This window comes from Tubulanus polymorphus, chromosome 5 (assembly GCF_964204645.1).
Source record: "Tubulanus polymorphus chromosome 5, tnTubPoly1.2, whole genome shotgun sequence".
In the NCBI taxonomy this organism is placed as follows: Eukaryota; Metazoa; Nemertea; class Palaeonemertea; order Tubulaniformes; family Tubulanidae; genus Tubulanus; species Tubulanus polymorphus.
Genome location: NC_134029.1, coordinates 10215315 through 10341416, shown reverse-complemented (window position 1 = coordinate 10341416; position 126102 = coordinate 10215315). Strand labels below are relative to the sequence as shown.

At 38.6% G+C, this 126102-nt stretch overlaps 3 protein-coding genes and 1 long non-coding RNA gene across 5 annotated transcripts; all 4 read left to right on the top strand.

Moving 5' to 3' along the window:
* The first annotated feature begins 34718 nt into the window (after nt 1–34718).
* LOC141906223 (high affinity nerve growth factor receptor-like) lies at nt 34719–90610 on the top strand. The gene is made up of 13 exons (XM_074795465.1): nt 34719–34951; nt 61071–61145; nt 62510–62581; nt 67369–67437; nt 70832–70931; nt 74833–75118; nt 75616–75756; nt 80200–80358; nt 80663–80797; nt 87730–88036; nt 88109–88346; nt 88429–88587; nt 90355–90610. Exons 1-13 carry the CDS (start codon nt 34719–34721, stop codon nt 90547–90549), a joined length of 2169 nt encoding a protein of 722 aa, XP_074651566.1. The 3' UTR covers nt 90550–90610.
* On the top strand, nt 46705–47875 carry LOC141906119 (uncharacterized). The gene is made up of 3 exons (XR_012619308.1): nt 46705–46960; nt 47252–47352; nt 47504–47875. It is a non-coding gene; the product is annotated as an uncharacterized LOC141906119 (long non-coding RNA).
* A 14988-nt stretch (nt 90611–105598) lies between the features above and the next one.
* LOC141905729 (alpha-L-iduronidase-like) lies at nt 105599–112480 on the top strand. Of its 2 annotated transcripts, XM_074794719.1 has the most exons (14): nt 105599–105804; nt 106116–106256; nt 106518–106711; nt 108279–108471; nt 108762–108864; nt 109111–109229; nt 109415–109493; nt 109675–109933; nt 110179–110340; nt 110442–110563; nt 111054–111170; nt 111326–111408; nt 111527–111651; nt 111923–112480. In XM_074794719.1, the coding sequence occupies exons 1-14, from the start codon at nt 105626–105628 to the stop codon at nt 112150–112152; spliced, it is 2106 nt and encodes a 701-aa protein (XP_074650820.1). In that variant the 5' UTR covers nt 105599–105625; the 3' UTR covers nt 112153–112480. The 2 variants fall into 2 exon arrangements, with proteins under 2 accessions (XP_074650820.1, XP_074650821.1); XM_074794720.1 differs by lacking the exons at nt 105599–105804; nt 106116–106256 and adding an exon at nt 106268–106312.
* Nucleotides 112481–112601: 121 nt separating this feature from the next.
* Nucleotides 112602–115072, top strand: LOC141906221 (uncharacterized). The gene is made up of 4 exons (XM_074795463.1): nt 112602–112618; nt 113452–113506; nt 113621–113811; nt 113924–115072. The coding sequence occupies exons 1-4, from the start codon at nt 112602–112604 to the stop codon at nt 114255–114257; spliced, it is 597 nt and encodes a 198-aa protein (XP_074651564.1). The 3' UTR covers nt 114258–115072.
* The last annotated feature ends 11030 nt before the right edge of the window (nt 115073–126102 follow it).

The following is a 126102-nucleotide window of genomic DNA, read 5'->3' as shown; positions in this document are numbered from 1 at the left end:
CTTCGGTATTTCCTTAATGTTTCTGTGGTTAATTCTTCATTCATATATCGTCATTTTGCTTTTAGGCCAAAAAATGATACCTTGTTCCTCATTTTAAGATCCCAGAAAATGACCAGGGGTGTTTATTTGTATTCATTAAAAAACATTATATTGAAGTATTCACCAGGCAGGCAGCATTTGTATCTTTAATAAAGCCCTCCTTGGTTTTTTAAAGCTAAAATACCCAGCTTTTACAAGTAAAATGTGTCATAAATAGGTTTGCGGGCATTCACTCACACCAGAACCGAGAAATCACTAGGTATATACTCCCACTGAATTGAAAACATTGTCAACATGTCGTTTACAGTCTTCAACATATTCCGTGAATATATTGATTAATTAACACGAATGACCAAGCCAGCGAGGCGGACAGTCTTGGGTGCCTGTGTCCTATTTCACACACAACAACACAAACGAATTTATCCGAACGACATCCTTGTGTAACCATACTCGTAGCCCCTTAGTACCGGTAAGTTCGAACTCCAATTAAATGAAAAGAAGAACGAGAAGAAGGCATTCCGACACCCACCCGAACGGTTTTTATTTGATTTCGTGTAAGCAATAGTTTTCAGTCACCCGGCCGGCCGGTTTTTATTTTACCCGGTCTCTAACCGGGTCTCTTTACCCGGTCGCAGCCGGTAGGAAATGAGAAACAATGTCTCATTTTTGGCCTAATCGTCACTATTATGCCGGTCCGTTAGTACGGTTTATACGTATAATAGCGTCAGTTAATCCGTCACTGATGAATATAAACATTGAATATATCAAATGAATATAAACAAATATAAGCAAATATAGGTGCAGCACTGTTTATTTATCACGCCATTTGGTTTTCGAACGCCACGCAGTCCCGATTTTTTTAATCATTTTTAGCGCACAACTCGCGTAATACATGTACAACTACCCCATCGTAGTATGTGCACATCCATTCATAATACAGGCAACCCCAGTTAATCCGTATCACTTGGGACCAAGCTTTTTAGTACGTATTAAGTAATTTGTGGACAACAGATAATCCGTAATTCTACGAATAAATTATGAAATTCATATTAACTACGATTTAAAGTGCTTAACGCGTATGATATATAGCCGGTATAGAGACTGCCTTTTTAAATCTTGAAAGCAATACGAAAAGCCACCATCATTAAACGGAGGAGCTTTGGACTATATGACATGGATAGAAAAACACTGTTAAACATATTGTATTTTTACAATAAGATAATGGCAGCTAAGTAGACAATGTGCTTGTAGAATCTCAATGGCATTGTAAAAATACAATTTTGTTCTACAAACGATTTGTAAAATTACAATATCGATGCAACTCCATATGCAAAATATGCTGTATTTTTACAAGTACAATGTCAACTTTGCTGCCAATATTTCATTGTAAAAATACAAGTAAAATTTATGGTGGCTGATAAGGGCCATAGCGTAAAATTCCTGGTATGTAAATGAGGGCGCCAGAACGCCAGAACGCCAAAACGAAAAAAAACGTCCAATTTTCTCTAAAAGTTCGTTTTGGCGCGCCAAAACAAAGAAAATTCCGCCCCCGCCAAAACGAACTTTCATTTTGGCGCCCCCGCCAAAACGAACTTTCGTTTTGGCGCCCCCGCCAAAACAACGAAAAACGTCGAAATTTCTCTAAAAGTTCGTTTTGGCGCGCCAAAACAAAGAAAAGTTCGTTTTGGCGCGGTTATTTCCGTTTTGGCGCCCCCGCCAAAACAAGCATTCAACCACAGTAAAATTATTTTTCAAATTGGTGCGTTGATCTTGTGTGTAATTTGCGTAAATTTGCATAAATGAAAATATTTTACGTATATATAGAATTATTTTACGTGGTTTAAAGTTCGTATTGGCGGGGGCGCCAAAACGAAAGTTCGGAATTTTCTCCGTTTTGGCGCGCCAAAACGAACTTTCAGAGAAATTTCGACGTTTTTCGTTGTTTTGGCGGGGGCGCCAAAACGAAAGTTCGTTTTGGCGGGGGCGCCAAAATGAAAGTTCGTTTTGACGGGGGCGCCAAAACGGAATTTTCTTTGTTTTGGCGCGCCAAAACGAACTTTTAGTGAAAATTGGACGTTTTTCGTTGTATTGGCGGGGGCGCCAAAACGAAAGTTCGTTTTGGCGGGGGCGCCAAAATGAAAGTTCGTTTTGGCGGGGGCGCCAAAACGGAATATTTTCCGTTTTGGCGCGCCAAAACGAACTTTTAGAGAAAATTGGACGTTTTTTTTTCGTTTTGGCGTTCTGGCGTTCTGGCGCCCTCATTTACATACCAGGAATTTTACGCTATGGCCCTTATCAGCCACCATACTTATCAGCCACCATAAAAAAGCCCTATTGTCAACTAAAAGCTCTAATGTCAAAGTCCCAGCTTGGTCCCTGAAAGATAAATAGAAGTTTCAACATACTATAAAGCTATGGATGATGAATAATTCCTAAACAACCCCGAATTCCACAAGGACACTGCAAATTTGGTATATTACAGTGCCGTCTATAATGATGTACAAGACTTCACTGATGTTGACTTGTTTTGACAAACTTCACATTCATCCATAAAGTATCTTGCCTAAACAAATTTAAATGTTTTTAATCATCAAAAGCTGCTGACGATCAAACAGTAAGGTGAAAAAGCTGGATTCATTTCCACATTCATATGAGTTAAACTCTGAGTTATGATTAGTTCATTTTCAATGAGTTAACTCTGAGTCAAATCTTAACTCATGACTGTGGAACTGGTTCCTGGTGACATAACTTAAAGAATCCCAAGTGCCGTTTTAGAAAGTCTGCATGATCGAGACACTAGCCAACTTAGCAACTAGTCACGCGAGCGAAACGAATCATTTACTCTTGTTATAATCACTTTTATAGGCCTGGCCTAAAAGGCTACAAGTATGCATATTTATATTCATGGCAGGATATTTTGCCGATGCGCATTATTCCTGTTAACGCCCGATAGGCCCAACTAATCCTGATAGGCTAGAAAATAGACAAAAATGTTCCTCCGCTCGAACACCGCAAAGGCTAGGCCTACATGTGCGCAGGTTCGAATCCCAATTTTCCTTGACATCGCCGGTATAAATTTGCTGCTGTTACCAACATTTTTTTTCTTGAATAAAGAGTAACTAATTTGTAAGTTTATTAAACTATCTTTCTAAAATATCGCATCGTGGATTTACAATCATCAGTGTGAATATTGTTGATAAATGATAAAACCTTGTAAAATTACAAGGCATTTTGTAGTTTTGTACATTTACATAGTTAATCAGCAAACTTGACAAAAATAAGTGGTAGAATTGAATGTCTACAAGGAATTTTTGTAAAACACAATAGGTTTTGTAGAAATACACTGAATTTTGTAACAATTTACTTGTTTCTTGTACAGGTATTTAATATTATTCTCGACAACTGATATGGACTGCACACGTGCAGGTTTACATAGAAATTGGATAATGGGACCACTTATTTGTTTATGGAATAAGTGAAAATACGGAATATGGAGTACGATTTAGACACAACATTCTAAAGGGAATAACGTTACTCAACTCAACGAGTAGCCTCGTTACGAAGTCAAGACAATTATTATATACGTACGTGGTGTATGCACCAATTTCTATTTTGACATCTGGATAACGCATGGAAATTACCTTGCCGATCAGATACATCCCATGATTGCACGGGTTCTTTAGTAATAAACAAAAACTGTACTAGACATTTGAAAACGGCCTATTCTAACTTGTCGATATCGATTCTCTTATAATAAAACTGAGTTATCGTACAGACTTCTCTATCGTTAATTGATAGGTCGCTCTTGAATTCTGCTCAGTGGCGAATCTCGACATCTTTTATTGTTTAGGCGTGGTTTCCATTGAAAATGTATTCTGCGATTTGTGTATTGGGCATTCACTAAGTTTTTGTAATTTCTCATATCTTTCACAGGGGTGCGTGGGTCTGCTGGCGCAGACACATACTTGAGACAGCCACTGTCGTCAGCAAATACAATCCATAAGAACTTAAAACAAAAGTGATAAAAGATGACTGAATATTGCAATGATAATGAGTGATATATATACAATACGGTTTCCTGTAAAACTACTGTGCTAAGTTTTTGATGATCATACGACTTTTGATTCCGTGATTTATCACGGGTGATCTACTAAGGCCGTAATATAAGTCGCAATCACAAAAGCGTTTTTTGGCCTGTTCACATGGGTGCCAAATGGGCCCGTGCCTGTTTTTCCAGGGCCAAATTTGGCCCGACCAAAAACGTCGGAGCAGTCCTGAGCTAAATTTTAACATAGGACATTAAATGATTGTGGTTGAATTGCAACTGGTTCGGGAAATGAGTCACTTCGCTTTGTTTGAGTATTGTTGAATATCGAGTGAGTGGTTTGCGTACTGAGCGCTCTTAGGCATGGGCAAAGTTTGACTCGGCCTGATCCGTGCTAATTAGGCCCGGGCCAAACCGTCTCCATGTGATCACGGCTTTAATTGGAACGCATTTCATTAGGTTATCGTATGCCGCGTCTATTTGTTTTAACCGGTTATGTTTGTTATGGGATAGAATCTTATCGAATGACCCAGTTACCTGGTTGCTCTAAAAGTGAACCCCACTAAATATATTCAAACCATACTTCGGACGTTCTTGTTATCTTATTCCGCTAAAATCTCAATAAAAGGTAAGCAATATCAAATGTTAACGGATTTGTTTTTTCCTTTAAATCCAGGAACCAATTGCATCCGTTAAGCTCTAGATAGATAGATAGCTCCACAAATTGCGACATACTGGTTGTTGTAATTCATTAATTGGGTAGGTTTTTTCCAAGATTTGGAATTCCTCTTTCTTGTACGAATATATTTGTAAAAGCTTTTCCCCATGTGGGTATCTGTATAGCTTATTCAGGAGACACTCTCTTTACAGCCAATATCGTCGATTTGCCATGACGAATTGACTTTACTGTGGAAACTAGTGGCCAAAATGATACATGTATATACACGGTGACTGCATGCGTGTATAGCGGATCCAGGAAGAAAGACACTCTAAACATTTGGATGGATATATGAAAGCTGTGGGTACTGGAGTGTGTAATGGGTAGTGTAGTGTGATCTGTGTGCATTTCTGGCCAGCACACAGATCACATTGTTCAACGGGGTTTGGTCCAGGACTCGCGAGATTTTCAACAACACGGAAGTAACGTGTAATAAATGATGACTTGAATTGCATGACTACCTACCACCCCTCATTATTGTTGGAAAACTAAACGTTGGGCACTGACTAAAAATTAGTAATAACATTTTAGAAATGGCCAGAATTTTAACTTAGGTTCGATCTCATTTTTATTTTACAATTGCGATTGGTATAATTTTTTTTTAAACGGCCGTTAAGGCTTCATGTTTCGTCTGCAATTCACTGCAAATAGTTACGCAACTGCGCGCATTTCAGTGTTTTTGGCAGCTGTACACTGAATCGGCACCGTTCGTGACTAGCTTCACTGCGGAATTATCATTAATTAACATCGCCATATCACATCATTAACTTATATTGTGCCTTAAAACCCTAACAGCCGAAATAATTGAAATGCACACACGATTTCTATCATTGAAAATTGAGAGAGTGGCCATGTTTGTATTTGCTGCTTCGCGTAAATCTCGCGCGGTGGCGCAACCGCGCGGAGTGGGGCCGATACGTCCAGTTCCACGGATGTTAGTAAAGATTGAGCCTAGTTAGGATCATTTAATTTCAATTATCTAGACCTTATATATATGTGGGTATCCCTCTAGTGCCCATCATCCCAATAACAACTAGGCCGATCGGACACAGGCTAGCTGTCGTGTGACCTTTTTTTGTGCCAAAAAAGGTTTTGGCCTGAATTCCAAGGCCTGTAAACTTTGAGTCTAGAGTCAGGATCAATTAATGACCAATGTTTAAGTCAAATCCGAACCGAGACCTGTACGTAACTGGATCCGTATTCCACGGATGCCGGATGTGCACAGTACAACGTCAAATGATTCTTTTACTGATCAGCCATACCACTGACTTATTAGTCGGGCGATCAAAACATTTACCACATCCGTTCTAAGGGAAGTGATTACTAATATCATCGGAACAAGGATAGTATCCTATACCGAAGGATCAGAAGATTAATATTCATTATGATGACAACCTACTCACTCTTACTTTTAATTCATCGTTTCATGTACCGTATTAGAAGTTGAATGTATACACTAAGCCAAAAAACAAAATACAGTTTTCTCGTCGCAGAGAGACAGTAAAATAGGACGAGAGCGGGCGGTTTTTAGCCCACTTGGGACTTGAGTCCCAGAGGTTTGTCTGAATAACATACCTCTAACCGCCCTTTGATTTCTTCGTTTCGTGAAATATAGAATCCAATACGGGTTTAAGCTGATATCGAAGATTACAGTGGGTACGAGCTCCAAAATGTACAATTGACAACTACATAATACAATCCCAGGACGGATGGCGGGCCTAGGCCATGGATCCAAACCATAAGCTTATTGGGCAGTAATATTACCCCCACCCCCTCCATTTAAACCACATTCCAAAAGTTTCAATAACATTTCAATTCTGCAACAGAGGGTATAATTGCAATAATAGGTACTGGTAATCAATTTTGGACTGTAGTTTTAATTTTCTAATTGAAATTTTACTATAAAAATCAGGAAAGTAAACAAAATTTTAATTTCATTCACATATTTTATTCATTCCAAAACAGATTTAGACATTTGATCATTCCATACCTTGTACATGTTCTAAAATATCTATGTTTGAAGTGGTTAATGAAACTTATTGAACTATTTACGAGATGTGCGCCGGATATGCAATTTTACTCCAACAATATTACCTACAAGTGCATAGCCTGAATGATGGTGATGTGAAGGAAGCGATGAAATAATTGATTGATAAAAAACCAATGGTCTTGTAGCTCACCTGATTAACGAATTAATTAATAGGCATTAACTAATAGGCAGTTTAGACTTGTTCTAATAATGAATAAGACGCTGGTCTTATTGCAAGGGCAGGTGGCAAGACTAAGGGGAAGAATTTAAAGCGTTCAAAGGAGCGATCAAAATCAAACGGGAACTCTGTTTCAATAATCACAATTATTTCTAGATAATAATACTCATATCAGAAGATACGATAGGAGCTAGGCCTAATCATATCAGAAGTTTTGTCTCACAATATTAGTTGAAACGTGTTTTTCGAAAAAATTGATAATTTCCTGCTTCGATGAGTCGAGGTGTTGATTCATTATCGGGGTACCGGCTTTTTAGATCTCATATCCCTGACGATATCTGTTAAACAATGTTTTAGATCAATTAAGTGAAAATTTAATGACATTAAATTGAATTGCAATCGTATCGTGATAGAAAAGAGGTTTTGATATTCAAAAATACTAACATCTTGCTGTGGTAGACATTTTTTGGGCATTTAAGACCAATGACAATCATTATTCTTAGAATATCTTACCTTCAATGAACAGAAATACTGTGCAAATAAACCTGTGAAAAACCAGGAACTGCGCGGTAGTGCGCGATGTCTCTAGTGTACGGAGACGCATCGGGGTCATTCACAAATTTAATTTAAAAAAACTTGAAACTATCGATCTGTTGAAACAAAATGTCAACATTCCGACTGAATTATTATGAAATAAAAGCTAACCTTAATCTCGATTGATTCGAATTTAAAAACAAAATCTACCATTCGATGCATTCCGTCCACACCTTGAATTTTGAAAACGTTCAGTGAAATTGCAATGCGTAGTGAGACCCCTTTTGCGCGTAATCCCAAACTCAAGCGGGTACAGATCAGTCGTCAGGAAAGATATTCAAAAGATTTTAACGCAGGCTTAAACTGCAAATAACCCTCTTTAACTTCTGTGAAAATAGGAAATATAGTTTCAAGAGATACTTAGATATTTCAAAATTAATAGATATTGCGGTTTCTTTTACGCACGGTTAAGCTAGATATGCGGCCCTTGGTTTCACATCGTCACTGTTCTTAATTGTTGCGTTCAAAAAATTCCAAGAATCGCCAGCAAATATCTGCATTTCATTTCCTTTAAAATGCTGTATAACTTAAGTACATCGAGCAAGGGGCTGCAGAACTATATGATATTCAATCTAAACTTATGTTTTAAAAATGAGCGCAAATCATCGCAACAATGGGGACCTCGAGGGACCGCCACAAAATGGCGCCCAGAAACTGGAAACTTCTTTATTTGCTTCGATTTTGGTATATTTTCGACTATTTCACAAAAACACGAGTTCGGAATTATATGCAATCTTCAGGTCGTAAAATAGATACTATGACACCTCAGATGAAGAAATCAGATTTCAAGACCATCTAGATAAAAAGTGTGCACCCATTTTACTGAAATTTTTCGCGATAGGCAAATGGATTGGAAGCATGACGTCATCAGCTAGTGATAGCAAAAGCGATCCATAGGTTCGTTAAAAAGCAAAAATCATAACAGTAGAACTTCGAGCTTATCCGGATTTCTACTTATTTTATGATAGCCCCATTATGTTCCATTCTCCACCGACTTTCCATTCGCCAAGTTGTTTATAATGTCGATAACGTCCTGAAATGAATCAGCTTCTTTCAATACCGCCACCATTATTATTCAAGTTGCATCTAAAACGCATCTAAATCAGAACAAAAAACCAAAGGCGGTTAGAGGTATGTTAATTAGACAGACCTGAGTCCCATAGCTATTGCATTCACCTTCTTTAAAAAGCAGCCTCCCTGGCATGCGAGGATGTTAAGAAGGTGAACATCGATAACATCAATGAGCCGTATGGCAGTAACGAAAACGATTTTCCTATTTCCTGTTAACCATAGGAAAATAAGTACTCTAATCATCCAGAATCATAATTTGGGTGGAACTAGTTTTCACTGTAAAATATGAAAATGATTTTCAGATGTTATCGTCACCGATTTTCGGTCGTCGGAAGACGGAGCCGAATTACGACAACATGGGCTTTGAGTCATCGACCATGCAGCTTACGAAATCAGGCGAGCATGATCGTGATCAAGAAAATAACTTCAAGCAACTAATGAAAGAGGTCGCTGAAGGGAAAATATTCATGGATCAGCAACGCAAATCGAAAAAAGCACAACGGAAATCGCTACAGAAACAATCGAACGCAAAACTAGGCAATAGGTCCAAAAGGTGATCATGATCATGATTAGAAACTTCTTCCATTGCTTTATTCAAATTCCATGAATAATCTTTTGAAATACAGTCAACTATGGTGGCTGATAATGGCCATGAAAATATTTCCTGACAAAAAAATTATTTCGACATGAAAATAAATTTCCATCGAAAAATATTTCGTGAGTAAAAATAAATTTCCATCAAAATATATTCGTAAGCAAAAATAATTTTCTTCCCTTCAAAACATGCTGAGTAAAAATAATTCCGCAATGAAAAATTAATCGCCTTCCTTCAAAATATATTCCGACTAATATATTCTGGCAGTGTCAAAATAATTGTGGGGTTTTCCGATGGCGCCCGCGTGCGCGCGCTTGTCGATTGAACCGTATATACCTGATCGTATTTCATCGATGCTTCTAGCCGTACCTCGTGGTACACACTGCGTGCATATCATAGGGGATACCACACGGCTCTCATTTACACATGAATCAGGGTACATGGGTAGAGCTTTGGTTTTGATCCTAAAATGTCGTCGAGTCCTTGTGACCTAACGTTAGGAATGGTGGGATAGTGGTGCTGTCATCGGGTCCATGTGAACACAAATTAGGGCCAAAAATATCAAAAATTTTGTACAGACAAAAGCAAAATTAGGGCTCTTGATTTTAATTCCTCCTCACACCTCCATCAACATCCTAGTGTCCATCAAGAAATAAAGAAATATTTCGGTCAATGTAGTGGATCGCCGATCAAATAAAAGGGCCAAAATACAAGTTGCTGTAGCCGTAGGATCGAAAACTAAGACATATTTTTATACTTGATGTCCCGTTCAACACACTACATACACACTACATACTTAACGGTACAAACACCGCTGCGCCCTAGTTGTAGCGCAATCGATATAGAGCGCGCGAAAACGTGAAAACCCGAATATTTTTACAGCAGATATTTTTAGACATAGGAAAATATTTCTGATGGAAATATTTTCACTGACAAAATATATTTCGAAGGCGATTTATTTTTTCACACCGAAATTATTTTCACTCGCGAAATATTTTTCGATAGAAAATTATTTTCATGACAAAATCATTTTACACTCAAGAAATATGTTTCGAAGGAAAATTATTTTTCATGACGAAACTATTTTCACTCACGAATATTTTTCGATAGTAATTTATTTTTCATGACGAAATAATCTTTACATCATGAAATATTTTCATGGCCCTTATCAGCCACCATAGTCAACCCCCACCTCCAATATACATCAAACCCACCTCTCGCCATGTTTTCTCAATGTGCACCTCAATAGATACAACGCAAAACACCCCGATATACTGCCATACTCTGTATACCGCCGAATTCGTTCTGCACCGATGTAGGCGGTATATCGGGGCTGACTGTAATATGAATAAACGTATATTGCGTTATACAATTGATCCATTCAACAAATGCAATGGAATGTCATCCTAGCAAACTCTATATCGTACTTTAACAACGTTATTCATAATCTTGCAAATCAATTTTTCAATTCTATCAGAGGTTCTTTTTTTCAAAAGTAAGCGTTGGAAATTTTGTAGTTAGCCGTCATCCTACATCAGGCGGCGCTGAGGTCAATTGTGTATAGCCATATACAATGGTTATTAAGTACCAGATGGCACTGACCTTCAGCTTATCGCCTAAACATAATGCAATATAAAAATGATGTTTAATTTAAAAACTATATTAATCAGCTTGATGACGATTTAGTGACCAGTCTATTCCGATTGGATCTTTACCCATCAATGAATTGACAGATTATATCCTTGTCTGCAACGGGTGATGAACTACAGTTTTTTTCGACGGTAAATAACTTCCAGAATATTTCTTAAATCTGAATAACGTTTGGGTCTTTGACGTATCAAAACAACCCAAATTTAGAAATACTAGGCGAATTTGTTAATAATAATAATATATCATAATATGATACAAATGATAGATTTGTTTAATCAAATAGGCCTGTACTTCATATCATTTCATTTCATATGTATTGTGGATTATCTATATAGGCATATCTATGTTAGGCCTATATAAAAACTTAAAATGAATATCACATATATCTTTTCAATCCCGACACTCGGCACTAGATTTGGTTTATGATGTGTACGATGACGGCATAACTATAGACAAGAAAATTAATTTTGATAAATTATTTGACGCCTGCGAAAAAAATGTAGAATTTTTGGGATACTAATGTGGGATTGCAAATTTGAAATCGAAGTTTTAAGAAATTTGAGGAATTATGAGAGTTGGCGATTGGGTAGGTGATACAGGCCTTCGACTGTAAATAATGGTTTAATTTGTTTATTAGAAATTGTCACACGACCGACTTCGTTTCACTTTTGCCTCTAAGCTGGTCTGCAAACTTCATTGGCTCCATGGCCGAGGAAAGAGTTCTTCTGATGTCTGCTTCATCATGACTTTGGAGCATATCGTGTGGCCTAGCCCAGTCGTTTTGGCTGCCACTCGATATCCTCTTCTTGGGTTGAAGTACAGGAGACTTGTCATTTGAAATAACTTGTTTATGTTCTTCTGTAAGAATTACGCATGTGTTTTGTTGTATTTTCTTATTTTTTAATTTGTAACTTGTGTTTTGTATATTGCATTTTCTTATTTCAAAATTTGTAACTTTATTGAAGTTGGGATTCGGATCAATAAAGAACTGAATTGAATTGTCCCCCTGATAAACATACCATTAGAGGATGTGGAGCCGTGTACAACAGCTATGCATTTTCATGACCGTTTGTAGCCGCCGATAAAATTCACGCCGGCCCTACACAGATCGTAGATCGCTTCGTCATTCCACCAGCATCCCCATGTCAGGGTTTTACTTATATATCAGACTTCTGCATCGTGTATACATCCGCCATTTTGACCGAATAATCCGATCTACTTATCATTTCTATTTATGCCTGCCGCTTCTGATATAATCATACATCCATTACTATTACAATACGTCTTCTCGTGATATTCAATGCAATATAATATTTCGACGTTCAAATAGGGCTCATTATACAATCTCAGGAAGACATTCTACATCTTTGACAATGATATTTTGCCGATAGCTTGTATGTGTACACATAGACCTGTGACGTTTTGCACATCGATTTACAGTGGTGATTTGTAAAATGATGCTGAATGGTCCAACATTGTTTAGGTTTCATATCGGTAACATTTTATAAGGCGTCCAAAAAATTCACCTCAGTACCACCCGGTGTATGATGACGGCGTAACTACAAATACTCAACACTCACTGTTGAAAAACGCATCTGAATATAAAACTAACCTTGCGCGATTGTAAATATTTACGTTGATAAGATACGATATAGAATTTTGCTAGCTTAAAACTCACCTTATAAAGCGAGTATATCACTGAACAGAATGTTTTATTTCAGCTATTCCGGCTCTTCAAATGTAACGGTCGCATCGATTGAAGTTAAAAGCACTCTAGTAGAATCCCCTGAACACGTGTCGGTTGAGCTTACGGCAAGGATGAACGTTCTGACCGAACTTGAATTTTTCCCCCGAGTAGAGCACGTGATCCGGTCGAAAGATGGCACCCCTATGCAAAGCGCTACCATGACCTTTCGTGAAATCATATACAAGGATAGTTCGTATACTTTTGATCGTGGGTCGGCGGATGTGGTTACATTAGCTGACGGATATTTGAAAGTGACGCTGACAAATGTTTGGTCACGAGGTTTGGTGAGAGACACGTTGCTTAGTAACGGATTTCAATTGAACTCATCTGGAGTATCGGGAGAATGGTTATACGATGTTTGGATGCGAATCGGCTGAATAATTCGAACTGAACATAGTAGATATATATGTACTAATACTTTATTATTCAATTCTCGATTTCATATGATATTCATATATAAACTAGCGTAGTAATATATTTATATGACCGAAGTTGTGCATGCATGCTTCGGGGTGGGGCCAGGAGTCAATATTTGTTAGTCAGAAGCCAATGTTTTGTTAGAAACCTTAGTTTCTCATCCTAGAAATTTAGGGAAATAACAAGATGCTGGTCAATGTAACTAAAGCTAATTATATTGGTGCGCTGTAGATACGTATGACAAATATTATATCGCATCAGACATTATTTGTGTTTAATTAAATGCAATTCAGAATTTGAAGTTAAATGTTGTGATAATCATATTCCAAAGATAAACTTTCTTTATTTTCTTTTTATAAAACCTGTGATTTCTGCTTTGCCGCAGATGATAACTGGATTAAATCGCCCGAAGATTTAAAAACATTGTGATGGCACATTAAGGATTAACTCGTCTTTCATTTGTTGTTTAGTTTGTTGAAGACATGATTTGAAAACGATGTCACATGATTTATGTATTGTAACAAGAGATGGTTGCCAAAAGTGAATAAATTCACTTTATTGCGTGAGTTAGAATGCATGATTGATTCGGTGTCCTGGTACCTTAATGAATAACCATCATTTTCGACCGAATAGAAATTGAATTAGTGTCCTGATGAATTGGAATTTGTGAAAAGCGCCGATAGATTGAATCAATTTGTGAAAAATTCTACGGATATAGTGACAATCTTAAGGTCATAAACGATGCCACAGGTGGGTATGATTAATTGATTTTCGTTTATGTAACATTGGTGTCCAAATCATAGGGAAATTATGGTGTTATTGCGACGACCCAAAAGCCAAATAGAGCACTTTTGGATACAACAACTTTTCGTGGAAAAAATACCCAAGTTTAAATGCTTATCACTACGTAAAATAGAATGTTTCACGGAAATCGTATCCAACGTTTCAGCTTTGAATATTAAAGATTTGAATGGAACTAATCGCACCACGAAAGTCTATGGTACAAAAAAAAACTTCGGAGTAATGATACGGTCCCCACCCGTGCAAGGTATTTTTTTCAAGAATGACGTAACAAATTGCAGATTAACATTTTACGAGAGTGCTTCGGGAAACAGCTGTGACGATCGAATGTGCTACAGACTATCTTAAACGACTTATTATTAGAATATACAATTTCGATTAATATAAACCTTTGTTTCGCAGAATATGCATTCGATAAGGTAATATTAAACTTAGTAATGTGAGAATGTGCGCCCATACGGCAACAGATGTGGCGTTGCGTGTATCGTATTAAATAAATCAATCTACGTTATCCGATTTCAATCTTTTAGTTTTAACCCCTATTTCACCCCCCCCCCCGTTTCAAAACTAGCGGTTTAGGGAAGGGATCATCAACGGCATAAAATGTTCGCATTACGATAGAAATCCATTTAATATTAACTTCGATAATGCAAATACAAAGAAACACTATAGATAACGATTTTCTAAATCATCGAATGTTAACTACTGAAATTTGCTTATAGTATTATATTAAAACTACGATAGAAATCCATTTAATATTAACTTCGATAATGCAAATATAAAGAGACACTATAGATAACGATTTTCTAAATCATCGAATGTTAACTACTGAAATTTGCTTATAGCATTATATTCAAACTATGAGGAAACATGTGTCTGTATAGGGAAAGTGGGTGCACTCAACATCATTCCAACACCAGATGACGCACGCACGAGGAATCAATCGTTCATATTGCATCGACTTTTTTCCCCAGCTAAACGTGATCGTAAGTTGATTCTGACTAGTGTGTGAAATATTGTCTGGCGGATGTACATGCTTATTCAATTTTCTCTCAGTGATAATTGAAATGGCTTCCGGGAGTATTCTAGATCGGCTCACGTCGTTGTTTTCAAACGACAACAAAACGTTGACAGATACTGCGGCTGAGACTACCAATTCGGGCATAGATAACAAAGCTCATGACGGTAGCGATGACAACGTTTCCGTTAGTAATTCGGACTTTTCGATGGTTTCGATGTCACTTAATGAACTATCTCCGCCTTCAACTGAAAGTCCAATTTCTGAGACGGATGAACAAGATGACGACACAGCAGAAAGCCCAGCAACGCCTAGTCCAAACAATGGAAGGGACCAATTTGGCGGTGAAGGTGGCATTTCAATTCTCAAAGAAGATACAAATATTGTGATTCCGGATGTTGAGGTACATTCTGCAAAATTGGAAAATAACGGTAGCGCTATATATGATGGAAGTTTAAAAGCAATAAGTATGGAGATAATGTCACTGTTACCCCGGTTCTTGGAAGCTCTAACCAACGATGACGTGGAGTGGATGCAGCAGTGTTTGAATATAACATCAAAAGTAAGCCGAGTAAGTTTAATGAATCTTGAAATGCCATACGAGGAGATGTTTGGTATTTACATCGACAAAAAGCAGTTTCCAAAGCCGTACTCAAGTTATTTGTTTCGACGCCCGTTGATTATTGCTGCTGCTTGGGGGTCTGTAGGTGTGTTGAAATTATTGGTCCAGTACGGAGCTGACATACACATTCGTGATTCAGGGGAAAACACAATCGTCCATGCTTTAGCACTATCGGCTGGCCTAAGACCTCAGAAAATGGAAGAATATCGTGAGATACTACACTATTTGATCGATTCCCTTCCGAATGAGGAGGAGAGAAAGAAAATGTTTCTAAGTGACAACGAGATCGGCCTGAGACCGTTAGAAATAGCAATAAAACACAATTCGTATGAGATGTTTAAAGATATCGTCGAACTCGAAGGTGTCTACAGAAAAAGGTTGAGTATTTTGGGGTTGTTTGTGAAAAACCGATACGAGTTGCACGACTACGGTTGCGACGGCAAACGAGAACCCGTATCACCGTTGGAGTTTCTGCGCTATTCAGCCGAAGAAGATCTACAGAAATTGGTCGAATCGAAAATCATCGATTTGCCGATCATCAATGCATGGATCAAGGACACATATAAGAGAAACTACATATTCCTTTGGATTTGGATTATTTTTCGAACCTTCGTTTGCCTAGCTATGCTCCCACTGGCATATGCAAATAAACACGTGGATACACAAGGCAATTATGACGTCAAAGGAATTATGACGTGGGGATACTGGGCATTCCTGGCTGTAATTGCTACTTTCATAATGATTTTTGACATTTTCGATCTTCTTGATTGGCTTTTTCGACGTAGGAAACGCGATCAAATATATCACGATCATAGAAACCGTCCAAGTTTCTTGACCGGAAACTTATTCTTTCGTATCCCACAGTTTGGATTGGCTTTACTTTGCTTCGCGATTTCGATCAGCATTATGAAAACTGGAAAAACGAATGCGTTGCTTCAAGGAGTACACGACTTCTTGGTGGTGTTCTCAATCATGTACTTTTTCCAGATGAACAGCCATTTCGGGTATTTCATAATCGGGTTTCGGCGAATTTTGAGTTCAATGATTACGTTTTTGGTTGTGTTCTTCTTTATTATCGGAGGATACGTGCTTATGTTGAAACCATTCCTCTGTCCCCCTGAATACACAGTATGTACTTGGGAATATGCCATATACCGTACCTTTCTGCTGATGCAAGATATCGAAGCTCTGGGGGCGATTACGCATAAAAACCGGACTATCGCAGGCCAAGTCATTTCGGTCGTAAATGTTTCCTATACTAAAGCAGCAATACACGTGGCTTTCGTGTTCACTATAACGATAACTTTACTTAATTTCCTGATTGCGGTGCTATCATCGACGTACGATGAACTGGTGAGCACTAAATCCACTTTAGTCAAACTGAACCGACTGGAAATCATGATGCTGGCGGAGAAAAGGTTCTTCTTGGTCAGAAAAATGTTTGATAAGTGTAAAAGATGCGCCTGTAAAAATAACTTTTCTACCATGGGGCCAGAGCCGCTCAATGATTGCTCATAAGCCTCAAAGTTTGGAATGTTAACTATTTGATTATTAGTCGAGTTTTACAGTTGTTCTTGTTCATTATATTCTGCTTTTTGGACATTCAAATTACGGCCAAATCGTATCGTTAATCGCACATTGTACCGTACCGAGTACTGTAATGTGATATGTATCCGTACAGACCGTGTACTGACTTGTTTAGAGATTCTGACGACTGTGATTATACTACGCGTAAAGTAACACGCCTAAACGGCATTTTCGACTACGGGACTAATTGTTTTAGTTACTGATGGGGACTGGGGTTAATGTGGATATGTACTTCCTGAATACTGAATGACGAATGATTTCTATTACTGGATGATATTGTTAACAGTTCAGATGAGCAGATGTACACTTTTATTAACTTGCGTACTACGTGTTGCGCGCAGGTGGTCTTGTGATAAGATTTTCAAAAGCATCTAGCTGGAAGTAATGCGGTTAGTAACGTAAGCGATTTCGATTTACTAATGAGGTGAATTTACCATATTTACTTTTAGTAGATAGTTTAACTTTGATTTTGTGCTAACACGTATTTCTTCTCGTAAAATGATGCGGCTTTATGTAGAAGAGTAGCCTATACTGGTTACATATTTAATCAATTTCAGAGGTTTAAATCGACATAATTGCTGTATGTACACATAGCAGCTGTTTCACATTAATCTAACGCAAGTACAGAGTACATGTTCATGATTGCTTTTCATGCTCAATTCTCTGAACATAATTATTCAAATATTGGAAGCTATGTATATTTTGTAATTGGAAATATCAGTTTATTTTTCAATACATTTTCTCGAGTGCCTGAACAAATCAATAGTTTCGATTACCGTTGATGTATCTGAACTATTATGGTGTGGATACATGTCGAAATTGTAAAATCATTTGTGACACGTCCAAATCTTATTTGAAACTTTTTTGATATTTAGATAAATCTTCTAACGGTTTAACAAGTAGTTTGTAGTCATAAATGACGAGACTTTTGATACACTATCAAAATTTGATATTTTTGAACCCTTTTTGACGTATCTTTTGACGAATTGATGTGATCATACAGTCGCCCAGCCGATGTGCAGCCCAATAGCCAGAAACTTGCTGTTCTTTATTTTCGACACATTACTTGAATAAGAAATAAAACGAATGAATATCTTAGTGTAACTGATATGAGACCGTGGAATCATCACGGCCCGAAAAAGAAAAGAATTTTGGTGGTATATCTACGGCGACTGCATCACATCAATTTTGACATGTTGATTGATGGGTGAAATGACGCGTCAGTTGACTTGTCAAAAACCTTCTAACAAGGATTTTTGAAGTGTCAATTTTACATGGATTTCGATAGATTCTGACAGTGTTTCTACGATCGTCTACGATTTGTCCATTCAGTGGCGGATTCAGGGGTCAAATCTGAGTACTGCTCAAGTGATATTGTCTCCCGAATAGCTGACCGAAGAAATATGAAATTTTAGGTGCTCTCAGATGCTATATCGGCAATTTTTAAACAGGAATTATATACTATAAACTACTATAGTATAGTACTACTAGCTACTACTGGTGCACCGATTCACTACCAGTTACTTACGACAAGTATCGGCGAGACAAACGATACATGTTAGTGTGTATAAGTCACATGCAGGCAAATATTGACTTAAATCGAACATGTTGTGGGGAAATCTTGAGCTCAAGCGGTATTCGCTAAGATAAGATAAGATAACTTTATTCATCCTGACAATGTCAATTGTATAAGGATATAGAAAAACATTTGTACCAACACACTATCTAAAAAACAAAATATCTACAGAACATTTCAACATATCAATAATATTCATTAATAAATTCGGGTACTTTGTATTCAATAACTCGTAATATTTTAGCTCGGATGGATTATCGTAATAATCACTAGTTATGTGACTTCTTCTTAGATCAGTGTGAGAATGACAGATCATAAAGTAGTGGTATTCATCACCAATTTCGCCTGAATTACATATTGTACATAGTCTTTCTTCTTTCTTTTTCGTATATCTTTCCATCTCAATAGGTAAATAATGATTATTGGCACGGTATCGTAGCAAATAGTTACAGTATTTCGCCGGTAACTCAATAAGGTATTTTTCAAATTCAAAATTCTTTTTAATCATTCTATAATTACAAAGGGTATCTTTGGTAGCCATTTCCGCCACTGTTGAATAAATTAATCTTTAAGGAATAATTTCATAGGCTGGACCACCACTGCCATCTTTTGTATTTCAATCATGTTCTATCACTATCCGTAAACTGTTAAATCTGTTGAGATGTTTTACCGTAAATAAATGTTATTTTTATCATTACTGTCACGAAAGCGATTTTGTCGTGTCAAACTGTTCGTCAATTTTGACAGGTCAAATTACGCATCGATTCTTATGTGTTATGTCAGAATATAGAATATCAAGGTTTTTTACCAGTCAAAAATGATGTTATAATCCTGACTGTATATCTACGCAATACAGGACGGAGTCAGGTGCTTGTATTAGCCCACTAAAAGACTTAGTTGAGTCTTAACGGGCTATTGCGTTCACTTTTCGTCCATCATTTGTAGACGGATTCCAGTTATGGGGAGTTCTGACGACGCTCCAATGGATTGGTGCATTGCATCTGCAGCCAAAACGATGTCGAACAATTGATTTTTCATTGATAACAGTCGTACAGGAATTGATTTGTAGCAGCCTGGGGTTTTCTTGGTTATATTTTGTATCTTTTGACGCAATTTTCTGCGTTCATATTTGTTACTTACTGAATTTGTTTTGGCTACAGGGGATTTGCCCAGGTTGAACTTGTACTTTGGTAGCCTACCATCGAGAAACGGCTTTTTGTTTGTTTGAAACCTGTCTTTGGATACCTAGCGCTTACATGCACGTCAAGTCCATTTCTCTCATGATTTTATCATTTATGCCCTTTTTATCCGAGACGTCCGCACTAAATTCTTAAAGCTATTTCTTTAGAACTAGGCCAAACAAGTACAAATCTACCCTACTAATGAAAACTAAAGGCAAACAGCTTGAACAACTTACCCAATTTATCAAAGCCACTACCAAATTTCTCTGAGTCTTTTATGTTCGCTAATATTTGTTTATTATCTGCTAATATGTAAACCGCATTAATTATCAATTTCTATAATTTTGTTTTGTGATCTAAGCAACTGTATTTTTTGTTACGCAATAAAACATTATTCTATTCAAGGATTTCCAGTAGTGATTACGTTGGAAATATGCTGTGTGATAAGCCAACAGCCAGGAAATATTAATACTAATTCATTCCGATGAGTGCGCTATCTATCCATGTCAATATATTAGATAAATCCGCAGTTCGAACAACCTTAACGATTCGACCCGACCACAACCTTCAAACGACTCAAATCCAAGATCGATAATCTGGAAGATCCCACTAGCATGTACGCTTTTGCGCACCCCCACATTTACGATGTCACAAGACTGAGCACGAAAGATAACAAGAGGCCCATGGGCTCTGAAGTTTCGGTTATACGATGTTATACATTGATATTATGCATTGATATGTATATATAACCAAGTGACGTCATCATCGTTGGATTAGTAACCAAATGTTTCAAAACAGTTTTTTATCCGTATAGGACCAGAGTGGCTTTAACGAGACGTAACCGATTTTATCAGCATGATGTGGCACACAGTAAGACGTAATTATTTAGATCAATATAGCAAAAACAAACCGGTTCAAAAACTATTTTCTTAGGGTTAATAACCGGTTAAAACTTGGTTGATATTTTTCCATTAGGTTTATATATGATGCTCTGTCCAATTCCAGTATCAACATTCTCGTCACTGTTGCCTCATAAAGCGGAACAGCAACAGCAAACACCCCTCGGAGGTGAACAAATACGGTAGTGGAACAACTTTTTGAAATTTCAATTAAACATGTTTTCAGAGATATTGCTACGAAACATTGATATTACATATTTGAGCATTTTTACTTGGGGGAATTTTTATGGTTTGAAATAATGACTATTGCAAATTTTCAGTGAAATATTAGCGGGGCATTTCGATGTTAAACAATGTAGCCTCATCTACACGTCCAGCAGTTATTTCAATAAGCACAAAATTATCCGTTTCCTCGTGACATCAACTTCTAATGTATATTCGTTCACTGTCGAGTATTGGGGGGAAATGGCTTTTGGCAGACGAATGTAAATGGAGGCGACAAAGATAGGGACGGTGGGCGAGGGTGGGCGAGTACCAAAAGAAGCGAATCGCAAGAATCGACACCATTGGGCAAACGAGGGGGCCAATCTAGCAACAATACGGACTCGTCGTCCAGGCAAACTGTGTAGTATCGGACTTTTACACTGGTGTCGCTGATGTCACTGAGAAACTATCCGTTTCCTCAGTGAAATCAACTCCTCCTAGTATACTTGTCCACTGTAGAGTATTGGGAGGAAATAACTTTCGTCTACCCTTTTCCCTTTCTCATTCTTCTGGTCTATTCCCAAAACTCACCAACACAAAAATATTTATTCCCAAAGCAAGATAACATACTTAGCAGCAAACCTTTCTCACCAAAATTCACAAAATCATGAGAGGAAGGGACTTTACAAGTACAATAAAGCGCTAGATATCCAGGCAGATAGATAGACAGGTCTCAAAAAATCAAGAAGCCGCTTTATGGTAGGCTTATACCACAGTACAAGTTCAACCTGGGGCAAATGTCCAACCCCAGTAGCCAAAACAAATTCAGTAAGTAATAGAAATGAACGCTAAAAATTGGGTCAAAATATAACCAGGAAAACCCCAAGCCGAACGTTCATGTTCTTTAAGTGTAAAAATGTTCAAAGGTATAATTCACCCTGAGAACGACGAGGAAATTCCCAAAAGCCCGAGCCAAACAAAGGTTAACCGGATGACAAAAGTGAGTGAGTGCATATTGCATAATAATGAATATAAGCTTTATATTGTGTTGCAGCCCGAGATATCTCAATAATAACAATGATCAAGATGTATGAATTTGTGAGCAGTATTCGTATGATAAGACATCATAAAAGCAAACTAACTTTAGCCAAAGGTGCTTCGGGCCACATTAACCGTATAATTTGCCGATACACGTCATTAACCCTCTAGCCATTACTTCACTGCCCAACCTCACTAGTTGGCACAAAATCTTCACTGCCCAACCTTACTAGTTGGCGCAAAATCTTCAATGCCTAACTTCACTAGTTGGCACAACACCTCCAAACTCCAACCTCACTAGTTAAAATGAAAACAAACGGAACGCTCACCAGATAGAAGTCTAGACTGGTTGCCTGTCCCGGTTTTACCCGTCCGCCATCTTCCGCGGATTTTACGGATCCAATCAGATTTCAGTATTTCATCACATGAACAATGTAACATGGCCGCCTACACTGTGTCTCGATTTACGTTCCATGGACCTCTTTAAAGTCATATACCAATGAAGAAAGAAATTCCATTAAAACTGCCAGGAAACGATTCTGCAGGCACTTGTTTAGCGTGTGGTACCGAAAATATCGGTATTCAATTCAGGATGGCTGCGTGACAGTGCCGTCAAAACCTACCGGTCGTCAATCAGTAATTTGGACTGGTGGATGGAAACAACAATACTACTATACCACTACTGACATACTGAACCTTGCAGCAGAGGCTACTTGTTTGTTCACTCGAGGTGATTGATTGATTGTTCTTAATGTGACATTGGATATCAGCAGTTGATCCAGTGATAATAATGACATCAACAAGGTAACTTCACCTACTTACTTACGTAAAGAATGTGAAAATTGAATATGAGTGCTATTTCACAAACACTATATTGATTATCTATTGTAGATTATTGAGAGCGTTTTAGTGATGATTTTGTGAGTCGCAACTCGTAGGATGTTTTAAGAAATTGAAGTAATGCGTATTAAATTAGCTCAACATGAAAATAATAGATTGCAATGCATCAAGGTAAGTTTGAAAAATGGATTCTGCACCATTAATTGTAAAGTCAATCCAGGTTTAATAGTAAGTGTGATATGTATTCTAATTTCAGAATGATAACATCATGCAGTAATCAAAGAGAATAAAGAATCAGCACTAGCTGTCATGAAATGAGATTCCAAATAACAGGCAGTGAAACTCCTTGATTCTGATAAATTCATCATCATCAGTTACATCAGCAAGCGCCGCTGCGCCAAGATGTTGTGTACTTTATTTCTCCACTGCTCACGATCTGATAAAATGATGAGGTTTAAAGAGCTGGATTCTCTGAATAACTGCACTAGCGAGCCTTCAATTTGAATTGTGATTGGATTATCTGTCTGGTCGGGACATGGTCTTTATGATTCTAAAGACACTATCATTCAAATCAGGGATATCAGGATCGTCCCAATTTGTCGATGAAAAAAAACTACTGTTCTGTCATGAAATACGTAGTGTCATTGCTTATTCTCTTGTCAATTGTTTATTCTCTTGTCAGGGGCTGAACAATATTTTGTCGCAGAAGTGAAAAATAAATAATGAATTCAGTGAAAAAGAATTGGTCGTGATTAATTTTATAATCGATTTCTAACAAAGTCAACATTGACATTGTGTGGTCCATGAGGAGAGAGGATATTGCGAATTTCCAGTGTGATCTGAGTAACTTGTAACATCCCATATTCAAAGAAATGTCCCAAGCTGAGATTGAGAACATTACATCCGAAAAATAGAAATATGCAAATTTTCATCTCATTTTATGGATAGCAACACTAGGCCAGGGTTTTACATTTTAATTAGTAAAGTGACATCTATAACCTAATCAATTATTCCCCAAAATCAATGAATGATTTTTATATATCATTATAAACTAGCAGGTCTTCGACAGGTTACGGAATATCAATATATATATATATATATATATATATATATATATATATATATATATATATATATATATATATATATATATATATATTTATATATAGTTTATTAAAGTGTCACCAGCCTATAAAAGGCTTACAAGACACAAATTTTCATACAATTATAACATATTCATGGCATGTTACCGTTACGTCGTAAGGACGCCCTTTCGATATAGTTACAAACATATTTAATTATTTTGCTATTCGATAGAATTTGAATTAATACCTCGGTACTTGATAGGGAAGTTATATCAAGAGTTAGTACATCTTCAATTTTTTGGTATAGGTCATTTCTTAAATCATGATATGCGTTACACTCACAAAGAAAATGTAGTTCGGATTCTATTTCATTTTTATTACACATACTACAGACACGCAATGCTAGGGGCAAACTTCTATACCTTCCTAATTCTATATTAAGAGGGTAAGTACCATTTCTCATTCTAGCGATTAAAGAGCGGTTTCGTCTACTCAGGTTGAATTTGACATAGTCTTCAGTACCAAACGTGTTTTTAAGTAATCTATAAGTTCTTAGTTTCTCCTGGGAACCAATGTTTCTCGACCAGGCAATGGAATAATTTCTGAACATAATTTTCTTTGCATCTAAAAGAACCTTTTTTTATAGCCATGTCGTTTAAAGAGCCTAATTCGGGATGTAAATAAAAATATTCCATCTGAAATTCCGTGAAAATCAACTTAACACGATTACACCAGTTTTCATAACCACTTATCGAGTTTTGATATACATGTAAAGATATTTTTTTGGTTATCCTATCATCAGGCATGTTATATAGATGAAACCATAATCTTAACGTTTCTACTCGATGCCTAATAAATACAGGAGTCCAGCCCATATCACCTTCGATACTCAATAACGACGAGTGTTTTCGTGTTCCCAGGAATGAGCGCATGGCTCTAAATTGAACTTTTTCACAGCACTCATAGTTCTTGAGTCCCCATACAGCATTTCCATAATCCATAATTGGGACCGTAGTTGCATTATATATTTTACTGTAGGTTTTATGTGAAAGAGCACTTGAATTAAAATGTTTACAATGGAGGCTTCCTAGTGCTTTGCTAGAAGCTTTAGCAAGGGCATCAGCCATATAACTAAAATCTAAATATTCATTGAATTCTACACCTAAGTATCTATATACATTTACAATTTCAATAGTTTTGTCCTCCAGTTTGAATTGAAAGTTGGTAAGTGGAGCAGATTTCTTTCTAAAGTGCATTATTTTGGACTTATCAAGATTTACAGTCAGTTTCCATTTTTTGCACCATTCCATTAGTTCATTTATAAGTACTTGTAATGGGGGTTCATCTTCTGCTATTAGGACAATATCATCGGCATAGAGAAGGATTGACAACCTAATATCATTGAGCTCCACGCCAAGTCCGAGAGATTTAATTTTTGAGGCTAACTCATCTAGGTACAACGAAAAAAGTGTTGGTGATAGGCAGTCCCCTTGTCTTACACCTGATGTACTCGGAAAACTATCTGACAGGTGGCCATTTATTCTGACCCGTACATCATTATTCATATACATAGTTTTAATAATTCAAAGAAAATTTCCATTTATACCGATTTTATAAAGTTTATACAGAAGGTACGAGCGATCCACACAATCGAATGCTTTAGCAAAATCGACATAACAAACAAACGTAGGACGATTTTCTAAACGCCTGTTTTTTACAATGGATGTCAGGCTATAGATATGATCAAGGCATGATCGCCCTTTCCGAAATCCATTTTGTTCGTCGCTCAATTTACCGTTCAAATTTACATAAAGCGTCAGACGATTATTCAAAATTGAACTGAAAAGCTTTCCCACGTTTGAGTTAAGACTAATACCTCTATATCCAAGTGGTGTAAGTTCGTCTTTACCTTATTTATGAATAGGATACAAAATACTCTGGTTCCATATTGATGGAACTTTACCGGCACTGAGAATCTTATTGAACAGGATGCACAGAATTTTACAAAGATTAGGACTTTTTAACACTTCATTTGAAATCTTATACAGCCCAGTTGCTTTATTGTTTTTTAATTTGTTCGTGGCTTGAATAACTTCGGCTTGTGTTATTGGATTATTCAGAGTATAATTTATATCAATATGATCCCAAAAGGAGTTTATTTCTTGTTCATCCGAATTAAAGGGATTATCATTAGCAACTGGATTGTATAATTTTTCAAAATCATATTTCCATTTTTTCATGATATCGTTTTTGTTTTCTGAAATAGTGCCGTTTTCCGTTCTTACTGTTCTTATAGCGTTATCTCTATTCCCTCGGCCCTTGCTTTTTGATATGGTTCCAAAATTCTTTTGGGTAACTGGTCTGCAAGTGGTCTATTTCATTCAATTTTTGGAGCATAAATTGACGTTTGGAATTTCGATAATGCTTGTCAAATTGCTTTTGAATAGTTTTAAACTCATTTCGAAGTTTTGATTTTTCACTCGAATTGCCTTTACATTTAATAAATCGTTTTTCTGCCTGTACACATGATTTTCGAATTTGAGAGAGTTCGTCGTTCCACCACGGCTTTTTATTTCGAAATGTGTCTTTTTTGTTGAACGATATCTTAACATCCCTATGCGGTAGGATCTCGTTCATTTCGTCAAGGCAGTAGTTTGTGAACTTTGTGTAAGCTTGGAGTAATCATTAAATGATTACTCCAAGGTGTAAGTATTGTCAATTTCCTCATGAGTGGCCATTGTGTCCGTTAATCGATCGCATATACGGATTATTGCTGATCGCCTGCGTTCGTTTGCGAGGAAGTCTATTGGAACTCCATTTACGAGATATCTTTTGTCGACAATTACATCATCGACAAATGAGTTTTTCGCAGCTTCACTGGGCGGGTTCGTTTTATACATAATAGCGTAATCGGAGACAGTTAATGTGAATTTTATAAACGAGTGATCCGGTTTACGACACTCCGGATCATACCGAGCAACGTCGATTAATTCACTTACAGTTAATACCGCAAACTCACTTGTTCTTTCGAAATCAGCGCTTGGCACCAGAAAGTAGTCAACTACCGAGCGACCTTTGCTAGATATACAAGTAAAATTATCGTCATTCGTATTTCTCCCATTAAGTATGCACATATTTGCATCCTGAACGAAATCGATCAAGTATCACCGAACTAATTTGCACATTCATCGATAGATAAACGAGGAGGAATGTATTTATCGGGAGTTTCGATTTTATTACCAATTCGACCGTTAAAATCGCCACCTATGACAACTGGTTAATTTTTCCAGTGCATGTATAACTGTGATGATAAATTATCGTAAAACTCTTGGGCTGAATTTCCACGGGATGATCTTTCTGGCGGCAGATATACAGCGCAAATAAGAATTGTTAGCGTTTCATCCAGAATCGATGTTAGTCTTACCCACAATATTCCGTCATATGAGCGTTCGATCATTTCAGCGCGGTAATTTTGTAGCACTTTGTTTTTTTATAAGGATTCCTACACCCCCAGAGCCACGCACCGCACGTTTATGAATGTCTTTTCTATTGAAGCCTAGCCACTGGTAACCGGGAACTGATAAACCATTTCCATGCAATAGATGTGATTCACAGATGATAGAGGCATCACAGTTAATTTTCCAAACAACGTTTTCACGTAGTGTACTGGCGTCATTTTTATTTCTGTCAGCCTATCCATTTACATTCCATTGACCAAACGTAAGCATAGGACTGGCTTATTTCCTATTCTCCAGGGTCAATATGGTTTAAAACACCTGTGTCCATGTCCAGGATATTTCTTGTTGTTGAGAGTGTTTCACTGATTTCTGGGATACCCTCAGTAGTTGGTTTTTTCTTTTTCTGTGGTTGCTTTGGAGTTTTTTGGTCAGGGGAGTCGTCAGTGACAGAGTTATCCGATGGTACCCTGGCCCGTTTTCCGTTTACACTCCCCCGCGTGTCAGATTCTCGATGGATCTGTTCTGATCCTTGTTTGGGATCACTCTTCGTTTTTTTCTATTAGCCGACCATTGCTGGATATTCTGAGATTGTCGCCTCCTGGGACAATAGAAAGTAACTTGTGTGTAGTTAATTCATGTAGCCTCTCAATGTGGGACTTGCTTCCACGAATCCAAACCTCACCAAAGTCTTGGTCACCCTTCAGTTTTGTTTTGGCTCTTAGAATATTGACCTTGATGTCTCTGTCTTTGACGGCCAGTTTCACCAACGGTGGCTTTCCTATCATTCTTGCTTTAAGCCTAATACATTTGATGACTTCTGGTTTGGGATTTAATTGGAGCCTGGATATCATTTTAGAGCACAATTAGGTTTTCGTCGGGGGTATGTGGTAAGTTGTAGATGATCAGACAGTTTTCATGATTTTCAAGTGGATCTCTTGGGTTATCAGCGTTGAATTTACATTGTTGATGCATAGGTCTTCCAGTTGTTTTACAGAGGCCTGCGATTCTTTCAGTTGTTTCTCTAGTTCCATTATTTTTTCCCACATGTTTTCAGTTCTGTGAAATGTTTTTCACAGTCGCTTTTTACGTGTGTGACTGACTTCTCGTTGAATTCAACCGTGGTAATCAAATCACCAAAATCATCAAATTTTTTCCTCGTTTAACTTAACTGTTGATTTCAGCGCTGATATCTCGGTTTTATTTGTTAAAACCTTTTCACAGAGCTCTGTTAATTTTGACGAGTCTTGTTGTTGGCCTTCTTTTAGCTCGTTTAATGGAAATTTTTAAATCGCCAATTGCCTTGCGCATAAAGTCTTCAAAGTTTGTTTTGCCGTCCATGGTTGACTTATTGTAGTAGTCGCGCGCTCAATACCAGATTACATTACCATTGACATACGTACAGCTGCTGGTAGCGGTTCCCACGAAAGTCATTCAACCGTGACGTGCGTCCGTGTGCGTTTGGACGTATATGCGACGTATATGCGAGAACAGAAATAAATTATATATTTTGACCGAGATACAGAATTTTGATCATACAGTTTCAGCGGCAAAGTTTTAAGACCAGAATAATGACGTCTTGAGCGGAACAAATTCATAGAATCGCCATCCACTTACAGTTTCGCTATCTTTCCTTAGAACTTATCAAACTTGCATATGGATTTGTTTATAACCAACTTCCGCAACCAATTGTAAATTTATTCAATAGAAATTCCTTTAATCATAGATATAATACTAGAGCTCGAAACCACCCTAGAATCCAAGCCCACAAAACCAGCATTTTCAATAAGTCATTCCTCTGTAAAGTTCCTTCAATTTGGCAAAGTCAACCTTTACTCATTAAATCCGCTCCAACTATAAACACCCTCGTTAGTAGGTTCAAAAGAGATATTTTTAACCAACATTGATACAAAAAAGATACTTATACAAAATACTATCCTAATTCATACACGTTTGCATGATTTAAATTCATCTTAATTTATCATCAACTCATCCCTCTTCATTTGTTCTTTTCTTTAATTTGTTCTTTGTGTTCAAGGTGTCTGAACATCCTTTTGGATATACAGCCTTTATGGCTCTGTTCAGGCTCCTGTCACCTCATTGTTTGTAATTTACTATTGTTATTATTAATCTTGTACATATTGATGGTGACAAATAAACTACTATACTATACTATACTTTCCGAGTTCCGATGAATTTAGCAACTACATATCGGTGCGTCGTTTAACGCTGTCCGCGCTGTCCGCCATGTTTTTTAGGTGTGTCCGCCATGTTTTTTTGTATATGATATTGAAGAGTAGTTCATGTTCTTTAACAGAGGGACAATCTCCCAACTGCCAATGGTATAGATATAGGTATACACACACACACGCACGCACGCACGCACGCACGCACGCACGCACGCACGCACACACACACACACACATCGTCCAAATAATGGTAGCAATATGGACGTTGATGTTTTTATTTCACTTTTGTTTTGATGTTCTTTAATTTCATTAATGCCTCCTTGTAATCACTCACATTTTAAACTATGCTAAAAACCTCCCCAAGATTATCTAGGACCAAATATTTGTCACATCAACATTAAACAATCCACCTAATAACTGTGATGTGTCCTCTGGAACGTTCAACCAATTTTAATAGTTATCTAGATATATTTTATTCGAATGTTATATATACATGAGTGCTTTTTGGGTTTCGAAATGCCAGTATTAGCCAAATCATCCGCAACTGCATAATACGCAATTGATTTATGAAAAACAATGAAAAATATGTACAAAAATAGCAGTTAAAGGGGTGGAATAACTGTCATACTTCAGTTCTGGTGGACGGGTTGACGGGTTGCCAATTTAAGCACTAAGGTAAACCGTTTTATTCAAACATTATACTGAGCATTCTATGGTGGCGTATGGTGGCTGATTCGGGATATGTCAATATCTTTTCCATCCTCCACGAAAACGCGCAAAAACAAATCTTACCGCGCAAAAAACGCTTTTAACGCTAAAATTCCCGCAAGTAAAAATCTCTCCGGAATAAATCTACAACGAGCGAATTCGCTATCGAATCGATCGCCGTAAAAAACATATTCGATACAGGTGATTGAATAAAATCGAGCATAAATCAAGCATGCTTGATATACGGTCGATTCACGGTTGAGTCGGCCGTCGAATTAACCGCCATCGTGATTGGTAAAACGCCAGATTTTTACGATTCACCACGATCGGGAAAAAAATATCCTCATGTAAAAATCCACAACGAACTAACTCGTTATCGAACCGATAGCCTGCGTGAATAATAGGCCGAAAAAACCAGTTCGATACAGGTGATTTGCTGGGCGATTGAATAAAATCAAGCATGCTTGATATACAAGCGATTCACATTGTTGGCCGTCGAAATAATCGGAAAAACGGCCAATTTTATAAGATTGGCAAAAAATACATGCGCGTACCCTACATTTTGCTACACTTCGGCGTGTAGCTAAGATGCTAGCCCAGCAGCCATGAAAGTCAGGATTATCCCGCGCATGACTCTAATTTTCTTGACTTAAGGATACGATTCTGGAAAAACGGTCCATGGGAACGGAAAGAAAAATTCTAACTCGTTATCGAACCGATAGCCTGCGTGAATAATAGGCCGAAAAAACCAGTTCGATACAGGTGATTTGCTGGGCGATTGAATAAAATCAAGCATGCTTGATATACAAGCGATTCACATTGTCGGCCATCGAAATAATCGGAAAAACCGGCCAATTTTATAAGATTGGCAAAAAATACATGCGCGTACCCTACATTTTGCTACACTTCGGAGTAACGAAATGCGCGCACGACAGGAACTAATCACGAAATTAGAATGTTAAAGAAGTCTGATCCCAAAAGTTTCTGGAAGTTTTTCCGCAAAAAGGCGAATGCACCACAATGTGAAGCAAATTTTGACGACTTGGTGAACCATTTTCATACACTAAATAGAAAACCCAACTATGATAATACTGAACCCCCAGAGGGACATTTCGATTTCGATTTTGCAACGTTGAATTTTGATGCCCTTAATAGAGACCTAACTGAAGAAGAGGTTATAAATGCAATCAAAAAACTAAAAAATAACAAGTCACCCGGACCCGATGAGATAATCAACGAAATGCTTAAATCAGTTGCAAATAATTTATCACCTGTTCTCACTACCTTATTTAATCGTATCTTGGACTCAGGAATTTACCCACACGACTGGGGACTATCAACAATAATTCCACTTTTTAAAAACAAAGGGGATCCTAATTGCCCAGATAACTACCGGGGCATTTCACTAACGAGCTGTCTAGGCAAACTATTTACTAGTCTGGTTAACAGTCGATTATCTGAATTTCTAGAGTGCAACCAGTTGTTAAATCTTATACAAGCCGGCTTCCGTAAGAAACATGGGGTTACTGACCATATATTTACACTGAAATCAGTTGTTGACTTGTTTTTGGGTAAAAATCGCAAATTATACTGTGCATTTATTGATTATGAAAAAGCGTTCGATAAAATCTGGAGAAAAGCACTTTGGAAAAAATTAGATAACCACGGAATCACAGGTAAATTTTACAATATCGTAATAAATATGTATAAGTCCGTCAAATGTTGTGTTTCGACTAACGGAAGGAATTCCGAGTTTTTTCATAGTCATATTGGTCTCAAGCAGGGAGATAATCTATCCCCACTACTTTTTAGTCTATATGAAAACGACCTTGAAAACTTTCTATTGAGTAAAGGCTGTCAAAGTGTATGTATTGATAATAATGATGAGGTAAATTTCTGGTTGAGACTTTTAGTGCTTTTGTATGCAGACGATACCCTTATTTTATCTGACTCGATGGAAGGCCTACAATTAGCACTTGATTCTTTGTCTGAATATTGTGACCTATGGAAATTGAAAATCAACCCAGCAAAGACTAAAATACTAATATTCCAAAAAAGGAAAACAAGATTAAAACCAACTTTTTTTATACACCAACATGAAGTCGAAGTTGTTGACGAATTTGTCTACTTAGGAATATTATTTAATTACACTGGTACATTTGCAAAATGTCGAAAGAAAATTGGGGAAAGTGCAAATAAAGCTCTATTTTTTGTCTTGAAAAAGGTCCAACAGTACTCTTTAGATACAGACGTAGGTTTAGAACTTTTTGATGCTATGGTCGAACCAATCCTTACGTATGCATGTGAAATATGGGGTTACGAATCAACTGCTATTTTAGAGAAATACCACCTGCGTTTTTGTAAATATTTACTACATCTAAACCGGTCTACCCCAAATTATATGGTCTATGGTGAATTAGGTAGAACCCCGCTTGCGATAATCATCAAGAGTAAAATGGTTAAGTTCTGGGCAAAGCTTTTATGGAATGATGTATCGACATTATCGGGTCAAATGTATAAAATGCTTTTTAATATGCACTTGCTCCATGGAAAAACAACCAAGTGGTTAAGTTATATAAAATGCACCCTAGAAGAGTGTGGTTTAATGAACTACTGGGTAAATCACGAGCGAGTTAATCCTGAACTTATTGGTGAATTGATCAAACAGCGTCTTCAAGACCAATTTACTCAAAAATGGAGGGCCGATTGCCGTAACAGCTCAAAAGGACTAATGTATTCTATGATCAAAACTGAACTAAAATTCGAACCATATTTGCATGACCTCCCTATTTCATTGCGACGCACATTGTGCCGGTTTAGATGTAGTAATCACAAACTACCGATCGAAACCGGTAGATATAGTAATACACCTCAAAACCAGAGATTTTGTTTAAAATGCAACCAAAATGTAATTGGAAATGAATATCACTTTTTATTTGAATGTCCAGAATATACAATTCTAAGATCACAGTGCTTACCACAATTCTGTTTAACAAGACCTAGTCATTATAAACTGACAACCCTTTTCAATTCCCCAAAAAATACTCTTGTCAAATTATGTAAGTTTCTGAAAGCAGCCTTTGAACCTCCATGATGTATCCCCCTAAATTACTATATTACTAAATACTACACTATATATATATATATATATATATATATATATATATATATATATATATATATATATATATATATATATATATATATATATATATATATATATATATATATATATATATATATATATATATATATATATATATATGTATGTATGTATTGCCACTATATTATATTATTACTTTGTACAAAGTTACAATAAACGAAATGAAATGAAATGAAGTGTAGCGAAGATGCTAGCCTAGCAGCCATGAAAGTCAGGATTATCCCGCGCATGACTCTAATTTTTTTGACTTAAGGATACGATTCTGGAAAACGGTCCATGGGAACGGAAAGAAAAATTCTAACCGGTCTAAATCTAGACGCGTTTACACGACGAAATTTAGACCAGACGTAATTTGGTCCGGTCCAATTTACACGGGACCAAGTGTTCGCAAGGGCAAAAAAACGTTCAAAATTAGACCGGTCTAGTTTAGACTGGTCTGGTACGGTTTAAAAGAGCGAACCAGCTTCGGTCCTAATTTTGGACTGGTCTAAATCTATGCGTGTGGACAGAAACTGGTACCAGATCCGGTCTAAATCGTAATTATGAATCACTGCGGTAGATGTCGCGACCTATGTGGTAGTGTGAGTCCAGTTTAATAAGTTTTAAATGCTTTTATTTCCGTTTATGTAATTAATTTAGATACTGTTTTTCCTCCCTATACCATGGAAATGTTTGGAGCGTAACAAATATTCGTATTCGTATACGTATGTCGCGATCATCATCCGTTTTACTCGTGTTTAAACGACACTTCGAGTTTTAGTGTGGTAGAATAAAATTCGCATTCGCAATGGGAAACATGTGTCCAAGCGTTTCCTTTGTCGTATGCGTTACCGAGAAAGACAAGTCCGGGAACCACGTTTACGCGATCAAACATGTTTGATTTTGCGTTTCTGTGTTTTCCTGTTCCCCTTCTTCCGCGTGCGTTAGGGTTGCACAATTTTCATTAGCCTTACTAGACGAAGACGCGCATCAACCCGTGTACAAGGAGGGGCTGGCTCACACAACACCGTGCTTTGCATTTTAGTACGCGATCAAAACTACAGGTGTATGTGTGAATTCAATTCCGCGATGCGAAATTCGTAATACACGCGACGTAACGGTGGAAACGACGCGAGGCAGTATCGATGGGATCTCGACAGCACCGAACGAATGAATACATAGATCTCTTCATGATCTGCTTACGATGTTTATTGTTCTTCAAACTTGACCCTTTTCGCTGTGTACACTCATTTTGATAATTGGTCGATATTTCGACAAGAAAATTTTAACATGAAGGCAGGTTGGTACGGAAGCGCCCAGCAATGGACTTGCCTTTGGTCGCTATTTTTCGCGTTATTTCACGGATATCTATTTGGTGCAGCTTCTTCAAGTGGTGATGCCGATATTTGCAAACTGATCGGATGTCAGTGTAGTAAATCAGAGATATATTGTCACAACAAAGATACGCTGACCGAACTTCCGCGGTTAGGCTCTGTTAACTACATGAAAACAATCGCTAAAATGTAAGTTTTGACTTAATTATTTGTTTCACGTGTATCGTTTGGCAGTTATTATATTAAGTGGGTGGTGTCGAATAGAACAGGTTAGAAAGTTTCTCAAAAGTCTGAAATTTCTACGAAGAGATGGTAAGGTGAGAACTCTAGTTTTGATACCTGTGCTATACAAATGAAAATTATTATTATCATTTCTATTATTATCATTATTATTGTTATTAATTATCATTGATGCAGCTTTCCCTAGAAAACTGAATTTTCATCACCGTGTGTCTGACGATGCAAAATTAAAGAAATTCGGGGACTTATTTAGAATTTTCAGGATGACTCAAGAGATTACCTTTTTATCAAAAGCATGCACTTAATTAACAGCTTTACCTTCAAAACTTTGGGTCGTGCTATTATATCGGTATGTTTTTCTTTATTTGTTAACTCATCGTCACATCAAGATATAGACATTGATGGACTGTTGGATAATTCATACATTATGAACATTGTTTCCACCACCGCTTTTGGAGTTCATTTCCGAGGGAATACTTCCAATCGGCAAAGGTTCGCACTAAGAGCTGGGTTAATATCCGCCGACTTCCTGCAATTGCTGAATTTTGACCGATGTTAATCCAGATAGTGAGACGCCACCCCTCTTGAATTTACCTAGCATCATTATCGTAGAGCAGCTGTCTCAAAGTGTGGATTCAACCAAAGGACACACATCGTATTTTTGCAATCGATAATTTCAATAAGATTGTTTAACAAGATCATGCACTATTATCTCCAACATCTACCGATGAATGTAATGTTTCCAGAAATTATTCGTTCGACCATGGACTCTGACTATGGCTCGACAACTGACGGACAGCCATGCGAATACGCCAGCAATTTTGATCTGTGATTGATAAATCGGGCCGATGATCTCCCTCGCCGTGAAAGGGCAAAAGCGACATTCGGACCTGGAGGGGGGGGGGTGGTAATCGCCCGTGTTAGCATATATAAGTTTCTGACCCCTCAAACTAATCAATGGGGAAACATAAATCCAATATGGCAAAAAACGATTTACTCGGGCGAACTTAATATAGAATGTGATGTCTGTCAATAAGGTCAGACACGAGTAGTTATTACCTGAATTGCATGACACAGATGCTCCCGATATTTCCATATTCGGGAGGTTTTGGAATGCAAGTTTCTTGCACATGTGAAAACTTCCTTCATTCTACAATTATCCAGGAAGAAAGACACTCTAAATATTTGGATGGATATATGAAAGCTGTGGGTACTGGAGTTTGTAATGGGTAGTGTAGTGTGATCTGTGTGCTGGCCACAAATGCACACAGATCACATTGTTCAATGGGGTTTGGTCCAGGACTCGCGAGATTTTCAACAACACGGAAGTAACGTGTAATAAATGATGACTTGAATTGCATGACTACCTACCACCCCTCATTATTTTTGGAAAACTAAACGTTCGGCACTGACTAAAAATTCGTAATAACATTTTAGAAATGGCCAGAATTTTAACTTAGGTTCTATCTCATTTTTATTTTACAATTGCGATTGGTTTAATTTCTTTTAAACGGCCGTTAAGGCTTCATGTTTCGTCTGCAATTCACTGAAATAGTTACGCAACTACGCACATTTCAGTGTTTTTGGCAGCTGTACACTCAATCGGCACCGTTCGTGACTAGTTTCACTGCGGAATTATCATTAATTAACATCGCCATATCACATCATCAACTTATATTGTGCCTTAAAACCCTAACAGCCGAAATAATTGAAATGCACACACGATTTCTATCATTGAAAATTGAGAGAGTGGCCATGTTCGTGTTTGCTGCTTCGCGTAAATCCCGCACGGTGGCGGGACCGCGCGGAGTTGGGCCGATACGTCTAGCTCAAATTCAGGAAGGGTTCTAGTAGAGCAAGATGTAGTGACAAGCAACTCGTCGAATACCAATTCACCTCCCACTTCAGCCGCGATGCACGAACGATTTCGGTCCGGGTAAAGTTTATCCCGTGTTAGACCAACCATTTTCACACTGGTGCCAAATGGTTTGACACGGACCTAATGTGCCCCGACCAAAACATAGGACCAGGCAAAATGTCCGAAAATGATTCCGTTCAAATGATTCCGTGCGACTGCTACTTGGTTCTGGATGTAAACCACCTCGTTTACCACACTATCGTTTTGATAGTTATAAGGGCGTCAGTGACTTCGAATCCCATGCAATCCAGTTTTTTTCAGAGAACCGGGTTGGTCACATAATCAATTTCTACACGAAATAGGAAAGTTTCCAGTCGCCATTTTGAGGCGGCCCCGCGGGTCTCGCATTTTTGGACAGACTTTTACATCAAAACCTTTAACGCGATTTATTGTCGTCCATCCCCTTTTGCTACAAAAATCGAAGTTAAGATCGTTAGAAAGGTGCCAACAAAATATTAGTTGTTTGTTCTTTTTCTGTATTACTTGCAACTTTTCTGTATTACTTGCAACACGTTTTATGGTATGAGAATCGATGACTAAATCATCAGCCTCGTAATGGTCACCTAGGGCAACAGTTATCACATTTCTAACGAGCATAAAACTCATTCATGCAACTATGAAACTGATTTCAGTCTAAGGCAATCCTCTGCTTGATATTCACAACAACATTCATCAGGAAACTGCATCCAAAGTTCAGATTTTCAGAAAAGAATAAGAGAAAGCTCATAATATGTTATGATTTCAACAATTCAGAAGAATCAAAGATTTGATAACTTATCAGCGAGTCTGAATTCATCATTAGTAAAACAATATACTACAAACTTTAAACATGAATCGACGACCGTCAAAACAAAGGCAATTTTTCTGTTGATCATTTTGTATTCGGAGGCACCTAGACGCGCGATAAATATCAAGTGGCGAAAACAGTAATTACAGCAAATAAAACGTCATTCGTAAAATTCTTATTTCAAAACTAGTTCTGGTAGCACTCATGTTCAATTATTTCCACTTGATAGTTTAATAATTATTAAACTGACCATGATCGAAATAATATTTATGAGCACTAGTAAACACATGGGTACAATCATACCATCTAAGATATAAGATCAAAAAACTACAATAAACTATCGGACTATTTACACGTAGAAAACGACAAAAAAAATATAAAAATGGACAAAATGATCTTCAACCCGGTAATATAGCTATTTCCAAAATTTTGATGTATTCCATTAGGCAGCCAGAAAAATTCACCCCAATCAGTCGCTTGCCGGTTCAGACTGGTTGGAAGATTGTTTGAATGAACCGGAACCGAATTTCCAATTATGTACTTCGATTTAAAAAAAAAAAAATTCTGTAAATTAGACCGCCGATCACAGAACTATATCTATGCTTAGATTTCCGATTTCAAAATCAAACCCCCTGTTTCGCTCCCGTCAGGTGTGGTGGGTCTGTAAGGGACACTCAATCAAAAAATCTAACGAAATTTACAAACCAAATAAACGACAGGGACAATCCCTATTTTGAGATCGAAAAAAAAAGAACTAAGATTGAACAGTGTCGGCTGACGTAGAATCTAGAAAACAGTACGAATACGTTTTCTAGCATTGCCAAATAGTTTCATAAAAAAATAGTTGATAAAATTTGTTTCTGTCGCCATCTGCTAAATAATCAATTGCGCCTGGATGAAGTCTTGCTTCCAGATTCGAAGTAGAGCAAGACATTCTTCATTTAACCAATTCGATCCTCTTGTTAGGTTTAGACATTTTTGCGAATTCGATTTTATTCTATCACGCTGAAACTCTAAGTGTCATTTAAAAACGGTTCAAAGCACGGCAGTAAAACGGATGATGATCGCGATATACGAATACGAATTACGCTCCAAACATTTCCATAGTATAGGGAGGAAAAACAGTTCTTACGAATAATTATATAAAAGCATTTAAAACTTAATAAACTGGACTCACACTCTGCCGCAGAGGTTGCGACATCTATACCGCAGAGATTCAGAATTACGATTTAGACCGGACCTGGTACCAGTTTCTGTCCACACACACATATTTAGACCGGTCCAAAATTTGGTCCGGACCTGGTTCGCTCTTTTAGACCGTGCCAAATTAGACCGGTCTAAACTAGACCGGTCTAATTTGGAACGGTATTTTTGCACATGTGAACGCTTGGTCCGGTCTAAATGGGACCGGACCAAATTTAGACCGGTCTAAATTTCGTCGTGTGAACGCGCCTTAAGTTACGACTTCTGAACGTCAAATTGGTGATTGGTTGTAAAGACATGATTTGCTATTCCACTCTCAGGCTTTTGGTTGCGGATATCTATTTTGTGTTCTTTAATACACTGACTTAGATTACGTCCCGTTTCGCCGATGTACATCATATTACAGTCTTTACATGGTATCTTATAGACCCCGGACTCAATTAGCTCACTGTTGGGTTTATTTTTGGTTAAAACATTAGTGAGTTTGTTATTATACTGAAAGACTAATCTAGTGTCGATGGTGCTTAATTTGGATTTAAAGCGTTCCAAAGTAGGTAAATACGGGATTGTACTTCAGTACTTGTTTTTCAGGTCATTCCACCTGATGATGGCTGTTAGTCAACAGCCGAAACGTTGTGGTTTCATTATAATAAATTTGATCGTATAATTTTAAAATTCGAAGTGTGGGATTTCTTCATTTATTTATAGGGAGAGTGTTACATGCAAAGTCATTTCAACAGACGTATTTGAGATACTATCGTTCGTTTGAATTTCACATATGGCTGCTTCTTGGGACTCGCCTTAGATTATGCAATGGATTATCTGCCATATTAAGAGTCGGTGTTATTTCCTTCATCATTCGTCTGTATTGTTAGCCAGGTCAGATGCTCAACACCGGCGGTAATTGCTTCTATTTATAGTTGTTATTCTTCCTTTGTTGTCATAATTCCCGGTTTAAGAGAAAACCGACTGAGCGCAGACTTGACTATCGTTGTCATTCTCCGGTTGAGCTAATGGCCGACTGCGGTGGATGCAATGTCTCCGCATCAACGTTGAAAATGATGATAAATCAATTAAAAATCTATCCATTTCGACCACCGTTATACTAGATTTAGCAGCTATAACCCTTTACCCTTCCGGAACGATAGATGTGAGCCGCGTGGCACCGTGGCAACATCCCATCGAGTTCTAGTGACGAAAAACAGTTACAGACAAATCGGTTACAGCACATCTTCTCCCGTCAAGGGATTCGAACCCACTACGCAAAAGCTGTTCCCCGAACCCCTTGACCTCACGAGTCGTTAGAGTCGTTACTAGCCGACCAGAATCAGGTCGGGCCAATCACAGTGCTTGTAACAGACAACATTAGACTTCTGTTGGAATTCCCGTTAAATGAAACAATCAGCGATCGTTTTACCGATCAAGGAAATATTTCGCAAGTCGATATATGTCGTCATGCGCAAAAGCGCCAGTAATGAAATCGTGGGTCGTGGGGCCAGGGCCTGGCGGAAGCGAGTTCGGGGAGAGATACCTGGCAAGCGAGGAAGTTATAGCATGGACTTGTCTAGTTAAAATGTCCACGGTTGGAGTCACGGTTGGATCCCTACATGATCAAACGTCCTGAATTCAAACGTCCTGAATATCGTGTAGATATCTTAATACAGCTTTCCCGTTTCGGATGTGAATATTTCTCCATGAATCAAATAGATTATGTATATATTAATGAGTCAACGAAAGTTGGCAATATCGTCCATTTAGCCTTAAACTTAAGACAGCTCACTTAGTTTCAATCAGCGTCGAGCAAAAACAACAGGCTTCTCACGAAAGGGATCGGGAGTTTGCGTGCAGCGGTATCTTCGCCAATAACTACATTAGCTCGAGTAATAAAATTGAAAACTAACGACAACGAAGATATCCAATCCAGAGTTTGTGGCAGACTATCATCTATAATGCACGTCATTCACTTACTGCATGGTTGTGAAAATAGACTACTGACACCTTAGAAAGATATGGTCGAGAGTAATTGCACTTAGGTGATGGAGAGCTTTCATAGCTTATTATTCATTTGAGATAAAAAGACACGTACTCACCTAGAAGTTATGTCGAAAAGACATTTTTGGATAATTTGCGTAATTATTGCATCCTTTTCGTCTCCAAGAAAATTTCATCGACCTTTCAAACTCATTAATAAATTCATTAAATGTCCTTCCCCCTAAATTTTAGCTAGTGGATGCCCATAAGTAAAATACACGATGCCGCCCCTTAATCCAATTCAGCAAATTAACGATTTTCAAAGCAAGGAAATATGAAACCTAGATTATTTAAAATAACGATCGTGTTGTGTCAGCACCAGTTGGTGAGGGACTACAATCTCCACCAATGTTGTTGTCCGGCTGCATCACTCGACCTTCTTCTAGCCGATTCCTCTGTGTGACCGAGGCCTGTTTTTTGGGTTGCTCGGCTTTCTTCTTTCTCAAGTAAATATAAGTGATAACAAGTCATTTTGTATAACCAGAATGTTTCTTTATATTTGGCTCGCTTTTGAAAAACATTTCAGTTCATTTTTTGTACTGTTAAACTATCATATAGGGTATGTGATCTCCCGTACAGCGCGGGTTCAGAACACGTGGATTACTCTTTCATGGGTGTTCAAGCACCGCCCTTCATCAACTGAAGATATCCCATGCCCGGTGGAGGGCACAGTAGCAAAATTATAGCAAAATATATACAATACCATACCAATTCAGGTCACCCGGTTTATTTTGATCAGCGCGCGCAGTGACGTCATGCAGAACGTCCAAACTTAAATGTTCCAAAACTCTATCTGAAATTTATTGTATCAGCAAAAATTTCATCCTAAGACATAGATGCAGCCAGCATCTTCCATTCGGTACCAAAAACATGTTCTTGAATAGCGCACAGACCGCGCCAACGACTAAGTTGCGCCATTTGTCTCTTATAGTATAGATAGATAACGTGCGCCACGGTAGGTCACTCGTACAACAACGATACTTGAGCCACATTGTTTTTATAGGCCTATGCCTGCCCTACTAAAAACAATCCTATCGTGAAACTATTAAAACCATATCATTTCGTCAGTAACCGGCACTGCCCTAAAGTTTGAAGAACTTGGAGCTTCTGTCCTGATTGGTTTTACATGTATTATTGTCCGTATGATTAATGAAAAACCTCCGAAGTTTGTACCGGGTACCGTGTTTTTACCGGTCACTCGTATATACTATCTCTTAGTTTTAGTTGTTTTATGTCATTCTCGGGATGTATTAAAACTAACATTTTCGAAGATTTCATTCTCGTCAGTTCCGTTATAAGTTCACACTGACCAAAATCGAGTCCGTTTTTGATAGATTCTTTTCTTGCTTTAATCAAAGAATAATTTTTGCATACCGATAGGCCTACAGCGTGACAGACTTTTACTTCACACAGTTTGGCGAGCCACTGGACCATTTGTCCTTTATTTTATCCTCTTATTGTTACATTCTTTTGCGTTCTCTTCCTCTCCTCTCTAACTCAAAAACCTTAGACTTATATACTAATTTGTACATTTTTCACATTCCTAAACCATGACCTCACTCGCTTCTAACCTTACCCTATTTGGTATGTTAAATCCGTGCTACTTCTATTCTACTCCCTCTTAGACTACGCTAACCATCCCTTATAATTAATTTCATTTTAGATATAGCAACTAAACGCTCTTCCATCTTTCCAACAACCTCCCATCTTGTAATCAGAACCATTTGCCTTCAGTGTGCGCACCAGCTCACATCTAGTGTGCGCTATCGTGCGCACACGGCACATGCTACTCATATACTCATATAACTCTATAACTATTCGCTCTATAATCGAAATTATAATAATAATGATGAAAATTTATATAAAGCAGCAATGTTCGATCCAATAAGTCCACCGGCGCTGAGATGGTTCACTGATTGATTTCGTGAATATCTCGGAGATGTTCTATGGGGAAGCTGCGTTTGCGGGAAACGAACGTCCACCAAATTTAGTAAGGTTGAAATGAAACTGCATCAATGCATTCAGTGATTTGAAAAAGTGAACTTGAGTAGAATGATATTTCACTCAATACGTCGTCTCACGGGCAACCAATGAAGTGTCATAAGCAGACTGAGGTGTTATTGGTTCAAATATCTAGTCCTGGTAACAATCCAAGCTGCGGGGTTTGTGTCAAATGCAATTTGTCCAATGAAGCAGAGATATGCCGGCTAAATTCGCAAAGAGTAATAGTGACTGCATCAAGAGTTCCGTTGACTTGGGGATAAACAATTTCGGGTACTAGTGCCAATGAGATAAAAACGACGTGTGGAACACGCACTGTTAGCATGTGCCTCCATTCAACAGATGATCAAAATAACTCCAAGATTTCTGCTCGGTTCCGTTGGACACAGAAATCTGAAAGTCGTCTCTATCTTGATAATTTACCCGGTAGTCAAGTTAATGTGCAAGGGTGTGAAGTGAACTGTTTCAAATAACATCGATTCAAACTTATGCACGATACACACGAGGTCCTTGTTCATAAGCCATTTACTAGCCCTCGGTGTTGACCTTATCATTCAGATATACTGCAAGCTATTTGATTAATAAGTCTTTGCATATTCACATTACACACGTCACATATTCGATATAAACATGATTGCTAATTACAATCACCATAATTATGTGCCGTTATATCAACTAAACATGACATTTTCACCTATCCTCAATCTTCGTCCTACGTAGGAAGTTGTGAGAGAAGATTTGACTCAGAGATAACTCATTGAGAATTAATTTTTTTTCATTGTTTTTCAACTCTAACCCAGAATTGTGGAACCCGATCCAGGAAGAATTCTAAAATTAACTTTCAAGAATTACCGGTAACGGAATTAACAACATAAGTAACCAATGAACATTTCAAAGTTCACCCTTCTTGAAGAGTAGCAAGGATATTTTGCGTGGCATAATACAATTAAATCGGGAAAAGGGAAAGTCAAGATTCAATAGGTAAAGTTTCTTATTCTCGCACTAGTAGGGAAGGTGTGAATCAATGTAGAAACCAACCTTAGAAACGTAGATGTAGAAACTTGCACTTTTAATATTCGAAGTTGCACCAAAAATTTTGATTCTTTCACTGACTACATCAATTGTATAAGATCCGATTTTTCTATCATAGGACTTACTGAGATTTGGAATAATGATAATGCCCATAACAATAATCTTTATAAACTACCTGGCTACAATAGTATTTTCAAAAGCCGCTCGAATGATGTAAAGGGTTGGCGTTGCCCTTTATTTCAAAGATGATTACGAATCTATAATACGCCCAGATCTTTCTGGTAAGAATGAGGTATTTGAATCTCTCTTTATTGAAATTATTTGTAAGAATCAAAAGAATAAGATTATTGGTATTATATACAGACCTCCGGGGCTAAGTATATCTACTCTTTTAGTTGAACTTAATTTTAAATAGGCAAAGAAAAGATTGTTATTTGATTGGTGATTTTAACATTGATTTACTTCAAGCAGAAGTACATACTCCTACTGAATCATTTCTAGATAATCTGATAGCTTCATCCTTTTACCCACTAATTGATAAACTTAGCAGGGTGACTAAAAATTCATCCAGTCTAATTGACAATATTTTTTGTAATAATATTGAAAATGTATTTAACTCGGGCATATTATGTACAGATATTTCTGATCATTTTCCAATTTTCACAATGTGTGATCATCGTAAACGTGTTTGCAATAATTGTACTTACTCAACTAGAAACTTTAGTGAGCATAATATTGATAGATTCTACAGGAGTTTAATAGCGTGTGATTGGTCGGCTATTTATAATGAAAATGACCCACAAAGGTCGTATACTGTATTTTATTCTAAATTTACTCATTTATATGATACATGTTTTCCATTTATCAAACGCATGAACGCAAAAACCAATAAGTCTAAACCCTGGTTAACTACGGGCTTGTTAAACTCTATTAAATATAAAAATCACTTATATAGGAAAACACTTTATAATTCAGATATTGCTTTTAAATCCCGTTATTTAGAATCTAAGCGATTATTATCACGTTTGTTAAAAACTGTCGAAAAAGGCTACTATGATACTCAGTTATTTGGTGTAAAGAATAATATGAAAGCTACGTGGAAAATCTTAAAAACAGTTATTGGAAGTAACTCCGTCAAAGAACAATTACCAGCTTCCTTTAAGCTAAACAACGTAACTGTCAGTGGTAGTTTAAACATTGCAAATGAATTTAATACTTTTTTTGTTAATATTGAACATCGTTTAGCAAATATGATCCCCGAGTCTGAAAAACATTTCAGTTTTTATTTAAATCATCCTAATAATGAAAACTTCTTTTTCTTCCCAACAAACTCGCTAGAAATTGATGAAGTGGTAAATAAATTCTCTGGAAATAAAGGTATTGGCATTGACGGGATCTCTATGAAAATAGTTAAAAGAATTATTGATGTGATTATAATGTTACATTATAACATGGTTATAATGTAACGTCATACAAACGATATTGGAACGTTTTTATCAAGCTCAATGGTTGCAGAGAGGTTGTGAAGTAACGTTCAGTCAACGTTATCAAAAACGTTCTAATAACAAACATTATACAAACGTTGCACGAACGTTCAACATTAACGTTAAAACGTTAGTGAAAAACTTTTAGAAACAATTTCAGAAATTTTAGAAATCACGATATGTTTAGAAACAACATTTTTTGTTAGCTGGGTAAATATCCACTTACTCATATATTCAACAAAAGCCTCCAATCTGGAGTGGTCCCTGCTGAACTCAAAATTGCTCGGGTGTGCCCTCTGTATAACTACTAAAAATGGCGGCGTAGACACAAACACATTTCCGAAGCTCCGCTTAAAAGTTGGTTTAAGGTGGTCCGGTGTAAGTTTTTTTGTGGATTTTTTGGTTATATCGCATCATTGGTACTGTGGACGTTCACTATGGTTGGTGGAAATGGTAAAAAGAAACGCAATAAGTCTGGATCTGATGTTACCGCGGTAAAACGTCGTGATCAGAAAAAGACCCCTAACAAGAATCCAGAATGTTCTGGTGACATAGGTGACTGTTCATCCGAATCGAGTGATCACGGTGATAAGCCTAATATAGACAGCGGAAATGACAGCAATGCGAGTCTCGGTGATATTGTTGCTATGTTGAGCGACATGTCAACGAAATTAAATCGGTTGGAGCCAATCGAAAAGGCAATGGAAAATCTGTGCACAAAATATGACAAACTGTCGACTGAAAATTACGAATGAAAAAATCGGTACATTGACCGCCGAAGTTGGCCGTTTACGCATGGAAAACGTGAAGTTGAGCAATACCGTGCTCGACTTACAATCACGATCTATGAGGGATAACCTCCTCTTTTTCGGCGTGCAGGAGGAAAAAGATGAAATCGTGGCAGATAGAATCTACAACATTTTAACGTCGGAGGCTGGAATAAATGATGCGCGTGACAGAATAAAGTCTGTACGTGCACACCGTGTCGGAAAATATAGCGGTTCCTGAACTTCGCTGAAAAAGCTGAATCACTGAAACGCTGAAACGCAGAAATAAAAACGCTGAAATTTCAGGGAATTTCCGAAAAACGCCGAAATTTCAGGGAATTCCCGAAAAACGCTGAAATCGTGCTAGGTACCAACAATACACGTTTTGAAATATTTTCCGGGCCGGTGTCCGCTGCCGAGTCCTGAACCGTGTTTTAGTCTCTACCTTCGGTTACAGAGACACGCATGGACAGTATGTGTGGAGTATACTTCTAGAGGGCCACTTGTTGGACAAATTAATTCGCTTGAAATCCGGATTTTTAATGCATACAGGCAGCATAATGAGGAAAACCCATTCACAAACCGTGCAAGCCAACTTAAACACTATGCTCAATATTCCCTGCAAGACGCAAAATATCTTATTTGAACGTTCATGTATAAAACATGGAGCAACTTTTCTTTTGTCAACACGTTGATGGGCGACGGACTATGTCACTATGGTATTCTCTGAAGGAGGTAAATTAAATTTGACAGCTAGTTATATAAATGATGCAGCTTTTGGACAAAAGGGATCTAACTAAATTTCTTTTTAATTCACTGTGGAATGGAATGGAATGGATTGACGCCAATGGCATGCAGTAGGCCCCTACGTATGGGTCATACTGATTAGCGTCAACCAATTAATCTAAATCGGGCTAACCATTCAACAACTGTGAATAATTTATTTGCTGTGGCGTGATAATAATTAGTTTTTTTGAAGAAATGACATACCGACTGTTAGAAAAATGTACCGATTCTTATTTTTAGACTACTACTGAATCTATAAAAGGAGGAGTCATAGACAAAGTTGATATGCTTAGCTGGTGACACTTCTTGTCAAGTACATCATCTCAAGTACTGGGTGTTTTGTAAGTTTAATTTCAGTATTTATTTACTAAGTGCTGTTCTCTCAGACCTCAGTGCTTTCAAACTAGGCCCACCCCATAGGCTATATAGTCCAGGGTGTATTAGCCACTATTCTTTTATATCCAACTAAAATGCACCTTTTTCTATTTTTAGATTCAGGCTTAGAATGTGCAAATTTTTTGAGATACTGAGAAATCAGATGGCACCAGTAAACTTCAACTGCGAAATTTGCAGCAGGATAGCTGAACGACACAATTTTTAAAAATAAAATGGCTATTCGAATGCTATTTCAATAATAACTTGATTCAACCAGAGAGAAATAAGTCAATTGCGGATGTACAGTACACCCACTTTTCTTCCCTGTTTCCTGGTACCAAATTTTTAGTCTTAAGCTAAGCGATATTCTAAGGTATACTAGTGGATTTCATTAGAATATGAAGCAATGGAACCAGAATTCTAGCCAGAGTTAAGCGAACTATTGATTCTGATATAATGTAAGAACTGATTTCCTTTGTATACTCTTGCAGAATGTGTTATTTCAAGCTGTTAAATAATATAGTTAGACAAATGTCCAATTATTGGATCTTTCTTGTTGACTCGTTTAATTTTGTGAGTTAAGAGTTCCAGTCAATCCACAATGTGCAGTGCCTAGCCTTCATCTACACTAAAGCCATGCCTGTGTATGGGAAAAAAATATCGTTCGACTCCTATAGGCCAGATACATCAAAGCATGCAATACATTGCAGATAGTAGTCTCCGGCAAGTCGAAAGAGAAAGTAAACCAGGTTTTACCCCGTACCCTACCCGGGAACAAAGACACTTAAAGATTCCTTCCTCCTTGTAGAAATTGTAGAAATATGGCACCCAATTGTAGCAATGCTAAGTACAGTATACTATGACGGTTAAAACCTTTATTAACGAATTTCAATGACACCGAAAATAGAATCAAAATAATCATTAGTTCCATGCTAGCACTTAATTTGGGTTATCAGGTTCAGCCTAACTGTACTTTCATTCAGCTACTACTTGTATGAGACTTGGCAATGATAAGTTGCAAGAAATCACCAAACATAAGAAAAAATATTGTGAATTAATATTACTGTGATTAAGAATTTATTCAAATGAAGTGATAACTTCATTATTAGATCGTACCGGTATATGCACATAAAACTATGGCAAAAAACACATCTAACAATCCACGCAATCCGCAATCGATCAAGTCGGTCATGACGACGACCTTAAGGCATGTCTCTGTAACCGAAGGTAGAGCATAAAACACGGTTCAGGACTCGTCAGCGGACACCGGCCCGGAAAACATTTCAAAACGTGTATTGTCGGTACCTAGCACGATTTCAGCGTTTTTCGGGAATTCCCTGAAATTTCGGCGTTTTTCGGAAATTCCCTGAAATTTCAGCGTTTTTATTTCAGCGTTTCAGCTTTTCAGTGTTTCAGCTTTTTCAGCGAAGTTCAGGAACCGAAAATATAGTGCTGGAACTGCGCGACCGATTGTCGTTAAGTTCCACTTTTACCATGATAGGGAAGAAATTCGTGGAAAATCCGCACTTCTGAAATCTCGTGGTGTCAGAATCGCCCAACAAGTCCCTAAAGAAATCCGAGAACGTAGACAAGTGTGCAACAACGTTGTGGAGGAGGCAATTACCAGAGGTGATGAATTTCATTTCATTGGAGACAAACTTTACCTGAACAACCGCTTGTTCCAATTCAATGAAAAAGATTCAACGACACCCCCATCCAGACTTAAGAACGGGCTGGACAGCCAGATTGTTATCGATCGCGAACAGAGGCACAATAGCGATGTCGGTGACGTGAGTGATGCCTTGCGCGAGGCACGTGCAACCCTCGATATGGAAAAGGAAAGCGTCGGAAATAATAATAATGCGGAACGATTGAAACTCTGTTTCTTAAATATTAAAGGATTATTCAGTCGGAAAGCTGGTACACGGACATGTTAACTGGACCTTCCGGAAATCCAGGCTTTATTAGACGTGAATGATATAATCGCATTCGAGGAAACCTGGAACTCTAAAGACACCGTATTTTCAGTACCCAGTGGATATACGTTTTTTCAAAGTACGAGAATGAAAAACCCTCGCGCGCGTCGAAATTCTGGCGGATTGTTGCTACTTTTTAAATCCGAATTACGGCAGGGTATTGAATTATTAGAAAATAACCATCCTGATATTTTATGGGTGAAATTATCAAAAGAATTCTTTAATTTTGAAAGAGATATGTTTATCTGTTTAGTGTATGTAGCTTGTGATAATCGTAGCACGGATGACTTCTTTCATGATCTGAGTTGTCAGATACTTGCTCATCAACTTGGTGGCAATGTATTGGTGGCTGGTGACATAAATGCACGTACCAATGTATACTCGGGTCTCCCTCCCGATCCTGATGCTATTAATATGCAATTCCTTGAGTTCGAACATGGGGTACGAAAATTACTTGAAGACCATGATATTGACACAACTAGATCATCTCTCAAGATGATACTGTTAGACCAGATATTAGAGGCATGAATATGATAAACATGTGCATAGGTTGTAATTTGTTAATATTAAACGGTAGGGCATTTCAGGATAAATCGGTTGGAAAGTTTACGTGTCATCAACCAGGTGGCAAAAGTGTGGTCGATTATGTATTAGCCGATTTTAACATGATTGATATACTGTCTGACTTCCACGTGTCTGACGAATTACCTTTCTCTGACCACGCGATAATTTCTTTTAGTTTGCAGGCTAGGATTGAATAACACGATAATACCGCAAATACAAATTTTACGTCCCATAACAAAACTACTTGTCACAAATTCAAATGGCGTAAAGAAAGGGAAGTTGAATTTGCTCAGTATATGCATTCAGACGATACCCAATCTTACCTCAACGATATTATAAACAATGCAATTAATAGAGAACATAATAAGTTTTCAATTAACGAATTGGTTAACGATTTTTCTAAATTCTTCCGGACTGCGGTCATGGTTCATGGTTCATTTCAAAATTCGAGGAACATGAATAACAATAGGCCTATATCATGGTATGACGGCTCGTGCAGAAAAGCACGAAACGTGTTCAGCCGGCCAGTGCACCGACACAGATTATACCCGAATGAATTAAACCGATTTCTGGTCAAAGAAGCACGGGATAAATACAAGTCCACTATAAATAGTGCTAAAGCATTGTATGATGAACGTATGCTGGATGACCTGCTGAAAGCGCTAGATTCAAATAACCACAGAGATCTATGGTCCAAATTTAAAGGGCCCAATGAATACGTTGATACTCAACTAAGCATTGATGACTTATATGAGCATTTTAAAAGTATCTCGTATGAAGATCGCCCTTCACTGGATGTTGATATCGACGTATCTGATCACATACTTGATCAGCAAATCACATTGGAGGAGGTTAATAGAGCATTTAAAATGCTAAAAAGAAATAAATCTGCAGGAACAGATGGTATAAAAGGCGAGGTATTTATCGCTGGTGGCAACCCAATTGTTACTCAACTTACTATTCTTTTTAATATTATATTAGATAGTGGACGCTATCCCGAATCATGGAGCACTGGCTATATTGTTCCACTACACAAGGGTGGTTCAAACAATTCAGCAAATAATTACAGGGGCATAACCATCTTGTCGGTATTTGGCAAACTCTTCTCAATAATTTTGAATACTAGATTAACTTCATGGTGTGAGGCATACTCTGTTCTATCGGAGGCGCAAGCCGGCTTTAGGCCAACTTATAGTACAACGGACCAAATATTTGTATTGAATTCGGTTATAAATTACCTGTTAAACAAGAATTGCAAACTATACGCGTTATAAACGCTTTCCCTTTAAATGGAACATATTTGGACTGCCAGTAAGCGGATTAACGCCTCCTGCATACCGTCCTTCTATATGCAGTCTGCCTGAAGGTTTAACCGGACCCAATCATACTAATCATACTATATCGTTTGTACGGATAATACATTTTCATGACCTCGACATATATTATAGTTTTCCGAAACTTGATCGTATCAGCAATCATTTCCGGCCAAAACCAGACAACAATTGACGAGACAGGCATGAACCGGAAAGTAAACGAATATCGCTATGCACGTAGGTGTATTTACGGAAGAGCGCACTGGAGAGATATTTTGTGGAAAATAGATAGTTCTTTTTTATTCCTTGACTAAAGAGGTTATATTTTAAGAATGAGGTTATGCTATACTGATAGAAACGACTAAAAGTGTCCTTTCTTTTTTTGATCGGAATTGACGGACGACTGAATGTGCTCTTTTCTCCAACATCTTGTAAATATGCCATTTTCTACTGTTGGAGTTGATAGAGACGACTAAAAGTGCGCTGTCTTGTATTTTACGGAATGGATGGACGACGGAATGTGCCTAAAATTGTGTTTAGAATTATCTGCCTCGTCTTATAAAAATGTGCCGTTATCTACTTTGAGGACGACTACACGTACACCCTTTTCATTTTGGAATGCAAAAAAATGAAAAAAAGGCACGAAATTTCCGCGACGGTATCACAGGCCTACGGTGCTACCGTCTGTGCAGGCCTGGTGCATCAGATAAATCGTATGCTTGTGAGAAAAACTCGAATGAATTATAAATTATATGACGATTAGAAGTAAAGTTACCGACAATTTTGATTATAAAAACATTCAGGAGTTTTTTGATTCATTAGACATCAACAACCATAGACATCTGTGGGCAAAATCTTAAGGATCCACACCCGAATGTAATCTACCCCCGATATTGACACAGACTTTTTTTATCATTTCGATGATAATTTTTTCGTAAATAACCTTGGTGATCGTGATGTTATTATCGATCAGACTACGAGATAGCCCAATTAGTGTTGAGGAAGTTCAACGTGCTACGATTTTGTAATACGTATGATCGATGTTGTCACTACGCGGAATCGCAGAATTTCTTGATTTCTAACAGTAACGGATTTTTCCATGAGGGATACGGAGCCACGGGACAAATGCGCCGAACCATTCAAGACTTGACGATCAGTGCATCAAAATACAAATAGGTTCACATCGCATGGCGAAGATAAAATTTCCTCGATCTACTGGAATGTATCGAATGTACCTCAAAATTGAGCAGATCGAGCCAATGAAATTGAAAAATGTATAATCCTCTAAGTGAATGAGTAGAAACAGCCGCGTCACTCGAAACGTCCGCCTTTTTGAAAATAAGATGAATCAGGCCAGACGAAGATGAATCAGACTGACTATTAGGGTTGTCAACAAAATTAGCTCATTGCATACTATGCTGTACTTGTAATCGAATTATCTTATGATAAGCCACTCTTGTCAGGTTAAAAACAGAATAGCTGGTTAAAAACTGTATAGCATCTAGTCAGTCATCGGAGTCAGTAGCTTAGGCGATGGATTGAGTTAGCTGAGTTAGCTATTGAGTGAGCAAAACATGGTACGCGACTGTTAGAATATTATTTTAATTTTCGTCACTATGCTTATATCCGCTAGTTGATTCATACCAACTTTCGAGCCACTTGCACTCTGCATTTAGGGATGAATACCCAATGAACCTCCAACACATGCACAATATAGTCAGTGTAATGTCCCAAGCGGCGATCTTTTAAACACTTCTATGAACGAGCGTCCGGTGCTAGATGGAAGTGAACCACTGCTTCATAACGTGGAAGACTTGAAAGGATTCTATTCATTATCAAAATTATTAAAATCAGATGCGATAGAGTATACGTGTTAGGGATTTGCGCCTGTAATTAGAATTTAACTTACGATTTGAAGAACAATGATGCTTATAAAAAATCTAAATAAATCTAGTTTGTAGCTGTAGTTGATTTTTTTAGGTCATCGCAAATAGCATACACAAAGTAGAATGGAGTGAGGTGCGATAAGGCAAGTAACGTATGCCTTACGAAACGAAACATAAAATTGCCTTTAATCGGGTTTCTAAGTCCTTTTTCTCAAAAGGTATAGCACCTAAATCAGTTGTTATATGATCATTGTGGTTAGATGGTCTGCAGCAAATACCACCATGGTTAATAGATTATACTCATGCCGCTCTCTTTTGCGATTATTTCATCATCTTGCGCGTGGCACTTTTTTGTAACAATTAGTCCATTTCCTCGCAAAATTCAAGAAACTCTCTTAGAATCGTTTTCATTCAGTACATCAAGGTGAGGTTAGCAAACAAGATGAATTAATCCGCTGATGCAGGTCGGCCTTCAATCATCCCGGCGTGCAAATACTTACCTGACACGTAAGGATCAAATGAAGCCAAAGTTACAGCAAGCAGTGGTACATGTACTAAACAAGCTAATACACCAAAAACCAGATTTCTCGCGAGTATTATCTCGTACGATTACATATTACGACCGACCGACCGACCGACCGACCGACCGACCGACCGACCGACCGACCGACCGACCGACCGACCGACCGACCGACCGACCGACCGACCGACCGACCGACCGACCGACCGACCGACCGACCGACCGACCGACCGACCGACCGACCGACCGACCGACCGACCGACCGACCGACCGACCGACCGACCGACCGACCGACCGACCGACCGACCGACAGACCGACAGACCGACGCATTCGTGGTTGATGATTGCTTATCGAGTATAACCTTTTCGTGCATTCGCTTTCGCTGCCTAACTATGTTTAAGTGAAATGGTGCATCATAGTGACAGTAAAAGCAAATGCATGTGATGGTAACTGCTTCTAGGTGTTGACTATGCACATCCAAGTCGATCTTAATAGCGCTAACAATGTATCAGCACCACCGATTAGGATAACGTAACCGGAGATGATGCCCAAATGGTTTAGAATAACAACTTCAAAGCAGTGGCTATGGGCTTCCTGTACAGCCATGCTACGCATAGTCAAAATGACGGGAATAATCGTTAAGTGAGTTGTCGGTGTTCGAACGGATGTAATCCTGAAATCCACATTTTTGAAGTTTTTGGAAGTTGTCTTGGGAAATTTTGAAGAAGCTTTGACCACCTTCATCTTTCGTACATATTTAAATCCACCAAGGGCCCATCAGCATAAGAAAGATTGGATCTATCGGACTAAAGATGACCGTCCTATGACCTATTTCTGTGCCCAAAAATGTCAATTTTGGCCGGAATTCTGAGTCCTATAGCTTCCGACTGGTTTGCCATTTTTCATCGCAATTTATGATTGGTATTCTTTGGAAAAGGATATTTGATACCTGAGACAGGTATTTTTGATCAGCCAATTATCACGCAATTGGCGGCCATGTTTATGGCCACCATGGGGCGTTGAATAATACAATAACTTAGTATATCCTTATTATATTGGTACCTGGTCGTATTTTATTACCACGATCGATTGCAAAGTCGTAGCTCATGACATGTTCTATGATTGTGGTAAGTTTCAAGGGGTTTTGCATATGGTCACCAGGGGCATTGAATCGTAGAATAACTTTTCCATATGTATTTCCATATTATATTGGTACCTAGGCATATTTTGTTATCACTATCCATTACAAGATTGTAGCTGCTTAAATGTTCCATGATTGCGGTGAGTATCAAGGTTATCGTTTTTCGTATATGGTCACGATATTTATTGAATATTGAAATTGTTAGTTTGTTGAGCATTTGAAACCAATTCTCAAGTGGGCATAGTGGACCCCTAGTTTTTATTTGGTGTCCCTCAAAAATCCGTCACACCTACCGGGATCGAAACAGGGGGTTTGATTCTGAAATCAGAAATCGAAGTACAGAATGATATAGCAATTCTGTTGCGTGATCGGCTGACGAATTTACAGAATTTTTTCTATTTAACTCGAAGTACATAATTGGAAATTTCTATTCTGGTTCATACGAACTGGTTCTTTGGGGATGTAACAATATTGTAAAATTGATATCGTTGTTGAACTATCGAACGAATACACTATCTTAATTCTGTGTCGAATTTCATGGGCGTCACCTAGGGTCAACACAGTACTAAATATGTAGACTAAATATGTAGATCATTATGAGCCATTGAGTACAAGTACTGATGTTCCAAGTTGAAAACAGCTTTAAGAATAATGACCATACAGTGTCTCGCTTTACAATCCCATGGTGGCAATCATGAGCTAATAATGCTGGTTGACACATATTTAGCGTTTTCATATTAAGTACGTACCACTGGTTGAGTTTTCAAAGCTTTTTAGGTGGCTCTAGTGGAGAACCAGAAGAGTTACCTAGTCAAATAAAACGTCATTACAAACAAGTTAGATTTTTAAAACGTTGAAAATACACAATTTTGTAGACAACCCACCAGGGGCCGGTTTAACCAAGCTTTGAGCAACCGTTTACAAACGTGTTGTTACGGGCTACTGATCGCAACTACAACACCTTTTCTATCTCTTATTTGAAAATTTGGGTTCTTTACAAATTTAACCCCTTAGCACCCAAATGGTAAATCGCAAAAAGGCGCATCACTGACTCAGAAACTTTGGTTCGGTTTCATAGACCAAGTATCAAAGTTATCCCTAGGGGTAAATCCTCAATCTCGGTGACAACCACCAAAGTTACAATGAGAAACCATGGTTATAACAGACATATTTCCAAATGTCCCCAGGTACTATTTTCAGGGGTCGGCTCTTAAGATAAATGGTGGATGAGTTCTTAACATTGCCCGATAGGCCGTTTAACTTTGACCAATTTTCCAGCAACCAAATTTAACCCCCGACCGGGAGTTTAACCGTTGATTTTATCGATTTAACCCGATGGTTAAGAGAACAATCCGTTGAGCAACCGGTCCGTATTGATACGAAGATTATGTTCGTGCTCGCACAAAGCTGTAAACTCACGGATAAAAAAAACTCATTGATCTCGCACGGTACTTATTCAATATCAAAATTTTCAAAAGTCCAACAACCCTCGTCGGGGATATAATAATATATTCTCAACCGATTGGTTCAATTAACTGACTGTCTGATCTGATAACAGGTATTACCAGTGAGATGGAGCTCACTTAACAGGCATTACCTGAAGACATCACGCTGAGTAACGATATCTGGATTTGACGTCAGTACATAGCTTGGCGACAAATCCGAACTGTTACTTACAGACGACCTGTTAATTACGTTTGACATCGCGTTATGTGTTGCTTCAACCATGCTAATGATTCTACGTACAAGTATTGCAGCAGTCGAATCTATTATACTAATGATACCCGATTTGCTAATTATTGCGGGTCTCTGGCTCACGGTGTACGTCTGCATATCGTGGACGCTTGTTTAAGATTACATTTTGAATTCAAAATGTAGGGCGAAGTGGTGTCCGTCGACCCTTTCACGAGATTACACAATAAACTAAATGTGCTCTACTTGTATAGTAAAATAATAATGATAAATTATATTTAATTTTACTGATATTTACATGAATGTCGACGGCAAAGAAAAATGTAGTGAAATTAAATGAAGGTAACAGTGGGAGCCATGGGTTGTACGGGACGCTGCACCTCGGTGCTTAGAGTGCACAGACGTGCAAGTACAGAGAATTGAATAGAGATAATAAAAATAGTGATAATAGTTAGAAAATATAGCTGCAAAGCAGCGATAACGAGTTTTCTGGATGCATGTGATCGAAAGGAAAAATTAATTACCGGGTATTCGATGGAAAAAATAAAATGAGATGATTTGGATATTATCGGAGCAATCCTCTTTTTGGTTGAATGGTCTAACCTCAGTATAGTCCCCCGTGATTTGGAAATTCTCGGAGCCCTCCTTTATTTACTTACTAAATGACGTCACAAACTGTTATTTCGCCGGTGCTTGTTGTCTAACAATTCAATTCTTTATTTACAGTAACCTAATAAGTAATTTTAAGTTTCAAATAGGATGGAAAGTACATTCAGACAATCTGTTGGTTCAGAGAGACCGTTATTACAGTATCAATTTATACATTTCGTTTCGAAGCTGTCAGTTGCCGAATCTGAATGAAGATGAATTTTATTTGACGAAATCGGCGGAAAATATATAATAATAGTAATAATCAACAGAATTAGGGTTTTCGACATAATAATTAGATTGATCTAATTATTATGAAGTATTGTACAAATGTTAGGTCCATTGACGTGTTAATTTGTGACTGACTTATCAGTCAACCTCGAACCAAGAATGCTGCCTGGACAATTCTCTCAACAAGCTTCCGTGTTAGCCTTAGGTTTCTTTAGATGTAGTTATCTAGTTAACCCATCGATATCGGCTTCAGCGCAGAATTCTAAGAAAAGATAAGCATTGCGATAAGTGCAATAATCTTTAGGATATGAATGCCATGCCTTTCTCGCATTCACATTAATATCGCACATTTGTTATGGTGTCATAACATTTGGTAATTGTCAGTTCTTCCATCTAGTATCTGTCTTTACCAATACGAGATAATGGTATGCCATGACAGGATTATAATCGTACACGAGAAGCTATGTAAATTGTTATAAATTGTCCTTGTTTGAGCGACTGGATAAGTATGACTGGGCCATCAATGTGGGCTCGGCTAATCCAGATCACCCGATCAAAGCTATGATGTCAATAGTACAGTGAGTTCAGTCAGCCGAATGAGTATTTCGAAAAAAGATCATTCCTTTAAATCTGGTCGATTGACATGAAAAAATGCCTTGGTGGCGCTTTTTGGACAAAAAGCGTTTTCCGCTTCTCTGAAATCGACAAAGACGCGTGGCATTCGAGTCCACTGACACAGTAACCAAAACCTACGCCGAATCACCTGTGCTACGGAAGATTGATAGAGAGGTTTGCATTTCATGAGCAATAGTTTTGGTTGGGTATACACCTATCATCATGTGTTATCTGCCACATGAATGTCATTTTATATTGTTCTTAATAAACATGAATTATACATTTATTCTTATTGGTTTATTAACTACATTCAAATTCTTTATTGATCACTATTTTGTTGATTAATTAATTTAATCACCTAATCATAACTAGATTGAATACCAATCACATTTAATTATTGTTAAATTATTTTACAATAACTATATCTAATTATTTTCATTTCGTCATAATTATACTAACATTTTTATGATAGGTATAATTGTTTGGTTATTCTATCATGATTGTGTTTAGCTTGATCAATAAAATAATCAATTAAATATGTATAATTGCGATAACAGTCGCAATTATACATCGTTTGTAAAAAGCCAATTCTATCTGATGTAAGATTGAATCCTGTATTACAGATATACACATTTGGATGGGGGATAATTTATTGTTTTTAAACGATTCTAAAACAGAGGCTATCCTTTTCTCATCAAAGTTCAGACCAAATTCTCAAAAGTTTCAGTGAAGTGAGATCCAAGTTGGAAACTCCTTTATATCTCTATAATGTATGTATGTAATATCTCTCAGATAATGTACGAAATCTGGGTGTTTTTTTATATCTACATGACGATGGATAAGTTTGTTAACCACGTATGTAAAGCTGCTTCGTTTGCTTTCTACAGAATTAGTAAAATCAGAAAGCTACTTGACCAAGCCCTGACAGAGAGACTGGTGCATTGCTTTATTACTTCTAGGCTCGACTATTGTAACAGTTTACTACTTTGGGTTACGAAATGTCAACTTGGTCGTCTTCAAACCATACAAAATGCTGCTGCTCGCCTAATTGTACAAAAACGTTAATTTGATAGCATAACGCCAGTTCTTTGAATTGCACTGGCTACCTTTACACAAACGTATCGAGTTCGAGGCAGTTTTATTGATTTTTAAAGCATTAAATGGTCTTTCCCATCTGTATATTAAAGGAATGCTGGACGTATCGGCACCACTCCGCGCGGTGGCGCCACCCCGCGGGATTAACGCGAAGCAGCAGAACACAAACACGGCCATTCTCTCAATTTTCAATGATAGAAATCGTGTGTGTATTTCAATTATTTCGGCTGTTAGGGTTTTAAGGCACAATATAAGTTGATGATGTGATATGGTGATAATGATAATTCCGCAGTGAAGCTAGTCACGAACGGTGCCGATTGAGTGTACAGCTGCCAAAAACACTGAAATGTGCGTAGTTGCGTAACTATTTGCAGTGAATTGCAGACGAAACATGAAGCCTTAACGGCCGTTTAAAAAAAAATTATACCAATCGCAATTGTAAAATAAAAATGAGATAGAACCTAAGTTAAAATTCTGGCCATTTCTAAAATGTTATTGATTATTATTACTAATTTTTAGTCAGTGCGGAACGTTTAGTTTTCCAACAATAATGAGGGGTGGTAGGTAGTCATGCAATTCAAGTCATCATTTATTACACGTTACTTCCGTGTTGTTGAAAATCTCGCGAGTCCTGGACTAAACCCCAATGAACAATGTGATCTGTGTGCTGGCCACCAAAATGCACACAGATCACACTACACTACCCATTACACACTCCAGTACCCACAGCTTTCATATATCCATCCAAATATTTAGTGGCTTTCTTCCTGGGTTAAGTCAAGGTATATGAAATGGGGATTTACATTTCAACGGTAAGGCTGGTACGACGAGTGTGTGATATATATCTCGGGCGATTGAACGGGTTCTTAACCTCGGTCACATTTCTACGCGAATAGAACGTCTCGCGCAAGCGCCCTCGACGGTTCTATTTCGCGTAGAAATGTGACCGAGGTTTCTATCCTATACATAGAGGAGGATGATTAGTTCGATAGATTCATGTTTGACTTCCATCCCCGGACTAAAAGCTTTATAGAAAGATAATTCGAAAGACACTTGATTAGCTGATCACACCATTCCATTTTCTTTGATACCAACTGAAAAAATTCCCTTAGGCCGAACGTCTCGCACTAACATGGCTGATAGGGGAAAACACACTGCGCACATGCACAACGGTTTGACAATTCAACACGAAATATCGACGAATGTTCGACAATTCGACCGCTCGACGATTGTTTATCATGGTAGTTGTACATTCTCTACACTTCGACAGTGCGACGTAAATTCGTAGAGAGGAATCTAAGCAAACGAACTCTTTCTTTCCATTATTAAAAAACCGTGCCTGACAAAAATCCCTTTCCACTACGTAGATCCGCGCCTGAGTACCAATTTTGTTCAGGAAATGAATGGATGGGTGAAGGGAAAAATTGTCTTTCTATTTGATGGGAATAACAAAGAAATCACACTTTTGCAGATCATACGTTCAAAAACTAAGGCGGAAATTGTGAACTGTGTTTTTACTGGGAAAAATTATAACGAAAAACGTGACTGAGAATAGGGAAAAAATAAAGATAATTCATAGGACGTTTTAGGTAGAATTCGGGGTAGCAGATACGCACTCCAAATATGAATAGAAAAAAGGATTAGCATGGCTTAACTAGTGATTGTATTAGGCTCTTATAATAAAGAAGTTTCCAGTTTCTAGGCGCCATTTTGTGGCGATCCCTCAAGGTCCCCATTGTGGGCTTCACTCCTGCATTGCTACACTTGATTGCGGTCACCGTCACCCTAAGCGCTCCATGCGTTGATGCCTTTACCGGTTTCTCCGCATTTCTAGTGGTCATGTATGCGTAGATGATGATTATTTTAGGTACGATTGATGAGTGTCTCATATATCCTATTTTTGGCTTTGTAGGCTTTGTAGTAAATCAATAATTTAGGGTGTAGACCTTCTAGTTTTTCTAATGTCGATATCATGCAATTTTTACTGTTCGTTTCATTTCAGAGATATAAAAAACCAACCCAGGCTTCGAGAGCTGAATCGCTCATCGATGACATATTATCCCGAGCTGAAAATATTGTAAGTAAGCTTACCAAACATGAATGAAATTCTACGTAAAACGTTTCCGCTGCGCACCATCCTCGTTTTATCTGAAACTATAACTTTAAATTGCTCTTTTATAATCCAAAGGGCGGATCAAAAGGGGTGTTCGGGTCACTCGAACGAAAAGATTATTTCGTTCGAACGCTTCCCTCGCAAATCCGAGAATTTTCGTGTGGGTGGTTGCCCAAAGCACCCTGTATTGAACTGAGTTGTTCTTATGTTAGGTGATAGTCAGCATACACGTGCGTAATAAACCCTTTGGGATAGACATCTTTAGAAATTAACCCCTATATGATCTAAATGACCAATGATGAAAAACACCGAAGTGCCCGTATTGGGACCTTTTTCTGGTTCCACCCCTGTTATCCTTATCATAGGTTTCACTTACCTGGCAGATAATTAGTTGTACTTTAGGCCCTATATCTAAAGGAAGCGACAAAAAATGATGACTGAGACAAAATTGCTAATCTTCCGGTTCAGATGTTTTTCCATAAATGATTCTTTTCATTTATAATTGCAAAACAATGCCTTAGGAAAAACTCTGCAAACTGCATCCTTCTATATACAAATCTGCAATATTAAGATGTGTGTTCGGTTGATCAGCAAATCTCATTACTTATATAACACTGATCCCACTGTTTCCTGATGTACTTAACATGTTCCAATTAGAGCTTATTTTTGTGCGTAAAACAATCTGATACTACTATTTCCAGCACTATGATAACAACTGGAAATTGATTACCAAATTCATATCGATCCTTTCTGCATATCCCCAAAAGAATTATCTAGTTTCCTTCCGTGAATGTTTCTCCCTGTACCTATCGTTCGTTAACTCGTGCACCTGTAATCTTCAAAACATTTACGTGCAATATTCAGAACCGGTGACACCTGCCACCCCTACTTCGTTATATTTGATCACAATATGATGAACGGAACTGGCTGTTCGAACAACCTACGTACATACTTATTTTCTCTGTGTCTCTTTATTATAATAATGATTGGGTATTTTGAACTATCAATTCCCGGCACCGGTATGGTTAGTACTACACAAAGTCAGAATAAACAACTAAGGTCTCGGGAAATGATCGGATAAAATGTAAATCCCACGTACCAGTCAGTCGCTAGGGGCTCCTAAATTTAAAATATGGATCCAGAAGAAAAGGTGAACATCTTAAGTCGCAGTACCATTCTCATGAAATCCATGATGTCACTTAAATGCCCGAAATACGAGTTGTGGCTGTTTCCATGGAAACAAACATTTAATGCGTAATCACTGAGCATGAAAATAGGAATGTCGATTTTTTAAATTTACCCAGTTGATAACGTGCTATTTATTCCAGGAAGATACAATTCAGCGGCCTGACAAATATAGCCAACGACACTTTTCAGTCAAACCGATTGCTCACGGAATTGTAAGTACACGCAGCAGTGAATAGATTTGATCCTGATCTTAGCTCCAACATGGATGTATAAACTGAAAAAAACGGTATCATCAGGCATCTCCACTGCCCCTGTTCAGTAGTTTATACGTTATCGCTTAATCTGTTGATGCTACAAGAATTTATGTGCAGGCCCTCAATCACAACCCGTCTTGACTTATGTAACTCTCTGTCCTCGCCGAATTACCTAAGTCCTCAACGAAACCTCTCCAGCGAGTACAAAACACAGCAGTCCGTATAGTTGATAAAACCAGAAAATATGAATCAATCAAACATGTCCTTATGGAATTACATTGGTTACCCATAGAACAAAGAATCGAGTACAAAGTTCTCATTTTCATCTTCCAGTGCATACATAATTTGGCTCCTAAACATCTCTGTGACCTCATTCGTTTCTTGCCGTCCTCTCCGTTCTTCTGCCTTAATCTCACTGACAGTTCCCAGATACAATAGAAAGTCTTTCGGTTCTCAAGCCTTTTCCATCAATGGCCCGACCCTGTGGAATCAGCTTCCCAAAGACCTCCGGTCTAGAACATCTTTGGAGATCTTTAGGAGGCAACTTAAACATGTCCTATTTAATGAGGCATTTATGTGAAGTGCTCTTGAGCGGCTTTTCATGAGCTGGATTTAGCGCTATATATCATTATTATTATTATTATTATCATCATTATTATTATTATTATTATTATTATTATTATTATTATTATCATCATTATTATCGTTATCGTCATCGTCATCGTCATCGTCATCATCTTTATTATTATTATCTATTATTATTATTATTATTATTATTATTATTATTATTATTATTATTATTATTATTATTATTATTATTATTATTATTATTATTATTATTATTATTATTATTATTATTATTATTATTAAATACGTCAATAGTGAATTAGTCGCAGCGTTCCTGGGCTCGTACACCATGAATATAGTCTCTGAGAATGTGTACGCCGGTGTAGGTTGGAACCACTTAGTCTACCAGAACTTGAAAAATGAATATATACAAATAAAGGTCAAAATTGATTCTAGCAGTGAATCATCACTAGGTTATTTCAGGCAAACAAAACGAACGCGTAAATGAAAATTCTTAAATGAAGATTTTTAGTCACGAATCCTTTCCCCAACCAAGTGGCATTAGAATTTTGAAATTCTGACATCAAAAAATTTGAATTTTGACATTGAAAAGTACTGCGTGAGAAAAATCTTTATCTTTGGGTACATAACTTCTGGCGAGCACGAAAGTTATTAGTAATAACCCAAAGTAAAATAGATTTTGGAGCGCCCTTTCTATGCAACGTTTGGGACAGACGGGGTCATATATGGCTCACAGTTTTTTTTCTAAATGAGGTTCTTGCTTCTAGTTCTCTAACTGTAGTTGCGGTGGTGTTCAATAGCCTTTTACTAGTGCTTGAAATGATGAATAATTTGACCTCACAATAGCGCTACAAAACCTGGGAATATGCTTTTTCAATCTAAATCTACTAATTGGATAACGGGTCTCGATGAGAATTGATACACATTTGTCGTCAAATGACAAGCGCCCAATAGAGTATTAAGTTCCTACTCTACCGCTACGGGTTTTAATCATTAAAACTAATTTCATCGTCATTCGGCGTCATTGATGCAACTGCCGCCAGGGGGCATATAGTGAAAAACTGTATCGGCGCCATCCGCTAAGGCTAATTTTGCTAAACCTGATATATCAGTACTTTGCTCTGAGTATCAATATTGATCAGCATATCAAGTACTTGTGTTGACCCAAGGTGGCGCTCGTACGTTTTTATTTGAGACGCTAATTTTCTCAGTGCAGGGCCATGAAAACCGTTGTTTGGTATGGATCGAAAGAATACATCAACCTCCAGAGTTAAGCCATTATGGCAGGCTGTTTAAACATGGGTTTTTTGAGAAGGTTATCCATCATATTTTTACGGAATTCTAACGGTCGCTTCTACCGTGCGCTCGCGCATCCTAGGGCCACTTGTTACAAGAAACGTTGTGTGTCTACTAGTAAGTAATATGGATGTAAGGCTTTGACCCAGTAAATTATTCATATGTCCGATGAGATGTTTAAGATCTAGGAATCTACGGAATGTTTATATTATTTTGTCGGTAATTTTGAGGATCACCATAGTTGGTGTATAGTACAGACCCGTAGCGTGGGAGGGGAGGGTGGGCTGCTGGAGTGCGGACGCACAATCAAAGGATTTTTCTGTTTTCTGGGGTCGGACCTCCACACGTCCTATTCTCACACCGTTTCAAGGTCGTTTGGCTTCGTGCACACTGAAAATTGAGTTCAGAAACGTCTAGAACGCATCTCCAGGCATATAAATTTCAAGAATGCAATTCGAAAAGGGACATCTCTCGACGATTATCCGGCCATATGTAAGCTGATTATATTGTCCCGTGTGCGCAAATGGACCCTTTCAAACTCCTAAATAGTTTGTATTGTCCTAAATGTTCAGATAGACTCCACCGTAAGCAAAAATGTTCGCAGACGAGTTCCAGAGCCCCTTGTGCTTCCAGAAAAGCAGGCGTTGGTGGTCTGCGCAAACAGTACCCAGGAAATGATTCACAGTTTGGACCCTGGAATTTCCATCGGGGCGATAGAAATTCCTCCACGTAAGGCAGTTCGTAACCTGGCATATACAGACCGAGGCATAGTTTGCGTGAAAATGCCCGCTTCTGGCTTTACCGAAGGGTCGTCAATGTCGTTACCCCCAACTTGTATGTTGATATAGCTGCCGCACGATTACTACGGACGAGGTTTCGTGAGAGTGGAACATTATCTAGCATGTGTAGAAATATGTAATCTGAACGAATATTATTCACGCAAGGGCGGATTGCAATGGATCTGATAATAGAGGATAAAATCTCGAAGTAAACCGATTGTTCAGGAAATTTGTAAGAAAAGCGAATAAAAAGACCGGAGAAGGAACCAACCAGAAGTTGCCTGTGATTGGCAGAACTGTTCCACAAATAACAGACGCGGTTACCCGCAGAAGCGCCCACTGGGAAGGAGGCACTAGCTGACGACCCGGTTGCCGTGGCGTATATGCTATAATGCCCCGTTCCGGTGCAAAACCTGTTTTATGGGTCACACCGACACCGCTTAATTCAATAAGGCTAAAGTGTCTGTCATGGAAGTCTTACTAAATCCCACGGACGACTGCAAGTCGATTTGGTAATCATCGAGGAAATCGAAATTCTGTGGTGACTGATGTCCCTGAGTTTAGCGAAGCATGATTGGCCTGTGAATAGGGGCCAATTACTCCAGGTTGCCAGACAAGATGATTGCAAGGTTTCACATATCGACTAAGTCAATACTCGTCCGTTAAGTTGAATAACAAAATCTGGTTTTTTCGGCCTTTGCGTGACCCAGGTTGAAAGATGTGAAAAATCTGAATAGTGATACAAATACAGTCAAAATTAGTTTCTAATTGGACATATTTGGAAAACGTGACAGTAAAGATAGGTATAATTGCGTTAAGAAATGCAAATAGAATTAACATGTCAAGTAAGTTGAATCTCCTGAAGGTGTGTGGAAAATCCTTGAAATATTAATTGGGAAATTTAATGTAATAACTTAAATCAATACTTACCGTCGACCATCCTAAAAAAGAAGAGTCAATTCGTTTGCTCAATACTACTGGCATAAGATATGTAGAAAAGATTCCCAAATCTGATATTTTATCATTCTCTAGATAAACCCACTTAATTCCCTATGATTTTTACAACGGACCCTTTCTGTAGGTGAGGGGTCCAGGGAAGTAGGGGGCCATACAAAATGTTACTAAGACGATGCGTAGTGGTATAGCTAACGACCGTGAGTGGTGATCGACAATAGAAATTTTCTGAAATTTTCAGAAGAATTTTGTTTTGAGAGATTTTTGAAGAAGTTGAACAATGGAATCCATTATATCATAAATGTTACACGATACCAACACAATACCATTGTAAATTCATCTGCATGAGAAAATACCACTTCAATTTGTCTCACATATTCACCTTAAGTGAAAAAGATTACCTAGGATTTTTTGGGGGACACATTTTAGGGATTTTCCAATTTAGGGGGGAGGGTCCGAGATCTATGCGTATTGCTAAAGTGAAATCTTTGCATATTCGCAAGTAATCAGGGGCGGAATGAGGGTGTGATTGAGAGAGGGGTGCACCCATAAAATAGGGCATATCATCTATTATCAGAAGAGCATCCGATCATCGGAAATACGTAACCTCATTTCTGGAACTACAGAGAACATGCTTACTATAATTCAAACAGTTGATATTATATAGTTAATTAATATTTTCATTTTCCCTTGAAATTTCAGGGAAACTTGACACTTTCGGGGGGAGATCCGTTGGGTTGTGTGGGAGCATTTTGGTGACTTTAAGGTGTGAATTAAGACTCAGTTAAAACAGACCCCACTCTTGAATGAAAACTCAAAACTTTAGAACTGGGTCCCGTAATTTCTGCTCGCTGTAGCCTCAGGCCTCACAGTCGTAACTTCGAATTTGATTTTTAAGGAACTAGACTATTTCTATTAGCAAAATTACCTAGATTAGCTTTCGCTGCGTCGTTTGGTAGAACTGAAGTTACAGTATGTCCACGATCTCGCTTCCATATTCATATATGTCCGTGGGAGATTCTGATTGAATTCTGATTCCGATTAAATGGAAACCTCCGATCATGGAATTCAATCAATCACAACGTCTCAATCTGATCGTAATCTGGTTTAACTGAATTTCTTTTTCAGAAATCTTCAAAACAACAGCTTTAAAGAATTCTCCTGGAAGGTCACATACGGTCTCGAAATCAAATCGATGTAAGTTGAAATGACTCACTTTTCTGCTTCTGAGTTTATACTTTACAAACGATGGCAACTAGATGTCTAGGGGCTATCGAAACAAATCGCTTTGAACTCGTCACATTTTCAAGGATTCGGGTGATTCATTCGTATCTCCACTGACAAAGGCGGTAAAATTGTAATTCAAAATATGACTGATTACAATTCTAAAATGTCTGCTTTTCTCGGTGATTCCAATTTCTATAAATCCATCAAAAGCAACAACCTTAAACGGAGCTTTTAATTTATGTTTGAACATTTTTTTTTAATTCTCGATCATTCAGATTTCATCACCAAATTTAAATCCCGGCTTCCAAATCTTCCTTATGCTTATGATGGTCTTCCTAAAATTCATAAACCTAATTCACCTTTGAGACCTATCATTTCTAATGTTAATTCTCCATCGTATCGCCTTTCTGATTATCTGGCTTAAGTACTCTCCCCGGCTTAGGGTACTTTCTATGAATTTTCAATGGATCTTTTATATAAACTCAACGCGTTTACCAATATACCTTTGGAACCAACTCTCAATTTTTAAGAAGAAAACTTCCGGACTCTCTTGATCTCCCGATTCCTGTAGATTGCTTACTTGAACTTCTGGAAGTTTGTACCATAAACCTATATTTCCAATTCCAAGACAAATTCGATGAACAAATTTTCGGTTTCCCTATGGGTAACCCATTATTTCCCATTTTCAACTTTTGTTTTGAACATTTTGAATCGAAATTCTTCCAAATCATGCTGGCTCTAAACCAAACTTTTGAATAAGAAATGTTGATGACATTTTGTGTTTAGTTCATGATCATCTTGCCCTCGATATTCTTTTATCGACTTCATTAACTGCTAATATCCTTCCTGGAAATTCACATTCGAAAGGGAACTAAATGACCAAATTCCGGTTTTAGACGTTCTACTTCACAATACATATTCTCATTTGATTTTCTCAGACTACCAAAAACCTACTTATGCTGTGACATATCTTCACTTTTCATTCACTGCAAATCTATCAAAATTAGTCTTGCTCAAGGCCTCTTTCTCCGCGCATTACGGATCTGCGATGAAACCTTCCTTTCAGCTGAATTTGATCACATCTCCGACTCCCTTTTAAAAGTTGGATCAAGCCTATCGCTCACAGGCGACGTTTTCGAGAAATTCTCGAGCAACTGTCCGATTTGCTCGGTGTTGAACGAAAAAATCGCTCGTCTGCAGCAGCGGGAGATAGCGATTGCTCGTTGTCGTAAGGATTTGCTCCTCGTCACCCAATATCAAGCATGTTTGATATGCTTTGGTCAAAATAACCTTTGGACCAGAGTATACGAAATTCCTTATTTTGGTTGTGACAGAATTCACTTTGGAGAAACTGGTCGAGAGATTTCCAATTGCTGTCAATTATTGCTATTGGATATTGATTCCATATGTTGGTTGTGATGCACTTCCATTTTGACGATCCGAAGACCTCCATGATTCGATAGACAGGCGACAAGTAAACAGGGTGTGTGGCAAACTGGATGAGAAGTCACCAACAACAACCACGGCAGAAAGTGCACGATGATGATGATGATGATGATGATGATGATGATGATGATGATGATGATGATGATGATGATGATGATGATGATAGTAATAATAACGTAGATAAAAATATAGATTATTACTTTTGTCATTATCGTTATAATTAGGGTATCTGTCGTTCTGCAGAAACAATGTTGTTATTTCCATGTTCATATAAAGATTGATTTCTCCGCGTGTAATCAACGTACACGTTTTTCCCAACTAGCCTACGCTTTCGGGCAAGTGCTTTTATCTATCTAACAAACAACTGATGAGAGTATGCAAGTAATGTTATCAAATACATTTTGATGCCTTTTGAATTAGTTCATGTTCCATATTCCACTAGGGGACACTATAGTTGAAATCAACAGCTGTATGCAGGTACACAAATCCAATGTAAAAGGAACACGTCCTGCGGCTTCGAAAACCAATGCCACACCGAATAAATTCCGCTTACCTTTAACACCCGTACTATACGGAAAGAAATATTTACAAAGGCACAGTTCGGGCATACGCACTGTGGCCGTAAAACACGTGACCACGGGTGTATAATGACTAGTTTCAATATTTCAAAAGGAAATAAATATACTTTTTCAAGACCTCAAGCGTATTTTTGATTAGTAAGTATATCTTTGTAAACTAGATTTACTAGGCTAGGAGTACCGATATTTATGGAGGCTGATTCGGGCCATACTGATCTCGCGCGAGAAAACCAAAATGTTTTGTTTTCTCGTGCGAGAAAACCAAAAGTTTTGAATTCTCGTGTGAGAAACCAAACTTTTTGAATTCTCGCGCGAGAAAAAATAAAAAAACGGGCCTATGTGAAAGTTTTTATATCGTTGCTCTAACCGTACAGAAAAATTTTTTAGTATGGCCTGAATCAGCCACCATAGATATTACTGTTGCCAAAGAATGCAAATGCTCTTTTTTAAGCGACACCCCTTAGATTGGCGGAAATGGTTCAAAACTAGTTGTTTTAAATTGCTATGTGGATACGGCTCTGTATGTATGAACATATAACGTGCCGAGGAAGTACATATAATGATATAATACACCACACACATAACGTAATACACCAGAAGGGGTTTAAAATATCACGTGTCTAGGTTCACGCGTCATTAGTTCAAAGACGACTTCGTCAGGGCATGAAAAACTGATGGCGTAATCAATCGCAAGAAATGGGGTGTTAGCGATTGGAGCGTTTGGGTAGGATCAGACTATGCATTTTGATAGGGTAGGTAAGGGGAAGACAATACGTAGAAAAAGTTAGATGGCATCTGGCCTCGTTGGTTCTACAGCAATTCTGGCGCGTTCAAGTCCCAATTATCGTGGTTATTAACTCGAATCTCCCAATATAAGTCGATTTGCGCAGGTGTATTATGGCGGTGGACACACTCGGCTTAGAGCTAATGACGACCTCTTGGAATAACGAGTGTTGACCAAGGGTCGCGGTAAAACGCTTACCCTATATATAACTTTGCGAAACGTCACCCTCTCCATCCTGAAGCTACTCAATGTCGCGTGCAGTTATTCTCCAACGAATGCCTGTTTTCAAAACTGACTACTGGATGGCGGACCGGTGGACCAAAATAAACACTTCAAAAACTGCATAAGGTTTTGAAATTTTCAAGGACACGTTTGATCGATTTTCGTGATTATGGTTTGTATATGCACGATACATAATAATTGTAACATGACGTTTTCCAAAGTTTATTTTGGTTTGTATTTGTTGATTGTATATATTGATGTCTGATTACCGAGCAGTTTCTCGACAAGGTACGGTGTAATTGTATGAAGTTTAGTTGTAGATTATATTTTGTAGGGAGCTGAATTATAACCCTCTGATCTGCGGTTGCAAGGTCGAGTGGTTACAAAAGGAGATCCGATCCAACAAATCCCGCTTGTCGGTGTTGGGGAAAGCAGTAAAGTGCTATCCACCTGACACAAATACGTCGATATTGGTATCAGAATATACCCAAAAAAACGAATGTAGTAAGTTTACCTTCTGTATCTAAGATTTATCATTTTATATTAGGGTTTTCACCTAAAGCTCACAGGAAACCCTTCAATTCGAATGTGAAAGGTGCAGAAAACCCGATCACTTAGCAGCTCTATAGGTGGGAGAGAATCTCACCCACATCCCACTTTACTATTACCCGGGGCGTCATTATAGGAACTACCGAGATATATGATTGTTTGTATAGTTTTAAAAAAGTTAGAAATGTTGAGGTAAAGCATTTGGATGGCCATTTTGGACCCCAAAACGTTGAAATTACCTCTAAGTGATCCTGAGGTGACTTCCTGGAAAGTTTCCGGCGCCTCATGAGGCGTAACCGCATGACTGGTAGTCTGATAAATTCCCAATTGTTCAAAAATTTTTCAAAATGATCCAATTTGATTACATAGAGATTTATTCTTTTGACGATGAAAATTTTAACTAAACCTCATCATCAGAGAAACGCAACGAAACGGAGCCGCATATTATGACCATACTAAACGTTATAAAGCCTATATTATTGGAAGATTCCTAAGTTATGTTACAGTAGTGTTACATAATGACGCTGAAATAATGACTCACGAACTTTTTGAGCGTGTATTGATACTGGATAGGAGCGGTCAATGGTCGATAGACTGTTCCCTGCAACACGTTGTGATAAACACCGATGCTTGGTGTCATGAACAATGATGACAGTTGTGGGCAATAAATCAGTGCCAATTTAAATGAAAAGCTAATAGATAAATACGCAAGCCATAAGGAATCACATAGTGATGAAAAACACATTGTTTGACAGAAATATTTGTTCCGGAACGCCAACGGTCTTCGTCGGTAACTTGTGTACACAAGTTTCGCAATCCCCATCAAAATGATATACGTATCACTGCTTACTCCTAAATACTATAATACGTATAATTGTAGCAAGGACAATATAGAACAACTAAACGATGAACACTCCACTAGTTTAACACGTCACTATTTCTAACGCCCAGACGCACCCGGCATATTGTATTTTGTTTCATAAAAACAGAAAACAGCTTTTTCAACAAAACGTTTTGTTTCTCGCAAATCGCAGACGATAAAACATTAAACGCACGCGGCATAACAAAACGCGTAGAAAACAGTTCTTGCATCATGGAATCCATGCTACAAAAATAAACTTAGTTATTCGTATCGCTGTTACTTAGTGCATGTCATGTGATGCAGTGATCCCCTGATTGGTTATTCGGCCTTGGGTGTTTGGCAAAACAGAAAACATACAACGCGCACGGGAAGAAAAACGTTTTCGACGACACAAAACTTTTTTTGACGCCTTATAAAACGTTACCATTATGAAACCTAAACAACATGGACCATTCAGCGTCATTTTACAAACGACAACCGTAAATCGATATGCAAAACGTCACAGGTCTATGTGTACACATACAAGCTATTATGCAAAATATTATTGACGAAGATGTAGAATGGCTTCCTGTGATCATATAATGAGCTCTATTTGAACGTCGAAATTTGATATTGCATTGAATATCATGAGAAGACGTATTGTATTGTACAGGATGTATGATTATATCAGAAGCGGCAGGCATAAATAGAAATGATAAGTAAATCGGATTATTCGGTCAAAATGGCGGATGTATACACGATTTGGAAGTCTGATATTTAAGTAAGACCCTGACATATGGGGATGCTGGTAGAATGACGAAGCTATCTAAGATCTGTGTAGGGCCGGCGTGAATTCCATCGGCGGCTACAAGCGGTCAATATAAAAATGTGTTGACATGTAATTTCAATATTCGAATGTTTTAGAAAATATGTTCGATATTAGGGTTATGCAGGTTTCATGAGATTAGCAATTTATAATAGCATAACTGTCATATACGGTTCCGCATCCTCTGATGGCATGTGTATTAGGTGATAATTCAATTCTTTATTGATCCTTATTACATATAAAATTCCCAAATTCAATAACGTTACAAATTTTAAAATAAGAAAATACAACATACAAGACGCATGCGTAATTCATGCAGAGTAACATAAACAAGTTATTTTAAATGACAATGTCTACTTCAACCCAAACTCAAGAGGATATCGAGTGACAGCCAAACCGGAACTGGGCCGGCTGGCTAGGCCACACCATGCTCAAAAGTCATGATAAAGCAGACGTCAGGCGAGCTCTTTCCTCAACCATGGAGGCAATGAAGTTGCAGACCAGCTTAGAGTCAAAAGTGAATGAAGTCGGTGGCAAGTTATCATTATTGACGATTTTCAATAAAAACTTTAAACCACTACCTACAGTCGAAGATCTACCCAATCGCCAAATGTCATAATTCCCCAAATTTAGAACTTCGATTTCAAATTTTTCCCACATGAGCTTACCCGAAAAATTCTACTTTTTTGCAGGCGTCAAATAATTTATTAAGATCAATTGTCTTGTTATCTTGTTACTGATTGGCGTTTTCTGTTATGACGTCAGCGCACTCGGCAAAACAAAACACATCGCAAACACCTTCTCACGAGGAAATATGTTTCCCCGCAGTGTGCATCGAGCTTAATTAAAAGAATAAAACATTTGTGCCATCTACAATAAGTAAAAAGCATTCTAATTTATATCTACGTACTTATACGGATGGGATGGAACCATTTCCACAAAACTCCATAGAAAGATCTTTGCTTATGCTTACGAATTAAGTAGCGTATGAAACCTGCTCATTTTGCACACGTGATTGCGTCGATTGCGTCGATTGCCTCGACTTGTCTTAACCCTTTAAGTCATTCAGTTGTTTATGCACAACAACATTTACAAAGCCACGGCTAAGAGTGAAAAATGAACTTTATATTTCACTTCTGGGGGATTTTCTGAGAAAAACATTGGGGAATAATCTGCAAATACATGTGTTGGCCGGATGGATTGACTGTCATCTCATCTTTCTCATCTTAGATATTTGTGTGTACGTTATATCGACAGAGTAATCTGCCCTGTGATGGATTAAAAGCAGCAATTTTGCTTTTCTTAGCCGATAAGCAGTTTCGAATAGATTCGCCAAGTTGTGATGAAAGCCCAGAGTAATGATGTCAAATGTAACCGCTATTTCTTCATGACAACTTTTGTTTTGTAAAAAAATGAAATGACCTCATTCACCGAATCTGCCACCATGGATCTGGCAAAGGACAGATTGAATCAGAATATTACTTTTGCCATCTATTCTTTTTCCCCACGGCGTATGATTTGAATATCATCGTTATGGCTCTTGTTAACAATGTTCAAACCATAAACCAGCAAGCGACGGGTTGGGGTTTTATTTCTGTTGGCTGCCTGATTTAATATCTAAGTTTGGAAATAGCATTATGCAGTAAAGATCACATGTAATGGCCCTTCTTCGCCAAAAATACATTGATACATCCTCGTTTTGATTACTTCTTTATTTCGATGACGATTCTGACGATATTTTGCGCTTTCTCTTACATGATAAAATCTCAGAACAAAATGTGTGCAGTTACTCTAGATACTCTAGAAACTTAAATAATCTCAAAATTTAACAGTTAACATGATTGGTTGAGAAGGAATGCACAAACTCTACCCTCAAAATAACACTATAATAGATTCTCAGTCACACAAACACAGTGCAATACTTTTTATAAATTTCTACTTGTATAACCTTGAACATCATATATTGCACATGCATTTTGTATTTTGGCCGTTGACAAGTTTAGTTTTGTCCGAGAGATGTTTTTGTTTTTTTCCTGAGTATATATAGATAATGGTGTAAAAGTCCCGCCATCAGCCTTTCAAATTCATTATATCAATTAATTATATCAATGAATTTCAGTGGAAACCAGTAACTATTATATCTATCGTTGCAGTGTACCCTAATGTGACGGTTGTACCAACGGAGGTCAGTGTTCACGAAAATTCGGAACTGAACGCTACTTGCTATGGCGGCAGATGGGTCGTGCCCGATATGAAATCTCTGTACCTTATTCACCAAGGCCCGTCACGCGATTTGGCCCAATTAACCATTCTGTCGGCAAATTGTTTTGATAACGGGTATTTGAAATGCATTGCCGATAACGAAGTTGGACGTACCACGAAGGATTTCCGCCTCATCATTGGATGTACGTACAATGGTTTTCGCATCTTTTTCTGCGATGAACTTTTCGCAGTTTAACCCACTTTTGTATAGTATCTTTACTCTAAAGCGTTTCAAATACAACGGCCCGACCGAATACCCAGTAAACGTAGGTCCGAGTTTAAACTCTTTTATCTCTATTTCCGCTTAATTCTTAGTCTAGAAAGCATCTAATTATCTAATTACCCTGCCATATGTCGGGACACTATTTTACTGATGTTCAGTATTCTGGAAAAGCTCCGGTGATATTCCGAAAAATGAAACACCATTTAATTACAAGAATAACGAATTAGACAGAAGACCCTGAATATTGTTTTACATGGCTAAAGGATATTGCGAGTATTGATATACGTAATTACGACGGTAGGCTCTCGTAACAAGACCTACTGATCGATGCGAAGAGATTCCTTGAATCCGACTGTCTTCGTGAAAATGGCATGATCAGCTGATATACAATATCATATGTCACATGTATCATTTCAGGTGCACCTACGATCGTTAGCGGAGGATTTATGAGTTATTTTAGTTGGTGCATACGGTATTCTGTCCATGGAATGCCGATGCCCGAACTGAAGTCGATACTATTCAATAATAAACTACTCAAGAGACCATACGGCAACATAGGTAATATACAAAATTATGGAATATATATATATATATATATATATATATATATATATATATATATATATATATATATATATATATATATATATATATATATATATATATATATATATATATATATATCTTTAGTGAGAGACCTTTTATGTAATTTAGTTTAGTTTAATTGTACGAAAAGAGGAAAAATACCAAATTCACAAAGAAATCCGGTGTAGTTTGTTTAACTCCCATTAGCAGTTAACATAGTCTTGTACCTAGCCGTCGTTCTACAAACAACGTCTAGGGCGAAAGTGCTCATAAAAGGTTAATTTTCGTCCTTCATTTTGAGGGACGAGGCTTTGAGCGTCTATTTCACCCCTTAAGACACCATCAACTTACATCAAACTGACAGTTCTGTAATCAGATGGAAGTTAACTATTGTTTGTGCATAAATTTGTAATCCTAAGTAGCTTTTGACGATCGTAGTAGCTCAAAACTTTTGACTAGTTCGCCTTAAAGATTGTTGAAGTGAAGCAACATAACAAATATGGTGGCGTTTCGTGGTGCATGGTGGGAGTGTAGAATACGGACTGGACTTCAACTTGGACTGACGTTGATGCCAATGCAGATATTTTTCTTGTTTCAAATTCTTAGGTTAAGATTGACCAAAATTTATGCGTTTAATCAACAAAAAATAACATTTAGAGTAATTTTAGAGAGACATATTGAATTTTTGCATGTTATTAATTTAGTCCGTATTGGAAATCCCGATTTTGGCAATCAATTCAAATCAAATCAATAAATTCTCCGGTTTGCGATTTAAATCATCAAAAATATTGTTATAAAACACGTTTTCAAGGTCAATAAGGTAACTAATTTATTTGTTTTAGTACAAAGGTTTGATTTGACAGTAAAATCAGTCGTTACATTGCAATTAACAGGAGTCAACCTCTATATGATACTTTTGCGTCAGACGTTGTAGTGAACCGGTAACAACGACTGGTTCAGACTACAGTTCACAGTACTTAGTCACTATCCTCTCCAATTTCTGCTGATGTTGGAAACCCCATATTTTACACCCGTACTGAAGCACAGGTACGACCATACTTTAAAAAAATTTTAAGGCTAACTCCGACGTAATATTTGGGAATTCTTGTATATCTTTCAAAAATGCATATTGATAGGATGCTACTCCTTTACTTAATTAAGATGGCATCTATGGCTGCTTTATGTTTGCCATTAAAGTTAAATACAAGACCAAGGTATTTGAAACTATTAGTACACTCAATGAGTCGTCTATTTATATAAAAATTAGGTAACCTTGTATTGATAGATTTCCGATACGGTATATTACGATCTTCGTTTTATCGTAACTAATATCTAAACCTTTTAATCTGCAATATTCATAAATACTATTGAGAGCATCTTGTTAATTTCCCTCAGAATCAGCTAATACGGCTGTATCATCTGCATAAAGGAGTAGCATCACAATCCAATGTCAATACCTTCATAGTTTTCCGATCGGATTACATTCCTCCATGTCATTGATAAACAAGGAGGATAGTAAAGGAGATAAACATTCTCCTTGTCGCACCCCTACATTACAGGTACAAAAATTTGAAAATGTATCGTTAGCCTTGATACAAGATCTTGTATTTGTGTACATAGATTTTATAATTAGTAAAATCTTTCCGTCGATACCAGATAATACAAGTTGTTGAAGAAGCTTTCTTCGGTCTACCAGATCGAAAGCTTTCGTAAAATCTAAAAAAGGCTACATAGAGCTTTCTATGTTTAACGTAAACTACATGATTTATGATAGCATTCAAAACAAAAATTTGATCATTCGTGCTATATGACTATCGGAAACCCGCTTGAGATGCGCTTACAATGGAGAATGCATCGCACCAGGAGGATAACCACTGTTTAATATGGTAGAAAATAGTTTTCCAAACACTGATAAGAGGGCGATACCCCTATAGTTATTAGCTACATTACGTAAACCACTTTTATGAATAGGAACAATATATCCCAAGCTCCAAGATTCAGGGTAGATACCGCTGTCTAAAATAATGTTGAATAAAATAGTTAACTGTTGTAAAATCGAGTTCCCACCGGCTATAAAAATGTCACCTTTTAGGCCATCAATACCGACTGATTTGTTTCTTTTAAGCGATTTTATAGCCCGAGACTTCGTCTTGTGTAATAGGCATATCAAGCATATGATCAGCATCCAGAAAATCATCGAATAAATCTCCCTCCTTATCATTTTGGTATGAAAGATTCTGAAAATGTGTATACAGTGCCTCGGGATTAGGCAGAATGTTCTCCTCGTGCTTACAACCTTTAAACCTTTACCATACGGGTATTTCGGGTATTACCGGATTGCAAATCCTCCAGTAAATCGTTTAGATTCTGTTCCTCGAAAGTTCTTTTAGCATTATTTATGGCAGTTTTATACTCAGCCCTGGCCTCTCTTACCAAATAGTGATTAATTTCGCTAGAGTACAATTTGTACCTATGTACTGCTCGACTGAATTTAGTTCTGGCTTTTCTGCATGTGGCATTATACCAGGTTCTCGGCCGACTAGTTGCGCGGTCACATATAGCTGGGTCGTGTATGTCACTGACGGCTAATTGTAAGCACGAGGAGAATTCATTCACCAATATGTCTATAGCGCTAACAAAAAAAAAACAAAAAAAATGTCATGGTTTCTATTGACGCCAGAGTTGATTATATCATTGAGCGTTGACTGAGCATGGTCTGATCCAATGTACTGACAAAAATCTTCTTCCTTCGCTTTACGCCACCTAATTTTTTTGCAAATAGTTGTATTGTTAACAGACGCATTTGAAGAATTGTTTGGTTCAATATCATTAAATTGGCTACGTATTGAGATTTGGATGATAGAATGGTCAGTGAAAGGAAGTTGTTCTGAAATATTAATTACCTAGTAAGACATGTAACTAACTTATAATCTATAATCGCATAGTCAACTACGCTGTGGCCTCCGGGCTGATAGCTAGTATATTTACCAACGTTTTTATTATCATCATCGCACGTGTCTCGAACCGTTTGCGTTCATAAGAATCCGCACCACTATTAACGCAGTCTCAAATGTTTTGTGACTTTCTCAAAATAAATCAAAAATTTAAGTAATTTTTAGTTCATAAGTCTTCAAATATTCAAAAATGAACAGTTAAAAATTGTTGAAACATGTCGACTCAGCCGTAAAATCAACCCATTCACAGTCCCGAATGTGGGATAATGTCGGGCTTTAGAGAACATAATGCCCCCGAGGTCTTCGCATTTACAGTGCGCAGTGGGAGACCCCTTTTGCGCGTAATCACAAACTCAAGCGGGTACAGATCAGTCGTCAGGAAAGATATTTTAGAAAATTCAACGCAGGCTTTAATAACCCTCTTTAACCTCTGTGAAAATTGGAAATATAGCTTTAAGAGATACTTAGATATTTTAAAATTAATAAATATTGCGATTTCTTTTACGCACGGTTAAGATATGCGGTCCTTGGTTTCACATCGTCACTGTTCTCAATTGTTGCGTTCAAAAATTCCAAGAATCGCCAGCAAATATCTGCATTTCATTTCCTTTAAAATGGTGTGTAAATTGATTTCGTCGAGCAAGGGACTGCAGAACTATATGATATTCAATCTAAACTTATGTTTTAAAAATGAGCGCAAATTATCGCAACAATGGGGACCTCGCGGGACCGCCACAAAATGGCGCCTAGAAACTGGAAACTTCTTTATTGCATAGAATGCGTGAGGGTTACTTGAATAGCGTCGGTTGATGATATTGTTCATGGCCGCAGCGTCAAAGCAATTTGGATTCTTATTTTAATGAAGGTTTTGCTCCTTAACCGTGAGAAAAAGAATAGTGGACCTGCAGTGATGTTCGATAGCTCTAGGCAAGACACTTGTTTTAATGCATCGCAACTGGGTAAATTTTATGATTTTCTAAAAGCGCCACCTACAAATTGCTGGAAAACGCATTTTCGTCTATATCTGCTAATGGGATTAAGAGACTTTTCCCTGAAAATTGATAAATTGATACACACGCGATATCTAAAGACCAGTTCTTTCCTTCATTCAATCCTGCTCGTCTCATATTTGACTATGCTAACAACGCATTCCCAACTTGACGAAATAAAAAATCCGTAGGGAGGGTATGGTTCGGATTTTCTGTATGATGTGAAAACGCCCCAAGACATACCGGCCAGAACATAGTAATGTAGAATGCATCTTACATATCATGGGAAATTCTATAGTAGGCTATTTCTTTAAAACGATGAATCATAAGTGAGGTGGTCGTATTTCAAAATGCGAGGAATGCGGGCTAATCTTCATATACTATATCAACATTCAGATTAATCAATATATCGTTACTCGATAATAATTTCACAAAATTTTCGTATTCTCAACTGAGGTTAATTTGTGTTTTAGAGGAATTGCTGGTGAAAGTCGAACCGGAAAAAGGAAGTTATCACGCTTGCTTGAAATTCAAGCATACACATTATGGAAACAATGGATTCTATACGATAGTTGTAGCGAATAAGCACGGAGAAGCTAACATCACAGTCAATGCTACTTTTTACAAATCAGGTTTGCTTTACCAAACTTTCCAGACGTATATCTCAATAATGGCTCCAGTAACATTCATTTCAATCTTCCCAGACGTTTTAACAAATTCGGTTAACCGTGGGAGCGTGTGAGGAAAAGAGTAGTCATGAGGGTCTTCCTGTATAAAAAGTAGTAAACAATCAAAATAAAGCTCTAATAGCGATGATGATACCATATTATATAATATGTGTCAAACGAAATGTCAATAAATCTAATATTTCTTACAGTCTAGCTTTATCGCTTCCGTACTAGTATCATATATTTGAGTATCCTGGTTATTTTTCAGGTTTTTCACCACACGGATCGAGCAATAGGCCGAAACAACCGTCGATTGAAACCCCTCCGAATAACTTTTATCCTATACAAGATGTTACTAATGAAAAATCCGACGAGAAACAACTGCCACCTGCAGTGAATGCAAGTATATTACTATCATAGAATTAATGGCGGCTGATTCAGGCCATAGAAAAAATGAATCATATTGGCGTATGCGCTTACTTGGTGATATTCTTACGTATATCATATTTCCAGTCTTTTTGTGACGAAACCAACCTGTTATAGCAAGCGTATCAATCATCTTGATTTAGCTCCGTATACTTATTACTAACTATTGACATAACACATTGAATACTCCTAGATATTTGACGACCTGCTGAAATTCCTACTGTCCTATTCTTTTTAGTTGACGATCGTCGTGCCAGCTACGATCGTAGGTTTTACCGTAGCGTTGTTCATAGGCGTAGCGCTGTATTGTCGATACAGGCAGCACTCAGATTCCGGTTATTGTCCACGAGGTAAATTAGGCTACAGGGCAGCTACAGCTGATATCAATAAACTAACTATGTCCGAACTAATGCCGTTAAGCTCATTACATGCGATCAACGTCGTCGAAAACCCAAACTACATCAACAAATCTGGACCAAAAAATGATTGTGAAGAACAAGTTGGTATGTGATTGAAATACTTTTTATGGAGTTGACATCGGGGCCGTACCTAGCATTTAAAATTTGTTGGGGTTGGAGGGGCAGAGAAACCAAAAAGTGCAGTTAGGATAAGACAATAAAATTTGCTAAAAGGGTATTTCTCCAAAATATCTGCTACCCGCTGGGTACGGCCCTGGACATTACCGTTGTTGCTGCTGTTGTGTCGTTGGATATGGTAGGTCTAAATGTGTACTTTATTGCATTTAGAAACGACTTCGTCGTTTTTACTAAGCATGTTTGCACTTTGTACATGAATACAAACCGGAAGTACAACCACAGTGCACGTCACTTTTCGGATCGGCGCATTATTAGAGATAATCTGAGATTGTGTGTCATATGAATTATGATATCATATAACTAATATTCTAGAGTATGAATTCATTATTTTACCTAATCTCCACCAAGTGGGCATATTAGAAAATGTATCCTAATCGCTAAAACTGCAATGGATGCTATAGAGACTATATGAAACATACAGACTGAAGATGGCCTTATGTGGTCTTATTCCATTGCCGAGTTTCACAACTTTAAAAACTTAACCTGTTCAAAAATGACAGGGTGTAGTATGATGGCTGATTCGGGCCATATATAAATAGCACCCAAAAACGAATCTTTAGCGCGCAAAAACGAAATAATTTCTCGAAATAATTTTTCGAAATAACTCTCCCTCTCCCTCTGCCTCTCCCTCTTCCTCTCCCTCTGCCTCTCCCTCTGCCTCTCCCTCTGCCTCTCCCTCTGCCTCTCCTACTGCCTCTCCTACTGCCTCTCCCTCTGCCTCTCCCTCTGCCTCTCCCTCTGCCTCTCCCTCTGCCTCTCCCTCTGCCTCTCCCTCTCCCTCTCCCTCTCCCTCTCCCTCTCCCTCTCCCTCTCCCTCTCCCTCTCCCTCTCCCTCTCCAATAAACCGATTTTGATAGTTAATGTAATCATCTGGTGTGTGGATATTACATATTACGACGTAAAAATCTCGGGTGAAGCCTGAAATACCGATAATCCATTAAACATGATTTTCAATAACAATGCGAACTACAATTATACACGTTATCCACTATCTCTCATATTACGTACATGTACAAGTCTAACATTTGGCAATCGCTTATTAGAAATCGAGCATTAATATTTAGCTCTGGTAAATAGAATGTTCGATTCGCCGAAATACCTCACGGCCCATGGCACACTATACATAAAATTCGGCGTAAATCAATTCGCTTATAAAATCCACCTGTTGGGGGAGGGAAGGGAGACTGTTTATTAATGTTTTATTATTATTTTTAGAAATAAACGAGTTTTGTGGTAAAACTATCTTCTCGCTTATATCTATGAAATTGACATAAGAAAAGTTTACAAAAATAATCGAAATAGATTCAGGATGGCGGAGTAGGATGACTCAAAATCGGGCTCTGGGTTAAAATCGTCGCATGCTATGAGTCAAAACAATAGGAACCTAATAATCTAAAGTACTGTGATGTTTTTGAAACGGTGTTCGCGAAAAATCGATTGGAAATTCTATGATTTTATGAGTTTTTCCATTTATGTGTTTGAATCTTTGAACATTCTAACGAATATGCCAATATACCATAAGAATGTAGAATTTTCAATATTGAATTTCAATTCAATCGAAGTAAAATTCTGCTCGTTCCTGCAAGCACGCACTTCAAAATCGTTCCGTGATGCCAACTGCTGACATTTTGGTGCACGACTTCGCATCGCAAAAATGTATACGTAGCGGGGTATTGCCTTTGTCACGGCTTTATACAAAGTGAAAGAAAAAATGTGTCTATTTGAAGGGAATTGTCGCGCCGTTATGCTTGTGCCTTTTCAATAATCGTTCTGCATTAGAATTGATTTTTAGTGTAATGAAATACTATTCCGATAGAAATTTAACAGAATCCTTCAGTTGGGGTAGACAACGGTTCTTTATAGACCTAGCAGTCTTGTTCTTAAAAGGGTTTAACGATATTCTTAAAAGCCTCAATCTAAATTAGCTCGTCAGTGAACATGCTCGTATAACCCAAAGATCGAATTCATACATTGATCTTAGTGACCGATTCTGCTGGCTTCATTTCTTTTTATATCGATCCCCAATTGGCTTTTTGTATCATTGCACTTTGCTTTCGATTTGTTCGTCAAACTCCCTATACCCGATAACTCATAATTATCAGGAGTTATGATCTTTGTGACTCGACCATGCTCAATGAAACTATAAACGAACTTGATTGAAGCACCGTTGTTAACGATTACATATGGTGGCTGATTCGGGCCATAGCGTGAAATTCCTGGTATGCATATCCTGATATGCATCCCAGGAATTTCATACCAGAACGCCAAAACGAAAAAAAACCGTCTCATTTTCTTTGAAAATTCGTTTAAGCGCGCCAAAACAAAAAGAAAATTCAAAAAGAAAATTCGGGGCGCCAAAACGGACTTTCAGAGAAAATTGGACCTTTTTTTCGTTTTGGCGTACTGACGTTCTGGCGCCTTGATTTGAATACCAGGAATTTTACGCTATGGCCCTTATCAGCCACCATAATTACAAACTTCATATGGCTATTATTGTGCCTCACAGTTGCGAAGTTTCTCAAAATTTTGTATTCCTAACCGGGTGATCAAGCATAAAAGAAATGGCGGACTTTGCATTGCAGATAGAGTGCAACGTGCTATTACTTCGAGAAATCGTTTGTATAAATGTAATAAAAACTGGGTTTGGGTTACTGTGGTGGGTCGGGAAATCGTTTTGGCTTTTCATGCTAGAATTCTTCAAAACCTTGATGATCATAGCACAAACTCTAAACGATACTGGAGGCTCATAAAAAACTTTTGGGTATCAAATTCTAGTCAGTGATCCCGATATACATCGATCCCGTATAGGAAACCACTTTCTAAGAACCAATGCCAAAAATATGGAATCACACAGAATCACCGGCTATGCCTGTCACCATTTCTCCAATAGCTGCAGATAGAGGTTACTCATCCTATTGGTTATGGAGATGTATACAAGATTCTAATGGCTATGAAGAAACCTTGACAAGCATGAAAGGATAATCTCATTACAAACAAGATGCTTAAGATAATAGCTGCTCCAAGTAATCAGGTTTTACCAGGTCATAGTACTATCGACCAACATATACATCGATATTATAGTCATCGAGGAAGCGACGATCGAAAGCTATCTGTCTAATCGGATTGAGCTCCTTATGTCAATTATATTTTCTAAATTGATGGAATAAACTCCGTTACCCTCGAATTTATGTTTTTCTGCACTCCTCCAGTAGATTTGTGTCATCCACTGCATGCCAGCCTGTTACATCGCATAACTCTATTATATACCTGACATCAGAAATACTTTCTTTTATATGCAAGGTTTGTTTTAAGTTCACTAGTAATCAATCACATGCTCAGTTCTAAGAAAATATAAGCAAGAAAAGGAATTAATCTTAATAGACAACATAGACACTAAATAGAGTCAACCTTTTACTTATAAATCACATCGTTTTGTATGATATTTTGGTATCACATTAGAATATTGTAGGCAATGCAAGAAGAAAGAAATAATGACTTTTTTGGCAGTGCAACTAGACAGCTCGCCTTTTATCTATAAAAAAACTTGCACCCTCAACATTATCTATAATCAAATTCCATAAACTTAACGGAAAACTGGTAATCTCGTCCCTTTTGGTAATTCGACTTCATGACTGACACCAAGGTTATGATTCTCTAATAGTGACCATTTACCGCAAGCCTGATAGCAATGTTGATGCTTATGAACCTCTGGATGTCATCTATAGTCTGTAAATATTTGATCAACCCAACCATTATGGGTTAAATTCCACGTGGTAGCGCTTTCTTTTTTAGATCCATGCGTAGAAAGCTTCATTCATTTCCTTTTCATACGGTGTAATTGTGCTTGTTGAAACGATTGTAAATTTGATTTCTTTTCTCTAATTCCTATGTATTATTCCCGTCGTGAAATCAATTTGGCCTTGAACCTAAAATTGCTATCGAGGCTGCATGCAGGGTGTGCGCACACTATTATATTTTCCATTTTCCTTGGGAAGGTGGCACTACCGGAGAGCCAAAGGGGTTACGTATCATTTGAAGCGCCCAAGTCGTGCGAGGGAACCACTCTATCTCTATCCCATATATACCCCACGGCTAAGACGGTTGATCCTAGAGAGGTGCTAAGTTAACTTTCCCTTTAAATAACGGACGAAAATTCAAAGATTGCTTTGTGACAATGAAGGAGCTGAATACATTCCAAAAATATCATGAAGATCCGATAAGAACTGACGGAGATATCAAGTTTGGAATACTCCTGTGTGGTGGATGGGAATAATGATAGAATTTCTGCAAAATGGCGGAAACTCCTATCATTTTGATTAAAACTACCAGTTCTTCTACAAGATGAGAATGCGGTTGAGACGAATGGAAATTCGAAGATGACGTTCACATCATTAGCGTCTAATTGAAGAAAATTATGGGACCACATTACTCGCGTGGACCTTGGTAAGGTGGAAGCTGTTGTGCAAGTTGCAGAAGAGATATTCTAACGAATCGAAATTCAATGACCTCAAAAGCTAAACGATTAATCATTTTGGCGACATCGCACAGGCATTTACTTCGAGGTGCGAAAATAGCAAAATGCTTTCGAGAGGATAAACATCGTCATTATTTGATAATCAGAGAAGGTCGCTGATAGTAACACAATATCGAGGCCAATTTGACAAGAATTAAACCCTTAATTAAGTCTTAGCATCTAAGGTTTGATCATTCAACCTCAGTTAATTCAGTTTGTGGAAATGCACCGCACAAACATAATCTGTGTAAATCAAATAAAAAGTGAAAGTATAAAGTAAAGCAGAAAGTGTCACATATAACATAAAAATTGCAATTTGTGTGTTAAATGTGACACTTTCTGCTTAATTTACACAGTACAATTTTTCGTTGAAATAACACAGACAGGCATTTGGCAGGGGTGAACTCTTACGGGCTTGTCGTTTTGCCTTTTTGGGTTTGCCGTAGATGGTGATAGAAAAATAGAAAAAAACAGCAAAAATGGATGAGAATGACGATTACTGGAAAAAAAGGATTTGAAACATTAGAGAATTTCTCGTTTTGGTGTACCACGAAGAAAAACTTTCGTTTTGAGGCCCAATCAAAACTGAATATCCTTTTGTCGACCACACCCCAAGAAGAAAGAAAACTTTAGCCACGGTAAAAATCAGTTTTCGTTATGGCAGACCTGAATTGGAAAGAATCGATATTACCGTTGTTGAACAGTTTGTTTAACTGTTGTTTTAGCGCGCCAAAAAGACATTTTTTCGGGGAATTGGCGTCTTGAAAAAAAAACAAACATATTCGTCTATTACTTAGTTCTTTGTTCAAATTCAGCTTTCTTCTTGTTTTGGCTTTCTAGTGTTTTATTACCCTGATTTTCAGGTTATGGTCGAATCAACCATCATATCTTCCCGAAAAATAACACTGACAACCAGAAAATTACGGAGAAATTTAAAAAATCCAAACTTGTCCTGCTTTCAGGGTGCGGCGGAATTTCGGAATGCAGTCTAAATATTCCTTATGCCGACTTTCATACAGAGGTTGCGAGCAAATCAACAAGTTCAATAACAATCTATTTCATGGTAATTGTAGCCTATTTTGATTCAATTGATCAGCAAGAACAACCGCATAGATTGATCGATTTCGTTCATTCATTTTACAACCAGTTTGACAGTCGTGGGTTACCTGTGGGTTAATAACATCACACATGATTTTATTCTTACCCTAGACCCAGTTCAACAGTGAGTTGAGATATGACCGAGAGCTCATTGGAAATGAACTTATCTTAACTCGGCTGTTAACCCTAATTCACAAATGCAGAAAGTGTTGCTGGAGTCCAAGGTGACAACTACGTATGGGACAGGGTAATGGTTAATATTTGAAAATTGAGCAGTGGTGGTAATAAAATCTCCGTTCGGTGGCGGGGATAGAATATGAAGTGTGATAAGTTGCTTATGGTTACGGTGCATTAATGTCGTTGTATTACCGTTGTGATTTGTGTTTTAAATCGTTTATCAAAAGCTTTGAATGTTGGTGAAAATGGAGAAGTTAATGGCATGAATGAATGTTGAAAACTTTACGATCTTTTCAATCAATGGATTTCAATTTATTTGGAGCCATCATGAGAAGTGAGTCCTCACATATTCATTTTTTACATTTAGCAACTTTACATTCTATTCATTCCAATTGTTGCCAGCCATATTAAGTAACTATTCAAATATCGCATTATCTCTTCATCGAAATTGAAATTTATGAACTTTTGAAGTTTTTGTCTGGTTTTTTTCTGGCCCTGATTGCTTATTACTCTTTTGAATTATAGTTATACGACATGTGAATTTAGAGTGTATAACGTTTATTCGTGAGCTCGGAGAAGGCGCCTTTGGTCGAGTGTATCTTGGTAGATGCGTCGGTTTAGAGGACGGTGAACAGAGCACCCTGGTGGCTGTTAAAACACTGAAAGATTGCACGATGGAAGATGCAAGGAAAACATTTGATCGGGAGGTGGAACTGTTGACATATCTGCATCACGAAAATATAGTTAACTTTTACGGCGTTTGTGCGGACCGTGAACCGTTAATGATGATATTTGAATACATGGAAAATGGAGATTTAAACAACTATCTAAGGTAAATAAGGCGACGAGAACTCTGAATACATTGTAGATATAAATTTACATTAATTAATACGTGTCTACGTAGGTCCCACGGACCCGATGCTGCTTTTCTGTGCAGAGACCCAGTTGATATTGCCCAACTCACCGCAGCCGAGTTGCTACATATCAGTTGGCAAATAGCCGAAGGAATGAACTATCTGGCATCCCAACACTTTGTTCATCGAGATCTGGCTACAAGAAATTGCCTCGTTGGTGAAAACTTCATCGTGAAAATAGGAGATTTCGGAATGTCTCGTGATATCTACAGCGCTGATTATTATAAGGTAGTAATATCAAGGTTAATCACACTGTACGAACAGAACCGTAGTTAAAATACATGAATTGTTGAATTGTTTCTGTGAATAGGTCGGTGGACAGACGATGTTACCGGTTCGTTGGATGCCCCCCGAAAGTGTCATGTATAGGAAATTCACCATCGAATCAGACGTCTGGAGTTATGGCGTGGTATTGTGGGAAATCTACACGTATGGGAAGCAGCCTTGGTACGATTTATCAAATCATGAGGTAAGAAAAACGTTTATACAGAAAATTGGTTTGAATACTACTGATGAAACTAATGTTATGTATTCAACCTGACAGTAACTATTTATGTGTATTTTTTTAGAAAATCATATCTAAAACCGTTCATCTGTTGAAAGCCACGTTAAAACCGTTGATTCGCGTTAATACGAAGTTAAAACAGTTCATCAATTCACACCTCGTCAAGTCGGTTCATCCGTGTTAGCTTGCAACAATAAAATATATAGTTCAAACACGATTACCCGGTTGAAAAAAATAAGAGACTAAATCTGTGGCGGTAACATGAAAGGCAAGCAAGAGCTGAACTCGAAATCCGAGAGAAATTGTATCAGATATACAAAACTTTTCGACGTGTACCTGTGACCCGTGAATGAGGTCTATTATGCAACATATTGTAATGATAGGGTCTCCGCGGCTGATTGGGTAGGAGGAACAGAGGGGCCACTGCCGAGGTTTTTCCTTTCTTTTCTTTTGGTGCCCCGCCTACCGATTATGCGTTATCCCTCGCTGATTAAATCGAGGATGCTACGTACGTAGCTTTCGGTCGGAAAATCGCAAGATCAATCACCAAACCGCTCCCAGAAATTCGCCTTGTGGTAGAAAAACTCCGCTAGCGTCCTCAATCTAGTTTCCGATGGACTTAGACCAGAAGCTTTCATCCGTTTCCGGCTTCCAGTTTCTTAGAGTAGGGAGTCTCTGAATCAGTCACTACCCAATTTGCGCCAGTTTAAACGTGACACCAACGTGGCGTTAAACGCTTTTTTGACGCAAACCGGGTGTACTATCGTTGCGTGGCCTGAAAAAAATGAATTTCGTTGGCTAATTCGCACCACATTGAAAACAAAATAGATTTTACTTTACTTTATTTACGATAAACTCAGGTCATTTACATGACAATTAGAGCGTAATACAAGAAAATTACAAGAAAAACCAAAAATGGTACATGTATGCTTACAGATGGCCGGAAATTTAAGCGAATGTTTTCATAACAGTTGATACAAAAGTACACAAATCTTTTAATACATATTCATTTTTCTGTTGCATTAAAGCTCTGAATTTGAAGGGATTTGGATTAATCCAAAAATATTGGGGGATTAGGCGCATTCTTACATCGCTAAAATAAATACAACAAAAAAGATAATGATATTCATCACCGACACCATTGTTACATAGAGTACAAATACGTTCCTCTCTATCTGTCTTGTCCCACCTCCCAGTTGATGACGCTCGATATCCGCCAATACTTAAAACGTTTTACACTACTTCGTTATAACGCTTCGTTAAAACAAGTTTTTGGTGTCAACGTGGTCCTTCTCGTTTTAACGCCACGGTGAAACCTTTTTGAAATATGGTGGAGCTTGAATGTCAGATTTGTTTTCAATTTCAACTAGAATCAGCCACCGTTGATATAATGGCTGATACATTAGCGTGATATTTACTCTTTCAAATAGGCCGGAGGATCGTAGTAGAGCTTACGCTTTCATTTTTCCACAGTATTACATAAGTGTCAGTAGAATGAATGAATGAATGAATATGCTTTATTCTCTCTAATTACAAATAATTCATATACACACATAAATACAATTTAAGAAACGGACATCTCCAAGCCGGGGGCTGTACCATAAGGGGAGATGCCCTGTAGAAACGTTTTAGATCGCTCGAGTACATGTATTTTCACCAAATCTAAATCACCATAAGATGCGATACAATATGGAAACCTGTTTCTAACGAGTTGGTGTTTATACATTGTAGGTTGTGCAGTATATACAGGATGGGAAATTACTTGATGCTCCACGAAACTGTCCACAAGAAATCTATAAAATAATGCGCGCTTGTTGGAATCGCCAGCCATTTGGACGATTAACTATGGCGGAGATCAAAGCTAGATTGAAAGTGATGATAGACCGATCGAAGCCAATTCACACTTACCTTGATATCATTGAGTGAATTATGTGAACATCGAATCACATGATTATGAAATAATAACAAAATGACAAACTGTGACATAAATATGGTACGCCTTTATGTCGATAACAATATGTGTCTACGACATTTTCATCGCGGAAGAGTGAACGGTCGCCGCTAAATCTAGTGTTCAGGTTTTGTCAATGTGTGAATGAAAGTAAAGCTGTGATATCGATATGACCTAGGAGACCATTTGTGGTGGATTTCGGGTGTGATAAGATATTACTAAAAAATGCCTTAATAGCACTGTCTCTGGTATCTCACAGGTTAAGCATACACCGGTACAGTTTTCAAACTGATAAATAAATGTAGGGTTGATGTTTTGGTGCTTCTGGTGAATCATAACGAGGTTAGATTATTTTGATCAAAAATGACAATAGTTAAGTAAGAACAGCTTCTGTTCATTGGTGCTGCTAACTAAATAAATATTCGTAGACGTTACAAATTAGCGATGATGAGACTTTTTGTTAGAATGTATAGGCTGTATTTCAAGACTTTAGATTCCATTGAAGTGACATGGATTGATCAGTGCCATTTGGATCAGACTTACTTCATGGTGTACGTGGGAACAAGTGGCCACATTTTCATTAGTTACTCTTAATGATCCGTGGAAGTTGAGCACATACTTGATGTGCTCCTACGTTACAACAGAATTGGATACTCACTTGAGACATCTCAATTTGGACAAGATAAATTTGACCAGGTACGGCAAGCGAATGTAGGTAAAATCCCCCCGGTAAAAATCCCCTTGGTAAAAATCCCACACGGTAAAAATCCCCCAGGTAAAAATCCCCCCCCACGGTAAAAAAACCCCCCAATATCTGTTCTCTAACAAATTAAAGTAAAAAACCTATGAAAACAGATAATACTTTTTACAAAAGATTTCTACCTATGGGGGATTTTTACCGGGGGGGTTTTTACCTGTTACCACGGCAAGCATAAGGGGTATAGGCACACGTTTCTTAATGGGGAAATAACTAGCCGATAAGAAATATGAATATCATCCTTTCATAATAACGATTCCCTGCACGACTTGTAGTTGTTACTAAAAACCTTGGATTCCGATATTTAAATGATAAATAAAACTTAAATCGTACTGTGAATTGGGCCCTGGACATGTTTGTTTTCAGTTGGTGACTCGAGGAATATGTTTGCACGTCATGCTCTCAAAATCTGTTATAATGCCATCCTTTTAATGCCATTACTCATTAAACGCCAACATTTTTCGGAGAAAAGATTTGCTCAATCTAACTCGAATTCAATGAGAACATAATTCATAACACCAAATTCGTTTAAACGCCATATTATATTTTTCACTGGTCCCAACAGTGGCATTATAATGGACTTTTACTGTATATTCATCGAACTCTTCAAAATATTTTCTAGGAAGATCAAAATATTCGAAAGTATGCAAACACATTTTGCAACATTTAGAGACGACACACAATATGTGAAGTTGCACAGATGGTTAAGCTATCACGCAATCGTAGTAAACGTCCGTCGCTTCTCAAACTTGCGCAAACCATCCGTGAATGTAAAAGGAAAATGCTGGCGTCAGTCCATAATTCGGCCATTTAAGTCCTACTAAATATTTGTAGATTTCATGTGCGTGACGTCACTTAGCCGCGATTACACGCAAACGATTTGGCCCGGGCCAATATGGCAAGGATCAGGCCCGATTCAAATTTGGCCCGTGCCTAATAAGTGAGAACACGCAATAATTGACCCTTGCCAAAAATTGGCTTGAGCCTAGTGGTTTGATATAGTAGGTCGAAGTTTTTAGCACCCGTGTGAACAGTTGCTCCGGGCCAAGAATGCTCGGGTGATCGCAGCTATCTTTTGCGCGTCAGTCTTTCGCCGTTAGAGTAGATATAATTCCATGGAAAATAAATCGCAGTCAAAATACGGTCAACCCCCGATATACCGCCCACATCGGTGCTGATCGATTTTGGCGGTATAGAGAGTGGCGCTTTATCGGGTGTGTTTTACTATGTATTTGTATAGAGATGTACATTGAGAAACCTGGTGGTAGGCGGGGTGGCGGTTTATCGGGGGTTGACTGTATTCGTAAAGGCTGGCTTATGTCGACAAGCAACGCGACGCCTACCGACTCCTACCGACGCAACTGAGAGCAACCGCGATCGCAGCCCAGCTTATGTCGACTGCGCTCCGATTCGCAGCAACTGAGGCCGACTAGCGGGATATGAGATCCTCCCAGTTGCTTCCCTGCTTATGTCGGTTGCGATTACTAGCAACTGCAACAGCTCAAATGGTCACGTGATAAGCATTTTGAGAATAAATTTGAATTATTAGGAAATATATTTCTATTAGAAAAGCTATTTCTTTGAGACTTAGATTTTTCTGATTCTGTTTTGAATACAACGTGCTAGCGACATCATATAACGATGGCCGCTCACACCATAATTCTACCAATTTCGTTTCTAGATCTTCGGTCCAGTCCTCTGCCGTGCTGAAGGTTTGGTTTACGTTTTGAACTACTTGAATTTGAAAGTTTATGACTAATTACGAATGACGCTAACTAGCGGTGATAATTTGTACTATGTATATGCGGTCTCTCATTGGCTGGAACCCCTGCGCTCAGTTCCGTCGCGTCGCAGATGAGCTTATGTCGGCTGCGATCGAAAGCAACTGCCCGCCTACCGTAGGCCGGAGTAGAACATGGGCAACTAGCCGGATACGGCTTGCAACGAGTCGGTAGGCGTCGCGTTGCCGTCGCAAGCCGGCTTATGTCGAACCGATTGAGGAGCAACTGGTGGCCTCTTGTAGGCCGCAAGTTGCCGCTCATCGGCGATAAACCCAGTTGCGTCGGTAGGCGTCGCGTTGCTTGTCGACATAAGCCAGCCTTAAGTGTACGGAGCCCCGGAGGTGACACGTTAAAAATGAATATTTTTTCATATTTTGATTCGAACGAAATTATATGTTTCATCTCGCATTAACTGTTTCCACAAGAAATTACAACATTTCATAAACAAAAGAAATTTCAGCCTTTTGGCAACGAAGACATCATATCATGGCTGACGCACCCTTGGTTACAGTAAAGAATTCACTTTTAAAAAAGCTATGACCGAACTTGTTTCTTGCAATTTGATGAAAATGAACATGATGAAGATTGCGTATGCCGGTACTGAAAAATTCGTTGATGCGTCGATTTTTGGCTGCTCTAGTGAAAGTGGAAAGTTATTGGGTGATATATTGGGAAGAAAATTGATATATTGGGAAGAAGGATGATAGTGACTAATTGGATGTGAGAACAATGTAAGCAGAAATCAAATTTTCATCATCAATAAACGGCTAAATGTACTTCGATGCGTTAAGGGTGCTCCCACCTAAATTTTTCATTCTCGAGAAACTGAATGCGGTGACACATTAGCCTATACGTTCTTTATCGTCGTGTATTGATCAGACCAGGGAAGTATCACACTTCCCTGATCAGACAACTCTCTATCACTGGCGCTCTGACATGGGGCGTGACTATGTAATCCGATATTTTTTGGCGTGGTCAGTAAGCCCGTAGCCAGGATTTTAAAAGGGGCGTTCTTGAATTATAAAAAGGAGACTTTTGACATGTTCTGTATTTTCGAAAAGCAAGCACCGCAGTTACTTCGCCTGTCTAGAGGCCTCCCCCAGAAGATCTTTGAAAAACTATTCCCGACGCATCTAGTTAATATTTTACTCACATTCAAACTTCGGTCATTGGCATCGTAGAGTGTTTCAATTACTAATACTAATACTGGTAGGACATTCGTTCTGTAATAGTACCAGAACACATCACAATAAAGAAGTTTCCAGTTCCTAGGCGCCATTTTGTCGCGGTCCCTCGAGGTCCCCATTGTTGCGATAATTTGCGCTCATTTTTGAAACATAAGTTTTGATTGAATGTCATATAGCTCTGCAGTCCCTAGCTTGATTAACTTAATTAATTCACCACTTTAAAATGCAGGTATTGAAATGAAATGCAGGTATTTGCCGGTGATTATTGGATTTTTGAACGTCAAAATTGAGAGCAGTGACGATGTGAAATCAAGGACCGTATAATAAGATAAATATATAAAAGACACGACGTTTCGATCTCGCCCTAGAGATCATCGTCAGGTGTGAGATATAGGTTAAAAACAGGGGTATATATATATATATATATATATAGATATATATATAGAACAGGTTAATTGAGTAAATTGGTGAGTGAGTAAATAACTAGTGTTTGGCAAGGCATGAAGTAATATACTTAGAAAGAAGGGAATTGTGCGGAGAAAAGCCATTATTCAAATTGGTACTAATATTTGAGTGACGAGTAATTAGGGCAGACTCAACTATGTGGCGTTTAGTGTAATTGCTGGAAGTATAAATAATTTCGGCTTTATCAAAATTAAAAAATTAAAACAATGATAAATTTTATCACAGCCAAAACAAGGAATTTTGTAAACTCCGCAGTCCAAAGGTTTAGATTGATTGTTTTTAACCAGTCTTACTAATTTTGTTTTCATACGTGAAAATGATTTGTTTATCCAATAAAGGGAGAGAGTGACGAAACTTTTCCATAACAGGTACATACGGAACTACAATGAACTCTCAATGAAATGTGTTTTTTATTTTCTGGAGGTTTAGAATTGAAGAAAGTACGTTTAGCCTTAGAAATAGCAATTTTCAAAATGTGATCAGGGTAAGCCAATTTTTTAAGAGAGTTGGATATATGGTCAAATTCAGCCGAAAGGAAGGTTTCATCGCAGATCCGTAGTGCACGGAGAAAGAGGCATTGGGCAAGACCAATTTTGATTGATTTAGCAGTAAACGAAAAGAAGTGAAGGTATGCCTCGGCGTTGATAGGTTTACGGTAGACTGAGAAAATCAAATGAGAATATTTATTGTGAAAGGACCGCATATTTTAACTGCGCGTCGAAAGAATTGTCGAGTATCGTTCGAAGGGGTGACTCCCCCTGGCTACGGGCGTCCCTCTCACGTCACGGGCGACTGGCCTACTAACCTTATTTTAGCATTAGATGGCAAACTAATCAAACCTGGCTGTAAAAACTTTAAATGCCCAACCACTGATAGGGCACTAGTTCTGCAAAATTTTGAATAATCGAAAATTGAAAATTGAAAAATCGCAAACTGAGCTTACACCTTTTAGAATTGATATTCCAAGTGACAAAATCGTTAACCGGAAGTGGTTCGATGATCCCAGGGGATAGACTGGTTGCCTGTCCAATTATGCGCCACTTACATTCGCAGTCAGAATAGTCAGAATCGAACTAAAAGTAGACCGGCAACCAGTCTACCAAGGTGAAGCCCATATTGAATAGAGTGCCCATTTCATCCTCCTCTATGATGTTAACTAAAAGGTGCTGCCACTCTGTGCCAAACAAGAACACTGCAATTTTACTCTAAGGATTTTATTAGATCGTTTTCGTATCGTATCGTATCGTATCCGTTTGGTACTCTGGTCTCTTAGACCTTGACCTCTCCTAGCGTAAATAAAAATCACTACTGCAGCTTTGGTTGGTGCGCAGTTTTATAAATTCGTAAATCGATGCTATATCCGCTTACTATTCCGTTTCCACTAGCGTTTTTATAACACAATTCTAAAAAGTTTCATATATACACACGTAACATATGTTCAGAGTTTAATCCTTATAGGAATACAGCTTCGGGTGCGTACTCCAATGTCTGTCAAGCCTGACCTTAAAGCAATCCACCGACGGCGCACTAACAACTTCTAACGGTAGCGAATTCCAGATCTGGATCGTTCGAATGCTGAAAAAGTATTTTCTACAGTTTAATTTTACTCTTGACAGAAACAATTTAAATGGATGACCGCGAGTTCTAGTGGACAGTACCCTGGGTAGAAAGTTTGGTGGGGAGGGACATATACCATGTACATACTTGTACGTGTTGATTGCATCACCCCTCATTCTTCTATAGACCAGGGTTGGAAGTTTAAGTTGTTTTAGGCGCTGTTCATAGGATAAATTCTGTAATCGGGGAACCATCCTAGTAACTCTCCTTTGGACTGCCTCAATAGCGTCAATTTCCTTTTGATACTGCAAGGCCCATACTAGATTAGCATACTCTAATATCGGTCGAATTAGGGCCTTATACAGAGGTATAAGTGTATCCTCTTCTAGATAGACGTATGTGTTTTTAATAGCTGATAATGTTCTGTATGCTTTGTTCACTACATTTCGAACTTGTGATTCAAATATCAGTTTATTGTCGACGTCTACTCCTAAGTCTCTCTCACACTTGATTTCATCCAATGGTAAGCGGTTTCCATCAGCATAGTTCATGTGGTACCTGAAATCCGGTGGGTTTCTACCTATTCTCATTACTTTGCATTTAGCCGTTTGAAATCCCAGTTGCCTCAGTTTGTGGCATACTGTCATTCTGTCAATATTTGCCTGTAAATTCTCACAGTCTTTGATTTTTTCGATGATGTTATATATAAGTGTCATCTGCAAACATACCCACGCAACAATCTAACACATCTTGCAAATCATCAATATAAATAACAAATAGTATTGGACCCAAGACCGATCCTTGGGGTATGCCGCTAGTGACAGCCGCTGATGATGACGATTGACCATTAATAACCACTTTTTGTTCTCTACCTGACAGAAAATTATTAACCCATAGACATACCTCGTCCGATAGCCCGTAACTATGCATCTTTTTCAAAAGTCGTTGGTGTGGGACTCGGTCAAACGCCTTTGCAAAATCTGTATAAATGACATCTACACTTTTTCCAGAGTCTAGGGCTGTTGTCCAGTTATTTAGTGCTTCCAGCAAATTCGTCACGCAGTTTTTTCCTTTGACAAAACCATGCTGGTGATGACTGATCAAACCATTGATTTCTAAATGCTTCATGATATGATCTCTTATGAAGCTTTCCATTATTTTTGAGCAGATCTATGTAAGACTAACTGGTCTGTAGTTTACACCCTCGGCTCTATTTCCCTTTCCTTTGTATAATGGGGTCACGTTGGCTTCTTTCCAGTCGTTTGGTACTATACTATTACTCAAACTCCTGCGAAATATGAGTGTTAAGGGTTCCGCTATAGCCGAAGCTACTTCCTTTAGCAGTCTTGGATGCAGGCCATCTGGTCCCATACTCTTGAACACGTTTAAGCTTGATTAGTTTTTTTTCCACTGCCTTGCATGTAATATGAATGTGCTGAAAAGGCACCAGAATCTGTCTATTTTGCGGTTCAGGGATGATTGTCAAGTTTTCTGATGTAAACGCTTTAACAAACTGATTATTTAGCAATTCTGCTTTCTCTATCTCATTACTGACCTTAACTGATGTGGGATGTGGGATAAGGAGATCAGGTATAGATGACTTAGCTTTTGTTTTGGACTTGGCGTAAGCCCAAAAATCCATCGGGTTAGTCTTCTGATCTTAAAATAGGGATTGTCCCCATTATTTATTTATTTGGCTGGTAAATTTTGTTTGATTTTTCGATTGAGTGCCCCTTACAGACCCACCACACCTGCCGGGAGCGAAACAGGGGGTTTGATTTTGAAATCGGAAATCGAAGTACAGATATAGATGTGTGATCGGCGGTCGAGTTAACAGAATATTTTAAAATCGAAGTACATAATTGGAAATTCGGTTCCGGTTCATCCAAACAATCTTCCATTCAGTCTGAACCGGCAAGCGACTGATTGGGGTGAATTTTTCTGGCTGCCTAATTTAATACAATGAGATTCTGGAAATAGCTATATTACAAGATCATTTTGTCCATTTTTATATTTTTTTGGTCGTTTTCTACGTGTAAATAGTCCGATAGTTTATTGTGGTTTTTTTTTCTCGGGTAGATGTTGATGTAGAAGTCCTCTAAGTTGATGATCCCGCGTGTTGACTAGATAGGAAGAAAGCACATTTCGAAATGCAAATTTTCCAGATGAGAGTATGGCCCTGGGGTATCCGAAGTGTAGTTGTATGACATCGACGGTGCAGCTCCAATGAGGATGGGTTTCTCCGTCAAGGGGTGCGCAGATGGTACTTCACATCTGGTGCTGAATTTGCCTAAAAGTATAAGTTTTACACTGGGAGCAGTTATGTGTTTCTAATATACAGTGAGTTAGGTCCGTGAATGTATCGCAATCAAACGGACAGTGCTATGCGTATTGATAGACCGTCAGTAAGAAAGCGGCACAGACACGTGAATATTGAATACATGTTTGTACACACACATATATACAGTCTTGATCGGGTTTTATTCACATTGTCACGATTAGGTTTTTGGTAGCTTTTAATGAGACTGATGTCAAGAGGCAACTTTCCAGTCACCATTGCGCGTAGATAGACTGAGCTTGCTATCCTAAGGTCACAAACGGAGGCAGCGTTCCAGCTATCGTGGCAATGAGACTGAGTTTACAGTCAAAACATCAGAAACAGTAAACTAATAAACTAATGCGTATGTGATGATATAGAGCAAAAGTGGTCAGACAGTTCTATGCGTATTGATAGACCGTCATCCCTGTTCGATCTAAATCAGAACATACCTCAAGTGTCAAAGTCGGGATATGTAGGTGTAAGTAATAAACAAGAAAATTAACTTTAATAAATTATTTGACGCCTGCGAAAAAATGTAGAATTTCTGGGAGAAGCTAATGTGGAATTGCAAATTTGAAATCGAAGTTTTAAGAAATTTGGGGAATTATGAGATTTGGCGATTGGGTAGATGATACAGTCTTCAACTGGTCTAATTTTAAAAAAATTGTCAACTTGTGACCGACTTCGATTCACTTTTGCCTCTAAGCTGGTTTGCAACCTCATTACCTCCATGGTTGAAGAAAGAGTTCTTTGGATGTTTGCTTCGTCATGACGTTGAGCATATCGTGTAGCCAGCCGGCCCGGTCCTGGGGCCCGGTTTGGCTGTCACTCGATATCCTAGACTTGAGTCTGGGTTGAAGTAGACATTGTCATTTAAAGAACTTATTCATGTTATTCTGTATGAATTAACCGTGTGTCTTGTATTTTGTATTTTCTTATTTTAAGATTTGTAAGTTTTTTAAATTTTATCCCGGAATTTCAATGTAATAATGATCAATAAAGTATTGAATTGAATTGTCACCTTATACACATGCCATCAATGGACGCGGAGCCGTATATGACAGCTATGCTATTATAAATTGCTAATCTCATGAAACTTGCATACCCCTTATATCGAACATATTTTCTAAAACATTTGAATATTGAAATTATATGTTAACACGTTTTTATATAGACCGCTTGTAGCCGCCGATGAAATTCACGCCGGCCCTACTCAGATCGTAGATAGCTTCGTCATTCCACTAGCATCCCCATGTCAGACTTTTATATCAGACTTTTATATCAGACTTCCAAATCGTGTATACATCCGCCATTTAACCGAATAATCCGATTTACTTATCATTTCTATTTATGCCTGCCGCTCCTGATATAATCATACATCCTTTACTATTACAATACGTCTTCTCATGATATTCAATGCAATATAACATTTCGACGTTCAAATAGACGTCATTATATAATCAAAGGGAGCCATTCTACATCTTTATCAATAATATTTTGCCAAATAGCTTGTATGTGTACACATAAACCTGTGACGTTTTGCACATCGATTTACGGTTGTCGTTTGTAAAATGACGCTGAATGGTTAACATTGGTTAGGTTTCATAATGGTAACGTTTTATAAGGCGTCAAAAAAGCGTTGGGTTTAATTAATAGACTACGCTAATGGTGTCGATTGTGATTCTGTTTACTACGTTCAGTCCGTTTGCATCCAGGTGTATAAGTACATTGTTAAGAGTCCAAATATGAAGGTTTTGTTGAAGCATGATTTCTTGGTTTAGGCGATCTATTAGCGAGTTTTTGAAATAAATTATAGTGTTGATGCGGCCAGAGCCTTGTTCTAAATTGTAGTGATTTTTGTACAAAATGGATTGTGCGAGAAACAAAAGGTAGTTCGCGAGTGTGCGTTTGAAGAAATCTCTTTCTATTGTTTTAGTAATTCCTGTGTAGACGATGTCTTGAGTGATATTTATTGGTGTGTCTAGTATGCGTTGAATGATTGGTTGTATAGATGAATATAATTGCCGTGCTTCTGTGCATGAGAATACTACATGGTCATTCGTTGCCGCGCGTCCACAAATTTTACAATTTGGATCAGTTTTTATTTTCCAAAGTACAAGTTTTGAAGCTGTTGCCAGAGTATTATGTAGTAATTTCCAATGAATAACACTAAATCGTCTATCAATATGTTTATTATAAACTTCATTCCAAATTTCCGGCCAGTTCAGATCAGCATTTAAAATTTCAGTAATTTTGGTTTGCCCTATCGGTGTGATTTGATGGAGATTTTTTAATAATAGAATTCGATAGATTTGAGATGATAAAAGTTTTCCTATAGTACACACTATATTACCAAATTGTACATAGATTTTTGGTAATTCATCGGGATCTAAATTTTGGTCAGACAGAATTAGTTTCCAATGTTGCGGTATCGCATTGTATATACATGTGTGTTTAAATTTATTTGTTAATGGAATTTCGTTAAATGCTTTGTAGTTTCCACGATTATCGAATAGATGTCGTAGATTGATTATACCGTGATGTATGTATTCTGTGAAATTGGTTTTCTTGTTGAGCTTAATTTTTGGGTTGCCAAAAATAAGTTTTTGCAGAATTTCGGTAATGGTCTCAGTTGTAACTAGATGTTGTTTTAAAACTGTCCATGATTTTAATAAATGTCTGTAGTAGTCATTTGTAATGATTTTTTGGGTATTTCATTGTGAATGATGTTTGAAATATTCCAGCCTGGGCCTAGATATTTTTGCAGATTGTAGTTGATAAGTGGTTTCCAGTGTGTTGGTTTTAGAGCGTGGTTTATTATCGTCTTAATTGCCTGTGTTTGTTGTCTGTATTTAATGTTGTGTAAGTCGAGACCTCCGTGTTCGATTTTTTTATGTATTATGTCTTTACTGACAAGGCGTTTTCCATTATCCCATAGGAAATTGATGATTTTTGGTTCAAAGATTTTGATATATTTATCTGGAATTGGAAAAATCTCGGAAGTGTACCATAATATAGGTAGTATAAAAGAGTTTATGACAACCTTTTTGCCATGTAAAGATAATTTAGTTTGGCGCCAAAGATTTATGATATTTTGAATTTTATTTATTTTCCAGTTTAAATCATCAGTATTTTCATTGCCGAAATGAATTCCATAAATTTTCATTGATTTCTTCGAATTTAAGTCTAAAGCTTTATCGTTTCTAGCTTTCCAAGATCCTATCCACATACACTCAGTTTTATCTTTATTAATTTTTGCACCTGATGCTCTTTCAAACAAGGTTAAGGTTGTAAGGACTTGATTCAATGATTCTAAGTCGGTTAGACATAATGTAGTGTCATCTGCAAATTGTTTGATTTTAATTTCTGTGTCATCTGGTAGTTTTACTCCTTTGATATTGTTGTTTTCGCGTATTTTAATTGCTAATTCTTCCGCTGCTATTATGTAGAGTATTGCGCTCATGGGACATCCCTGTCTTACGCCTCTTTCTAAGGTGAAGGGTTTAGTTAAGAAGCCGTTATTTTTAATTCTGGATTTTGGATTTGAATTGCAAGTCTTGATATACCGAATTAGATTTTCTCCAAAACCGAAAGATTCTAAAGTTTTAAACATATATTGCCAGTCAACACGATCAAAAGCTTTCATTTGATCGATGGTCACTAAAAATGCTTCTAAATTATCATTATTAACGTAATCAATTAAGTCTCTTATGATATGACCATTGTCTTGAATTCGACGTCCCTTAACGCTACAAGTCTGGTCTGGGTGTATTATGTCTGTTAGACAGTTAATTAATCTGTTAGCGAGAACTTTTGTGAATATTTTGTAATCTGTACATAGTAATGAGATTGGTCTCCAATTTTTCAAGTCTGTTTTGTCATTTTTCTTATGAATTAATGAAATAATACCAGTTTGCATTGATTTAGAAAGTCTATTTTCTTGTATACACGCATGTACTTATTGTAGAAAGTCATTTTGGAGAGTATGCCAAAATATTCTATAAAATTCAATAGGTAGTCCGTCTATACCAGGGGATTTATTATTTTGGAAAGATTTGACAATTTGTTAATTCATCGATATCTATTACGGAGTCATGCTGGAGTTTCTTTTGATTAGAAATTTTAGGTAGATTACTCAGGAATAGATTTTGGGTTTCTAAATCCGTTTCTTCTTTTCTATATAAGTCTTTATAAAATTTTAGCTGAATTTTTTCAATGTCTTTTTGACCAGTTTTAATTCCACCCAGATTATTTTTTAGAGTCCTGATGTGATTCTTTTTAGCGCGTTGTTTTTCATTATTTGCAAAGAAGGTACTTGTTTTCTCCCCAAATTCTCTCCACTCAATTTTAGATCTTATCATTGCACTTATTGATTTTTCAATGTCGAAGTCACGAATACGCTTGGTAAGATATTCAATTTGATTTTGGTTAGTGTTTACTCCTAAATCAGAAAGTTTTTCGAGAATGAATAATTCAGATTCTAATGATTTTTTGAGATTGTTTTTAATTCTGCGGAGTTCTAATGCAAATTTTATAGATCTTTGTTTTATTTGAATTTTGCCCTCTTCCCACCATTCAATAATCGATTCATAAAACTGTTTGTGATTTTGCCATTGATTCCAAAATTCTGTTATCATAGTGATGTAATTAGGGTTTTTAAGTAGTTCTTTGTTGAGATGCCAGTATCCCTTGCCAAGTTTGACTTGAGAAGTGTTAATTGTCAATTCGACGATCTTGTGATCGGAGTGAATAGAGTTGATATGTTTCACCTGTTCTATGTCTGGCTGTAAAGTGTCTGATACATAGAATCGATCTATTCTTGTTTTAATGACGTTGTCATTGCGTTTTGCTACTCGAGAGAAAGCTGGTGTGTCTGGGTTTTTAAGTCTGTAAGCGTCTGCTAATCTGTTTTGTTGACATAAATTAGCTAATTGTTCTGAACCACTACGTATTGATGAATTGACGGATGTTGAATCACGATCTATGGGACTTTCTATACAATTAAAGTCTCCGGCTATTATTGTATGCTCATTAGGGTTTATATTAAGATAATTACTGATATTGCTTATGAAAATTTTCCTATCACGTTCCTTTGTTTGGGGCATATATGTTAACGATATTGTAAATTTGGCTGAATAGGGATATTTTCAAGGATATCAATCTCCCTTGTCTATCTACAGTCTTATCTAAAATTGTATAGTCTAAAGATTTTCGAATACCAATGGTTACCCCACATTTTCTTTCGTTTATAATATAAGATATAATTTCAAAATCTTTCCTCAAGGGCTTAAATATTTTTTGAACTTCATAGTCATTCGATATGTGAGTTTCTTGAAGTAAAATGATATTATAGTTTTTAAGTCTTTCAAAAATGCCGAAAATTCGAGCATTCGAGTAAACTAAGCCGTTGCAATTTAGTGATAGTAATCTAATACGTTCTAACACGTCCGCCATTTTATGTCTCATTTGCCTACATTAGTAAAACGTTATGAATACCTCACCTTAAGTAGTTTTTTTGGTCTTTGATTTAGTTCCATTCTTTGTTTGATTCCTTTTCTGCATTCGGACTGGTGCTGGTGGCGCAGTGCTTGGTTTTGTTGTTTTTGCAGCAACTTCGCACGTATCGTCCGTGTCACTTTCTTCGTGTTCGTTAGTCTTAACTGATGTAGCCAATCCTTTTTCGAAGTTTCTAACTGCAACCCTGATTTCATTCTTAACCTCTGTTCTGGTTGCCTTGTACTCCATATAATTCGCTCGCGACCTATCTGCCTTGTATTTCTTAAACAGACGATGTTTTGTCTTTACCTTGTGAATAATAGTTCTGGATAGCCACTTCGGTTTACTCTTATTATTCCGATTCCATCGTTTCGGGATATACTTTTCGCTACATAGATGAAGGCAATCCTTGAAAAATATCCAACTCCCGGCAACATCTAATTTTTGTATCTCATCTGTCATTTTGGCTTCTACAAGTTTTTTATTTATTGAGCTGTAGTCTGCAGAATCGTACATGAGCCTCACAGTATTAGCGCCTCTAGATGAGTTAGAAGAAAGTGGAGCATTTATTTCGAACAGAAGAACATTGTGGTCGCTAAGACCGATAGCTGGCAAATGGTCTATCTCCCCAGTCTGTTTTCCAGGCACCTGTCTCACATGTTGGAGACCCAAAAATATCATGTTTTTTCTGAATGCATATTGGAAGGTGCGAATTTCAAAACACGATAACTCGTGTATTCTGCTGAGACTTTGCAAGCATACTGCAGGAATGCCTCTATATCCAATTTGATGGGATTGTGAAGTAATCATGCTGCTCCGAAACGTTCATGAATTTTCAAAAATATGAACAGTTACAAAATTCGAGGATGTAATATCTAAACCGTACAAAGGCTGTGCATAATTATTCTAAGTAGGCCTATTATGGAATATTACTCAATCTTATCATCATGAAGCAATTATGAGAAATCATGTTTTAAAATATCCTCTAAAGATTGAAACAAACTGGGGCGGGCGCAGGAAAACCTTGTTAACCTAATATAACCATAAGCCACTAACCACGTTAAGGCTAACCGGGTTTTCCTGCGCCCGCCCCTGTTGATCTTAATCATTTTCACTGTTTTGGGTACTTTATGGTATGGGCTTAGCATGTTCAATCTTATTGAATTAGCATGAGTAATTTTTAAAACCTTTCGTTTAACGCTGCGTTAAATGCAACTTGTTGGCGTTAAAACGATAAACTTGTTTTATCGTGGCGGTAAAACGAAGAACTGGTTTCAACGTGGCGTTAAAACGCAAAAAAAGTGGTTTTGACGCAGGCCTGCGTTATGTATATACCAAAAACAATTGGTAGGAGACCGAGTGTCATATTTTTCCTAAATGTGGCCCGAAAGAGCTACCATAACTTATCCAAATCCGGGCTATCTAATCGTTTTACTGATAGTCTGAATGTAGACCATTTTGATATGTAAACACATAGATTTCGCCGTTATGGCGAATTTCAGTGCGAGAAATTTTGCAAGAATTACGGATATGAAAATTTCATTGTTTCTGTTTATTTTTGTCTCTGGTACATGTGGGGCCGTTTCGCCCATAAACTATGACGTCCTAGTGTGCGGGGAGGAAGTCATAGGGCGCGTGGAACCGTTTTGGGCGAGTACAGGTTTTTGGTAAGTTTCATTTAAAAACATGTGCCCTCGTCGGGATTCGAACCTGATCGATTCACGATTCAGTTTATTCAAAAATCAATGAATACATGAGTATTATTGTACACGGGTTCGCAAGTTTAATACTGGCTGTGTCGTATTTTAGCCATTACATTCAATTTTAAATCGGCTCAGTTACTATTCGAAATTGTTCAATTCATGATTTGAATTTACTCCATTTTCTTCTGTATAACTCCTGATTTCTGTTTCGAATTTATTCCATTGCTCGGAATGCTGCTGCTGCTACCGCTGCCCCTGCTGCTACACCCATACAGTCCACCAAGTCCTGACGAGAGACGCCGATTTTTCACCAGTCAAGATGTTGAACATAATCTAGCGATTATCGGAGCGGTTCCGTTCTCGGGAATGCGATACATTAGAGTTCACTGGTTGTTAGATCTAATCACTATTCAAAAGTTCGTTTTGATTTTTATTACTTCTGTATTGATATTTAGTGAAGTTCACTGCTATGGTAAAAACCAGTTTCATCTGCTATCATTCTTCTCTTCCCCTTCCGCCCTCTCTTCCACACTCACTCTCTTGCCGCGTACTCTTATTCAAGTCATCCATTTTTGCCCACTATCGCCACCTCCCCCTCTCTATACCATCTCTTTCCCTGTCTTTTTCTTCCTCAATCTCTCCCTATTCCACTCTCTCTTTTCTCTCTCCACTCACAGATCCGTGCCTGAAGGTAAAGAAGCCTGGGACTACTCACAACTCGACCGCTTCATCGCCATCGTTCAGTCCACTGGACTGGTTCCCGTATTCGAGCTGATGGGCAATCCGTCGAAACATTTTACTGATTTCGAAGATCATCATCAAATAATAAAATGGCGGAATCTAGTGCGGGGTCTGATCCAACATTTTGTAGGTAAGAGCAAATAATTCACAAAACTCGCAATAAATCATAGTTTTCTATGACCCAGTTCGTCCACATTTTTCTATTAACCAGTTCCACAGTTCACCATGACCCAGTTCCACAGTTTGCAATGACCCAGTTCCACAATTTCCTGCGAACAGACTGCGAAAATGAACCGTGAACCGACACCTGCAGAACTGCAGAACCTCCTTGATCCTGATTTTTGAAAATAAAAATTGAATTTCGATGAATATAATGGTAATCGAGGACACTAAAGACTTGGGCCAGGTTCAGGTGAAAGTAGCTGGTTCTGAGTTTTCACTGTTGCAGTGTTTGCTGGATCACTTTTACTCAAGAGTGTTCACTGACAACTGTAGAAGTTTTGGAATGTAGAATATTTTGGAAAACAGTTCAATTTCTTGATAACATGGAACTTTTAAAATAATTTCAACTGTCTGTTTGGTCATTGCTTCTTGATGGGTAGATTTTCCGGGCATTCCCTTCAAAATTCAAGCATTTTCTATCCCAAAATGAGAGATATTCCTCCATAAGGCTACGCTAGTTTTTTTAATGAAAATACTGAATAACCTGCATTAACTTCGTATCTAGGTCAAATTGTGCAACATAATTCACAGATGAATAAAGCATCATCTTTTATGATTGTGAACAGAAATTTAAATTTTGAATTAAATCGTAGGTGTAGTCGCCGTCAGCATTCATAAACCGAGTTATTTACATATTACTTACTGATCTCCAAAGCTTAGATTCTTTTCTATCGGATGTTTTTACCGATCTCGTTTATCTTGAATATAGCTGTGATATGTTGATTTGAAAAGGCGACTACAATCGTTCAACAAAATGTGTTAACTAACTTATTTTATTCAGTGTACACATGTATAATGCAGAAGTTCTCGGTCGTGGCGATGATTGGGCATATTTCGGACACGAAATTATAATTTAGGTTCTACTGCTGTTTCATAGTTATCAAATGGCAAAAATGGGCCGTAGTTGTGACTCGCGACAACGAGAAGTCTTTCAAAATTTATTATAATAAATTTTGAAAGACTTCTTCTGTATTTCAGACGATTCTGGAACAAAAAAAAGCATATCAATATTCTATCACATATAAACGGATTTTCTTCCGCCGTTTGTTACTGGTCGTACTATTTACACAATCTTGTTTCCAACGTGTGAATAGATGCCTGGTCATGCAGAGATATACAGGTCTAACTCCTATATTTTCATGACTATTCTTGTAGCTTTTAGGGTTCTGATTGTAATCAATCTAACTGCGTATGGAATTACATATGATGTTTAGAAAACTAAATCAAAAGAAACAATCTCACTCGGACGCAGCGGCGCCCAGTGAGAAATCTACCGAATTGAAATATCAAAATTAGTTCTTATCATTGCCTTTGTGAAATTCCCGCATATAGGATGATGAACCCATTTTCAGACTGGATTTGAACCCTTCATCAGTCTGAGTGCTGAATGGAGGAACAAACAGGAGTGTCCCAGGTTCGAATCCGATAACTCAACATGAAAGCTTTATTTGCAAGCAATGGATTTATTTCCGTAGAACTATTTGGATTGTCGTACGTTCGCATGTGGATATTTGAATCATGGAACGAACCGGACCATCACGTGTTCGAACGGATAAATATGACGTCACGTGGTTATCTGAATTACTACGACGCTAGTTCTGAAGGGGTACGCCTGGCTGGAGAATGGTTTATATTCGGAGGCCCGGCAGCGGCCTGCCGACTTACAAGGTACAGCCCTTTTATGCACACTCTAGGGGTTTTGAAATTGTAATCTTCTGGATCTGCCTAGTATTTGCTGCTTCTGAAAATCAAGGGCCTCATTGACGTCAGAAATGTTCTACAACCGACAATGATATAAACTACCGACCCCTGGCAGGCGCCACGAAACATTGATACCGGTACAAACTCTCTAAAACCCCAATACGATGAAATAATGATTTCTTTGAAGTTTCTGGCCTCGTTACTGAAAATGAAGTACATGTTCATGTACATATATTGTACATTGCCGTTTCATATAGATTTTCCAGGTTATGTTGGCTGTTGCTCGACCACGTGGTCAACGGAAGGAACTATTTCACGGGTGAAACCGTCAGAATGGACTTTATATCATTTCATAAAAAGGTATACAGACTCAGAATGGACCCTAGAACAAACCACATCCTGAAAAGTTGAAATCGTGTTGTTATATGAATGTCGCGGTATGAATAAACCATTCTTAATGAAATTTTAATCTTGCATAGAGAATTTTCGAATTCAATCAAGCAATGTGGATGGTTACTGATTTAGAATTTATTTCTAAGTGTTATGCGGTCTCGGGGACTACTTGTCCGTATACTGGACTTGAGCCGTTCGTTTTTCTGTTTCTAGGGAGGACCCGATAAACACGGAAGCGGAAGTAGCGATTACATTCTACATACTGAACTCGAAACTGTCAAACGAATTTACGAACTATACCCGACCCTAAAAAACCATTCAGTATTCAACGAGTATGTTAAGACAGTATGGACGATTTCGCATTAAAACGGCCATCTTGGATCGCGTACGATTTTGAAAAAACATATATCCAATATGAGCGTCCAAGTGGGAAGGTTTTTTTGTCAGTCTCTCATCAAAATCCAATATGGCCACTAAGAGAGAAGACCACAGTGCAGTGTGATTTTTGATTTTTTAGTGAAGGTGACCCTATGGTGTCGTGGATAACTCCTCATCAGTGGAGAGCTGACACCACATATCCGGCTATGGTCATCAAGGTAATTGGTTCCACATATGGTATGGAACTGCCCCGTTAAAAACCCAAATCGAGCCAAGCAAATATACAATATAAGTTTCCATAGACAAGTGACTATCTATAATTCAATTGAGAAAAACTGACAGGTTGATATAATTTCTTTGAAATTATGGTTTTTGCAATCAATTCAATCTTATTTGTAGGTTATATCCAGACATCAGAACGAGGTTATCAGAGATCACGTGTTTCCGCTGAAACTGTTCAGTAACGATAACGCGTTTTTGAATTATCGACCGCATTATTTTACTCAGAGAACCTTGCTTGCCAGATTCCAGATGAACGGCACTGCCACGTGGCCGCAGGCACGGTCCGTCGAATTCATCCAGAAACCCATCTATTCGGCTATGATTCTGTTAGCCCTGATGCAAGGCGATCATCTTCAACATTTCATCAACAGAACTGGTAAATCAACACGGAACTGAAATTGTACAAGAATTCTGTTAGAATTCGACCGACCATCGATCCTTGCTACATCTTTCCGACGTCAAAATCTATCAAATGAATATAGGGAGAGTGTCATCCGTAATTCAAAACGTTGTTATAGCTTAATTTTGTAACGATAAAATCTCACTGTGAAGAGGCATTCCTCGTATGGCGCTTTTGGCGATTAAATTTGTCTGTGAATCTGCTTCTATTTTCGTCAACAGATGGCGTCACTGATGACGGCAATTTCGGCGTTCTGGCGGCGCAGTATGCGGGAAAAGAATTAACGATATTGCTGTATAACAGTAACGATACGCATAGATACGGAATCAGTCGCCAGGTGGCACTGCATATCGAGCTTCCGGCGAGTATGAGAAACGCAACCGGTAAGAGTGAAAAACTGAATCAAATTTCCGAAAATATAGCTTGATTGTTCTGGAAATTTTGATGAGAGATATTTAAAATGATGAAATTCTTAATTATCCAGATTTGAGATTGATGCAGTTTAGAATCGATCATCATTTCGGGAATCCCTATAATGTTTGGAAACATTTCCGTTCACCCGATACACCAGACGACTTCCTGTTGTCACTGATGAGACAACACGAGGTACAGATCAAAACAACACTCTGCGTCATTCAGAGGGTTTGATTACAACTTCGAGAGAAATAATACAAAAATAATCAGCCTGAATTCGGTTACGTTTGAGTTTGAATTTTTGGGCTCGTTGAAAGCGTTCAATTGCACCAACGGCAATTAAACCAACAATTTGAGTAATTCTTTTTGTGACAGTGTCATTTTCTTTTAATGCTATACACATCAGTCAGATTTAAGCGAGAACTGAAGAACTGGATCTAGATTTATTTGTCGGACAGGTTTCTTTCAATATAGTTGAGAATTAGTTCATTTCCAATTATCTTTAAGTTGAGCTATGGATCTGGATCTCTGGTCCAGACCAAAGGAACAGGTTCGTGAGTCCTTGAACTATGGAACTGTTGATCCTGGTGCCAGACAAATGAATTGGATCAGGGTTCCAGGTTCTATGAAACTGGGTCCAGGTTTTTAATACTATTCTATTCAATTTCTATTGGTATTTCAGGGTCCTGTCGCGATAGGTAAACCCTCGTCTTACAGCTGTAACTCAGTACACGTCTTACTGCCAAATCCGTCTGTTCATGTTGTTCACGTATGCACGAAGAGTCGAACACTCGGCCAGGTTGAATTATTCATTATACTTTTGCACCATTATTGATAAAATACTACCCAATTCGATCATGTCATTCAAACATATAGGGGAATTTATAGGGGCAGCTATAATAAAATGTGGTACCAATGCTGGTTTTTCAATTTGCATACTTTCTGTTTTCCAAGGTGACGGATTTAAACGTCAGAAGACTGACACAGGGGAAGATTCTACTGACCTGGAAATCTAGGATGGAATCATTGAAAACTCGGTATCATCAAAACACACTAAATTTCGCTAGCCTTACTATACGAACGCCTACACCTAAAAACAAGATCCTCTCCAAGATCTCCTGTGTTTATCTAATTGTTCTATTTAATCCCACGCAGATGTGTACTGACCTACGAGGTTCTTTACTCCACAAGCAGAAATGGTCGCTTCAGGCGCATAAACGCAAAGAATTCTATTTCAACAGTTCATTATCATTCTGTCAATACAGCAACGTGGATAAGAGGTAGACAACGGTATAAATTGATACATATAGGCCTACCCGGCCTATTGCCTTGTTATATAGCCGATCAAATGTCACAACTAATTTTGCACAAATCTATATATAGGCCTAAAACCTGGCAACTTGGTGCGAAGTCAATGTTTAGGCTTGAGACCATAGTTTTTTTTAAAATCTAAGTCAATGGTTTGCAGTCACCACAATGCAGTTCCTGGCCTTACAGACACTGAAATTTTAGTATATCCTTCATGATGTAAAAGACTATTCTCTTTTTAAGGAATTGATCGGATTCGTCGTATATGTTGGAGGATGATAAGTCTACATTCCGGTCGACATCTTCGGCACCATGGTCCTCATGGCTTCAATAATCTGATTCTACACAGACAGTGTCGGGTATATCGTCACTACACACAGCTCACTGTCCGTGGATACTATAAAGTTCGCTTCATAGATTATTGGCAGCGCACGGGTGCAGATTCAAATATTGTATTCTACGAAAACATTTAAACTAAACTAAAACGAAGATGAAAGTGCTTAGTTTTGATTTATTATAATCACTAAACTGGTGTGTGAAAGTAAACAGTTCTGGCTAGCTTAATCAGGCTCACTTGAAAAGTATTCGGTGCTCAAATGAAAACGACCACGTCAAAACGAAAAAAATTTTATCGTGGCGTTAAGACGAAAAACTGATTGTTTAACGTAGCGTTAAAGGGTGTAGATCGAGTGCCATATCTTTTAATGTGGGTCAAATCCCGCCACCGTGACATCTTCTTTTTGCACAAATAAATTTTGAGTATGAACAAATGTCTGGCTACTCCTAGATTTTTCTGCATGAATGACCACAACTTATATACTTTCGGAGTAAAGTAGTTGAGAAAAACGATTTATTGTTTGTTTCTCCGAATCACATTTAGCTTGTTTTAAACTAATTTCAATTTTTGGTAGTCATTAGTGAAATGCAGAAGGATCAAGCGTGAACGGCGAGTTTTATAATTACGTATCTGTCAACTTAACTTGCGCTTCCAATTTCTGATCAAAGATTCATCGTCACGTTTAACTTAGCTCTCCCTCCCCTCCCCTCCCCTCCCCTCCCCTCCCCTCCCTCCCCTCCCCTCCCTCCCCTCCCCTCCCTCCCCTCCCCTCCCTCCCCTCCCCTCCCCTCCCCTCCCCTCCCCTTCACTGCGGAATTATCATTAAATAACATCGCCATATCACATCATCAACTTATATTGTGCCTTAAAACCCTAACAGCCGAAATAATTGAAATGCACACACGATTTCTATCATTTAAAATTGAGAGAGTGGCCATGTTTGTGTTTGCTGCTTCGCGTAAATCCCGCGCGGTGGCGCATCCGCGCGGAGTGGGGCCGATACGTCCAGATCCAATCCCTCGGCTATTGTCCCCGTTCGATCCCGATCTGATCTCTCGGTACTAGTGCCTAGCTTTCCCTGGAATAAACTCAGCTCTCACCCCCGTCTTGCTCTATTCCCCGTCTAGTTCTATCTCGCGTCTAGTTCTCTCTCGCGTCTAGTTCTCCCTGAATCTACTGAACTAACCCTTTTTATCCCCAGAAGATCACCCCAAGTCTCCCCTTTCCATTAGTTAATCACTAAACTCCCCAACATTCTATACAATAGAATAACTAAAATACTCTACAAGTAAAAATCTCTACAAGTAGAGAGGTCGCCACTCAAGACCATAGTTTAACCAATGTTTATATAATAATAAGCCTGATGGATACTGACTATGAATTGAAATTGGAAGGGTCTTGAATGTCGATGACAGTTGACAGCATCACTTGACAGATTACAGGACTATTCAAAAGAGGTTCTAGATCAACTAGCCATCACAGATGAACAGGTATAGTAAAATGTCCATATAGGTTTATTTATGCTATAGATTTTTCAAATCGTAATATGACAGACTTAGCTCTGGTCTTTGAGCATATTGGCTTATATTATTATATATTTACAGATCCAAAACGTTGAAATGCTGACTTGGAAGCAGAGTGAAAGTCCAGTATGGTTTTCGCACAGAGCTGGAAGGATAACAGCTTCTATCCTGAAATTTGTCACAAGAACATCAATTGATAAACCTTCAAGGCTGTCATTGATAAAGCGGATCTGTTATCCAAAGGCGTACTCCTTCTCAACGAAAGCAACAAGGTAAAAAATATGCGAACTAGGCCTACCAATTGCCGGTCATAAAATTCTCTCTAAAGATTCCCATATTTTTCTAGTTCTAAATGAAATATATTTACTTTAAATTTCCTCCCAGATGGGGTTGCAAGCACGAGGAGACTGCACGAAGCAATTATGAGCAGCTCATGAATCAAACACACATCAATTGCAAAGTGAAGGAAAGTGGATTCTACATAGATAAGTGTTATCCTTTTCTTGGAGCATCCCCCGTTGGCGTAGTGCCCTGTGATTGTTGCGGAATACAGCTTATTGAAATCAAGTGCCCATTCTGCCTCAGAGATAAAACTGCTGAGGAAGCAGCAAGTAACGACCATAATTTCTGCATGGAAATTGACTCCAATGGAGCTTTAACTTTAAAACGAGATCACGCATATTATTATCAGATACAAACTCAACTCCATGCAACATGACTTAAGCAATGTGATTTCGTTGTATGGGCAAATAATGCGATGGCAATTGAAAAGATAGGATTTAACCAAGAATTTTTCAGTTTACAGGTTAACATTGCTCGACAGTTTTTCCAAAAATGTCTGTTGCCTGAACTTATTGGGGATTACTTTACTAGGGAAAACGTAGTGCCCTCTATTCAAAATATCTCTGGTTCAAATGATACAGGTATATGTTTCTGTCGGAAAAACGACCCTACGATGTCACAGATTATGTGCTCGTCTGATGCAGTAAAGTGAAATATTTTCACAAGGATTGTATTGGACTTAAACGATACCCTAAAGTCTGGATATGTACAGCATGTTCCGCTGTCCTCGGGAAGGGTCGCAATAAAAGGAAGACCGTGGCAAGTCCAAGTAAACCTAGTTGAATTATACATGGGCCTCTTTTCGTCCATTGAGACAATAGGGCTATTGCGTTCACTAGTCGTCCTTAATTGCTGAATTGCACTTTATACACCTATTTGAATTTTGAAGGGGAAAATTAGAAATATTTCGGGTGGTTTCTTGATACATGATTATTACCAGCACAGTCACATGGAATTGGGAATACTAAAACTTTGTTCTTGCCACCATGGGAAGTTGAATATTGAATTTATTAGAATTTGTCAATATATAATGATACATATGCATCAATTGCAAAGTTGTAGCTCATGACATGTCCTGTAATTGTGATAAGTTTCAAGGTCATTGGTTAATTTTGAATTTTCTCCAAAGGGTATGTATTGAATATTGGTATTCTTGAGTATTTCAAGCCTCTTCCTAAGTTGGTATGGTTTCCCTGGAATTTTGTGAAGATTGTGTAAATTGAATATAATCATTCTCATTCCAAAACGCAATAAAAATTCTAGATATACTGTTTAACTGTCTTGTTTTGTTGTTCTTGTAGATGGAATCCTGTACCATGGGTGCTACTTAGTTCCCCAGCCAGTTTACAATTACAACGAAAATAAAAGAATAGATTAGAGTGCAATTTCATATGATTAATATTTGAATATGGAAACTTTCATTTTACATTTTACTTCTGTGTAACAAGTACAAGCATAAATTCTATTCTGCAACATTAGTCGTTAATAATAAGGAAATTTTGAATTTATTCTGCAGGTACAATCGGATTCGATACATTACATAAAGCACAAGCTATCCGTACTATCTCATCTAGTGTAGTATAGTGTCCCGAGTTTTGTAAAAACGAGATAGGTATTGTGCTCTCTAAAATTGTGAACCTTTGTCGGATCATTCATATTACACGCTCTACGTGAATCTTTACATTAGCTATGTTCCTGGTTCTCTCCACCTCCTCCGGATCAAGTTGAGTTTTACCTTTTGTAAAACCTGGAATGTCTAATGTTGCCCCATGAACTATAAGTCGTGTTGCTCGTAGTTCTTTTAGTATAAATCGTACAAAATATTATACATTACTAGATTCAGCATTCAAAGTTTTGTTCCAATATTTGATCATTCTAAGTTTAGTAGTAGTCGATAATGGTAACCTGCCAGTCTCGCCATATATCATAGTATTTTGGCTAAATTTTGTTTCTTTTAGAACTAATTTACAAAACCTTGTGTGGACTTTTTCTAAGATATCGATATTTTCATGGCTCCATATATTTCGCACCCGTACAATAAAATTCGTGCCACACAACAGTAGAATAATTTATAAATTAAGTCTGGAGGTAGATTACATCTTCTGCCTTTTTGAATAACAAACATTGCTCGAACAGCTTTGTCGTGAATTGCTTTTTTTGCTTTTGTAAACAAGGCACTCATGACGACGCTAGTGGTAATAATTTGTACTATGTATGCGGTCTCTGATTGGATGGAATTCATGCATTCTCTCAGTTCTGTCGCATCGCAGCTGAGCTTAGGTTGGTTGTGCCCGAAAGCAACTGTCGGCAATTTCTGTGAAAAATTGGTTTACGTTTATTGTTTATTGATTCAAAGTTTTACATAACTTAACTTGTATGATAACAAACTTATAAGTAGACCTACACTAAACACTGATATGGCGGTTACATAATAAAATAGGCATCCAAACCTGTGCATCTTCCATGGCTGACACCTGATTTCACTGACATTGCATTTTTCAAGACTTCCGCAGGAATGGAAATTAAATGAAATTTTGCGTTATCACAGTTTCAAATTGTTAATTAGGATGGCAATGAAAATTATTACTAAAAGGCAAATTACTTATATTTTCGAAGCAGGTTTTAGGTGCAACTCCCTAAATCTATGTGACATCGCAGTTTCTGGAAATTTTAAGTAGAACGACGAAGATGATAGTGAATAAAAAAGCAATTAACCCACTTAGTGCAACCTACGAGGCACTGCTGCCGGTTCAAAGCAATAAACTCACTTACTTAATGAGTGATTGTATTGGGCTGAGGCGTTAGCGTGTGTGACTGAACATTTTTGTTGTTTATCTATGGGCGACAATCCCTGCCAAGACTGTGTTTAGTTATGCGTTGTAATAAGCCGCGATAAAGACAAATCCGCACCGCGAAGACGTATCCACGCCACGAAGACATTTCTGCGTCGCAAAATTATGCGCCGAAATGTCAGTAGATGGCGCCACGTACACGTAAATGGCGTCGTCCTAAGAAACCCGTGTGGCGTTGCGAGTCACTAAGAAGACCAGGTTCGGAGATAAAAGAAGAGAAAGACTAAAAACACGACGGGTTCAGTCTACAGATCATAAGATACTCGTTTATTTCGGTCACACACAGGCTAACCACCTGTCCCGACTGCACATGCGCATGCTAATTGTAACGAGGTCCTATTCTGCCTGTTCCACAGTAGAAGTTTCCTCCAAATATCGACTCTGAGAGCCCAAAAACCAGTAAAAAGGCGGACAAAAGATATTAACACAATCACCTATTGTTCTGTATTTTCGAGAGAGAGGGCAGCACCCTCCAGTTACAACATAGAAAACGACTGATGGACATATTCCATCACACCACCCCCCTTCAACTTGTTCAAACTCCTATTTGAACAGGAATATATAGTCAAAACATCTACACAAATTAAATTATAGTCCTTATTATAGTATATTAAGCTCCAAACTTCTCGGCTCTGGATACAGTAGACATCTAACATGGCGTAGTCGTTGTTTCGCATTAGGGTTGCATCTCAGTGATGATAATACATGCAGCTTTCGATCTCCACTAATGGTTTGTGGTTTGTTTTCGGGGCGCACCTAAGCGTAGTGTCTAACCAAAAATATCTATACCATCAAAAGGTAGATACGGCCAATGGACACTGCACTTGGCTTGCCCCTCTGCCACTGTTCCTCGTCCTGGGAAGCTGAAAAATACAATCAAAAGAAAACGGAAAGAAACTGTTCGCAATGGGGTGTGCTACATCTGGGGGGTCACGTGTGGTAGTATTTGGACTGAATGGCTTTTTGTCACTAACATTACAAAGAATAAGCGACTCCAGGTGAACCATCGTTAGGTACCGAAGGAAACACATTCAGGCGCGATCTACCACACGGATTATTTCCCGACAGACATAGTGCATGGCCGACTTTTTGTAGTGGATCCCCACAAAATCAGAATCCAGGATATCTGGATGGTCGGCCTGTTGGAACCCGGCACGGAGGGCGAAGACGTTAACCCGGTTGATGTTGTTTACCCGATTGTGGTCACCACGCCAGCAAGGAGGGACAGGGGTCTGTAGGTGGAAAAGGGGAACAGAAGGGTGCTTGCCCTTGAGTAGCGCCAAAACTTCCGCCAACTCCTCTGTCGTCCTGCCATAATCGCCGGCATGGTTCATACCATGCGTGACCACAATCGCTCTTGCCCTAAAGGATACATGTGGGAGGTACTCCAACAAATCACCGAGTCGTTCACCAGGGTGGCAAATTGGAATCAAACCGCCGCTGGCCTTTAGCCCCGTAAACATCGAGTCTCCCAGCAACACGATTGGTAAGTCCTCAACTGCCCTCTGTTTCAAGTCTCCAAGTTTCGACCAGATGTACGAGGAGTCACCACCACATTCGGCCAGGGCGTTCACTAGTTCCTGGCTGATGTACTCAAATGCAGCTGTGCTCATCTTCGGCCGAAAACGTCGGGTCTTTGTCGTCTTGAGACCGGTTACTACCGCACCGGTTACTATGCGACCAGGATCCTCCACAAACGACTGTTCTACGGCAGAGTTATAAAGTCTGCCCATCTTGGCTCTCAATTCGCTGAGGGTCTTGTCCTGTCTGTGAAGGGTGGAACAGACTTCTTTCGAGACCTGCCGTTTAAGGGTCTGTGTCGCCTCGTGGAGGCTAGATAACTGGTCTAACTCGATACAGTCCATGCTAGAAACGATAAATAGTTCAAAACATGAGTTGGCTGCAACGACAAGACTAAATGGCGGAGATTCCGTTCATTCAGATACCACCCGAATCATGCAAGGTGGGTGGTCCCAAGCATACCATCAGGAGGTGCAAGGGGTCTGAAATCCTAGTCACCACCAGTTACAAGTGATAATAAACTGTCTACTAAAACTAAGTAAATATATAGGCAGGGTTATATACAAGGGTACTAAATATATATATAGGATTTAACCCTTTGATTTAAGGTACCGGCCCATTTCTAACCAGTAGCCTTTCCTCATGTTAATCCGGGACCGAACTTCGCGACATTTCTGGCAATTTTGGATCAGTTCTATATCAAAAATGTTGTTCTGCTCAATCTTGTCCGAGGCGACTGGAGGTCCTATAAGTGTGTTTGGATCCACCAAAGGGTCTGAGGCCCTATTTTGGTTGGCTAGCGAATCATCGTTATTGACTGTACATGAGTTTACGAACCGACTAGGGCGCCTGATCCCTACTCTGGGCCTGAGTCTTCTGTGCCCCTCAGTGTTTGTAATGTTCAAAGGCCCAGGCTTGGAGCGGTTTTGAGTAGGAGGCCCGCGATGGTTTTGGGTAGGGTTTGTTACAAGAGGTTCTTGAATAACTGCCGTTGTCTCGGGGTGTGACCGTGTCCAGACACAGTCTTCATCTTCCTCCCCCTCGTCGTCATTGAGGGTTGGTTGCTCCTCGGGATCGGTCATTTTAACCGGTTCCTGTCTAGGTTTTTTATGACCTATGGTCACGGTCTCACTAGACAGGAAGCACGGTTTCATATCATTGAAGTGCACAACCCGCTTTCTCTTCACCGCCCTCGGATCGGCGCCTGGTTCCAGGACAACCCTGTAATTCACCTCCGATAGTCTCTCGGTCACGACGTAAGGCCCTTTCCATTTCCGGCGGAACTTAGATGCCTCGTCCTTCTTCAAGAAATGGCTCATCAGCCACACGCGATCCCCGACCTTGTAACCCCCGCGTTTTGCGAAACGGTCATAGTCCATTTTCTGACGCCTTTGTGCCATCACTAGTCGATCACGAACAATGTTGTGTGACTTAGTGAGGCGGTCAGAGAGGTCCATGCCATACTTAGTCCTTGGTTGGTGGTCCTCGGGCAAGCCTACGCTGATGTCGATTGGTAGTGACATTTCCTCGGCGTACATCAAGTAGAACGGCGTTTCAAGAGTGGAGTGCTGGACGCTTGAACGAAATGCCATCAAACACGCTGGTAGTTCCTCGTCCCAGTTTGTTCCACACTCATTGACGGCTGTAGTCAGCATGGCCTTCAGGGACTTATTGAAATTTTCCACCTGCCCATTGCCCATAGGATGGTAGGCAGTGGTTCTGGTCTTTTCAATAGCCAAGATCCTACACATCTCCATGAAAACTTTCGACTCGAAGTTCGTGCCTTTGTCCGAGTGGATGGATTCAGGGCAGCCGTAACGGGTGACCCACTCGTTCACAAGGGCACGTGCCACCACGGAGGCCTTTTCCGTGCGAATTGGCCATGCTTCGGGCCACTTAGTGAATGCATCTTGAGCCACTAGAATGTAGACATTGCCGCGGCGGGTTCTCGGTAATGGGCCCACGATGTCTATATGTACACGCTGGAAGCGTCGCCCTACCGGTGTAGACATCATTGGGGCTTTTGGTAGTTTGGACGGGGACTTGCACTCTTGGCAAGTTTTGCAGCCCCGAACAAAATCCCTGACCCTAGCTGAGAGGCCTAATACCCAGAATCTTTCCCTAATTTTGCACTCTGTCTTTTTGGTACCGAGATGTTTCCCGGCAAATCCCTGATGTATGACTCCTATGGTTCCATCAGTCAGTGAAATGGGTAGTACCACTCGGTGTCTCGTTGAGGTAGCCCCCGGAAGTGGTTTAAGCGCAAGAATGCCATCTAAAAGCTCTAGACGCTCAACCAGACTATAGAGGCTCCTCGCTGTTCTACCACACCGTTGTAGCCGTTTCTTGTCCTTGACCCCATCTCCGGCCAAGAACTCCCTAATTTCTGATATTTCGGGGTCATTTACTTGCGCCTCGATTATTTTGTTCCTGGACAAGCCAGTGGAGTGCGCTGTCAAATCGCCCTGATGTTTTGCAGTCACCTGGTATATAGATGGACCAGTGTCACCACAAGTTGGGCAGTCCCCATGTTTCCTCTGTCTCTTAGGGATGCGAGACAGGGCGTCTGCGTTCAAATGTTTGCTTCCAGCTCGATGTTCGATCACGAAATCATATTCCGACAGGCGTTCAAGCCACCGAGCCACTTGGCCCTCAGGGTTTTTGAAGGTTTGTAGCCACTTGAGTGCTGCGTGGTCTGTGCGAACTTTGAATTTCCTGCCTAGTAAATGGTGGCGGAAGTGATCAATCATGTCAACCAAGGCCAACATTTCGCGCCTGGTGGCACAATAGTTCTCCTCTCCACCTTTCAGCGTGCGGCTACTGTACTCGATCACTCTCTCAGAACCATCGTGTTGTAGTTGTGACAGCACCCCTCCGATAGCCCAGTTAGAGGCGTCACAGTCCAAAATGAACTCTCCAGCACCCTCCGAGAAATCTGGGAATGCCAGGATAGGGGAGCTGGTCAGCTTTTCTTTCAGTCCGTCAAACGCTAGTTGTTGCTTGAATGTCCAGACGAATGGTTCATTTTTCCTCGTAAGGCGGTGTAGCGGGGCTGTCAAGTCGGCGAAATCCTTGATGAATTGTGAGTAATATGTCACAAGACCAACGAAACTACGCAGTTCGGTAACTGACGTTGGGGTCGGCCAATCCCTGACTCTATCGCATTTGGCACCGTCGGTTTCGACACCGGCCTCGCTTACTACATGCCCCAAAAACTTGAGGCGCCGCTGGAAAAGCGAGCACTTCCTCGGTTTTAGCTTGAGACCGGCTTTCTGAAAGCAACGAAATACCTTTTGTAATCGCGTCAGATGGGTTGGTAGATCATGACTAAACACTACTACATCATCCAGGTAGATAAGGCATGTTTTCCATGCAACATCATCCAGTACCATTGCCATCAGTCTGCTGAATGACGCCGGGGCATTACAGACTCCAAACGGCATGACATTCCACTCAAATAGATGGTTTTCAGTCGTGAATGCGGTCTTATGTTTGTCTGATTCCTTTATTGGGACCTGCCAGTATCCGCTAGTTAAATCGAGGGACGAGAACCAGGTTGCGCCCGATAAAACCTCTAGGGTACTGTCTATTCGACCTAATGGGTGAGCGTCTTTGACTGTTGCGTCATTGAGTCGGCGGTAATCGCAGCATAGACGCAGGGAACCGTCGGCCTTTTTCGCTAGAACTATTGGGCTTGACCACGGGCTGGTGGATGGCCGGATCAAGTCGTGTTCTAAAAGCTCCTTGGTCGTCCCCTCAACAAAAGCTCTCCTACCGGGGGGTAGCCGACGGGGATGTTGTTTTATCGGTGGGTGGTCACCGGTGTCAATCTCGAATTCAAGCGAATCTGTTCGACCAATGTCAAAGTCTCCCATCGAGAATACTGACTTTAGCTCCCGTATGATGTCAACAAGCTGTGTTTTCATGTCAGTGGGGATTTCAAGCTGGTCGATTTTCAATTCTCTCAAGAGGTCCTTGAATTCAGTATTGTCATCACCCTGCAGCTGGATTTTTGGAGTTGACGGGTTTTGAGCATGGTCGTCGACAGTCATGATGTCAACTGACTGTAGGGGGCAGAATAGACCAATAGTCTGGCCCCTGTCGACTCTACAAGCCTCATCCGAGAAGTTAGCCAGCCGAACCGGTATCTGGTTTGCCTCCGGTACCACCAGTGTTTTCCCAGTGCAAAAATTATTCCGTCCACAGCTGCTGATCATCCCTGAGGTCGAATTATTATGAGCATAACTCCGTTTCATGTATCCATTTACCACCACCTCGGATCCAGCTGGAATGATTTGGCTCTTACTGATAAACACCCTGCAAGCGCTCGCGCGTTTGGGGCTCTGGCGGACAGGCACCTCGCTGAGGCTTCCGAAGCGGAGCACTTTGTTACGGTAATCTATGTTGCAGCCATATTTCTCGAAGAAATCACTTCCAAGCAAGCAGTCTTGTGCCAAATCCTCACTGACGATCATGGGGACATGAAATTCTTCAGTTCCAACTTTCAGACATACATCAGCTAATCCACGTAACTCCATTGGCTGACCGGTAGCCGTTGTCACGATTCCTTCGATTGGCCTCAGTGCAGCGGCTTCACCAGTCGGGCTGCTAGAGTCCCATACCGAACCTCTAATGATTGTGCAGGAGGCACCAGTGTCCAGGAGTACCACCGCTTTCGAATGGTCATTTACTACGGCATCACAGAAAAGGCCCGAGGCGTGGAGCCTCACTGTTCCGATGTTTGTAACTAAGCTCGTCTGGGCTGGTTCTGTCCCTGTTGTTTGAACCTTGGTGTCGCGCAACTTGTGACAAGTGTTTTCCGTAGCCGGACTGGGAGCCTCACTGTTCTCCGAAGGGTCACGTCGATTTTCTTCTATACTTTGGGTATGTTGTGGTGGTCTAACAGTGATGGTTCTAGTAGGATGCAGACCATCAGTAGGTGTATCTCCACTAGAATCACATGCCGGGCCAGCAACCACATATCCATCTTGAGGTGTCGTTTGAATATGGTTTGATGGTCTCACGGTGGTGGGGCTAGTATGATGGTAACCATCAATAGGTGCATCTCTACTTGCATCGCACGTTAGACCATTTGCCGTATTCATCCGATTTTTCCTACGTCTTGCGGGGGGTATATACAGCGGTACAGGGGGGACTATTTCCTGATGGGGTTTCCACTGCCCCCCTGAAAACCCCGCTTCTCGTTTCCCTGGTTTCCCTTAGGTAGGTGGCAGTTACTTGAATAGTGACCACTCCCCCCGCAATTATAGCATTTAACTTGTGGGCACAAGTTTTTGGGGTGGTCTGCATCCCTGCAACGCCAACATTTGTCATCGGCGGGTGGTCGACGATTGCCATTACCAGAGACAACTGCTTCCAAATGGCCTACTCGAGTCATCAGCGTTCCCATCATCGACTTCAATTCGTCGAGTTGTTTGGTTATGGCTGAGCTAGTCGAGTCGAGCTGGGTCTGGTTAACGGATACTTTTTGTTTATGAGTCGTGCCCTCAGTCAACCGTCTCGCTGTTTCCAGAGTCCGTGCTTGAGCGACTGCTGCAGCCAACGAACTTGGCTCGGCCGCATACATTGACTGCTTCGCTGAGACGGGTAGGCTATTACCTTTAAGGAATTGGTCTTTGGCCAATTCATCCTGCAGCTCGAAGGCAATGCCAGGGTATGCGTTCCTTGCCAGCTCTGCTAACTCGTCGGCATAGCGTTCCACAGATTCAGTTGTCTTTTGGTCCCTCCCTTTCAACAACATCTTAAAGTCATCCACAGTCTTTGTTTGTTGGAAACGGGATGATAGCCGCCGACAGAAATCATCATACGACAGGCTCGAGTCGAGACGTAGGTTCGAGACAGCCTGGTATGCCTCATGGTCAAGTCGCATCATCAGGTGTGATTTACGCTGTTCGCCCCCGTTGATGCGGGAACTAATCTGGGCCAGGTCAGCGAACGCGTCAAACCTTTCGAGCCAAACGCGGAAATTGTGTCCCATGGTATAGGGCTTGGGTGCCGGAATATTGTGCATTTTCGGGGTGGGTGCATCTCTCGTCACGACCCTCTCCATCACTTCAGTCAGTCGCTGGAGGATGGAATCCTCAGATGTTTTCAAATTTTCGGCTTTTGTCTTCGTTGGACGGCCACGTTTTGGTTTTAACGAGAGGTTACCCTCCCCACTAACCAGGAGGTCATGATGTGCAGCTCCGGCCGTTGGTGACATAGGCCTAGATAAGGCCAAGGGCTCACACACATCATTCTCAACATCCGACATAATTACTATTCTTTTATATAAATGACACAGAAAATACAGGACCGCAAATAAATGTAGGGGAAACAGGCACTTAAAAATACTAAATATGTACTAGGGTTTACGAAGTAGGTAAAAAAATACGTTAAGTACACACAAAAAGTAACAGTAATTTACACAGACTAAACGGAGAAAAACGTGTTCACCGCTTCAACTCAATTTCAACTGGTTTTTTCACAATCAAATCCCACTACGCTGCCACCAGATGTAACGAGGTCCTATTCTGCCTGTTCCACAGTAGAAGTTTCCTCCAAATATCGACTCTGAGAGCCCAAAAACCAGTAAAAAGGCGGACAAAAGATATTAACACAATCACCTATTGTTCTGTATTTTCGAGAGAGAGGGCAGCACCCTCCAGTTACAACATAGAAAACGACTGATGGACATATTCCATCACATAATATATATGATGATTCGCTACATAGGCTAAGGGGGAGTGAACACTATATGGTTACTGACATATTTACATAAACATCCTGTTCTCGACAACCCGGAAACAATTTCCAAAACATGAAGTAATATAATAATTAAAGAATAGAATAATTGAAAAGGAAAGAAATGAGATTCATTTGCCAGTTAATAATACACACAAAAATACTTTTGAAATAATTGGAATATGTTTATTGAACGAAAACCAACCGATCAACGTTATAAGAAAGCGCTGCATTATAGATCCTGCTCTGAACGGTTAAATAATCGCAAAGAAACCTAATTTCTCTATCCATCACAACAGTTAAACGAGCTGCTCTGGCAGATAGAAAGTCGAAAAGAAACATATTTTCTATCCACCACGCAGTTGAACGATCCTGCACTGATCACATGGGTTCGTATCAGACATTGTAGATTAATGTAAAAAAGATAATCTGTTAATCCAATGTCTATAGTATATATAGAATAATTATCTAAAATAGTCAATTAGTTATTTTATATAGATATATATGTTAGTTACGACTCATTCACCAATACATTTGCCCTATGGTGGGGGCAGACTTCATCGTTACAAAATTATTTTATCAAGAAAAGAATTTTAATAAATATTTATGTATTTTCGAATTCTAAAACTCATGAAATCCGGCGATCATAAGGAAAGGTACACGTGTCTATTCCGGCCCCATCATGGATAATGAATATTTAAGATGCTATGTTAATTTAGATATGATGATTGATGATGATAAATCCAATCAAATACTAATTATTTTCAATGGGGTCATGCCTCAAGAATCCAGCTATGGAGGCGGTAAAATAATATATTGACGCAATATCTGCAATCCACAATCAATCTGCAGCGGTTTTACAATTGGACTGGTTCCCGTTGCATGAAAAATTGCGAATCACTTTTCTGAGGAGTTAAGTGAATACCACGCAACGCAAACTGATTTTCATCGCAAATGGTCTCGCAACGCAAATCACGCAACCTTGCGTAACGTTAGTGAATAAGGTCCCAGGGCCCGTTCCGGCGCACAGTCGCCTGCGTTGCCTTGAGTAAAAATCTTAACTGACAACTGTTGTGACTTTCATTTCTCTGATGATGAAGTTAA

Bases quoted from the DNA above. Each gene is read 5' to 3' on its own strand.
- LOC141906223 (XM_074795465.1), top strand. From the start codon at position 34,719: ATGAAGGCAGGTTGGTACGGAAGCGCCCAGCAATGGACTTGCCTTTGG. The intron at 75,119-75,615 runs GTACGTACAATG...GTATCATTTCAG, and splicing joins TTTCCGCCTCATCATTGGAT to GTGCACCTACGATCGTTAGC. The intron at 80,798-87,729 runs GTATATTACTAT...TTTGAATTATAG, and splicing joins GCCACCTGCAGTGAATGCAA to TTATACGACATGTGAATTTA.
- LOC141905729 (XM_074794719.1), top strand. From the start codon at position 105,626: ATGGCGAATTTCAGTGCGAGAAATTTTGCAAGAATTACGGATATGAAA. The intron at 108,472-108,761 runs GTACAGCCCTTT...CGTTTCATATAG, and splicing joins GCGGCCTGCCGACTTACAAG to ATTTTCCAGGTTATGTTGGC. The intron at 111,409-111,526 runs GTATCATCAAAA...AATCCCACGCAG, and splicing joins ATGGAATCATTGAAAACTCG to ATGTGTACTGACCTACGAGG.
- LOC141906221 (XM_074795463.1), top strand. The intron at 113,507-113,620 runs GTATAGTAAAAT...ATATATTTACAG, and splicing joins TAGCCATCACAGATGAACAG to ATCCAAAACGTTGAAATGCT. The intron at 113,812-113,923 runs GTAAAAAATATG...ATTTCCTCCCAG, and splicing joins TTCTCAACGAAAGCAACAAG to ATGGGGTTGCAAGCACGAGG.